At 47.2% G+C, this 143406-nt stretch overlaps 2 long non-coding RNA genes and 1 pseudogene across 3 annotated transcripts; all 3 read left to right on the top strand.

The window, feature by feature from the left end:
- Positions 1 to 36643: 36643 nt before the first annotated feature.
- On the top strand, positions 36644 to 42172 carry LOC144330043 (uncharacterized). Its single transcript, XR_013395879.1, has 2 exons — positions 36644 to 37595; positions 40548 to 42172. It is a non-coding gene; the product is annotated as an uncharacterized LOC144330043 (long non-coding RNA).
- An 8573-nt stretch (positions 42173 to 50745) lies between these two features.
- Positions 50746 to 120259, top strand: UBE2Q2P16 (Putative ubiquitin-conjugating enzyme E2Q2-like protein; annotated as a pseudogene). The gene is made up of 9 exons (XR_003731385.2): positions 50746 to 50885; positions 72287 to 72688; positions 73594 to 73708; positions 99564 to 99665; positions 111121 to 111174; positions 115059 to 115180; positions 117752 to 117993; positions 118768 to 118858; positions 120209 to 120259. The product of XR_003731385.2 is annotated as a Putative ubiquitin-conjugating enzyme E2Q2-like protein (transcript).
- Positions 120260 to 131656: 11397 nt separating this feature from the next.
- Positions 131657 to 138542, top strand: LOC144330042 (uncharacterized). The gene is made up of 2 exons (XR_013395878.1): positions 131657 to 133008; positions 136371 to 138542. It is a non-coding gene; the product is annotated as an uncharacterized LOC144330042 (long non-coding RNA).
- Positions 138543 to 143406: the final 4864 nt, after the last annotated feature.

Below are 143406 nucleotides of genomic sequence, written 5' to 3'. Positions count from 1 at the left end.
GACACTGAAATGACCAGTCCAGGGGGCTTGTGGGCTGGGGTCTCAGCTTCACCATTGTGCTGCTGGGTGACTTCGGGCAAGGCCCATTCCTCTCTGGACCCTGGTTCCTCATCTGTGTACTGTGTGTGTGTGTGCATGCATGCATTTGTGTGTGTGCATTTTGTAAAAATCAGCTTACTTTCAAAATTTAAAATATATCCATGAAAGTAAACACAAAGTTAAAATAGCAAATGCTCAGCTCCATGTACCAGCTAATCCTGTTTTACGTATGTGCATGCGTGTGTGTGTGTGTGTGTGTGTGTGTGTGTGTTCTGGGCTACCTCAGAGATCCATTCTGGCTTTGAGTGTGGTATGTCCCATCGTGGGCAGGTCCAAGGGAGGGCATGAGCTATCTGGCTTTGGGACAGGTATGGGGCTGGCCCTAGAGCCTGCATGTTTCTCCCTCTGCTGCCTGCCACAGAGGGGAGTTTGTCTTGCAGGGAATAGCCTCATCCATTAGCACCAATGGTGGGCTGACAGCGGCCACTCCTTGCCAGCCCCGGCTGGAGGCAGACTCATAAATCCCACACCAGGCCGGGCTGTAAATTTGTGTGATTCACATCTGGCCTCTTGGAGGACAGAGACATTTGGGGCCACCTCTGCCTGGGCCATTCCTGTGCCCTGGCCCATATATCCCTGGAGGTCACCTTTGTGGACACGCTCTGTGACCTCTGAGATCTTGTGGGGCCTGTGGCCCGGAAGGTCGGCTCCACCAACCCCACAGCGAGGTCCCCTGCCAATCCGCATGGCATTCTGTCTTGGGGCTGTGAGGACACAGTGGGAGATCGAGGCCCAGTCTGTGTATCCCTCATTCCAGGGAGGCTGGGGACCCAAATCCACTGTCCCTTAGGCAGGAAGGGGACAGGGACACTCCTCAGGCCAGGGCTGCAGCCATTTGTCGTCTTTCATCAGGACTTTTGCCACAGTCAGATGCCACTGGAACTCTACTTAGCATTTTTAAAAAATCAGCTTACTTTTAAAATTTAAGTGTGCGATTTAGCCTCTTCTTTAGCCATATTTGTGAAATCAGGGTCTGATATACTAGTCAAATACTCACACACGTACACATACACATGTGCACACACACACTCACACAGACCCATACATATACACATATATGTGAAAATATACACATGAAATATATCCATGAAAGTAAACACAAAGTTAAAATAGCAAATGCTCAGCTCCGTGTACCATCTAATCCTGCTTTAGGTTTAGAGTGGCTCTAGTCTCCCCCCATTATGGGTGATTCCTTACTGGTGATACAAAACAGGTTCAGCTGGCTCACAGAGCTGAGCATTTACCAGCCATTCTAGCCTTCCTCCACTTTACAGACAAGAAAACCAAGGTCCAGAGAGGTGCAGGGCCTGCCCAAGGTCACACAGCCCTGGGATTAGTGGCCAGCCCGCCTGACTCCCAGTTGAGTGCTCCTTTTACAGAAGCATACTCCCTGTCTGCAGTGTGCAGGGCCCCTTCCTCCAGAAGCACATGTGGACTTGCAGAGGCCTTTTGGAGACTGTGCCCTAACAGAGAGTTCATTGCAAGGTGGGCTTCCTAATGGCAGGCTGATGGGCAGGCGGACGGTCTCCTGGGTCCTGGTGGGACCATGCACTGGCCCCCAGCTCTGTCTGTGCTTTATCCTGGTGCTCATGGCTCCTGCAGCACCTCAGGATTCGGGGAAGAGGGGAAAGGGGAGTCCCAGGGGAGAGAGAGCAGGGCTCTGGCAGCAGCCCTTCCCCAGGGAGCTGCTTACTGAAGAGATCATTAGTGGCACCAGCTCTCAGGCTGGCAAGGAAGGTGGCCTCATTAGCAAGCACCTTCCCCTGCGCCACCTCCACCTTCCCACCTGCAGGCTTCTGCCACCCACACTGCCACTGCCACCACTGCCATCACTCCAGAGATGCGGCACGATGGGCCTCCTGTTGGGGACAAGGCTGCCAGCTCAAGGGAGCCAGGAAGGAGATGTGTGTGCAGGGTGGCAAGGGTGCATGTACACTGAACACACAGACACACAAACACTGGCACACAGATACGCTCATATGCATGTACACACATACTGCATTAATGGAGGTGCACACATAGGTCTAGCGCACACACAACATAGAGACTTGCACAGTAACACGCGCAACTCCCCAGACACGCTGTGCAAGCACACAGATCCAACAGAGACGTGTATACACAGGGGCGAGTTTCAGTGTGAAGCCCCACAGGGCACACGTATAGAGACCCATGTGGAACATAGGCGCACGTGCACCCCAGGAGATGTATGCATGTATTCACACAAACATACAGTCCTGTCTCCAGACTCCGGAGTGTGCATGGAATTGTACACACATGAGTACGTGTCGACAAACCTGCAGACAAGCCCGGGGCATACCACTGTGTGTGCAGGGATGCCCACATGCACATGTACATGCACACAGAGCACACATCACTTATTCTTTTCTTGGAATCTAACAAGGCCCAAGGAGCAGGGAGTGGCTAATTCCCTGGAGGAAGTGAGGAGACCAGAGCTGAGGACACATTTAATTAATTCTTCTTATTCCCAACAGAGAGAGAAAGGGAGGAAAGGAGAGAGAAAGGAATGAAATGAGAGAGAGAGAGAGGAGAGGAGAGGGGAGAGGGGCAGCAGGCGGGTGAAGGTGAACTGGGGAGGAGCCGGTGTGGGCAGTGAAGAGGCTGAAGGACCCCGGGCCCAGGGGCATTAACCTGCTCAGCTTAGGGCAGGCCCAGGGACCTTATCCCTTAGCCCCAATCTCAGAACCAGACAGGCCGTTCAAGGTCAAGTAGTGGGACTGGTGCAGAAGTCCACCTGCAGTGCCCCCTCCACACAGCTCTGGGGACAGGGTGCGCACGTCTTTCACCTGCTCCCACTGAGTGGAAACCTGCCCCCCAACCCCAAACTTCCCACCCTCAGTCCCACTTCTGCTCTGCGCCTGCATTGGCTTAGGGCCTCGGGGGCTCTCCTATCATAGGTCCGGGGTGGGGGCGACACAGCTGCCCAGGGAGGCCCCTGTTGGGCACCAGGACAGCTCCTCCCACCCCTGCCCTGACCTCAGCCTTCAGACAAAGTCAGGGAGACAGAGATGGATAAGGACAGGGGCTCTAAGCGGGAGGGAGGATGTGAGCCAGGAGAGAGGGGAGGTGGGGCGGGGTGGGAGTGAAATAGGGAGATAGGGGGCAGTGAGAGAGATGGGGAAGCACTAAGCCAGAGATGGAGAAAGATGTGAGAGAGGCTGGGATGGTGAGACTCAGACCCAGAGACACACAGAGAGGATGCTAGAGAGAACCACACAAACAAAAAAAGGTCTGAGGGTCCGGAAAGGCAGCCAGGCTCTGCAACTCTCCCTGGTCAGGAGGGAGTCACTTCGCCTAGGGCATGAGCAAGGAACCCTGGCCTAGAGAGGATGCTGTGTGACCCCACCTCTCCGAGCCTTGGCTGCTGGTCTACTAAGCAGGGGGACCGGCTCTGTCTCTGAGAGGGCCCTGAGGCTCTGCAGAGAGGCTGGTCTGGTCCTTTTCTTCCCTCTACTCCCTGCTGAGTCATGCGGGCCTGCAGATGGGGTGGGGGCTCCCTTCCGGGGCCCTGAGTGGGCAAAGCAGGTGAGAGAGGAAGTCGTTGTGGGGCTGGTGTCGTGTGCTGCAGCCGTGAGCACGGAGTGATGGAGCGTTTGCCCTGAATATTGAAAATGCATAAATATCCATTTTCAGGCACCAAGGCAGATATAAATACAGAGGGGAGGGTGTGCAGCCCTCAGCCATAATTTACCAGCTCTGCTACCCGCGGGGGTGTGGGCACTTGTGCTTGGCTGTCAAGAGGCTTTTCCAGGTGGCTTTATGACCGCCAGTGGCCATCTGGATCCCTTCTCCTGGAGAAGTGGCTCCTTGGGATCCACCGCCTGGGGTGAAGTGGGGCAAGGCAGGGGGTGTCATTCCTAGGCCTGCTCCATCCTAGGCCTTTGGGGCCTCTCCTGCCTTCTCCTCCTCCAGCATCTCCTTGCTTGGGAGGGACGGAACTACATCTGTGTCAGACCTGGTGTGTACCCAGCCCTGGTGCACTTGGATAAAATCAGAGGCATTCCAATCCTGCCCATGGGTGCTTCCAGGCTGCGAAGCATAGATGACACCCTAGGTCCTGCCCTTAGAAACTCAAGGGAAACGGATGGTAGAAGGGTCTGGATAAGCCAGCATAGGGCAAGACCTGGGTCTGCTCTGGAGCAGGCCAGAAGCCAGAGAGGAGAGACACATGGCCAATGGTGGCCTCTAAGAGTCTGGCCGCAGCCCAGCACACCCAAAGCCCTCAGCCTGGAGGGGAAGCAGCAGGACCCGGGGTGGAGGTCATGGCCTGCTGGCAGGCAGCTTTCTGGCACCCTCCAGAGAGGACATGGGTCTTGCCCTATGCTGGCTTTTCCAGACCCTTCCACCATCTAAGGAATGTGCTCATTCTCAAAGGGTAGACAAATGGAGGCCCCAAGGCAACTCCCTGCCTCTCCCCCCAGAGCTGGAGCTCAGACTTGAGCACCCTGATCCCTGCCACCTTCACATGCTGAGGGGCATCTTTCTCTTTGGGTTGGGACCCTGTGTTCAGGGCATCCACCTTCCTACAGCAGAAAGCCACCAGCCTCTATTGGGGGATGTGGAGCATTCTCCCTTCCAGGGTGCCCGAGCCTCCTCTTCCCAGGAAATGGAGGCTGGGCTTCCCTGCCCTGAGCAGGAGCCTGCACTGGGAGGCAGGGGCTGGACAGCCACCTGCTGCCTGGGCTGAGCGGTGGAACCTGTTTGTGTGGGATGTAGGCATTGAATCATGAACACATCAGGCCGAGTGGCCTAGGGCCCTGCACAGAGCAGGGCCTGGGGTCAGGGGGCATTGGTGGGGGGGCGGAGGGGGGCGGAGGGGGGGCTCCGTGGAGAGAGGGCTGAGGCTTAGGTGGGGGTAGCAGAACCGCGCCTCCTATTCCTTGCCTGCCTCTCTCATGTTTCCCTCCCCCACTGTCAACAGGGGCTCTCCGAGGAGGCAGCATCCCCACAGTAAGTGATGCCTGCCCGGGCCCTGCCCTCCAGGCCTGTTCTGCCAGAAACACCCACAGGTCAGGGCATCCAGGTGCCTGGATGGACAGCTGCAGGCCAACCCCTGGCCCACCGCAGCCTTGGCCAGCCACTCTCCTGCGGCTGCAGGAAGTGGGAGGTGCTGCAGCCGCCAGGCCCCGCCGCTCCCCCACCGCCAGGCTCTCCTGTCTGTCCTAGTCCTTGCGTCGGGTGCGAGGGCACAGGCCACAGGCCACAGGGGATTCTCTGGGTCTTCCCCGGGTGACTTTGCTGTTGGCTCTGGGCCCCACACTGGTCCTTCTGTGCCATCTGGGCGGCAGGATAGACGTCTGCGGGGCACATTCTCCACACCCCCTTGTGTGCTGCTCCTGGTTCAGTTCTTCCAAGAGGAGGTGCTGGCAGGCTCCAGTACCTGCATGAGAGGTGCCTCTCGGCGGTTCCAGCATCAGCTCAGTGGCAGTTCCAGGAGCACAGCAGTGAGTGTAGGCTGTGCGCTTCAGCTCAGGGAATCTCTGGATCTGCCTCCTCCTCCCAGTCCTTCCCCCATCACCTCGGCAGCCTGGCCATCTTGGAACTCCTGGGATGCTCCTCATAATGGCTCTAAAGCCCTTGTTCCTCACTTCTTCCTGGAGGGGGCCCCACCTTGGCTCTGGGTGGCAGGAAAAGCTCTTTTCCCCTCTGCGAGAATGATCCCATCTTGCCAGTTAAATGGAATGGTCTTCCCCGAATCTGTTCTCTGGGTCATGTGTGTGCAGCCAGGCTGCAGTGGTAACAGGGGCCTCTCCTCACTGGCTGCTCCCCAGGGTCTCCTCTGCTCTCTCCTCCCTTCTCATAGGCTTCTTCATCTTCCTTGGGGTTCTGCTCCCCCATAACTCGGGGTTCCACCATGTGGCCCTGACCTGCATTCCGGCTGCTCTAGAGGCGTGATCTGGCTTCTGCCTCTGCATGAATGAACTACATCGCTTGGGAGGTCCTGGTTCGGGTTACTAGGGTGACAGTCCGGCCTGAGTCGTTTATGACCAGGCCAGAGGTTCTGTATGTCCCAGGCTTGGCCTCTGGGGTCAGACACTCATTGCCTTCTGCAGGGCAACCAGGAGCCATGGGGACCTGGGGATGAGGCAGTTTTCCTTAAATCAGGGTGGGAAGCAGGCAGGGGCCTCAACCACAGGGCAAATTAGCAACTGAGATGGCATCAGCAGCCTTGCCCAGAGGCGACGCTCGCCCCAGCTCCACCCACCCTGCCCAGGCTGCAGCAATGCCTGCTGTATGCCCAGCACCAGGTTGGACTTCTGGGGGAACTAGATGAACAGGACTCAGACCCTGTTCTCAAGGAGCTGAGGGTCTCATATGGGAGACAGAGAGTCCTCAGATGCCTGAATACCAGGCTCTAAGGAGCACGAGGTGCGCAGGGAAGGGAGAACTCAGCTCTGGCTGAGGAGTTGGGGATGCTTCACAGAGGGGGCGATATTTGACTTGCGCCACAAGGTGGGATTTTAATGCGTGGTTGGTTCCAGGGTTGCTGGAAACATCCCAGAGAGAATAGAACCACAGGAACAAAGGCCCGGCTCAGTAGCAGAGCGGGAGGAGCTGACGACTAACTTGTGTAGTGAGAATGCTCAGAGCAGTGGGGATTAACCAAAAAGTAGACAAGGTGTGGCTGTTGCTTGGCAGGCAGCGGGAGGCCCCAGAGGGGTCCCCATGGGAGGAAGAAGGCCCACAGGGAGGCAGGGTGGCATGGGGTGTCAGGAGGGCCTGTTTGGTTGAGCTGTTTGTCTGGGTAGGGCCACCCATCTGGGTCTCCTCCTGGGTCCCCAGGGCCTGCGTTCAGAACTGGGCAGGCACACAGCCCTCTCCAACCCAGTGCCCCCAGCTGCAGCCTGATGGCAGGGCTAAAATTAGCCTGGTGGCTGTGGGGGCAGTGGGAGAGACAGTCATGGGACTCACCCCCACCTCTCCTCTCAGAGGGAGGGAGAAGGGCGGCTGGAAGTAGAAAGGACCCAGGCCCGGGCCTGGGGTGGCACTGGGGCACTACAGCAGCAGGAACCTGGGACCCCTCTGGCCTGACTTAGGGCACAGGAGCTTGGGGGTAGGAGCAGGAGGGCTCTGCCTCTCTCCTGGCCACCCCCTGGTGCACTGCTGGATCCTGAGGGAGGGGTGGTTGGGTTTTGAGTACCCAGTGCCCTGACCCACTTCTCCTCCTGCTTGCCCAGGTCCTCTGGGGCTCCTCTCCCCTGGTCGCCATGGGAACTCCAGGTGGCTGAAGTTTGCTTGAGCCTAGCTCCCTGAGACGAGCTGTGGGTCAGGGGACGTAGAGGGAACTGGTCCCCAGCCTGGGCTCTGAGCACCCCTCCCCTGGGGCCCAGAGTCTCCATCTGAGCTCTGCCCATCTAACCCTCACCTGGTCTCGTCCTCGCTTCCTCCCTCCCCTACACTCCACACAGCCTTCCAGTCACCAAGTTCTGACTATTCCTTCCACTTGCACAATCTCCCTGGGAGGCATCTGCTCTGCACCAGCTTGGCTGCCTCAGGCCTGCTCCACCCCTTCCCTCTCCCCTGGATGACAGCAGTGGCCTCCTAGGGGGTCTGGCTCCTTCAGTCTGCTCCTCCTGGGTGCTGGTGCTGTCCTCAGGACGAGCCCTGCTTCTGACCAGCGCCTGCCAGTCTGGCAGCTCCTCTGCCCCTCCCTACCCCAGCCTGGGCTCCTACCACCCAGGGATGGCTGCATGTGTGAAATGGGTGGGTGGTGTGTTGACCTTCACTTCTGGAACTGCATTCTATGGGGCAGTAGCGTCTTTCTGGAATTAACAGGTATACCTTGAAAATGGGTTCCCTGTGGAATTGGTTTGGGAAGCAATTACTTTATCAATTCTGGTACATGGCAAATTGGTCTTATTAATTTTATAAAAATTATTGGCAATCATTACCCAAAAACAAAAATCTTTCACTTTTTAAAATTGACTACTTAAATTTTACCTAAAATTACCAAACATAAACCTTTAAAAAATACTATGTGTTTACTAATAGTTCCAACAATAAAAAAATGACTTACACCAGACCAAAAAAAAAAGTCATTAAAATTCAATATAACTCAACTCAAAAAACAAAATTGGTTACTGTCATTACAATATTACAAAATTTTAATCAGCCTATTAAGATTGTATGTAATTCTACATATATAATACAAACTACAAAAAAAGTTAAAACAGCTCTGATCAAATATAAATAATCAGTTAAACCAACTGTTTAATTTGTTACAACAAACTGTAAAAAAAAAAAATTCCCTTTTTATATTACTCATATCCAAACACATACTAATTTACCAAGGCCTTTAACTAAAACAAATGAACAAACTAACTTACTAGTATCATCTACATTCATAAAAACACAAAAACTTCATGCCTTAACTCATATAAATACAGCAAAACTAAAAAATAAATTTAATATCACATAAAAACAAACAAAAAATATTGTACAACATTACACCCAGTGTCAAATTCTACACCTGCCCACTTAAAAAACAAACGTTAATTCCAAAAGTCTATGTCCTAATACGTTATGGCAAATAAATATCACACAGATAAATAAAATAAAAAATTACACATACAACAAAAATCCCTTATAATCCCAAAAACAAACCATAATTAAAAAACTAATAAAGCACTCAAAACTCAATTAATTAAACAAAAAAGTAATAAAAAGTATAACACTCCCCAAATACAACTTAATCTAACACTCTATACTTTAAATTTTTTAAACATTTATAAAAATCAGACCACTACTTCTACAAAACAACATTTTAGTAATTAAAAAACCCACATAAAAAAACTAATTAAAAAAACTTTACTTGTGTTTCACCAAAAAAAATCAACTTCCTATTTAAATACCCGCTAAACATTTAAAATTCTACAATAAACCATTAAAAATACAAAAAAAAAAACTCCACAAAAATAAAAACACCACAATCAAACATCATTAACTCACCAATAAAATAATATAAAAAAAAAAATAAAGTCGCCATCCACCAAAACAACAAAGCCACCAACTTAAACACAATTTAAAAAACTAACACAGTTAACTAAAAAACCCTAAAAAACACAAAAGTGACACAAACTTCAAAAAATATACTAGTAAGTCTCCCCATGTCTACAAAAACAACTACAATTAATTATACTTACTAAGCCTATGTACCTTTCCCACCCTTAATTCAAACAGTCACATAAATAATCCTATTAAAATATATGTTAATACATGGGTACCAGGCCCCACAAATAATCGTTGCCCTGCCCAACCTAAAAATATAATAATACTAATAAGTATTTCCATTAAATATTATCCTCCTATTTGCCTAAAGACACCAAAATATTTAATACCTACAACCCAAAATTAGTTAGTAAAAGTACCTACAATCAATACCACCAACAAATTTACTTATCACATAGTAAGTAAATGTCACTCAAACCACAAATAACTTACAGAACTCTTTTCAAAGATCATTAAAATCTAAACCTAAAAAATACCTTGCCCCCCCAAAATTCCCCAAAAATCAAAAGACCCAAAAGTCTTAGTTTAAGAAACATGTATAACTAATACTACAATACTACAAAACAATAAATTTAAAACTATTATAAACTAGGACCCTCAAAACCAGTTATAATTATACGGGCTAAACTCACTTATGTTCACAGGCCCCATCCATCTGGCCCATTAATCCGGCCTATAATAACAATTTAACTAAAAAACTAAACCAAATTTATAAAAAGTTAAAATCACGCTATTCATAAATATAAAAGTAAAAAAAATTTTTTTTTACTATGCCTAAATGTATACGTAGGCCAGATTTATACTTCTGTCCACCCAAACATCTCAGTGTAGTAAAAAGTAACAGAACAACATTGCTGCCAGTATGTCTCACCTCCAGCCACAGGGCGGTTTTCTCCTATCTCAAAATAAAACAAATGTACAATCAGGTTTTACACCGAGGCATTCGGTTCCCAGGGGCATAGAAGAGATGGAGGCCTTCCTCTTTTACTAATCCTCCTCGACGTAGACCCTTTATGGGTGTCGGACTGGAAGACGGTCAGGTCTTTCCCTCCCCACAAGGCCGTATCTCAGACTGTCTCAGTGGGGAAAAACCTTGGACAATACCCAGAGTTTCTTGGGCAGAGGTCCCTGCGGCTTTCTGCAGTGTATTGTGCCCCTGGTTAATCAAAAATGAAAAATGACAATAACTTTTACCAAACATACTGCCTGTAAACATATTGTTAACAAGACACATTCTACACAGCCCTAGATCCCTTAACACATGTTTCTGTAAACATTTCTGTAGACACATGTTTCTGTAAACACAAGGTTGAAACTAAAGTTACAAATTAACATCTCAAAACAAAATAATTATTCAGGGTATAAATCAAAATGAGGTTTCTTATGTCTTCCTTTTCTACGTAGACACATTAACAGTCTGATCTCTCTTTCTTTTCCCTACAGACACTAGGCTTCCCTTCCCCCTGGTGCAGCCGGACCTTCTGTGGTGTCTTGAGCAAGCCCCTGGTGCTGTCTGGGCCTCTGCGGACTCAAGGTCTGGCACCTGACTTATACCCTGTTGTGATATCCTGCCATCTGGCCCCATATGGAGTCCTACAGGGGACTCTGAGACCCAGGCGTGAGCACTGGCTCAGGTCCCTCTCAGAGGTCTCGTGGTCCAGCATCTGTCCACGGGCCTCCTCTCCTCGTCCTCTTCTCCAGGCTCCTGCCTCTGCCACAGTTCCCCAGAGGTGACCTTCAGCCTGGCCCAGGGGCTCACACACTCCTGAGGGAGGCAGGGCCAGACTCAGGCAAGGCCTTGGGGGACACATCCCAGTGGGCAGGACACTCTTGGGGGTGGAACTACAGGGAGGAGAGGCAGGGCAATTGAGGCTGGAGGTGCCTGGCACCACTCAAGGTGAGCAGCCTGCTCCTTTTCCTCAGTCTCAGATGGAGCGGAGGGCAGAGGTGGGGAAGAGAGGCCACTGAGACAGTAGGGCTTGGTTATGGATGACGGGGGTCCTTGTGTGATATAATTAGGCTTTGTGTCTCCACCCAAATCTCATCTTGAATTATCCCCATTTTCCCCACCTGTCAAGGGAGAGACCAGGTGGAGGTAATTGGTGGATCATGAGAACGGGTCCCCCATGCTGGTCTCGTGATAGTGAGTGAGTTCTCATGAGATCTGATGGTTTTATAGGGGGCTTTTCCCACTTTGTTCAGCGCTTCTCCTTCCTGCTGCCTGGTGAAGAAGTTTCCTTGCTTCCCCTTCACCTTCCGCTATGATTGTAAAGTTTCCTGACACCTCCCCAGCCATGCTGAACTGAGACTAAATTAAACCTCTTTCTTTTACAAACTATCCAGTCTCGTGCAGTTCTTTATAGCAGAATGAAAACAGACGAATACACTGTCCCTGCTGAGGGCTGGCCTGGCTGGGCTCTCCCTGCATTGGCACTTGGGTTGCCAGTAGCAGTGGTAGTGCTGGCGGGTGGGAGCTCTCCTCTGCTCCACGTGTGCTCCTGAGATGTCCCTGGCACCAAACCACCTTCCCAGCTGTGGGCATGGATGAAGGGAGGGACCAAGATTTCCTATTGCTCTTTTTTGTGTGTGTTTTGTTGTGGGTTTTTTGAGATGAACTCTTGCTCTGTTGTCCAGGCTGGAGTGCAGTGGTGAGATCTTGGCTCACTGCAACCTCCGCCTCCCAGGTTCAAGCAATTCTCTTGCCTCAGCCTCCCCAGTAAATGGGATTACAGGCCCCCACCACCATGCCAGGCTAATTTTTGTATTCATAGTAGAGATGGGGTTTCGCCATGTTGGCCAGGCTGGTCTTGAACTCATGACCTTAAGTAATCCACCCACCTCAGCCTCCCAAAGTTCTGGGATTATAGGCATGAGCCACCATGGCTGGCCTTGAGATTTCCTGTAACTCTTGAAGTGAGAGGCCCAAGAAGGGTTGGGAGCATAGATGTTTGTGAGTCCATGGGGGCCAGCACTCTGTCCGTGGAACCCAGGGTGAACCTTTCTGTGCCCCGGGGCCTCATTTGTCTACCTGGCAAGTTTGATATTAGACCAGTCAGGGCCAGGGTTTCAGCTGAAACTCTGGACTCAAATCTCACTAATAAGCTTCAACAAACCGCTGAACCTCCTGGTACCTCAGTCCCTACATCTGTAAAATGGAGATGACAATGCGATGTTCCTCCTAGAACCGTTGAGAGGATTAAATGAGTTGATCTGTATCAGTATCCATGTCTGTCTGTATGTCTATGTCTATATCTATATCATATGGTATATACCATGTTAGTGTATTTCAATGTTAAGTATTATCATTATTACCAGGTCCCAGGCCCTTTTGAGAATTCAATAAAACACACTTTTCAGAAAAAATCTGCATCCACATAACCAACGTGGTGCACAATTTTGAGGGGTCATGAACAGACTGCAACTTGGCTGTGCTGTGTGGATAGTGAACGTCCACACCTATGGCAGTCTGACTCTAATGTGCTTTCTTTAGTTGAAATTTTGGGGTCAAGTTAATATACTCAGATAGCTCTGGGATCAAATTAATATACTCAAATAGCTCTAAAGGTTCAAAGATAGTCACTTATACCCTGCCTCCCTCCTGCCCCCCAACCCCATACTCCTCTCTCTGGCACTGGGCCACCCAATCTGGCCTCAGCCTTAGCTGTGAGCTGTGGTGCCCAGAGTCCAGGGAGCAGGACTGCTTCTGTTTCCTCCCCGTGGCCATGAAGCTGGGCTTGGCCCCTGTGACTCACTGCCAAGCTCCGTGGTCCTGCCTTCTGAGGGGCTCTTGGATGTGCTCCGTGCCTCCGTCCCTCTGTTCCTCCCCAGTCTAGATGTCCTCCCTTTCCTGCCTTGGTGGTCTCCCTGCTTCCACCCTTGTCTCTCCCTGGCAGCCAGAGTGAGCTTCCACCTTGCACATCCCACCATATCCCCTCCTGCCTACAACTCCTGGGTGGCTCCCCATGGACTGCAATGATCATCAGGGCTGAAGGAGAGAAAGTTGTGTAAGATTCATGATTCCCAGCATACAGGAAAAGCAGAATTCTTACCAATAAACTTGATATCATCAAAGGGGGTCTGGGATTGGTCTAGGGGCCTGTAAGGTCACTGTTTGGGAGCCAGGCCTGCAAGGGCCCCTCGGGTGGGGGTGGGGACGAGGCAGCTGGGATAAAATCATTTCATGCAAATGCATTGAAATGAGGCTTTGTGGCAGGTTTAACAAGCTGCCAGGAACAAAGGCTCTGTGATCATCCTGTCTCCCACCTCTAACCAACTGGCTAGAGTGAGGGTTCCTTGGGAGCCTGGAGGAGGGACTGTGGGGGATGGAATCTCAGGCCCTGGACCTTAGGGTATTAGGAGAAAAAACACACCTCTGAGCTCCACCTTTGCCCTCCCTTATACCCTCAGTGGGTGCCCCTTGCCTACAAGATGAAATGCAAACTCCCCTTGGGCACACCCAATACTGAGCTTCCAGCTCATAGTTGAACAATAGTCCCTTCCTTTTAAAATGAACCTCAGGTGCACACCCCTAGTTAGGTGTGATTGTATTAATCACACCCCTAGTTAGGATGCGCTCTTACAGGGCTCATACAGGGCCACCGTAATTAGTGTTTGCAATAACATAGCAAGCACCTTTAAACTCAGCTCAACCCAAGATCTAGAACCTTAACAATGTTTGTACCTACCTTTTTGCCCCTCAGAGGTCAGCACTATGCTAAATTTTGTATGTATCACTCCCTTATCTTTTTTTTTTTTTTTAAGAGATGGAGTCTCTGTTGCCCAGGCTGGAGTGCAGGGGTGTGACCATAGCTCACTGCAGCTTCAAACTCCTGGCCTCAAGTGATCCTCCTGCATTGGCCTCCCAAAGTGCTTGGACTACAGGTGTGAACCACTACATCCAGGCCTCTTGCCCTTTAAAACATAATTCCTTTATTCCTTTTTCCTTTTTTTTTTTATTTTTTTTTGGAGACAGAGTCTTGCTCTGTTGCCCAGGCTGTACTGCAGTGGGAGATCTTGGCTCACTGCAACCTCTGCCTCCCAGGCTCAAGTGATCCTGCCGCCTTAGCCTTCCAAGTAGCTGGGACTACAGGCACTCACCACCTTGCCCAGCTAACTTTTTTTTTTTTTGTAGAGATGGGGATTTACCATGTTGTCCAGGCTGGTTGCAAACTCCTGAGCTCAAGTGATCCACCCGCCTTGGCCCTCCCAAGGTGCTAGGATTATGGGCATGAGCCAACACGCCCAGACTAAATTTGTTTCTGTATCAGCTAGGATAAACTAGGTCACACCACAATAACAACCCCCAGTCTCAGTGGCTTGCCCTGAAAGGCTTCTTTTTCTGCCAGTGCAGTTTGGCAGAGGCTCTGCTCATTGCAGGCACTCAGGGACCCAGGCATGTGGATGGCACAGCCACTATCTAATGATACTGTCATTTCAACTCCAAGTTCTGGGGTTTGCTTTGGTTGGGGGAGGAAGTGAAGAATAAGAAATATGTACCAGTTCTTAGATGTTTCTGCTCAAAAGTGACACTGAGCACTTTTGCTGACATTTCACTGGCCAAAGCTCTTCCCAAGGCTATCTCTAATTTCAAGAGGGCATGAAGGAAAAATGCCGTCCAAAATGAAGGAAGAATCAGAAGACTCATTGAGCATGGGTAATGCCACCATAACCACATATCTGTGGATGCCTGAGCAATATGTTGCCGATTTGAACTGTTTGTGATCTTTATAAAAAGGCATCATGTTATATATGATCTTCTGAGATTTACTTTTTCACTCAATATTATGTTAAGATTCACACAAACTATTGTACATAGTGGTCATTTTTTCCAATTTCATTGCAGTACAGTATTCCATGGACAGATTCTGCCCCATGTATCCATTTTCCTTTCAAAGGGCATTTGAGCTGTTCTAATTCGTTTGCTGTAATGGACACTGCTCCTGTGAATGGTCTCTTGCAACTTCATTTTGATTTCATCATTCCAAGCTGCAGATTTTGAGCTACTGGCAGCTCCTGAGAGTTCTGTGCAGCTCCTGCCTCAGTCTTCAGGCCCCAGGCAGTCTGGCCTCTCAAGATGGAGGCTCCTCAATTCTCTGTGGTCCCTCCCAGCCAGCTGAGCCAGCGCACAAGGCTCCCCTCTGTGCAGCAACTTCTGCTTCCTGCCGCGCTCATCTTAACAATGGGAGGCAGGTCTGGGGTACAGGTGAGGGCAGCATGTCAGATGTGAAGCTTCCTCTGAGAAACACCCATTGTGCTGGATGCTGGAGATGCAAAGAATAACTCATTCATTTACAAAACAGACATTTATTTCCTTCCTTTTATGTGTTGTACTCCGTTAGACTGGGATCACAAAGATAAAGGACCTGCCCTCAAGGAGCTCATGGTCAAGTTGAGGAAACAGAGACACAAGTAAATGACTGTTTTTGCTGACATATATGACGTGCAGGTGTCTAAGTCTCACTGTGATTTTATAAATCTAAGTATGTCTAGTCACATACGTCTCTATGTCTCTATCTGACTATCTAGTAAACATGATTTTATTTATGTAAATTTGACATCATCTATACTGGGACAGAATGAGAAACCAGATCTTGATTGATGGGTATTATTTTTATAGATCATAAAACTCCTGAGCTAATACCTATGTTTTAAATTCTTCTAGTTGGGTCACTTTAAAATTTCCCTAGAGAGATGGGCTGGCTACAGCTTTCAGATGTGCTTTTGATCTTCTCCAGGTCTTTATCTTCTTTTTTTATTCTCAGTTGCTGGTGGACCAAAATATCCCTGCATTCCCTTGGGAAGTTAATCTTCTGCTTGACCCTAGTGTTATAGCAATGCTTCCACTGCTTTTGAGCCATGGCTTACATTCACATCTGAAATGCTGGAGAAAGAACCCATATTCTACCTCTGATCAGTCGTGTGGCTTGTTGCTGCTTTAATTAAGAATACCTACAGGAAGTGATCCTGGAATCTTTTCATTTGTTTGCGACTTATGTTGCTTAGGCTGATCTTGAACGCCTGAGCCCAAGCATCCTCTTACTTCAGCTTTCCAAATAGCTGGGGCTATAGGTGTGTGCCATGGTGCCTGGCATGCTGGAATCTTTATGATGATGTCTTGGGCTGCTTTGTCCAGCCCCCCTTCAAGAGGGTGGCATCGTCATATGTATCCACAAATTAGGGACCTTGATGTGGACAACCCAGGAGATATGGGTCCCCAGATGAGGGTGCCTCTGACTCTGCTTGTGTAGAGAACACGTCGGTCGGGAATTCACTGAGATGGTGGCGCACCAGTGTAGTCTTGAAGAACCAGCTCGTGTTATCCAGGAAGAGGAAAGGAGTTGGAATTCCAGGCCAAGAGAATGGCGTGTGCAAGGGCACAGCACCATGAAAGGACCTGGTGCCAATAAGGAGGCAGTGAGTCATTTGCAGTGGCCAGGACAGAAGCCCACTGCAGGGGATCTTGCCATGTTGCCCAGGCTGGTCTCAAACTCCTGGGCTCATGCAACCCTCCCGCCTCAGCCTCTCAAAATGCTGGGATTATAGGTGTGAGCCAACACTCCAGGCCTTTAACCGTTTTTAAATGTTCAATTCAGTGGCGTTAAGTACATTCATAATGTTGTGTAAACCTCACTACTATCCATTTCAAGAACTTTTTCATCATCTCAAACAGAAACTCTACCCACTAAACAATTACTCCCTGTCCCCCTTCCCCTAGCCGCTGGTGACCTCTATACTACTACATGTCTCTATGAATTGGCCTATTTTAGATACTTCATGTAAGTGGAATCGTACAATATTTGTCCTTGTGTGTTTGTGTGTCTGGCTCATTTCATTTAGTATAATGATTTCAAGTTTCATCCATGTCGTAGCACGTATCAGGATTTCATTTGTGTTTATGGCTGAATATTATTATTATGTGACGGAATTCTAACTTCTTCCTGAAAGCACAGGGTTGCCAGGAGAGTTTTATAGTTGGAGGACACCTGCTGTTTAGGACAGTTTCTGACCCTGGATGTGAGGATGAGGAGGAGGTGGAGGCCTGCAGGAGACTGTGGCCAAGGTTCAGCAACAGAATTCTGACCCTTTGAGCCCTGGTGTGGTCTCACCTCCTCCGGGAAGCTTGTCCTCCACTCTGAAACCTCCAGGGCCCTTTCTGTCTTCTGCATTTCAGCAGCTGAACTGCCCAATCTCTGCTATTCTTTTTAACCTTTTGGCGTGTGAGGACTGTGCCCCAGGCACTCTGGGACTCCCAGGCCAGGCCCCCAGCTTCTCCTCCCTCTGACCTCCACAGCACAGCCCCGTGTGTAGCTGAGGCCTCAGTGGACACTGGAATTGGGGCTCAGGGAGGAGGGTCGCCCCAGATATCTCTGGCAGGCATGCCTCTGGCGGAGCCCACTCACGCTCCTGCCTCTCCTGCTCCCAGCCCTTCCTTTGGGTTTCGGCTGCATCCCACCAGCCAGCACCCCACCCCTAGCGCCCCTGGAAGATTTCATATCTGAGCTGGGTTGAAGGAGACAGAACAAGCCCCTGGGTGTCAATAACAGGGTTATAATTCAGCGGGATGAGACTGAACCCCCCTGGAGTCTCATAGCATTTTTCCAGCCCCAGCCACTTCATTACTCTATTGCTGACTGATGGGGCTCAGGAGAGCTGTGGTTCCAGCAGCTGCCCCACTGCCACACCCTGCTTGTGATTGATCAAACTGCAATTGGGCTGAGCAAATTCATGCCCCTTACTGCCCACTGTGCTCTGTTCTCCCCTCCTTTTCCTTTTCTGCTCCTGAGGCTTCCGCTTTGGGCAGTGGAGATTCAGTCCCAGTTGCCACAGGCCTTGGGCTTGTGAGGTGCTGCTACCACTCTGGAAGCTGCAGACTCAGGTCTGCTTCTGCATTATGTGACCTTGGGCAGGGAGCTCACCCTCTCTGAGCCTCCATCTCCTGCCCAGAGCAATAAGGGGGTTGAGCCAATGTGCTCTGAGGCTTCATTTAGCCATGACTACTCTGTGGCTTATTTTTTGAGTCTTCAATGTGAATTTGTATAATGTTTCCTTCTAAGACTGTGACAGTGTGAAGGAATTGGGTGGGACCCGCTTTCCCTCTACTCCCCAGGAGTTCCAGGCAATAGGGGCATCACTCCTCCTTCCCCTTGGGGAACATGTTACTAGCCCCAGGCAGGTGGGCTGGTGACTCTCTTCAAGGTTGCCTTAGAGTCCAACCTATTAGGTCAGAGATCATGGGGGAATCCGATGCCATCCTGACTCGATCAATGGGAGCCCACAAAGGGAGAGAAGTGGCAGAGCTGGCCTGGCAGAGAGCCCAGAGCTGCCTCCAGTCTCTGCTCTAATTATGCCCACAGATCGCTGGATGCCTGCACACTCTAGCAGCTCTCTGGGGAAGGACATTTCACAGATGAGGGAATTTACCAGTCCGGAGTTTTATAAGCGCAGTGCTGGGCCAAGTCACTCTCCTGAGCAGTTGTCAGTGATTTACCTTTCTTCCCAAGTAGGCGGAGATACTAACTAAAGGATGGCTGGGCCTCACTTTAATCAGCTGTAAAGAAGAATGATGATTTTCTAACAAGAGCTTTCTTTTTCTGTCTACCTTGAACACTCTATTTCTGGTCTTGTGAGACAACCCTCCCTGCTGACTGTGAGTAAAGGTGAGCCTCAGACACCATGTGATGGAGACAGCGCTCTGTCCATCAATGCCACAGCTCTGCCTGGTTCTAAGGTCTGCCAGACTCCCCAAGGGAGAGTGAGAGGAGCCTGGACTGCTAAACAGCATCCCCTGGGGCATTGACATTGCCTGTCTCTGGCCTGGGGAACCAGGTCTCATACACAATATTGGTCTGAATCAGCCCCAGGAAGGAGACTTCACAATCTCCCTGCAGCTTGGGGGTGGTCTGGGGAGAGGGGAAAAGCTGGGGTGGTGAGGGGAGGCAACCTGGGTTCCAGTTCTGGTTGTGCTGTTAATCATCACATGACCACAGACAAGTGCCTGCGCCTCTCTGACCCTCAGCGATGGCCCTGCACTCTCTTCACTGGGTGTTGAGAGAATAAACATGAGGCTAGGGTCCCAAAAGTATCTGGCGAAGATTTCTCTCCCAGCCCCTTGGTCAACACATCCATGCCTCTATCTAAAGTCCATCCTCAAATCTCCAAGAAAATCAAATATACTTGGATTACCCAAACAAATTATAACTTTTCAAAGATAGACACAGAATGAAAAGTTTTTACAGCATGTAAGATGAGATTCAGCAGCGCGGTTGTGATAGATGAAATTGTTTCACCTCTCTACCTCTGTTGTGTTTTGTTTCCTATTTTAAAAAGTTTTGGTTGGGCGCCGTGGCTCACACCTGTAATCCCAGCACTTTGGGAGGCCAAGGCGGCAGATAGTTTGAGCCCAGGAAGTCAAGACCAGCTTGGGCAACATGGTGAAATCCCATCTGTACTAAAAATACAAAAATAATTAGCCGGGCATGGTGGTGTGCACCAGTAGTCCGAGCTACTGAGGGGCTGAGGCGGGAGGATCGCTTAAGCCCGGGAGGTTGAGCCTGCAGTGAGCCAAGATTGGGCTACTGCTCTCCAGCCTGAGTAACAGAGCGAGACCCTGTCTCAATTAAAAACAAAAAAAGTTTGCTCCTTTCTTTTCTGTTTTCATCTTTCTACTTTCTTGGGGCTTATTCTTTAGTTCTTTTTCTTCCTTTTTGAGTTAAATCACTGATATTTGCTTTAAATCTTTTATTTACTTTCATAAATTCATTGAAGGCCTTAGCCTTCCAAATATTGCCTTAGCTGCACCTCACAAGCTATAAATTGTATTTGTAACCTTTTGTGGTTACTTTTTTCCAAATTTTTTCATTGTGGTAAGATATGCCTAACATAAAATGTATCACCTTAACCATTTTAAAGTGCAGGGTTATTGGTATTAAATACATTCATAATGTTGTGCAACCGTCACAATGGTTCAGATCCATAACTCTTTTAATCTTGTAAAACTGAAACTCTGTACAATTAAATAATGATTCCCCATTTCCCCTCCCTCAAGTCCCTGGCAACCACCATTCTAACATCTATCTCTGTGACTTTGACTCTTCTAGGTGCCTCATATAAGTGGAAACATACAGTATCTGTCCTTTTGGCTGGTTTATTTCACTTAGCATAATGTTCTCAAGATTCCTCCAAATTGTAGCATGTGTCATAGTTTCTTTTGTTTTGTTTTGTTTTTTATTTTTGAGACAGAGTTTTGCTCTCATTGCCCAGGCTGGAGTGTAGTGGTGCAGTCTTGGCTCATTACAACCTCCATCTTTCAGTTTCAAGTGATTCAAGTGATTCTCCTGCCTCAGCCTCCCGAGTAGCCAGGATTACAGGTGTCTGCCACCATGCCCGGATAATTTTTGTATTTTTAGTAGAGATGGGGTTTCACCATCATGGCCAGGCTGGTCTCAAACTCCTGACCTTGTGATCCAACTACCTCAGCCTCCCAAAGTGCTGGGATTATAGGCGTGAGCCACCACACCTGGCCTGTTTCCTTCTTTTTTAAGGCTGAACAATATTCTCTTATATGGATAGGCCACATTTTGTTTATCCATTCATTTTTTAATAGGTACTTGGGTCCCCTCCATGTTTTAGCTATTGGAAATAATGCTGCTGTGAATATGGTGTACAAATATCTCTTTGGGACTCTGCTTTCAATTCTTTTTGAATATATACCCAGAAGGAGAATTGCTGGATTATATGGTAATTTTATTTTTAATTGAGTTTTTAATTTATTTAATTTTTATTTTTAATTTAATTTTTAATTGAGAAACTGCTACTTTCTACGTGGCTGTACATTTTACATTCCCATCAACAACACACAAGTTTCCAGTTTCTCCACATCCTAATTAACACTTGTTTGTTTGCTCATGCTGGGAGTAGCTATCCTAATGGGTATGAGGTGGGATCTCACTGTGGTTTTAATTTGCATTTCCCTAATGATTAGTGATGCTGAGCATCTTTTCACGTGATTTTTGTCCATTTGTATATCTTCTTTGGAGAAATGTCTAAGTTCTTTGCCTTTTTTTTTTTTTTTTTTTGGAGACAGGGTCTCACTTTGTCTCCCAGGTTGGAATTCAGTGGCATAAACATGGCAAACTGCATGTTGACCTCCCAGGCTCAAGTGCTCCTCCTGCCTCAGCCTCCTGCGTAGCTAGGACCACAGGCATGCACCATCATTCCTAGCTAAATTTTCTATTTTCTTTTTTTTTTTTAAATTTATTTATTATTATTATACTTTAAGTTGTAGGGTACATGTGCATAACGTGCAGGTTTGTTACATATGTATACTTGTGCCATGTTGGTGTGCTGCACCCATCAACTCATCATTTACATCAGGTATAACTCCCAATGCAATCCCTCCCCCTTCCCCCCTCCCCATGATAGGCCCCGGTGTGTGATGTTCCCCTTCCCGAGTCCAAGTGATCTCATTGTTCAGTTCCCACCTATGAGTGAGAACATGCAGTGTTTGGTTTTCTGTTCTTGTGATAGTTTGCTAAGAATGATGGTTTCCAGCTGCATCCATGTCCCTACAAAGGACACAAACTCATCCTTTTTTTATGGCTGCATAGTATTCCATGGTGCATATGTGCCACATTTTCTTAATCCAGTCTGTCACTGGTGGACATTTGGGTTGATTCCAAGTCTTTGCTATTGTGAATAGTGCTGCAATAAACATACGTGTGCATGTGTCTTTATAGCAGCATAATTTATAATCCTTTGGGTATATACCCAGTAATGGGATGGCTGGGTCATATGGTACATCTAGTTCTAGATCCTTGAGGAATCGCCATACTGTTTTCCATAATGGTTGAACTAGTTTACAATCCCACCAACAGTGTAAGTGTTCCTATTTCTCCACATCCTCTCCAGCACCTGTTGTTTCCTGACTTTTGAATGATTGCCATTCTAACTGGTGTGAGATGGCATCTCATTGTGGTTTTGATTTGCATTTCTCTGATGGCCAGTGATGATGAGCATTTTTTCATGTGTCTATTTTCTTGTAGAGATGGGGTTTCACCATGTTGCCCAGGCTGGTCTCAAACTCCTGAGTTCAAATAAGCCACCCACTCCAGCCTCCAAAACTGCTGGAATTATAGGTGTGAACCAACTCACCCAGCCTATTCTAGCTATATATATATATTTTTTTTTTTTTTTTGAGACGGAGTCTTGCTCTGTCACCCAGACTGGAGAGCAGTGCCACAATGGCTCACTGCAACCTCCACTTCCCGGATTCAAGCAATTCTTGTGCCTCAGCCTCCCAAGTAGCAGGGAATACAGGCGTGCACCACCATGCTATGTTGCCTAGGCTGTCCTTGAACTCCTGAGCTCAGGCAATTTTCCCGCCTCAGCCTCCCAAAGTGCTAGGATTACAGGTGTGAGCCACTGCACCCAGCCCTAGCTGTTAATCTTTTATCAGATTTATGGTTTGTAAATATTTGCTCCCGTTCCATGGGTTGCCTTTTTACTCTGTTGACAATGTTTTCTGATGTATGAAATTTTAAAATTTTGATAAAGTCTAATTTACATATTTTTTTCTTTTGTTACCTGTGCCTTTGGTGTCATAGCGAAGAAGTCATTGCCAAAACCAATGTCATGAAGATTCGCCCTATGGTTTCTTCTGAGTTTTATAGTCTTAGGTCTTATATTTAGGTATTCGGTTGATGTTGAATTAATTTTTGTATGTGATGTTAGGTAACAGTCCAACTTCATTCTTTTGCATGTGGATATCCAGTTTTCCCAGCATCATCTGTTGAAAAGATTGTCCTTTCCCCCATTGAATGGCCCTGGTATCCTTGTCAGAACTTATGTTCCCATTTTTGCAAGGGTTTATTTCTGGGCTATATGTCTGTCTATTTCTATTCCATTGGTCTATATGTCTGTCTTTTTGCCAGTACCACACTGTTTTAATTACTGAAGCTTTGTAGTAAGATTTGAAATCAGGAAGTATGAGTCCTACAGGTTTGTTTCTATTTTTCAAGATTGTTTTGGCTATTTAGGGTTCCTTAGGATTCGATATGGCTGGTCAGATGTGGTGGCTCAGGCCCATATTCCTAGTGCTTTGGGAGACTGAGGTCAGAGGATCACTTGAGGCCAGGAGTTTGAGACCAGCCTGGGCAACATAGGGAGACCCTAGCTCTACAAAAATTTGAAAAATTAGCCAGGCATGTGCTTGTGGTCCCAGCTACTTGGGAGGGTGAGGCTATGGTAACCTGTGGTCATACTACTACACTCCAGCCTAGGTGACAGAGCAAGACCTTTCTCAAAACAAATTTTTTTTTAATTCAAAAAAGGTGTTCCTAGTTTTAAAAATTTTGGAAGGATTTGGTGTTCACTCTTATTTTAATATTTGGTAGAATTTACCAGTAAAGCCTTGAGGTCCAGGGCTTTTCTTTGTTAGGAGATGTTTTATTATAGATTTAATTTCCTCACTAGTTATGAATCTATTCAGATTTTCTCTTTCTTTGTGATTTAATGTTTGCAGGTTTTGTGTTTCTAGGAATTTGTCCATATTCCATCTTGGCTATCCAGTATTGGTGCACAATTGCTCATGATACTCTCTTAAAATCCTTCTTATTTCTGTAGAATTGGTAGTAATGTCCCCACTTTTGTTTCTGATTTTAGTAATTTGAGTCCTCTTTTTGTCTTACTTCATCTAGCTAAAGTTCTGTCAACTTTGTTATCTTTTCTTTTTTTTTTTTTGAGATGGAGTCTTGCTCTGTCGCCCAGGCTGGAGTACAGTGCATAATCTCAGCTCACTGCAACCTCTGCTTCCTGGGTTCAAGCAATTCTCATGCCTCAGCTTCCTCAGTAGCTGGAGTTACAGGCACCTGCCACCACACCCAGGCTCTTTTTTGTATTTTTAGTAGAGATGGGGCACACCCAGGCTCTTTTTTGTATTTTTAGTAGAGATGGGGTTCACCATGTTTCTCAGGCTGGTCTCGAACTCCTGACCTCAGCCTGCCTCGGCCTCCCAAAGTTCTGGGACTGCAGGCATGAGCTGCTGCATCTGGCCCTTATCTTTTCAAAGAACCAACTTTTGATTTCATTGATGTTCTCTGTTTTTTAATTCTCTATTTTGTTTATCTCTGCTCTAATCTTTAGTATTTTTTTCCTTCTGATAGCTTTAGGTTTAGTTGTAAAGTAATTTGAATTTTCTCTCTTTTTTTCTTACTTCATCTCGCTAAAAGTCTGTCAATTTTGTTGTCTTTTTAAAGAACCAACGTTTGATTTCATTAATTTTCAATTCTCTATTTTATCTTATCTCTGCTCTAATCTTTAGTATTTTCTTCTTTCTCATAGCTTTGGGTTTAGTTGTAAAGTTAGGTTGTTGATTTGAGATCTTTCTTATTGTTTACTGTAAATATTGATAGCTGTAAATGCCCCCCTTAGCACTGCCTTTGCTTTATTCTATAAATTTTTGTATGTGACATTTTCATTTTAATTAATCTCTAGGTATTTTCCAATTTCCTGTGTGATTTATTATTTGATCTATTGGTTGCTTAAGAGTATGTTGTTTAATTTTCACAGATTTGTGAATTTTTCAGTTTTACTTCTATTATTGATTTCTAACCTCATTCTGTTGTGGTCAGGGAAGATATTTTTCATGATGTGTATCTTTTAAAATCTATTGAGGGTTTATTTGTAGCCTAGCATATGGTCTATCCCTTAAATTGTCCCCTGTGCATTTGAGAATGTGTATACTGCTGTGGTTGGGTAGAGTGTTCTGTATGTGTCTGTTAGAACTAGTTGGTTTATTGTGGTAAGTCCTCTATTTCCTTACTTACCTTCTCTCTGGTTGTTCCAGTCATTGAGAGTGTGATATTAAAGTCATTTGTATTTCAATATGCATATAGTTATAAGTTCTTCTAATGAAGTCCAAGGATATTCATATCTCTACCATCCTTGTGGACAAGTAAAGAAGGTTTTAAAATGTTTTCTAGAATCTTGGTAGTATCTTTTTTTAAAAAAGACAACTATAGCTATTATTATTATAATCATTGTTATGGTCAGTAGCTCAATTTACATCTATATTTACCAGTTTTGCACTCACTTTTTTTGTCACACCCTAATTTTCCCCTTAGGTTCACTTTTATCTTGCTGAAGTACATCCTTAGGATTTCCTTCAGTGAATTTCTCTTGGGTATAAACATTTCCAGTCTTTATATGTATGAAAATGGTTTTATTTCCTTTTTAATCTTGAGTAATTATTTAGCTGCAAATGAAGTTTTACCCTCCATTTTTTTTTTTTTTTTTTTTTAAACACTCAGTACTTTGAAGTGTTTGCTCCATGGCTTTCTGGCCTCTTTTCTCCTTGGCACGGGGTCTGCATAACTTTTATTAGTAATTTCTCTCATTGCTATAAAGAACTACCAGAGACTGGGTAATTTATAAAGAAAAGAGGTGTAGTTGGCTCACAGTTCTGCATGCTGTACTGGAAGAATGCCTGGGGAGGCTTCAGGAAACTTCCAATCATGGTGGAAGGCAAAGAGGAAGGAGACACACCTTACATGGCTGGAACAGGAGGAAGAGAGAGAAGGAGGAGGTGCTACACACTTTTAAACAACCAGATCTCATGAGAACTCACTATCATGAAAACAGCAGTGGGGAAGTCTGCCCCAGTGATCGAATCACCTCCCACCAGGCCCCTCCTCCAACACTGGGGATTATAATTTGACATGAGATTTGGGTGAGGACACAATTTTAAACCATATTATTCCACCCCGGGCCCTCTCACATCTCATGTCCTTCTCACATTGCAAAATACAATTTTACTTTCTCAATGGTCCCTTATTTCCTCATTAACTCAAAAAGTCCATGGTCCAAAGTCTCATCTGAGACAAGGTAAGTCCTTTCTGCCTATGAGCCTATGAAATAAACAAGTTAGTTACTTCCAAACTACAATAGGGTTATAGGCATTTTGTAAATAGTCCCTTTCCAAAAGGGAGAAATTGTTCAAAACAAAGAGGCTACAGGCCCCATGCAAGTCCAAAACCCAGCAGAGCAGTTATTAAATCTTGAAGTACCAAAAATAATCTCCTTTGACTCAATTTCCAGGCCACACTGACACAAGGAATGGGCTCCCAGGGCCATGGGCAGCTCTGCCCCTATGGCTCTGCTGGGTACGACCCCCTTGGCTGCTTTTATGAGCTAACATCGAGTGCCTGTGGCTTTTCCAGATGCACAGTGCAAGCTGACAGTGGATCTATGATTCTGGGGTCTGGAGGATAGTGGCCCACTTCTCACAGCTCCAGCCCACTTCTCACATGCCCCAGTGGGGACTCTGTGTTGGGGCTCCAACCCCATATTTCCCCTCTGCACTGCCCTGGTAGAGATTCTCCACGTAGGCTCTGCCCTATAGCAGACTTCTGCCTGGACATCCAGTCATGTCCATGCATCCTCTGAAATCTAGGCAGAGGCTCCCAAGCCTCTTTTCTTGCCCTCTGCACACCTGCAGGCTTAGCCACATGGAAGCTGCTGAGGATTACAGCTTGCACCCTCTGGAGCAGCAGCCTGAGATGTATCTGGGGTCCTTTTAGCCACAGCTGGAACTGGAGTGACTAGGATACAGGGAGCAGTGCCCTGAGGTTGTGCAGGCCAGTGGGTTTCTGACTAATATGGTCAGGTGGCCAGCCTGACCAATATGGTGAAACCATTCTTCCCTCCTAGGCCTCCAGGCCTGTGATGGGGAGGCTGCCGCTAAGATCTCTGAAATGCCTTCAAGGCATTTTCCTCATTGTCTTGGCTATTAACATTTGGCTCCTCTTTAGTTATGCAAATTTCTGCAGCTGGCTTGAATTCCCCCCAAGAAAAATGGGTTTTTCTTTTCTATCACATGGTCAGGCTGCAAATTTTCTAAACTTTTATGCTCTGCTTTCCTTTTAAATACAGATTCCAGTTTCAAATCATCTCTTTGCTCATGCATGTGATCATATGCTGTTACAAGCAGCCAGGCTACATCTTGAATGCTTTGCTGCTCAGAAATTTTTTCCGCCAGATACCCTAAATTGTCACTCTCAAGTTCCACAGATCCCTAGAGCAGGGGCACAATGCCACCAGCCTCTTTACTAAAGAATAGCAAGAGTGACCTTTACTCCAGTTCCCAAAAAGTTCCTCGTCTCCATCTGAGACCAACTCAGCCTGGACTTCATTGTCTGTATCACTATTAGTATTTTGGTCACAACAATTTAACAAGTCTCTAGGAAGTCCCAAACTTTCCCTAATCTTCCTGTCTTCTAAGCCCTCCAAACTGTTCCAGCCTCTGCCCATTACCCAGTTTCAAAGTCACTTCCACATTTCATGTATCTTTATAGCAGTGCCACACTTCCCAGTATCAATTTTCTGTATTAGTCATTTCTCATATTGCTATGAAGAACTACCAGAGACTGGGTAATGTATAAAGAAAAGAGGTTTAATTGGCTCATGGTTCTGCAGGCTGTACAGGAAACATGGCCAGCCAGGCCTCAGAAAACTTACAATCATGGTAGAAGGTGAAGAGGAAGGAGGCATGTCTTACATGGCCAGAGCAGGAGGAAGAGAGAGAAGGGGAGCTGTTGCACATTTTTAAACAACCAGATCTCATGATAACTCACTATCACGAGAAGAGCAAGGGGGATGTCCACCCTTAGGATCCACCAGGCCTCTTCTCCAACATTGGGAACTATAATTTGACATGAGGTTGGGTGCAGTGGCTCAATGACTGTAATCCCAGCACTTTGGGAGGCTGAGGCGGGTGGATCACCTGAGGTTGGGAGTTCAAGACCAGCCTGACCAACATGGAGAAACCCCATCTCTACTAAAAATACAAAAATTAGCCAGGCGTAGTGGTGCATGACTGTAATTCCAGCTACTAGGGAGGCTGAGGCAGGAGAATTGCTTGAACCTGGGAGGCAAAGGTTGCGGTGAACTGAGATAGTGCCATTGCACTGCAGCCTGGGCAACAGGAGCAAAACTGCATCTGAAAAAAAAAATAGTAATTTCACATGAGATTTTGGTGGGGACAAAGATCCAAATCATATCACTTGTCATTCTTTGGTAGGTGAAAGGTCTTTTCTCTTTGGTTGCCTTTAAGTTTTTGTCTCTTTTATATTCTGCAGTGTACTACCATGTGCTCAGGTAGTGGCTTGACTGTACTGATGATGCATGGCACTCAGTGTTTCCTTTCCTTTCAATCTGAGAACTTATCTTTCTCTTTAATTCTGGGAAATGATCTGCTTTCATGTTTTTGACTATTGCTTCTTTTCCATCCCTTGGTTCTCTTCTCGATATTTGTTCTTTTTAATGAAGCTTTCATACTTTTCATCACTTTATCTTTTTTATACTATTTTCTATGTAAATTCTTAATGTAAGCTTATAAATCACTATGTTTTTCTTTGGACATGTCTAGTCTAAAATTTGTCCCATTATTGAGTGTTTTCTAAAGAGAACAAGGTTTTACTAAGTTGCCCAGGCTGGACTGAAATTCCTGAGCCCAAGTGATCCTCCTACCTCAGCCTCCTGACTGGCTGGGATTACCAACATGCTCCACAGTGCCTGGCTTCCTTCAGTTTTTTTTTTTTTTTTTTTTTTTTTTTTTGAGACGGAGTTTCACTATTGTTGCCCAGGCTGGGGTGCAATGGCGCGATCTCAGCTCACTGCAACCTCCGCTTCCCAGGTTCAAGCGATTCTCCTGTCTCAGCCTCCCAAGTATCTGGGATTACAGGCATGTGCCACCATGCCTGGCTAATTTTTTGTATTTGGTAGAGATGGTGTTTCACCATGTCAGCCTGGTCTTGAACTCCTGACCTCTGGTGATCCGCCCGCCTTGGCCTCCCAAAATGCTGGAACTATAGACATGAGCCACCACGCCCATCCCTCCTTTAGTGTTTTTTTGTTTTTTTAAAGACGGAGTCTCACTCTGTCACCCAGGCTGGTGTGCAGTGGTATGATCTCAGCTCACTGCAAGCTCCACCTCCCAGGTTTACGCCATTCCCCTGCTTCAGCCTCCCGAGTAGCTGGGACTACAGGTGCCCACCACCATGCCCGGCTAATTTTTTTGTATTTTGTAGTGGGGACGGGGTTTCACCCTGTTAGCCAGGATGGTCTCGATCTCCTTACCTCGTGATCCGCCTGCCTTGGCCTCCCAAAGTGCTGGGATTATAGGTGTGAGCCATCATGCCTGGCTTTCCTTCAGTGTTTTAAGGAGTCCAAATAGGCTTCTATTTAGTCATTTAAATATTTCCCTACTGTTTGTTTTTTCTGCAATAAATAAGCCTCTTAATTGTTGATTTTGCTTTGGCATCAATCTTCTTCATGTGTCTTAAAATTTCACTCTGCACAGTCAGCTTGAAGGGCAGTTTCTCTTTCTCTTGTTGTCCCTGTAACTATTGGTTTTGCAGTTGCTCCCCTTAGTTCTCTGAAGTCTCTAGTACAAAACCAGGCCTTAAATCAGTTTTTGGATTTTTTTTCATTGTTATCTAAAATGTTGGTTTTACCTCTTTTAAAATATGCTACTGTCTGATTGGGCTGTCATAACAGAATTCCAGAGACTGGGTGGCTTAAACAGCAGATAATTATTTCTCACGGTTCTAGAGACTGGAAAGTCCACGATCTAGGTGCTGGCAGATTTAGTGTCTGATGAGGGCTCTCTTCCTGGCTGTAAGCAGCCACCTTCTCACTGCATGCTCACATGGTCATTCCTCGGAGCAACCATGCACAGGAAGAGGGAGCGATCTCTTTGCCTTCGTCTTATAAGGGCACCAATCCCATCATGAGGGTCCCACACTCACGACCTAATCTACACCTAATAATCTCCCAAATGTCCTACCTCTTAATACTATCACATTGAGAATTAGGGCTTCAGCATAAGGATATGTTTGTACATATATTTTTTAACATAGATGAGTGTATAGCAATTCTGTATCCCATATTACATCATAAACATTTTCACTTATCATTACAAAGTCTTTAGTATCATTTGAAAGGTCCTTACTAACAATTACTTAGCCTTGCTCTCAGTGTTATTTCTATTTACTCCCTATTTAAGGTAACCTGATAAATCTTCTTGGTGTGAAACTTATCCATACTGTGGACTGTGTCCTTAGGAAAGACCCCAGAAAGGAATGGCAAGGTAAAACTGGGAGCCTGTGGCTGTTGATACCTGTCTAGAATGGACAGGTCCATCCCCATGACATTGGAGTGTGAGCTCCTGTCACCCACAGAAGCCCTAACCCCACCAGCAGCCCCAGCACGTGGGGAGTAGGGGAGGCACCTGGACAATGGTCAGTGCTTCAGGCAGTGGGTGTCCTCCAGTGAAGATATCCTGCATTGCAAACTCTTTGGTTCCTTCAGGAAACTTCTGACTGGGCCCCAGACACAGGGAGAAAAGTGTTCAAGAGAGCAGAAAAGCTTCTGGCTCATGGGGTCAAGCTCCTGAACCAGATATGAGGTTTGATACAAGGCACTGGAATAGCCCAGGTTAACAACTCGTGAATATTGTTTTGAGGTTCCCGCCTTACAGATTGTTAAACTGTTTTCTCGTACAACTTCATAATTTTCGCAGACTAAGCCATTTTCCAGAGGAGATGGCTGAAGCTTGGATTGACCAGAGCAGTGCTTCTTGAAAGGTTCTGTGGGTTTGAGTCACGGGGAATCCTATTAAAAACACAGATTCTGGTTCAGCTGATCTGGGGTGGGATCCAAATTGCATTTCTAACAGGCCCCCAGGTGATGGCGACGCCGCTGGCCTGAGGACCTCACTTGAGTAGAGAAGTGTGAGGGGACTTAGGCAAGCCACATGCATCCTCAGTGACTGAGCTGGAACCCGTGTCTGCCTGACTCCAAAGCCTGTGTCCTCTGTCTGCGGTTGCCATGTAGAATCCTGCAGTCCTACCACTTACTTTGCAGGTGAGGGAGGCGAGACAAAGAGGTTTCCGCTGGAGGGGAAGGTGGCTTTGTTCAGAGAGGGAGCTGCCTTTCCCAGGCCCACCCCTGACCTTGAGATTTGATGAGTAAGAGAGGGATGGAGGGGATGATCTCCTGAGTGGGGAAGTGCCACAGCTGGGTAGCCGTCAGTGTTGGGAAAATTAATTTTTTAATTAAAAACATGTCTTTTTTCCCCACTCTTCTTTCCCCTTTGCTTTAATGTCTCAGTCTAGAGTAATAATGAGTTGCTCTGGGGAGGCTGAATCTTAGAAAAACTGTTGGTGCGACTGCTGAGGAATTTATCTGATTAACTTGGGCTCAGCCTTTGAAAAGAAGAGAAAGGGAAGTAAAAAGAAAAAGGGAGGAGGGAAAGCTCCAGCTCCCCATCGGTTTTCTGGCACAAAACTTAATCACAGCGTCAGAGAGGCTGCCCCTGAACAAGGTGGCTGGGGACTCAGCATCCCGGCATTCCCCTCCCCAGGCCCCAGTGGCCCTCTGCCCTAGCCCAGGCCCCACCTGTCCTCTGGGTTGCCTCCCAGGGCCTGGAGATGTCACCGTTAAGTGGCCCAATGTCAGAGATGGGGTCTTAGATTGGATTCCCGGAAGGCAGAGCCTGGAAAGGGGTCTGGTGCTTTCAGTGACACGCATGAGGGGTTAGATGAGGATGTGGTTCAGCCAAAGTCTGGTCTGGATCCAGTCCCCTGGGAAGCTCTGGTGCTTGCACTGCACCGCAGAGTTGTCAGGGCACAAGGGGCGGCTTTTGTTCCCAGATCTGCCTGATGACTGTGGGTTGCACATGGAGGAGAGTATAGCCCCCAGGAATTTCCTGGTAAGTTTGGTCTCCACTGGTTGAGGGCACTGCTCCCTAGAAGGGCACAACTGTGAGTTGTTAACAGCCAACACTGCCTGCAGGTGGTAGACAAATGTCCTGGCTGGAAAATGGGGTCTGGGTGAGGTACCAACAGCATCTACTACGGATGGACTGGAGGGGAGGCCTGATGGGGTTGGAGAGAAATGGGTGGATTCAAGAGCGATGCTGGAGGTAGAGTTGATAGCACTTAGGGAGTGGCTGAGTGGGGTGGGTGTAGGGGGTAGGGACAGGGGACTCCCAGTCTACTGGTTTGGGTGACTGAGTGGCTGGGGGTGCCAGGTTGGAGCAGAGATGTAGGGGTCATCTGTGTGAAGATGGGAGAAGGTGGGCGGGCTTGTGTGGGTGGGCAGGAAGGGAGAAGAGGTGGGGCACAGAGTCCTGGACACCCCACAGGACTGGGGCTGGCAGAGGACAGGGAGCCCAAGGGAGTTTGAGAAGGTGCAGCCAGGAGGGCAGGAGGAAAACTAGAGAGGGTGGGGTCCCAACATCATCTCTTCTCTCCTCCATCCTCCCAGATGCGTTGGCCTCAGTCATTGCCTGTCTCCTCCATCAGTGCGTGTTTGTGGATGAAGGCAGGAGACTGCTTTGAGGAGCCTGAAAAGACTGTGATCCCCTTGAGGGTGGGGACTATGCCTGTCTTGATTAGTATTGTGACCCAGCCCCTATCATGCTCCCTGGCACACAGTAGGTGCTCAATAAGCCTTTGCTGAAAAATACAGTGGCTAACACCCATATAGCACTTACCAGGCCCAGGTCTTGAATAGAAATTCATTTAAGTCTGTGAGGAAAGATTCAATGCCTTGTTTACCCACATCCTATGAGTTTCCACAGATACCCATTCAAGAGACCTTTGCAAATTTTCCACTTAGAAGCTATTATTATCCCCAGTGTACAGATGGGAGACTCAGAGGCACAGAGAGATTAAGTAACTTACCTAAGATCACAGATAAGTGGCAGAGTTAGAGCATGAACCTAGGCAATGTGACTCCCAGGGTCCCTGCTCTTAGTGCCTGTGTGAGCGAGTGAAATTGTTGCCGGTGTTTTTCGGACCAGGGCACATAACTGCTTCATGTGGCACATGCACACAGAGCCACATGCACATGCAGCCACATGCACACACAGCTACATGTATGCACAACCACATGTACACACTGCCTCATGTACACGCAACCACATTGACATGCAGTACACAGAAGACAGCTCTTGTCTGCTGCAGGAGAGGGTAGTCCACAGCCTTGAGTAGGGGCCCCTTACTGTACAGTGCTCTGCTCACACTGGACTGGCCAAAGCTACTTCAGACCCAATCCATTGCTGCCTTTACAGCCCCTGAGGCCAGAGGGTGTTTAGGTTGGGGGTAGAAAGGGACAGGTGGAAAGTTCTGGTGTCAGGCAGGACACCTTTCAGTCCCAGCTCTGCCATGACGCAGTGTGGCCCGAGCCTCTTTGAACCTTAGTTGTCTCATATGCAAAATGGGACTAATTACACGTTTTCCTCAGAATTTGTGTGACAGTTAAGAATGATGTATGGTGTCTGGCACACAATGGCTTGGTGGTACCACTATTACATGGAGTAACCATTTTTTGCTACAACAGCCATTTCTTTGCCTGATATTAGAAAATGTAAATATGGCCTTGCAGTAACTGGGCATTTTGCGTGGCTGCCATCCAGAGGCCCATTCAGCCAGAGGGCCACTGGCCACCTCCAGCCCGGCAGGGATGAAGGCTGAGGTGGGAGGCTGAGAGCAAGGGCTGGGAAGAGACGCAGAGCTGGGAGCACCCAGACTGTCCTGGACAGTGGCGTCTGAGCTGGACATCTGTCATCAGCTCTCATCCATGGCTGTACATACAGGGATGCTGCAGAGGTGAGGCTAAAGACTCCTGCTCAGGCCCACCATCAGCTTATGTGCCCTGAGCCCCCAAGGGCCACCACATCACATAGCTCTGCAGGCTGGGGGGTGGGTGGGTAGGTATCATTCATACTGTAGTCTGTGAAGCAGGGTTCCAGGTGTGTGCTTCTCATATAAAAAATGTTCCCTGGAGCTGTGCAATAGGGCCTGAGATCTCTTCAGGGCAGTAGTCTCACAGCTGGGAAAAACCAAGCAAAGCAGACAGCCTCCTCCTAGGATCTGCCTGCTGCATGGGCACCCAGGCCAGGGCAAAACCAGTTTCAGCTGTGTCTAGTGCTCCCACTCCTGGCACCCAGGTCTCTAAGTAATAACCCCGAGTGTGTGACGCCTGAACCCCTAACAGAACACATCTTGCCCTGGTCCGGACTGGGAGCTCTTGAGGATGGGGCTTGGGCCTCCGCTTTTCCCCACCTTTCTCCGACCAAGCACAGGGCTGGGCACACAGAAAACAGGAATCATGTTGGAAGAAAACTGTGAGATTAAAATACCCAAGTCTGTCATTCCTCTACTGAAGAGACATTTACTTACCAGTCTTTAACTGTGCCCTGGACTTGACCGGGCTGGCAAAGACATGAGGATGGACCCCTGTCCTCAAGGGGTCACAGCCTTGTGGGGAGACAGACATGTAAACACACAGTGAGGGTCCAGTGTGACCAGAGCTATGATGGGTGTGCAAGAGGCCTCGGGAGCACAAAGATGAACAGAGGGCACCCGAGACAAGGTGATCCTGGGGTTGAAAATTAAAGAGTGGGTGGGGGCTTACCTGGTGGAGGTGGAGGGAATGCGTCCCAGGCGCATATGCAAAGGCATGGAGGTAAACAAGAGCCGGGCCCAACACGGGATCTGTAGGCTTGAGTGGTGCAGAGGAAAGAGCCCTGGACAGACCAGCTGGGTCCCAGTCCCATCTGCTTGTAAGTACCTGAGTGACCAAGGACAAATTCTCCCCTGCCTCCCTTTCTCTGGGCCACCGTTTCCTGATCTGTGTAGTAGCAACTGGGCTACATCATCCCCAAAGCCCCTCCAGCTTGGAAGCTCTTGGTTTCTTCCAGATGTGGCTGGAACCCTGCCTACCTTCCAGAAACACACCCTTGCCTACAGATGCTGGGGCCCTCTGGGGAACGTGCATAGGTTGGTTCTGGTTAATCTAGGCTTAACCCTCCGAGTGCCAGAACCTTTCACTTCATTGCAAATAGTTCTGCCCCATGAGCAGACTGAGAGTTTGGGCCCACCTTCCTGGGAACACCAAGGTTGAAATCTGCTGGGAGTGTGGCTGACATAGGACTCCTCCACTGGGTAGTTCTCTGCTCTGGCCGACTGGGTGACAGGGGGAGTTCTGAGCTGGGACTGTCCTCTTTGAAGACAGCCAAGCCCAACCATCTCTCTTGGCATGGGTTTGCTTCTTTGTGCCCACTGGCTTCTCCCTTTTATAAGCATCACCAGCCAATCAGCTCATGCCTTCCCTCCCATGAGAGGGAAGTGACCAATCATATTTGGTCTGGTTTCTCCGTTGCTAGGTGCGGGAGGCTACCTCCTCACTGCCAAGGGGCTTGGATTTTATAAGTCCAATCCTGGGTCTGTGCTGATCCCAAAAGTTCAGGGCTCCAGGAAGATGGATTTAAGATTTCCTGAGCACAGTATCCAGTGGGTTCTGCCAATAGTCAGGGCTGAGGAATTCAGGGGAAGGAGAGAGCAGCTGGCTCGTGGCAGTTCTGGAGAGCTTCCAGGAGAGGGCACTGAAGGAGGCATTTTCAGGCCCTTCCTGGCCCGCCTGGGCTGTTCTTTTCTCTTCACGGAGGGGCCTCATCAGACCCCTATCAGCAGGCTGAGGACTCCCATCCTGGTAGCTTCAGGATGCCTCCTTGCCCCGCTGTCGGTCCTGGGACTGTCCTGGGCCCTGGGCTTGAACCTGCTTCAGGACCCTTCCCCCCAGCCCTCACCCCACTGACACCCAGAACTCCTGCAGAGGGTTGGGTGTGGGTATTACTCCAAGTGTGAGCCTGGGTCCAGGCATCCCTCTATGGCTTCAGAGGTTGGGGATGGAGAGGACCCAAGAAGTGACATGGGAAGATTCAGAAAGAAGGGGAGAGCATCCCAGGTGGGGAGCCCTGTGAGAGTGTATGTCTGCCTGTTTACACATGTGTGTGCATGAGCTGGTGTTTCCATACATGCCTTGGGCATGTGTGTGCATATGTGTAAAACACTGAGAAAGGACATTGGTGCTTCCATGTCTTAGGCTTGTGAATTTCCTCACCTCTCCAGTCTCCCATGAGGAGCTGTGTTTTGGGTCCTGAGCCCCAGCTCCCTGTGAGCCCAGGCCCCTGAGCCTAGTTCCCACCCCTGCCTACCCCCCCAATGGAGCAATTTCTTGATTAAAAAAATTAATGAGACTTGCACATAACAGACCCAGCATCACCACCAAATGGAGAAAACTCCAATCAATCCATCATCCATTCCCACTACCAAAGCCACTAGCAGCCCACCTACAGCCTAGTTTGGCCCTTTCTGGGGCCTGGGGCCCTGCTCCACCACAGAATGTCAATCAAAAGGATCCACTTCCAGCCCTGGCAACATAGTGAGACCCTGTCTCTATAAAAAATAAATGAATTAAGGCTGGGTGCAGTGACTCACGCCTATAATTCCAGCACTTTGGGAAGCTGAGGCAGAAGCTCGAGACCAGCCTGGCCAACATGGCAAAACCCCATCTCTACTAAAAATATAAAAGTTAGCTGGGCGTGGTGATGTGCACCTGCAGTCCCAGCTATTTGGGAGGCTGAGGCAGGAGAATTACTTGAACCTGGAGGCAGAGGTTGCAGTGAGCCAAGATTGCGCCACTGCAGTCCAGCCTGGATGACAGAGCGAGATGCTGTCTCAGAAAACAAAAAAGGTAAATGAATTATCTGTGTGTGATGGCACACAAGTGTAGTCCCAGCTACTCAGGAGGCTGAGGTGGGAGGATCGCTTGAGCCTGGGAGGTGGAGGCTGCAGTGATCCATGTTCACACCACTACACTGCAGCCTGGGTGACAGAATGAGACCCTGTTGCAAAAAAATTTTTAAAGGGCCTACTGAGGATGGAGAGTTGAGGAAAATCAGTGCCTCCTCTGCCCCCAGGCTCCTGGCGTCCTGCTCCTCACAACAGCCTGGTGTCCTCATCTGTGCTCAGACCAGTTCAGTGTGGTGGAGCCCAGGAGAAAAGGGCTTGCCTGTGTTCCCTGGGCTGCAGGAAGGATCACCTCACTGACTTGGGGCGGCAGCAGGAGGAGGTCTGGGCTGAAGTCACGGCCCACCCGCTTAAGGCTTTGTCCCTTCTGAGCCTCAGTTTCTACATCTTTAAAAAGGGACCATGATGCCTGAGGCTCAGATGAGTGTATGGAAAGGGTGTCTTATTCCATTTGTGCCACACTAACAAAATACCTGAGACTGGGTGATTTATAAAGAACAGAAACTCATTTCTTACAGCTCTGGAGGCTGGGAAGTCCAAGATCAAGGTGCTGTCAAGGTTTGTTGTCTGGTGAGAGCTGCTCTTTGCTTCCAAGGTGGCGCCTTGAAGTCTGCATCCTTTGATAGGGAGGAATGTGATGTCTTTTCATAGTGGAGTGAAAGAGGGTGACCCCATACCCACAACTCCCACAAGCCCCCCCTTTTTTTGAGACTGAAACTTGCTCTGTTGCCCAGGCTGGAGTGCAGTGGTGCTATGTGGGTTTGCTGCAACCTTTGCCTCCCAGGTTCATGCAATTCTCCTGCCTCAGCCTCCCAAGTAGCTGGAATTACAGGTGTGTGCCACCATGCCCAGCCAATATTTTGTATTTTTAGTAGAGACAGGGTTTCACTATGTTGGCCAGGCTGGTCTCAAACTCCTGACCTCAGGTGATCCACCGCCTCGGCCTCCCAAAGTGCTGGGATTACAGGCGTGAGCCACCATGCCCAGCCAGCCACAAGCCCTTTGAAAAAAGCTCTAAACCATTCATGAGGGCAGAGCACTCATGATTTAACCACTTCCCTAAAGGCCCCACCCTTCAATATTGCAGTACTGGGAATTAAGTCTCAACATAAATTTTGGAGGTGACAGAAATACTCAGACCACAGCAAAGGGGCTCTGGGAACTGGGAAGTACTGGGCCCACACTGCTGATATCCACTGAGCCTTGGTCAATGGGAACATCTAAGGGAACCCAGAAATGGCAAGTGTTTGGCCCACACAGTACTTTAAAAAAAATTGCATTAGTGGCCAACCTTTAACAAATGGGCATTTCCTGAACAAAGTCTGAATTTTGGTTTATCTTAAAAAATCAGGAGGCCTGGCAGCCCTGAGATTGTGTGCCCATGTAGGGTGGCACTTCCCTAACCCCTTCTCGGGGGCCCACTCCCTCTTAACTGCCTAACTCCTGAGGAGTGGGTGACACTTGTGACCCCTGACCCTTTCAGAACATATTAACATTTTTGGATGAGTCTTTAGTGGCCCAGTCAAGTGAGTGGCCCATGGTCAAGTGGGTGGGAAGGAGGGCACAGCTGCCTCCTGGACCCCTCAGTGCACACTCCCTCTCTGTTTCCCACTCTCAGCCCTGGCAGTGTGCACTGCCAGACAGGGAGCAAGGAAGAAGTTGTGCCTTGGGGGCGACTGCTTTTCCTTTCTATGAAAATCTAACACTTTGACCATTACCCACACGACATTTTATTTGAAGGCCCAGGGACCCAGATGGACAGATTCTCCCAGAGTAGGTGTAAGCAGTGCCAGGCCAGGCATTCCTTTTCCCCCTGACCCCTCAATGTGGGTTATTTTCCTCAGGCAGAGGTGCTGTGGCCAGCCTGTGGGGGTCAACCATTTGGGGCAGGGCTGGGACAGCTGCTGTCATCAGGCTACAAAAGGGCAGACTGGAGTTTCCAGATTCACCCCTTCTCAACTGCGTGACCTTGGGAAAATGCCTTGATCTCTCTGAGCCTGTTTCCTCATTTGTAAAATCTCTTCTCCCACATGCTGTCATAAAGATCAAATGGGATCAAAAGTGTGTAAGAGAATGGCCTGGTATAGGTCAGGAACACAGTTGGTGCCCAGTAAGTATTTGCTGAAAGGAGTTGAAGGTCCCCAGATTCAGTGATGGAGCCAACATAGTTACTGTGCAATGGAGACTGATTAATGAGGTCCAGTGTCCCAGTTGGCTGGGGCTAGATATGATGACAAGAGTGAGGGACTTTTGCCCTGGACCTTGCTCCTTCCAAGCTAGGGTAACTGGGAGAATGCGGGAGTGAGGAAGCAAAGAGAAGGGGCATAGTTTCTCCTCGCTCCCTGCCTCCCACCCTTGTTGTGGGTGCATAGCCCTTTCCCCATAAGCTGGGCCTCTTCCTTAAATGGGGAGGGCCCCTGCCTTCTTCAATAACTAGAATGTGGCTGCCTGGTTTCCAATGGGATGGGGAGCCTGGGGGCCCAGAGAAGTGGTGTGTGGAGGAAACAGCTGGCCTCATATTGTTTGTCATGGAGCCACCTCATGGGGCTGCTCCATCAGGACCTCTCAGTGCAGCCTCTCTAGACCTTTACCTAGTTTTAACTTGAAAGCACAAGAGGGACAAGGATATTCCAGGTCCCCCAAATCAGGGGGCTTTAGCACAAAGGGGGCCTCCAAAAGGAGGAGTTGAAGGCCCTTGGATCCAGTGGTGGAGCCATCAGGGTTACTCTGCAATGGAGACTGATTAACGAGGTCCTGTGTCCCAGCTGGCAGCCTCTAAAGTGAAAGCTTCCTCCCCATTTCCCAGAACACTGCCATCTGGCCACCTTTCTAAGATAGCAATGAAGACCACTGCTTTCTTCCTGGGTGTGCTTTCTGGAGCTGCAAGTTGGGGGTGCACAATAGCGTGTGGTTGCTGTCCCAGAAGAGGGGGCTGCCCAGGGCAGATGACAATAATGGTAGTGATAACGACAGCCAATGACATTTACTGAGTCCCAGGCTAAACACCTCCTGATGCACTCACCCCAGTTCTGGGGTTACAGAACAGCCCATCTCATTAAGGCATCTCCATTACATGGAAATTCAGATGGGAATGGAGCCATCCACAGGGAAGAGAGAGGTGCGTTAATTTATGACTTTCGCAAAGGGACTTTTCTTGCTGGGGTTGGGGGATCTAAGAAACAGCTCCTCCTGTGTGTTTAGGGTAACATTCCATGTCCAAAATGTCGATTCTCCTGCCTGGATTTAAAGAACATGTTTAGAGAACCAGGTCAGCTTTACGGTCTCCAGACCACTGGCTTACAGCCAGGAGAGGTATTTCCGAACCCTGGAGAGCGCCTCAGACTCCAGGAGGTGGGTGGAAAGAGGAGGCTGGTTTTTTAGAACTGGCTAGTCCTGCAGGGTAAGGTAGTTTATACCTGTAATCCCAGCACTTTGGGAGACCGAGGCAGGCAGATCACCTGAGGTCAGGCGTTTGAGACTAGTCTGACCGACATGGAGAAACTCTGACTCTACTGAAAATACAAAATTAGCTGGGCATGGTGGTGCATGTCTGTAATCCCAGCTACTCAGGAGGCGGAGGCAGGAGAATCGCTTGAATCTCGGAGGTGGAATTTGCAGTAAGCCGATATCATACCGTTGCACTCCAGCTTGGGCAACAAGAGCAAAACTCTATCTTAAAAAAAAAGAGCAGCCCAGCTTGCTGCTCTATGCTGAGTCTGCAAATACAGATTTCTTATTTTCTGCATCCTAAAAATTGTGAGCAAATAGCAGCTGTAAGTCAAATCTTATCCCCAACACCATTCTGCTTGGCTCTGCGCTTGAGAGCAGCCCTTGGTTGTTTTGATAAGCAGGATGTTGAATGATTATAGTCACAGCCTCTGCAACCTCACTACCTGAAATTAAACCTAGACTCTGCTACTCTCAGGCTGTGAGACTTTGGGTGCATTAAGCACTGTATGCCTCAGTTTCCTCATCTATAAAATGGGGATGATAAAGTACTCACTTCCATATGTTATTGTGAGAAATATATATATAACTTAGAGCAGTGGATGGCATGGACTTATTGCTGTAAAAATGTTGTTGTTTTTAACCCTAAGCATTCTGCCCCAGCTCTGATGCATGGCCAGGTTTTTCCCATGGTACCCCTGGTTTTACCTGCAGGGTCAAAGGCTGGGAATAGGCAGATATTCCTTGGGCTCATAAGCCACTGGAGTGTCTGCAAGGCTGTCTAAGGAAGTATTAGTTTGCTAGGTTGGAGGCCCCACTGCCCTGGGCCAGGGAGTCTGGGACCTGATGAGATGCTGGACTTTGGCACCAACCTCCCCCTTCTTTTTTCTTTTTCATAGTGGTTCCAAGCATGGCCTTTAGAGCCAGAAAGACCCAGGCTTAAATCTTGGCTCTGAGGTTTACAGGCCATGACCTTGGCGAGTCATAATTAGCCTCTTGAAGTCTCATCTGTGTATGGGTCTAACAGTACCCTTGATGTGGTTGTTTAGAGGATTAAAATGAGAAAATGTAGTGCAGGCTGAGCACGTGTGCATGCTGTAAGTGCTTCATAGTGGTGGCTGTCACGTGGTTGTTATCCTGACGTCTCTGTCTCACTTTAGGTCTCTGACACTCCCCTCTCCCTCCCAATGAGTGAGGCTCTCCTTCCTTCTCCTTGATTTCCAGGCTTGGAAGTGCGAGAGGACTTGGAGGCTTTGGATCTGGCCCGCCCAGACTCAACCTCAGGGAGATAGGTTTTTAGAAGACAAGATCCGGGGCTGGTCTCTGGCGGCTCACTTCTTGTGGCCTCACTCCTTCTCTCTGCCTTGTCTTAGTGTCAGTGCTCTGAATTTCTGGACAACTCCTTTGTGCCTTAGCCCTGGCCAGACACCCCTCTTTACCCCCAGCTCTGCCCCATTCCAAGAGCAAGTGGCGAAGCATTTACCTTACTAACAGCTCAGATTTGACAAGCATGAACTGAGCAGGTTGTGGGCCTTACCACGTGAGTTAGTTCATTTATAATCAGCATTTAATTAGCATCTACTTTCTGTCCAGCATTGTAGGAAGCACTTTACACAATTTTTGTTTAATCATCCAGCAGCCTCTAGCAGCAGTTATTATTACTAATTTCATTTTTAAAATTTTCTTAAAAATTTTTTGTGGATACCAGACGAGTCAGATATGATTATACTTTGATCTTACAGGGGAGGCAATGGGATCCAGAAAGGTTGGGTGATGCTTGGGCCTCACGGAGGGGCACCTTGGAGCTACAGGGAGGAGAACTGAGCTAAAGCTTACACAGCACTTGGCAGTGCCCAGCAGACAGAAGGTGCTCAGTAAAGGGGACTAAGCCCTGTCATCCTGGATGCCCCATGGGACTCTCAGCCTGGTTGACTCCTCTTTGTGCCCTCTCCCCCACCCTTGTACCAGCTCTTCCATTGGTCAGAGAATGTATTAATTTGCATTTGGGCCAGATGCAGTGGTGGAATTTCGGGTACTGTGAGAGTTGGGTAGCGGGGACACAGAGAATGGCCACTGGCTCTATGGCTGAGGCCTTTCCTCACTTGCTCCTGCAGCCACATTCAAGCAGGACTCCCAAGGGCCAGGCTGTGGAATCACCCACGATGATGTGGTTCTGGATACTGTGATGTCTGGGTTCATGAACTCTCACTGGTGGATCATTCATTCTGCCCAGGAACTTGAGCACAACCCCACTCCCTCGCTCCTCCCCTGCAAACTCTCTGGGCCTGGGGTGTAGAGGGAAGTGGGCCAGGGCTTCAGGAAATCTGGTCTCTTTCTGCCACTGTCACAGGGCCTGGCCTTGACCAAGATGCCCACCTGGGTTGCACAGGAGACATGGCTTCTCAGTTCAGCTCTGCTATGAACAATTCACCATCAGACCCAGGGCAGGTATTGACCCTCTTTGAGCCTCAGTGTCTTCTTCTATAAAATGGGAGGGGAGAACTGGCTGTTCTCTGAGTGTTCTCCCAGGCCTGCCATGCAAGGCAGTAAAGAGAGAATCCCTGTCCTCCCCTCTGCCTGCCCTATGAGGAGGTAGGTAGCCAAGGACAGGGACAGAATAGGATGCAGGGAATGAGGCAGGGAAGAGGGAGAGTCTCAGATGGCCCCTCTCTGGCTTCAGAAACTGGTAAACTCAGGTGCTGTTTACTGAGATGAGAAAAGGGCAAGGGTAGACTTGGGGAGGGATGATAAGTTCAGTTTTGGATCCGTTGCATTTGAGGTGCTCAAGGGATGGGCCTAGGCAGCCAGCATGGAGCGGAGCTGGGATTTGAACTAGGGATATCTGCTTCAAAGGCCATGCTTTCTCTGGCACACACCCCATGCAGAGGGTGAGGTGCACAAAGTCAAGCTACTAAGGGCCAAGGAAGGGCCACAGAGAGTTCGTGTTCAGAGCTGGGAATAGTAGAAGTGGAGAAAAAAGAAGGCTTCATCATGGAGGGCTTCCTGGAGGAGGTCATCGAACCTCGCATTTTGAAGATACCAAGAGAAGATGAGTCCTGAAGGAGAACAGTTGAAAGGGTCCCTGAAGGCTATGCCCAAGAAGAATATGTGACTCCCCCAAGGTCACACAGCTAATAAGTGGCAAGGCCACGGTTGCAGCCAGGCCTGCCTCATTCCAGGATCTCTGCTGTCAACCTCACAGGACACTGCTCTCAGGGATTGGGCCCTAGCAGGGGGAGAGGAGTCACAGAGTTGAGGGGGGAGACAGTCTCTCCCAGTTCAGGCCATCTTTCCCTAGCCCATGAATGGTCAAGTTCCAAATAAACAAAGAGACAGCAGAGCTTTGACTCTCAAAGTGGCAGTACACAGTCAGGATTATTCTGGTTTTAAAACAGACCTGACTCTAAGTATAGGGCCGTCCATGAATGTAGGTAGGTTGAGCAACTACTCAGTACCTGCGGGAGAAGGTGCGCTTAGAGTCTCCCCTGCCCCTTAAACTGGTCTGCCACCATGTCTGAGAGTCCATTCACACACCCTGACTTTGGAATAGACATTGTCCAATGGGGCTCTTCCCCAGGGGAGCACATTTTTGGCCCTACTCATCTCACACAAAGGGAACTTAGTAGACACTTTTCTCCTAGGCGGAAGGGGTGGAGGACGCTGCAAGGGGACCCTTTCTCCCAGCTTTGCAGAAGGTCAGTCTGCCATGCGGGAGACGGGCTCACCTGACAGAAGGGCAGGGAGCCACTGGGCACACCAGGCTGCAGTGGTAGCAGCAATGGCGAATGCCAGCAGCTTACAGCAAGTGTGCAGTGTCAAATGGGGTGCATTACTCTACCTGCAAATTAAAAATTAAAATTAACCCCTCAGATTGATTTCCTTCCCATCTGTTTGCTCTCCCATGCCAGTCAGATGCCTGCCTGCTCACCCAGCCCAGTACATCCCATCCTAATGCCAGAGCTGGACAGCTCAGGCAGCTGCAGGAGTCTCTGCAAAGGACCTGGGGGACCTGCAGGCACCTCATTTCAGCCTTGGGAAATTGGGTAAGGGTCAATCCAGCCAGACTTGTGACCCTGAGACCCAGTGCAGGCCTTGGAAAGGGGGACAGGCAGGAAGTGAACATCACTCTGGTCCAAAGGTAACACCTATGCTGGGCTGGGAGGCAGAACTCTACAGAATATTCCTGGGGCCATCATTAACTGATGTCACAAGCCTGGGCAAGTCTTGTTTTTTTCTCTGACTTGTTTCTCCATCTGTGGAATGAGGATGGGGGCAGATGGAAGAGGTCCCTGTGGGTTCAGCGCTGGCCTGTGGGCTGGGCCAGCCTTCCCAAGAGACTGACCTCTCCCACCCACCTCCAGCCAGCCTGAGGAGCTCTGGATCAGAGCTGTCTCTGCAGTGGGACAAGAGGGACAGCCTTTATCCCATGCTTGGAGCAGTCATTGCATGCAGCTGTCCCTAGAAGAGCAAGGCCTTGGGCAAGAAAGCTCTCTCTTCAGACTCCTTGCCAGGAGAAGGGTCCTCACCTGAGGCCTATCAGCCCCAACACCCCAGCAGCAGGGGAGGAGGGCACTGCCCAGAAGCCCCTTCAGGCTGCAGGAAGGGACAGCTGCATCCAATGACTGCTCACAGCAGGTGTCCGGATGAGGATTACCTAGAACAAGGTTGTGAAGCCTGGCAGGGGTCAGCTCACAGAAAACAGTTACTCTGCTGAAAAAGCCTGGGGGTCCCCTCTGGCCCCATCCTGCTCACGGTCTTGCTCCTTTTTTTAACAGTGGAGGCACTTTCATAGGTTTCTGTCTGTGCTCATGCTGGTCCCTCCTCCCTCCCTCTCTCCCTCTCCCGTCTTCTTTCTTGCATTCTTGCATTCCAACACATCCATGTGGCCAGCACATACTCCCTGAACCCCTGCAGCTCAGAAGGGACATGGACCTAGTCGTGCTTCCACCCCCAGAGTACTCCCCATGCCCCCAGGCCCTTTTCCCCTGCCCAGTGAACCATCGCCTCTTGGTTCTCTGGGAGAGCCAGATTCTGCTGATTCCTGCATAGATGCGTTGCCAGGCCCTCTCTTCCTTGGTTCCAGGCTCCATGGACTTCTGACTCTCACTTCTGTGATCCTGCTGGCCTCCAGCCCCCACCCCAACACTGTGCCCACTCCAGAACTTGGAACCTTGGCCTTCCTCTGTGCTATCCATGTGCCTGTCTGCCCACAGCCTGTGTGTTCCCTGAGGATAGACCCCGTGGGCCTGCCACAGGGCCCACCATGGTGAGTGGGAACTGCATGGCCAGTCACTTCCCCAAACTGCATATTCCCAGGTCCCCAAATTCCCACGCACCGCCCCGCCTCACTCCTTGGCCTCTGAAAGTGCAAGTCCAGTCCCATTTCTAACAGTCAGGGTCCATTCTCTGCCCAGATTCCCGACACCCACAGCTCCTGCTGCCCTGCTGCCTCCAGCACCACCCTTTCCTGAGGCCCTGTTGTGTGACTGTGCTGGACTGCAGGGATCCAGCGCCTGGATGGCCATAACCCTGCACCTTGGTTTCTTTATCTGTACAATGTGGATAATCCCTGCTCCTGCTTCCCTGGGCTGTAGGGCGCCTTCCCTGAGAACACACATGCAATTAGACTTGTGGACAGCAAAGCACTCCCCACGTTTCAGGTAGGCATGGTTAGTATAGAAAAAGCTGATGTGGCAGACTGTGGATTGACCTGGGCCCTCTCAACAAGCTGGCCTGGACCCTGCTCCATGAGCTCAAGACCCTGTGCTGACCTGGGGACAGCGCCTACAGGGCCATCCCCACCTCTTTAGGCAGGGTCCTTAACAAGGTAAGGCAGCCTCCCAAGCAGAAACTGCAACTCACACAAGAGAGACGGCGGGGTGCAGTGTCTCCTGGGAGGGAGGAGCTGCTTTCTGAACCTGTGAGGGAACACTGGGGGATGGGAAATGGCACCCCACATAGTCCTGCTTCCTTGGACCTGCCCAGGCAGTCTAGGATGGGGTGAGGCAGGAGGGCTTGCTATGGTGGCCTGGGCCAACCCCTTCTGTCTGGAGCCTCAGTTTTCCAGCTGTTAATGGGTTCTATAATCCATGGGCTCACTGGTGCCCATGGCAGCGATACAGTCCTACTCGGGGGATGCAGCTGGCTACAACTTTCCAGGGAAGGTTTTATGAGGTCAGCTGGTGTGTCTATGGCCCACAGTGGTGCTGACTTCAGGGTCTCAGGAGGATGCTTGACAGGAAGGAGCACTCCAGACAGAGTAGCTGATGGTTATGGCAAGAATTCCAGTTCCCACCGTCCTCTCCTGTCCAGGAAGCCAGGAAGAGTAGAGAATGACACCCTTCCACAGCTGGAAAACTAGAGGCCCAATAGTCCAGCTGAGCACTGACAGGCCAACAGGGACTCCCGGGCGTCTGATGCATTTACCAGGTGGAGACATGGGTGAGGGTGCAGGTGAGGCCTGGGGTGGGGACAGGAAGAAAGCTTCCTGGAGTGCCCTCCTTGGGAAGGACCAGGGGCAGGCTCAGGGGCGGAGGAGGGATGGGAAAGCCTAGGTCAGCAGCAGGCCTCAGGTAGCTCCTCTGCCCACTGCAGGGACAAGGCCCTGGAATCTGGCCTGGGTGGAGTCATGCTGTATCTTCTCCATTCCCTTATTACAGGCTATGGTCCAGGATCAACCAGAGATAGCAGAAGATGATCAGTCCATTCTTTACAGTTCTGGGGGAAGAGTGGCAGGTGCTGCCCAGAGACATCCAGTTAGCATCTGATGAGAGGCGGGGCCAAGGCCTCTTGCTTCCTCATGACGCTGCCCACTCAGCTGTGCAGTCTGAGTTTTCAGGATGTCCCGCCTTGTGCCAGGGCCTGGGCATCAGAGAAGAGGGTGGAAGTGGTCCCTGGGTGAAGGGTGGTAGGCTGGGAGATAGCTGGAGGAACAGTGGTGGCACTGTCTTCTGCTTTGAACCTCCAGGGCCAGCCCAGAGCCTCCAGGCTAAAACCCAACTCCTTGCTGGTCCCACTAGAACCTACTGTCCTGACCCATGCCACCTGCACCTCCATCGCAAATCCTCTCCTCATGCTCTGGTCACACAGCCTTTCTCTCTTTCCTCTCACCATGGGGACTTTGCACATGCTATTCCCTCTCTCTGGAGTCCCCACTTCTGTGGGTCATTGTCTACTCAACCTTCTGGTGCTACATCGAGTGTCACTTCCTGAAGGGAGCCTCTCCTGACCCCCTAATCCAGACCAGACCAGGTCCCCAAAGACCTCATCATAGCACTTGTCCCAGTTGTCATTTTACATTTGTGTGCATGGTGGTTTGGTTTCTTCTTGTCTCCTCTAGACTCTAAGGTCTCCACTGTGTATTCCTCATGCCTGGCGCAGTGTGTGGCATGAAGTAGGCCTACAACCCTTGTTCACAGAAAGAATAAAGAATGTTGGCTCTCACCTCCCTGAGCCTTGCTTTTTTCTTATCTGAAATGGGAATGATAACACCAAGATGAGCATGAGGGTAAGCCAATGAACAAAAATCTTCTGGCCACACTCTTGGCAGAGGAGGAGGGAAGAGGAGGGAGATTGGGATAGGGAGGGAGTGGTTGATGCCAGCTGCTTAGGGACGGAAGGACTTGAGAGATGTGTGGAAACCAAAAGGTGGTGGGGACAGGTGGGGAGAGAGGTGGAGGTGGGGAGATTGGATGTGTTTAGAGATTGTAAGGAGACAGCCCAGCTGGGTGGGGCATTTCTCTGAACCCTTGGTGACCTACTTTTCAGCCTGGCTTAGGAAGCCAGGGGTTTCAGAGGAAGTTGGTGGGAAATGCCCACTGCCTCCTCAAATTCCATGTGGGCCACTCTCAGTCCCGGCTGGACCTGGCATAATGATTAAATCTGGGACACTGCCAAAGTTCTCCATGACTGGCCTGTGGAGATGGCTGGAAACAGCAGAGCAGCCCTGGGCAGGCATTTGTGGGGGCACTGACCCAGACTCTGTGGTGGGAAGCAGCTGCCAGCTCCTAGTAGAGGAGCTCCCTCCTGGAGCTGCCCAACTGGTCTGGTTCCTGGTCCCTGCCCCAGGCCCCCAACTACTACTGCTCTGGCCATGGAGTGGGCCTGGTTCATGCCATGCCTCTCTGTAAAGCCTGCTGGAAGGAAGAGGTGGCTGGCCACCAGCACAAGGAGAGGACACAAGGGGATCCCAGAGACGCCTCTGCACCTGACTGCCTTAGTGCAGAACTCCTGGGTAGAGGGCCTAGGCTCGGACTTGCTGGGGACAATAAATGACACAGACTTAGGCTCATCATCCCTGTGGCACATACCAGCTTGCTCCCATACTTAGAGAGGGAGTTAAGGCTCAGAGAAAGTATGCCACCTATTTGAGTTTGCACCACATAGCTGGGCATAAATTCCCAAGCACGGACACAAAGGCTGTGTGCCTCCCAAGACAGCAAAAGTAAGCGGGAGAACTGGATGGGGATGCAGGCTGGGATTGCTGCTCCGTGTGGATGTCAGAGACTCTGGGGAAAGGCTGTTTGTCTCCGTGTGGCTTCCCTAGGGTTCACCTGGAAGCCCTGGGAAGATACATCAGGAAGCGTGCTGAGCCAGAGCAGGCAACACCTGTGAGCTCATCTCGCTTGGTGCCCCCAGGAAATCTGTTACGGAGGCAGAAAGAAAATGGCCAGGGAAGGAGGGAGAAGGGAGACAACAGGGACTTTGGGATGGGCCACAAAGTCAAGCTCAGGCACAGGTAAGAAAAGGCCATTTGCTGCATGCCCGCTGTGTGCTGAGCCATTCCTGAGCATCGTCCCTCGTGGATTCTTCGCCAGTCACCTTACTGGCAATGTATTTTTATTCCCATTGTACTGAGAAGGACACTGAGGCTGGAACTGACACTGGATCTGCCTGATACCAAAGTCTGGAGTCTTTACAGGGCATCTTCATGACGGGTGGGTACAGGAGCCTGGCTCTTCCTGGACTCACATCACAGCCACAGCACAGCCTGGGCTTCTCCTACTTCCAGCTCTGTCAGTAGCGGGAGGCTGTGCTGCCTCTGGCTGTGGATATGGGCACAGAGGTTGGGTCTGGCCTTGGAGAGGAGGAACAGAAGAGGAGGTGGCCCTCTGGCAAAAGCTGCAGAGTTTGGGAAGCCCTTAGCCATACCTCTGTGATGGCTGAAAGGTGGGGGTGGGCGCTGCTGCCTAGATTTGCCAAGCAGCAGCTCTGCTGCTGCCCCAGAACAAAGTTGAAACTCCTCAAATCAAGGATTTATAGCTTCTCTTCCCTCCGAAACACCCATCACTCCGTTTCCCACTTCCAGGTCTTTGCACATGCTCTTCTCTTGGCATGGGATCCCCTTTCTGTTCCTTTCTGCCTGGCCAATTCTTACTCATCCTTCACTACCCGGCTTCAATGTCACCTCCTCCAGGACCTCCTCCACCCCCCATGGCTCTATCACACTTTCCTTATTCTTGTTTTCTGAAGGTAGGAATGTGTCTAAATCATCTGTGTGTCTCCAGGACCTAGCACAGGATGGGGCACATGACAGAAACTTCCTGAACAATGGACAAAATGCATCCCTCTGCAGGGTTGGGGAGCAAGGGACAGTCTGGGGTGGAAGTAAGGGTGGGGAAGGGGCCCTGAAGACGAAAAGCTCATGTGCCAGACTTGTCCAGGATCAGGCTGACCGGGAGCCTAGGGGTGCACTTTACTTCCCAGGGGTGTCATGAGGGCCCAAGGAGATCTTGGATGTGAGGGAGCTCTGCAAAGAGTAGGTCCCTGTACCAACTCAACTTTGCCTCGTTCCCTGGTTCCCCTGATGAGGCAGAAGGAAGGAGGAGGCCGACTCGGCCTGGTGAGTGTCCAGGGTGGCAAGGATTGCAATCTCAGCGGTGGCCTCAGCTCTCACAGGCAAGAAGGAGGTGGGACTCTGGGGATTGAGGGCCTACCTTGCGACTCCCCCTCCTATGGGATCTAATACCGTATCAGAGCTGGGCATGGGCTCAGAGATGATGGAAGCCATGTCCTTACAAAGGGGGTACACTGAGGTGCAGAGAGGGGTAGGTATTTGCCCAACGTCACACAGCAGGAACGGGACGCCACCCCGTGAGCCCTGTTCTCCCAGCATGAGGTGTCTTCCCCTGGAGTTCAGACTCGGAGAGCAGCTTCCCTGATCCCCCTCCCCCGCCCCGCAGTCCAGGGCGCTCAGCCTGCACCGCCGCACACCCACTGCGGGCCCAGAGACTTGGCTGCTGGGCGCCCCCTGGATGGCGTGGTCCGGGCAGCTCCCGACCGTCCTTCTCCTTGACTCACCTCCAGCCTGGAGGGCCGGGCTCCACCGCGGCCTACAGGGCGTCGCCAGCACGGCCGCTGCTGTGCCACCGCCCCAGACTGTTCCCGCGCGGCGAGGTCCCCTCCCCGGCGCCCCCGGGTGGGGCCGGTAGAGCCGGGTGCGCTAGCCCTTTAAGCCCGGGCGAGATGAGAGCTGTCATCGGCAGCCGAGGCTAGCGCGGGACGCTGCCACCCTAGCGCCAGGCTGAACCTAGTAGCCGCGGAGAGCGGACGGGACGGCTGGGCCGGGCGCGGCGCGTCCCCTCGCGGCCCACTGCGCCCTCGAACTCTGGGCCTCGCGAGCGGCGGGCGGCACCCGCTGTAATGCGGAGAATGTGAGAGGTAGCGCAAGGCGGTGGGGAGGAGGGGGCGCGGGAGAAAGCAGCGGCGAGACAGGCGGAGAGCAGCGGGGAGACCGAGGACCGGGCTGGGCAGGTGGGAGAAGGCAGAGAGGCGCCGGAGAGGCCGGGCAGGAAGGGGGAAGAAGGGCGGCGGCGCAGCGGAGGGGGCCGGCGCTTCGGACGGGAGTGCGGGAAACCCGAGTCGGCACCCGGGCCCGGGTTCGGGCTGGGAGCGCGACCGCGGCCCGGCCAGGCAGGGTGCGGGAGCCGGGCCGCCCGCGGGGTCCCCACCGTGAGTAGCGGGGCACCTGAGGCCGGCGGGTACGGGAGGGGCGCAGGGCCGCGCTCCGAGGGCTCGAGCCGGCCCGGCTTGGGGGCCTTTGTGACCGCCCCAGGAGACCGAGTAGGGAGTGTGGAGCCGGGTGTGCGGCGGCATGGGGGTGTGCGTGCCCGGGTGTGCGGCGGCATGGGGGTGTGCGTGCCCGGGTGTGCGAGTGTGAGCGCCGAACGGTGGGGGCGCGCGGTAGGGATTCCGCCGGCATCGCGCCGTGGCGAGCAGGAGGCAGGAGCCGGGCGCTGAGGAGAACCGAGGCCCTCTCGCGCACCACGCCGCGCGCTCTTGTGCACACACACGCCCCCCCTGCCGCGGTCGCCGCCGCGGCCACCATCGTGGATCTGGGCCCTGCGCCGGCCCCCTCCGCTGCGCAGCCGCACTTCTTCCCCCTTCCAGCCCGGCCTCTCCGGCGCCCCTCTGCCTTCTCCCACCTGCCCAGCCCGGTCCTCGATCTCCCCGCTGCTCTCCGTCTGTCTCGCCGCCGCTCCTGAGAAGCGGGAACCGGAGCCGGAGCAGGAACCGGAGGCAGCCGAGCCGGGGAATGCCGGCCCGAGCGCAGCCGCGCGCCGACGGCGCGCCTGGGATGGTGAGCATAGCCGGGCTGGCCCCGCTGCTGCGGGGCCGAGGCTACAGTGGCGCAGGCCCGGGCGCCGGGGTGTCTGCCCGCGGCGGCGCCGCGTACGCGGCCTCTGATTGGGCGGGAGCCTCGAGGGCAGCAGCGGGCTTTAGATGCCTGGTGCGCGTGTGTGGGGGGGCGTGCACGCTCGAGGCTGGGAGGGGACGCGCTCGGCACCCCAGGTCGTGACCGTGCTCCTGCCCGTCGCGCGGCCCCGCCTCACCCTCCCCTGCCGCTGCAGCCTCGGCGACTTGCGGCGACTTGCAGCAACTTTGTGGAGACCCTGGGGCGCGGCGGGCCGGGAGGGGTGGGGACGGAGGCGCTTTCGGGGTGCAACTGCGGCCTTTCTCTCCAGAGAAGAGAACGCGAGGGGAGTGGGGCGGGGCCGCGGGCCGGACCGCCTGGCAGGCTGAGGGGTGCTCCCTCAGTGGCGCAGCCACCCGCAGTCTGGGACACCCACCCAGCCCCGGGGCGCGGCGCTGAACCTGCTCCGGGTGCCGGACTCAGATGACCCCGACAGGGTCAGGCGAGACCGCACGGCGACAGCTCCCAGGCCCAGGGCCCCGCAGGTTGTCTTTGCAGGCAGGCGGAAGACACCGAGGTTGAGTTGGGGGAGTGCAGAGACGTGCCCGGGCATGTATGTGTGTGTCCCCTTGCCTTCTGCTCCTCGGGACGATGGCTGGAAGAAGGGAACTTGCCGCAAGGCGCGCCCCACCAGACCTGGACCCTCAGGAGCTCCCAAGAGGCTGCGGATGGGAGGGGGCGTCTCCAGGTCTGCTGGCCTGGTGCCCCATCCCTGCTTGGAGCCATGTCCCCGCGTGCCTCACTTTGCATTGAGGTTGTGGCTGTGCTTTGTACCCCTCCCCTTTTGAGTCTCCTCCCACACTCTGGACCTGTGCTGGCTGCCTGAGGGAACATCCCAGTGAGGGGAACACCCCTCACTGCCAACCCAGCCAATTCTGTGGAAGACAGGATGGAAAGCTGTGGTCCAAGATGGTGCCTCCGCGAGGGAGAGAACCCCATGTCTCCTGGAGTGAGAGACTCAAGGAAGGGTCATGGGTCAGGACTCCTGCAGGCTCCTCATCCTGCTTGCTTCCAGGGCAGGTTTTTCCTCCTCTAGGAAGCCTTCTCTGGTTGCTACTGAGTCCTTCCAGTTAGAACTTCCCTGGGGTTGTAACTGCCGGGATCCCAAGCAGCCCCCATCCATATGCCTTCTTTCCTGCCACTCGCCGTGTGAACCTATGTAGTTAGAAGTCTTGATCTCAGCCGGATGCTGTGTGGAGGGGTGTGGCGGCTGGAGCAGTCAGTATCTACCTGGGTCTCTGTAGTATGGTAATGTCTATGGTGATATCAGCTTTCAGGCTTAAACCTTACTTCCACCTCCATTAGCCCTTGGAATCCCTTAGCCGCTTTGTGAGAATGCAGGACCCATGGGCAAGGTTCTTATCCATTTCACAGAGGAGGATTTTGTGGCAGAGATGGAGGCAGTCTTCTAAGTCTCTGGACAGCCCTTTTTCACTGCGAGGGTATCCAGTGACCCTCTTCGGTGAGGCATGGAGGGCACCCAGGCCTTCTTTATTGACCTGGCAGGCGGGCTCCTGCTGTGTATGGCACGTTTACCAGGCCGGCGGCTGTTCTCAGCCAGAGGCAGTTGAGCAAAGGCTTCTGGCCTGTGGGACCTTTTAACCCTAGCCTGGTTAAATGTGTGCTTCCTGGATTTGGGGCCAGAGGCTGTCTGAGCTTTGCTTGATGGTTTGGAAGCCCGGCTCCTGTCATCCTCTGCACAGTTCTCGGAGTTCACTACCATCCCAGGGATCCAAATCACTCCCCACCCAGCCTGGCACTCTATGCTGGGTACTGGCATTTTCCTTCGGCCCCAGAAGCCTTCTTATCCTCTCCATCCTAGAGCCCCTTTGTGGGTCAAAAGTTTCCCCATGGAGATCTAAATGTGCACTGAGGGGGACTGGAAGGGACTCCTAAGCTCCAGACTTTTGCCTCCTAGGTGTTGACCAAAGCTCTGTTTGACATCCAGGAGGCTGGAGCATAGCAAGACGCCTAGCTTGGCCCCACCCCTGCCACGGTGCCCCACCCCTGCCCCACCCCCCACCCATCGGTGCCTGCTTGAACCCCTGCCACGGTTCTTCTGATACCTCCATTCCCACCCCAACCAACTCCAGCAAAATGAACCCTTCATTTAGGGTCCTGAGCCATGGTGAGGAGGAGACCAGGGGCACTTCTTTGGCCCCTGGTCTATTCTGCCAGGGGTGAAAATTCCAGCCTGGGGCTTCCAACCCCTACTGACTGCCCCCTTTAGGAAAACAGCCACTTTCCCACCCCAACCTCCTGACTGGGAAGGAGCAGTGCCCAGTGTGACCCCCTTAATTTCCCTCCCCAGGCAAGACCTGACCCTGCCATATTTGGGTTTTAAATTATAGAAGTATTCTAACAAATCCAGTGGTAAGAATTTATTGAGTGGCCTGGGTCTTGGGGTGACTCAAGGGAAAAAGCTGCCCCTGACCACTCAGGCATACCTTTGTGGGGGCTGAGGGCCACCCTGACCAGTCTCAGAGTTTCTTCTGTGGGCTTCTCGGGCCCAGACCCCTGTTCCCAAGAACCACGCCTTGCTTCTTACTCTCCAGGACCTGGAATCCTACCCTTGAGCCTCACTTCACATTTGGAGGCATCTTCTGGCTTGAGACCTGGACTGAGTGCTGGGGATACCAATCATGAGCCTGGGCCCCTCCCTGGATGGTCTCTCAAAGGGGAAACAGATTTGGACCCATACCTCTGGGTATGAGCCGAGCGGGCTGGGTGATCAAGAAGGTCAGTGGGGGAGTGGCAAGGGGCTGTTTCAGAAGGAGGGGGCTGGCAGGGTCTTGACCTGCTGATATTTTCTGGGACTTGGTCGATGCTTAGTAAATAATTGACTAAATGAGTGAATGGCTAATGTGAATGTGAGTGGGGGCTTTCTAGGAAGATGGCATGGCGCTGGCAAAGGCATGGAGGTGGGAAGTGCTGGGCAAGGATAGAACATGTTTGCAGTGGAGTAGTTGACACGGGCATGGAGAAGGTTGGCACCAGACAGAAGAGGATCCTCAGTGCCCATCTGAGGAGTGTGGGCTGATTCTGAATTCAGGGCTTGCAGGGTTGAAGTTCTGGAGAGACACAATTAGATTTGCGACATAAACTGCTCCTCTAGTGGTCGTGGGAGGGGTTGTCCGGGAGCTGGGAAGACCTGGGTGGGGTGATCTAGGTTGTCAGAGTTGGGCGAGGGCTCAGGATTCATAGGCCCCACCACCTGGGCATACAGAGGTGGCAAGTGTCCTGAAGTCATGGATGCAGTCTCCAGTACTGACCCTGCCACTGTGTGCACTTCAGTAAGCCCCTGAGGCCTGTGGGTCTGCCTTAGTTCCTATGTCTGTAAAGTGGATGTGTTTGTTTGTCTCTGTGGATAACTGGAGTGAGTTTGAGTGGGAGTTTGTAACCTCAGAAGAGGGCTATAAATGAAAAGGGGTAGAGGACTACAAAGGAAAAGGGGTAGAGGAGTAGTGAGGTGATACTATTTGATAGAGGAAGAGCTTGAGGCCTAGAGCGGGGCAGTGACCAGCACAAGGTCACTAAGCAAGTTGGGAGCGGGCACTGCAGTCTCAGGTTTTTCTGGCTATGCTTGTGCTTGCTGGGCAGGGGTGGGTGGGGCGACCGAGGCCTCGGGGCCTCTGCAGGGCCTCCGTAGGCAGTTGTTTCAGCACTCCAGCTGTCAGAGAGCATGTGGGGCCATATGGCCACATCAGGGGAGGTGCCAGCCTCCGGAGGAGGGATAGCAGCTGCCACCATGGCCGTCTGGATCTATGTGGGAACTGCCAGCCATCAGGGTCAGGGTGAGAGGGGCCAAAATGGAACTTCGGTGTCCAGGTTGGTTTGGACATGGAGGCTGGACCTTGGCAGGTGGCCCAGTTCCAGCACCCGCCCGCCTGGACAGCCGGATAGACAGCTCCATGCCCAGGACTGATACAATTAGCTCAAGGCCAGCCGTGCCAGCCACCCTCCTCACGTGCCCCTCCCAGCTCTGATGGCCTTACCATGGGGTGGCACCGTGCCTCTGATGTCAGGGTCACTGGCCTCAGTGGAGTGTGTGTGTATGTGACATGTCCCCACACCCTGAGCGCTGATTCTGAAGCTCTGAGACTTTGGGGTGTGGAGTGGCTCCTCAAATCAGCCTGGTGGATCCAGAGGGCCTGGGCTTGGATGCCAGATGGAAGTGGGTTTGAATCTTGGCTCAGCTGCTTCAAGCTGGGTGAGCTTGGACAAGTCACTTTACTTTACTGAGCCTCACTTTCCTCATGCGTGTCATGGGGGGATGATATCTACCGTAGCCCACTTGGAAATAATGCATGTAAAGCAGCCACTGCCGACGGCATTGTAGGATCTGAGTAAATGTTAGTTGATGTTTTTGCCCTCTGCAGGAAGGGGAAGTGAGTCAGGTTGGAGTTTCAATGTAAAGAGGAGCCCTATTATTATTATTTTCCAAGGCAAAATCTGCTTTATAATTTTGTGTTTTTATACTCCTTCTTTTGTTTAGTCCTCATGGTAGTTCTAATAAAGTAGGCAGACAGCATTGTTCCATTTCACAGATGAGAAAACTGAGGCCACGGTGAGAAGTGATTCTCCAGAAGCCACACAGTGAGTTAGGCTTAACACTGTCTCTGGATTCCTGGTCCATTGTTCTTGCTTCACAGTGAGGCTTCCCAAACTTCTAAGGTGGAGACTGGGGGAGGAGTGGCTTTGTCTTCTGTCTATACCAGTTTGGAGGTTCTAGAGACTCCCTTCTTGGCTCTGTTTCCATTATAGGTACAAGGACAGGCTGTCATGGTGGCTGGCAGCCAGTCTCAGCTGGGAATGGAATGAGGGATGCTCAATAGGGCAGCATCTGCTGTATTTCTCCGACTGCCCCAGTACAGAGTGGGGCTGAGATTGGGGGGCTTCCTGGGGAGGAGGAGAACCCAGTGATAAGTGAGGGGTAGCCCTTCACCTCCCAGGCAACCCTGGCCATACCAAGGCAAGCAGTCCTGAGCCTTCTGGGTCAGGGTGGGGAGGGCACTAGGCCCTAGCCCTTTCTGGTATGTAACCTTGGGCAGATTACTGTCCCTCTTTGAGCCTCGGCTTTCCCCTTTGGACACTGGACAGAATGATCTCCCTGCCTGCCTTACAAGGCTGTTTTTGAGGCTCTAATATGTATTTTTCTACTTGGCAGGGCATTATAGAAACATGCTATTTCACGGCTGTAATTCCAGGACTCCCCTGTCCTACAATTTGATGATCTATGATCATTCAATGAATCACTGTTTGGGTGCCTCCTCCAGGCCTGGCTGTGCCGGGTGCTATGGGGACAGAGATGAGTAAGACCAGCCTCTGCCCTCTTTGGGCATGCAGTCTGGTGGAAACCATAGACAGACCTTCCCAAGCCCAGGCTGGCTGTCGCACTCTCACCCAGCACCCTTCCAGCACTCCCTGTTACCTCCAGGCTGGCGTCCCGACCCCTTGACACCTTGCACAATCCTATGTCCCACCCCAGCCCTCTCTCCCAAGCACCTCTCTGTGTGCCCAGGCTCCAGCCAATCAGGTGTGCTGTCGCTTTCCTCCTCCATGGTCCTTCCATCTGAGAGTTCTCCCCCATCTCTGATTCCACCCTCTTTTTAAGGATCAGCCCAAATGCCACATTAAAAAAAAAAAAAAAAAAAAGAAAAACTTTCTCCTGGTCACCCCTCCTGGAAGCAGCCCATCCTTCCTCAGAACTCTGAGAGCAGTGTATCAGCTTTACATTTAGGAAACATTTATGATTTGCTGTGTACCCACTGTGTGCAAGGCCTGGGGGGCAGTTTGTCTTTCTTTTGACTTGGGATCACCTTGGTGGCAGGGACTGGGCTTATCCATCTTGGGTTCCTAGTTGGGGGCCAACTAGGCTGATCGGGGGCATGCAGTGCCTCCCTTGGGGCCTCTGTGGCCACTGCCACTTCCTCCCTGGGTGGTTCCTTGGGCCTGGGGATGTGGGCTGGGCCCAAAACATCTGTTTGAGAAGCTCCTGAGTTATGGGCTGCTTTGCTGCTGAGACGCTCACTGTAGATACAGCCCTCCCTGTCCCTGATGGCTGTGCCAGGCTGGGGCGGGGCCACCCAGTCACTGGCCATACATAATTCTCCCGGATGAATTGCACGGCACTCAGCAATTAGCTATTGATCATTTGGGGTACTGATAACTCTCCATTATCGATCCGTGGAGGCAAGCCTGGCCAGTGTTGGTGAGGGTCAGCTGGGCCTGGCTGGGAGACTGCAATCATGGCCATTTATTTCTGACCAGGAAGCTTGATAAACAGGAGCCAGAGAAAGAGATGCAAGTCCCCATGTCTCCGACCCACACCGCCAGGGTGGGGATAGAGGGCTGGGGAGGAGGGGGAGTTGGAACAGCTGGGGAACTTTGCCCACCTCCTCCACCCTCTGTTCTCCACCTTTCTTATTTTGCTTCCAGTCTCTTCTGGGCCTGGGCCTCAGCTTTCCCATCTGTTAACTGCGGATTTCAGTCTCTTTGTCAGGTGACACGTTGCCTATGAATGAGATGCCCGGGCAGTTACTGACTTGTCATCATTTCTGCTCCACAGATAGGGACATTCTGAGGCTCCGAGAGGGTGGTGGCGTCATGAAGATGGAATCAGTATCAGTACCCCCAGACACGGGCTGCTCTGCAGAGGGCATGGGGAGCCTGGTGGGTGGGAGAGGTGTGGTCACAAGACGGCAGTCATCTCAATAAAGGGCAGTGTCTGGCTTCTGAATGTGTTAAGGCTTTTAAATGTGCAGCTAGGGCTCAGTGGAATTTGTGAAAAGCAATTTCTAGGGAAACAACATAAAGGAGATGGGGGTGGGATGTTTAACCTACTTTAGAGACCCAGTTGCCTTTCAGGCATGCCAGGAGCTCTGGGCATTGTGTGGGGGGCTCCTGCCTGGCTCACATGACTGTGCTATTTTTTTTTAAATTTTCTTGGGAACATTTTCAGACAAGTAGAGAGAATAGTATGGGGAACTCCCACATACCCCTCATCTAGATTTAACAATTGCTGATATTTTGACACATTTTGCTTTATTTTTTTTTTAGAGTATTTTAAATTATAGACATCAAGCCCTTTCACTTCTGAGCTTCTGGGGTATGTGTGGACATCGAGCAGGGCCTCGGGCTGCCTGAGGCCATACTGAGGAGCTCTCCTCTGTCCTCCGGCCTCCTGCCAGAGCCTGGACTCCTCCCTGGGAGGCTGTGGCAGGATGAGTGCCCTCTGCCAGCCCAGGGTAGCTACAGGTCTCCCTGGGCTTCCCGCCTCCTTGGAGTTAGGGTGATCCCTCCCCCAGCACTCTCCGATGCTTGGGACTCCCTGAGGGGTCCCAGAGGTCACAGGTATGGAGTCACAGAATGCTGGAACTGGAAGGCGTACTTAGAGATGATCTCATTCCTCCTCTAAGTTCCAGATAGGAAACTGAGGCACAGGGAGTGGCCAGTTCTGTTTCGGGTCTCACGGTGAAGCACTGCAGAGCCTTGGCAATAAGTCAGGCATCTGGCTTCCCAGTCCCAGGATCCTCTGCTTCCAGGCCACATGGGCTTGTCAATTCAGGACCCACTAGTGCTCCCCTGGGTACAGAGCCAGGAGGCTGGATCAGCTGTGGAAGGGCTGTCAGTCATCCCGGGGGATGGATCTAGGATTCCCCTATTAGAGTCTCCCCACTCTCTTTCCCTCTCCCTCTCCTCTCTGGATTCCTGTGTGTGTGTGAGTGTGTGCATGTGTATGCATGTGTGTGTGTGTTTGTGTGTGTGCCTAGTTACTTACCTGAGAGGAGAAGAGCTGTGCAGGTTGGGGAGGAGGCCTCAGTGGAGTGTCCTGAGGCTCAGCCATCTGGGACTGAGACTGGTCTCCTGTCCCCTTCCCTGCCCCCACAGCAAGGAGGAGCGCCCAGATTAGTGCCAGGATTACTGTTGGGCTTATTCTTGAGGTCAGTGGGGGAGGAGGGTGGGAGAGGCCCCTGGGAGAAAGGCAGCCAGAGCAGGAGTGAAAGGCAGAGACATCAGAATATCTCCTGATCCTGGCTCTCCAGCCCTGCAGCGCCACCGGACCCACAGCAAGCCTGTGTGTTCTCTGAGGTTGGGGAAGGAGAGGAAACCTCCTCACGTCGGAAGAGTGGCTCAATGGGAGCTGTGAGACAGAGGCGCGCCGCCTCCTCTCCTGGGCAACCGTTTCTTTCCTGGCAAAACGAGGCAGGGGCTGGGCCTCTTTTACTCTGAGAGCGAAGTGGGGAGGACGGGTCATGGCTGGCTGTAGGTTGGTCCTTCACCCCCCTGCTGGGCAGGAAGTAGACTGGAAGGGTCACAGGAGACAGCACAGGTTCTCGGTGTCCCCTCAGCCTGCCAGGCCTTCCCTCTGCTCTCCCAGTGCTGTGAGGGTCGGGGGAGGGCACCATGCTTACAGTCCAGGAATCAGGGGTCGGGGTGGGGCATAGTCTCTGTGTATTCCCACAGTGACTATATGCTAGATCCCGGAGGGACCTGGAAGAACATTACCCTCATTCGTGTACACAGCTGTTCTGCAAGGTGGGCATTATCAACTCCATTTTATGAATGAGGAACTGAGGCTCAGGGTGGTCACCCGCCTGGTTAGGGGTTGGGGTGAGATTTGAGCTCAGGACTGCCTGGCTTCCCCGGATCCTGCTGCCTTTGAGACCTGATTTCTGCCCTCATTCTCATCACTGCCTGCTGGGTCTTTGTGCTTGCCTTTGTCCAGTGGGGCTGGGAGGATGGCTGAGGGCTGACCTGCAGGCCTCAGGCTGGAGGGGAGGTGTGCTCTTCATCCCTCTGGGAGGCTGAACCTCCATTCACCTACTCCACGTGGCCTGGCAGATTCTGAGGGCTCTGGCTGAGGTTTACCAGCATTCTTGGAGGAATCCTTCCTAAGCCAAGCAAAATGGGAGGATCCTGGCCCTGTGCTCAGGGATTGGTCCTCTTTGCATGTGCCAAACTCGTTAGAGCCTCCAGTGCCCTTTGCTCCCAGCCGGCACATGTCTTCTAAGTGAGCATTTGTTAGGTGACTGCATGTGGAGTGGGAGCCTGAGTGCGCATGTATGGGCCATCCAAGGCCTGGGGAGTCACACCTGAGGATTGAGCGTGAAATAGGGCAGGGGAGAATTCACTGAACACCTGTTAAGTGTTGGGCACAGTGCTAAATGCTTTACTTATATTACCTCATTTAATCCTAACAATAACAGTGCCATGAGATGTGCACTGTTACTATCCACGTTTAACAGATGAGGAAACTGAGGCTCAGAGAGATTGAGGGACTTGGTGGAGATCACGCAGCTAATGAATGGAGGACCTGGCATTTGAACATAGGAGCATTGCTTCTACACGAGGCTGTGTCTGTGTGCCAGACAGAGGGGAGTCTGCTGCAGCTGGGACGAAGGTGGTGCGGTTTCAGGAAGAGGTGTGTGCTCTGTATTTGGAGGGAGAAGGTCAAGGGTCCAGCAAAAGTCCAGGTGAAGGAGGGGTTCAGCGGCAGAGGCCTGGGTGGCAGGCCAGCATTCGGGTCTAGGGCTGTGTGATCCTGGCTCAGTTTCCCTGCTCTGGGTCCAGATTCTCAAACCTGCCTCACCTCCCTCTCAAGGCCTTTGCCCCGATACAGCAATGCATCCTTATGCTCCTGTATCTGGGCAAAGGCCTTGCCACAAGACTGAGTGTGGCTGCTCAGAAGACAGTCGGGGCAGTGTGCCACATTGGGGAGCATCTGCGGATGAGGCTGGAGAGGGGCCCAGGCTGTGCATGTCTCCAGTGCCAGCCTGCAGTGCTGGATGTTCTCTGGATTTTGAGCAGGGGAGAATTGGGTCCAGGTCTGAGGTTTACAGGGATGGATCTCTGGTGCCTGGGGGATATGGGTGGTGGGGAAAGGGTGAGTGAGCAGGGGGCAACTGGGGGCTTCTCTACCCCTTGCCCCAAGCCTGCATGGGTAAGGCTCATCTCCTCATCTTCTATTCTTCCCCTCCCATTCCCTGCCTTCTAGAATGTGGAGCTTGGTGGGGAGCAGGGGAGGCCCCTGGCCGCTTCCAGGCCCCTCCCTCAGAGACTGTAAATATTTTGTCTCCACCGTCTCTGCTGCTGGAAATTGCTGCTTTTAATGCCCTTTTTTTTTGAGACGGAGTATTGCTCTGTCTCCCAGGCTAGAGTGCAGCAGCGCAATCTTGGCTCACTGCAACCTCCGCCTCCTGGGTTCAAGCAATTCTCCTGCCTCAGCCTCCTGAGTAGCTGAGATTACAGGCATGTGCCACCACGCCCAGCGCCCAGCTAATTTTTATATTTTTAGTAGAGACAGGGTTTCACCATGTTGGCCGGGCTGGTCTCAAACTCCTGACCTCAAGTGAGTTTGCCCGCCTCAGCCTCCCAAAGTGCTAGGATTACAGGTGTGAGCCACCACACCCAGCTTAACGCCTTTTTTCTTTTGCTTGATACGAACGAACGCTGGAAAAATTCCATGCCGGGCACTTTCTCTGTTGCTTCTGCTCGTGCCCAGAGTACCCTCCAAAAACTCTAATTGCTTTTAAGCTGTGATAGTTGGCAAAAGTAATTTTCTTTACATTATGGAGGAAAGGGGAAAATTCACCAGATTTTCTTCTTCCTTTTCTTCCCCCTGTTTTGGCTGTAACCTTTCGTTTTGAATTCTCTGCACTGCTGCTGTGGTCCTGGGAGAGAAATGGAGTAGAAGAGACATGGGAGGGGAGGCAGGAACACCCATGGACAGGGCATTTTGCCTCTTTGGACATCAGTTTCCCCATTTGCAAAGTGATTAAATGTTGATTCATTCACTAGAGGTTCCCTGAGCACATCCTTTTGAAGCAATTTGAGGGCCAGGACTGACTGCTGTACCCGGGACAGAGCCTGACACATAGTGGGTGCTCCGTTAAGGTTGGCCAGTTGGATAAACAGCTCCACTGGCAGCAAGGCACTTTGCCAAGCACCAGGAATGCACAGGATGAATCCGAAGCAGGCCCTGCCCAGGAGAGCTCACTGATTAGAGTGAGCACCACCATACAAACATAATCACTACATTACTGAGTTGCACTACAGGTGGGTCCTGGGTATGAGGAGCATGGAGCAGGGCATGCCGGGGGACTCGGGGAAAGCTGCAGGAAAGAGAAGAGTTTGGACTGCGCCTTGAAGAAGGGGTAGGAGATGGGGTGAACTGGGCCAAGGAGGAGGGAATTCCAGACAGGAAACAGCATGCGAAGGCAGGGAAGAGTGACCTCTGAGAAGCTGGATGTGGCTGGAGCCGAGACTGCCCAGATGGGCCCGAGCTGCTAGGGAGAGCTTTGCATGGCAGGTGGGGAGTTTGGACTTGATCTCAAGGTAATGGGGAGCCCTGGAAGGGTTCCAAGCAGGAGACTCAGGCAGGGAAGATCCCTCTGGCTCCACAGTGTGGATAATGGGGGAGGAGAGATGCTGGCTGGGAGGCTGGTCACCACGAGCCTGGGGGGAGATGGGAGGATGGTGGTGTAAGTTTGAGACAAGCCTGGAGACCCAGATTCTGGCGCTCACCTCCTCTGCCTGTGCTGTGGGGAGAGGCACTCCAGGTCTTCCCTGGACTGGGGGGTTGGGGTCCCCTAGGGTATCTGGGGAAGCAGGCGTCCAGTTCATAGGCCTCTGCCACTGTGGTCGGGTTTGCTTCATTCTCTGTTCCTCGAGCGTACAGCCCTTTACGGTTTGTAAAGCCCGCTCACCTCTGACTCCTAAGTAGATCTGAAAACGATCTCCTGGGGTGGGCAGAGCAGGATGCCTATCCCCTGTAGACGGATGTAGGTCAGGCTCGCCCCAGGGCCCTGAAGGCAGGTGGAGCTGGGGTGGGGTTTTGAACCCGGGCTGCTGCCTACCCCACTTCTGCCGAGTACCCCTTCGCCCCCGACCCTCTCCTCGCCTCTCCTCCTCAGCCCTGTGCTTCTTCCCTGTTTGCAGAGCGTGTGGGGCTTTTCAAAATCATTAATGATAGAAAATAAATTGGAATCGGAGAGGAATCATCGCTGGGCATTCTGGAGGGCCACCTCTGCCATCTGTCAGTCATATTGAAGCCAGAAGGCAGACCAGAATATGAATGAGTCTGGGGCCAGCACTGCTCTTAATCTGCCGAGAAGCCTTCCCTGGTCAGGTGCACTCACCAGCAGCAACGCTGTTTGCAATGAGGCCTTGGTGGCCGCTGGGCATCACCAACCAGGACTGATTTCTCCAGGATGGACTCACAGTCCATGGCTGCCGAGGAGAGGTGGAGGGAACCTTGAGCTTAGGTCCCCACTCCCGCCAAAGCCCTCTGCTGGGATCACAGCTCTGAGGTCAGCCCTGGGTGGGATCAGGCATCCCTGCCTGAGGAGAGGGGGTACATGGAAGACCATCAGTGGTTCTGGGTGTCTGTGTGATCCTCGTCTGGGTATTCAAGGCCTCCTGTGTGCCCTTGACCCTCGTCCTGTCTCCTTCAACAAACCTTCATTGATCACTGCCCAGCTCACACTTTTTTTTTTTTTTTTTCCCCCATTTTTAAGCTTCCTGTGGCCCTTGGGGCCTACAGGGGCCTGGCAGGAAATGCATGGAGCTCACTGGGTGTGATGCAATACGGGGTGGTAGAGACTGTGGCAACATGGAGGCACTGGGACCACTGGTTTGGAAGCCCTGCCATTGGGCACTTCCACACGGTTTTGCTAAGTAGACAGTGCCCTTGCTCCCCAGCCACGGCTCTCATCTGCCAACTAGCAGAGAGCCCCCTGAGGGCAGGCCCCAGTCTCTGCCTTGCAGCTTGTCCTTCCACGGCAGGCCCAGCTAGGTGTGGGCTGGGCACCTGGACAGGCCTCCCACAAAGCATCAGAGACTCTGAGGACTTGGGGAATCACTCAGAGTAACCCTGTTGCTTAGAGATGGGGAAACTGAGGCCCAGAGATGGAGGGTGGTGGAAGGTCTCTGTTCTGCTCTTGTCAGATGGTGCACCCCTGCCCTTATTAATTTTCCCAACAGGAGTAGGAGGGCAGTTTTTGTACCTCTGTTTAGAGAGGAGGAAACTGAGGCTCAGGTGGCTGGATCCAGGGAACACTGCAGGCCTGTATTTGAATTAGTCTGTTGGAACTCCAGTGCTGGCCATCTCTTCCTGGCAGGATTAGGGGGTGCTGAGGCATGCACAGAGTTGCCCAAGGGGGACAAGGTGCATTTGTGCCCAGAGTAAGCCCAGCCAAGGGTGGGAGGCCTGGGATCCTGGATCACATCTACCACCAACTCCCTGTGTGACCCAGGCCAGGCTGAGGGAGGCCCCTTGAGGGGTCAGGGGCAGTTGGGGGGCCCACTGAGGCCATGTGACCTGGACTTGGCTGCCAGCCCTGCTCAGCACTCCCATCCAGCCCCTAGCCTCCCTTGACCCCAGGCTCATAAGGAATCCTCTTATTCTGCTCGTCTCTATGGTCACTGTAACGTGGTGGTAACCGCAGTACCCAGGAGGGGCCCGGGGCTCTGCAGGTTCATTTAGCAGTGTGGGACAGCCCAGGCAGCCGGTACCCTGCTGCAGCTGGGAAGCAGGAGGTTGAGAGAAGGGGGCGTCAGGCCACTGCCAGGTGAACGGACTGCACAGACCCAGGACTGCACCCTCAGCCCTCCAACCTGGAGCTGGGGCCAGGTCAGCCACACCCCTGCACATCCTTGTACACACTCAGATGGATTCACACGAACCACCTTGTCTAGCCCCAGGTGTAAGATGGAGAAACTGAGGCTGAGAGTCTGCAAATGAGACTCAGGGTTGTCGCTCACTCACTCTGACCTCTGCCCATCCAGCCTGTGCTCTCGCCCTCCCCAATGGGGAGCTTACCCCTTACCCAGACAACTTGCTTGCCTTGGACAGCTCCCTTCCCTCTCCCACCATCTATTGCTAGTGACTCACACAGGGATCCTGGCTTGGGACCTGGGGCCACAGGACTTGCCCTGGTCCCTGCCCCCAGCACCCCCTCCTGATGTGCGGCACATATCGTGCCCTGAGTCTGCTTTCTTGGGGGTGAGCCTTGCCCTGTTCCTGCCTGGTGCTTCTGGATCTTTGGGCTGGGGGCCCCTGGAGGAATCTGATGAAAGCCATGGCACTGTGTTAGAGACAGGGGCCCAGCCCCTCCTGCATGCATATTGTCATAGCCAGTTTTGTGCAGTTTTGTACAGACCTCTGTAGTCCTCCCTCACCTGGGAACCCTGGTTGGGAACTCCTGCTTTACTCATTCCCCAGGTGACATGATTAATATCACCTATTGTGCTACCTAGGATGAGATGCTAGGTGTCCCAGCACCCAGGCCACACCCTTTCTGCTCTACCCTGGTGCCTTAAGAAGGTGCCACTGTGTGTGGCTTAGGGGCTGAGAGCTGTGTGTATTAGGCTGTTCTTGTGTTGCTATAAAGAAATTCCTGAGACTGGGTAATTTATAAAGAAAAGAGGTTTAATTGGCTCATGGATCTGCAGACTGTACTGGAAGCATGGTGGCAACATCTGCTCAGCTTCTGGGGAGGCCTCGGAAGCTTTTACTCATGGCAGAAGGTGAAGCGGGAACAGGCACTTCACAGGGTGAAAGTAGGAGTGAGAGAGATGGGGAGTGCCACACATTCTCAAACGGCCACATCTCAGATCTACTGAGAACTCACTATCAGGAGGACAGCACCAAGTCGTGAGGGATCCACCCCTATGACCCAGCCACCTCCTTCTAGGCCCTATCTCCAACACTGGGGGTTACCTTTCACTATGAGATTTGGAGGGGCCATCCAAACTATATCACTATGAGAACCCATTCATTCATTCTATAAACGTGTTTTTTTTTTTTTTTTTCCAGATTTTTTGTTTGTTTTGTTTGGAGATGGGGTCTTGCTCTGGCCCAGGCTGGAGTGCAGCAGTGTGGTCTTAGCTCACTGCAGCTTCAAACTCCTGGGCTCAAGCGATCCTGCCAACTCAGCCTCCTGAGTAGCTGGGACTAGAAGTGTGTGCCACCACTCCTGGCTCAGTCTATAACATTTGTGCCTAATACCTCCTCTGTGCTAGACCTAGGCTGGATTCTAGGGTACAGAGAAGAACAAGACCCAGCCCCTACCTCTGGGGAAGCCAGACCTGTCAGCAGTCACAGCTTAGGGGATGAGAGTGGGACAGAGGTGAGCGCAGAGTGGGTGTACCAGAGGGGCTTCACCCCAGCCCTGTAGGGAGAAGCTTGTTAGAGGACAGTGGGAACTGGTCAGGGAGGGCAGGCATCCCCCAGGGGGAACAGCAGGTGCAAAGGTTTGCAGGCTCAGTTCTGTTGAGGAAGACAGGAGGCCCAATCTGATTGGAGGATAGTATTGGGAGGCACCGGGGTCAGGCATGAAGCTGAAGGCCACTTGGGGATGGGTCCCAGGGGGCCTGATGGGCCCAGTAAGGAGTGTGGGCAAGGAGCAGTAGGGAGCCATAGAAGGGTGTGGAGCAGGCAGCCATGTGGTTGGATCTGCATTTTGGAGTGCTCCCCTGGCACCTGCAGATGGAACATGGGTGAGTGTGGAGGTGAGAACAGGAGACCACCAGGAAGCTGTGTTATTTGCAGCTCGGACCCAGGTAGAGAGTGTCATTCACCACTCATCAGGAGAAGTTTGCTGGTCCCCGCAGTCCCTGTCTCCTGGAGGCAGGTGGAACACGAGCTGTACATGCCCCAGTCACCTCCACGTGCCCCATGGGCTCATCCCCCTACTCTCTGTACATATAGGGAGAAACACACCCCAGCTTCTCCCTCTTTCCCTCCCTCTCTCTCTCCCTCCCTGCAGCACTGGAGCCTTGAACCCCTCCTTTCCTGGAGTTTTCTGCAAAGGCCCTTTCTATGTTCCCTTTACCCCAAGGGCTCTCCTCAGCCCCAGTTCTGCGTTCCCCAGGGGTGTGACCATCTCAGGGTTTTCTGGACACCTAGAGAAACCAGAGAAACCCCTGACCCTCGCCTGGGAGGGCCGGAGCCGTGCTGAGGAGCCACAGGCCCTGGCTGCCAGTGTACCTTGAGCAACCTTCTGCCCCTGTGGACCTTGGCCTGGGGGAGCATAGGTATGGGTTCCACAGTCTCCAGCTGAGGTTCTCAAACTGGTCCTAGAGCCCTAGCATTTCCAGAAGGGGCCTCAGGGATGCGAGGGTGGGGCTGGGGCTGGGGCTGGATAGGGCTGAGTGGATGGGTGTTGGTCCCCTCCCACTTCAACCAGGCCTGCTTAGATCTGCAGTTCCTATTGGGGTCTGAGAAGGATTAAAAAAACCCATTAACTCTTTATTGATTTTGTTTTTCTGATTACAGTAGAAGACCCAACCATACATTTGTGGAAAACAGAGACCATGAAAGCCCCCTTGTCCCACTGCTCAGAGGTGATTGCTGTAAAGCCTGGCATATTGTCCTCCAGTCTTTTGGGGAATATAGCAACAAGTCATTAATTAGAAATGGGCTTATGCTGAAATAGCATTTTATAGCTTGATTTTTTCTCTATTGTTATACGTAGACATACCTCATTCTGTCAGATGGCTGCAGAGTGTTCCATAGTGTGGACATGCTATATTTTATTCGAACTTTCCCTTATTGATAAATGTTTAGGGTGTTTAGAATTTCTTTTTTCAGTCTTACCAGCAGTGTTTCCAGGAGCATCCTTGAGCATGTATATGTGAGTGCTTGTGCTATCATATCATGGGAGAGGCTCCTAGAAGTGGAATTACTAGGTTGTGGAGTGTGTGGTTAAAATGTTAATCAATATTGCCAAATTACCCTTTCAAAGGTTGAGCCAATTCCCCCTCCCTCCAATGGTCTGTGAGTACTCATTTTCCCACATTCTTGCCAGCACTGCTTGTTATCAATCATTTAAATTTTTCCCAATCTAATAGGCAAAAAATGGTAGCATGTCACTTTCATTTGCATTTCCCTGGTTGCTAGTGAGATAGGACATCTTTTCGTGCATTTATTGGTCAATTTAGTTCCTCCTCTGCAGATTTCTAATTCACTGCCAATTTCTCTCTTCTTTTGTCTTTTTTCTTATTGATTTGTAGGGGCTCTTTGCATATTAGTGATATTTTCTTCCAGTGTCTCATTTGCCTTTTAACTTTGTTTATGTGTCTTTTGCCGTACAGATGTTTTACACGTTTATGTACAGTAGTTGGATTTGTTGAATTTTCACTTTATGGCTTCAGGATGTAATGTCTGGCATAGAAACGCTTCCCACTGCATCAGATTTCATTTCAAATAAGAACTTTGTTGCTGAAAAAACTTTGCAAAGCTCTGGTTTGTAGGCTCCTTCCCAGCTGTGTGTCTGTTCCTCTTGGCAGCTGCAGGCCTGCCTCTGAGGGAGGGGAGGGGTCCTCCATCCATCTTCAGCTCTCAGCTCTCCCTCTTTCTGGCTGGCTTTGGGGTCGCTGCCACTCTCTTTCAGAGCCTCTGTCTCTCATATGATTTGCCCCCATTCCTCTGTCTCTGCTGTTTTCCCGTCCCCAGCTGGTTTCCTATCAGGCAGCAGTAACTAGGGGTGTGAGGTGGCTGTGGCGGCAGCCCTTAGTGGGTTGGGGATGGGATGGCTGTCACAGAATGTGCCCTTCGCCCAAGTCATGTGGGCTGGCAGGGGAGGCCCTGGCCTGGTTTCTTCTCTAGAAGAGACTCTTCCTGTCAGAGCCTGAGGGCGGGCTCTGAGCCAATCCTAGTCCCTCTTCCATCAGGAAGCCTCCAAGACAGCTTCTTCCTCCCTTCCCACAGTCCTGGACCTGGCCCTCCTTTCTGTCCTTGCTGGTCTTTCCCCATCCTGCCTTCACAGGGCTGAGCTTCCCAGAGTCCAGCTGGCCACCTCTCAGGGCCTTGGTTTCCACCTGTGTAACATAGGTCCTGGGCGGCTGTCATAGCTGCTGGAAAGCATGGAACCTACAGCACTGGCGGGTCTTCCCAGCCAAACTCTGAAAGGTGTTACCTCTTGTTCTCTTAGTACAGCCCCATCCCAAAAAACAACAACACAAAACAAAACAAAACACCAAAAATCACAGGAGAGAGCTTGCATGTTGCTGACAAAGAGATAGGGACTTGTGTTCCGTCAGGATGGTGGCCAGTGGGGCTCACTGGTTCTCTGCTCACCTCAGGCCCAGTGTCATGCCTGGCTCATGGGAGGTGCCCAGGAAAGAAAGAGAGAAAGGGCAAAGGCTTAATGAACAATGTGGGAGCTGCTGAGGCTGGGGAGGAGGAGGGAAGTCTGGGGCCCACATTCTTTGAGTTACTTCTGGGTAGCAAGGCACTTTCCTCATAGTTCCTCATTCCTGGGGCCTGAGGTGCTAATGAGAAATATCCCCCTTTACATCCTGGAGATGTGGGCCCCAAGTGGACTATAGTGGGACCTTGGGCTGGGGGAGCAGCTGGGAGAAAACTTGAGGAAACTCAGAGGTCTCTTAGAAGCATGGCTCAGAAGTGCATAACCTAAAACTCTGAGGGACCCTTCCCTGGGCTCCTGCAGTCCCTGGCCTTCTGGCCTGGCACCCACCCTCTGATCATGATGGTCTGTCTCCTCTGAGCAGGAGCAGTGTCCTTTATATTTCCCTGTTCCACTGACCAAGCGCATGGTACATACTTAACAGAAGTAGAATGAATTAATGAGGGAATAGCTAGGGGTATTGATCAGAGGGCTTAGGTCTGGGGAAGAGGAGACCTGGGCTCTGGACTTGACTTTTGGTTGATTTTCTGTGTGACCTTGACCCTGGTTGGACCTCAGTCTCCCCATCTGTACAGTGGGCGTGGGCCTCTCAAGCTCTGTGATTTTGCTCCATGTTGCCAGAGCAGGCACAGGCCTACATGACATACACACGCAGCACACATGCCAGGGCCCTGTGTGATCAGTGTTTGCTGAATGTGTACTGCGTGCCAGCCCCACTCAGTGCTGAACCCACTTTGTCAGAGTCCTTGGATAGCTGTTTCTGTGGAGGTCTCACATTTTCTGGGGCATTTGTTCATTCTTCTAAACACACAGGCTACACAGGCTGAGAGCTCCCTGGGCTCCACTGAGGTGGCAAGGAGCCAAAAGAGCAGGTAGGAGGCCCCCAACCTTGGCTGCAGCCCCTTGCACTCTCCTTGGCTGTGAGGCCTGCAGCTGGGGTTTCATGTTTTTGGGGACCTGGCACACCAGCAGACCTTGTGTCCAGGCGAGTGCCCGGCTCCCACTGCATCTCCTCCCCTGCCCCCAAATCATTGTCATGCTCTGCCTGTGGTCCCATTTCCATAGCAACTCCTTGTGATGCCACAGAGGAGAGTGGGAGCTTTAGGAAGATTTTGGGGGAAGGGAGTGGGAGGCCCATTCATTGTCTTGGAGTATAGCAGGTGGGGGCCCGGAATGGCACTGTGGGGATGGCTTACCCTGCCAGCTCAGGTGGAACTGGGTTCAGGGTCGCCAGCCAGGTGGTCTAGAGGCCTTCCAGGGACAGGGCTGCCCAGGTTGGCCTGGGCCTGGCTGGCTCATGCCAGTCTATCAGGATCCAGCTTGGGAGGCCACTGACAGCGCCTCTGTCTGGCTAGACCTGGCTTAGGGTACCCGGGCCTGAGGAGCTGCCCAGTCTCTGCTACCCCTCTGTCCCAGGCTGGCACCGCTATGTTCTCTCCTGTCCTCCAGGATCAGCAACTAGTGGGAGGTGCACCCAGGGCCGGCTGGCAGCAGGGCCATAATTTGGGACACCATGGTGAACTGTGGGGCTGGGCAGGCCTCTCTTCACTGGTCCGGACTGCTTCGTGGCTCTGTTGTCAGGATGGGAAAGCCAAAGTGGGCCCTGGAGCCTGCTCAGCACCCATTTCTCTGCATCCTTGGAGAAGTCTGCAGCCCATAATATAGGAAGACCCCGGCCTCAAAGCATCTCGTACATCTTCACCTACCACGTGGCTAAAAATTCCAGCATTCACTGGATTTGATAGAATGTTGATAGATTTGATAGAATGTTGATTGTGGGAGGGACCCTAAGGGCTTTTCCATCTTCTGCCCACATTATAGCAGTCACCTTGGAGCCCCATCCACCCATCCTTCCATCTCTCCCTTCCGGAAGGCCTTGTGAATGCCCCTGGGGTCCTAGGCCTGTGCTGGACAGCACCCAATGGGAAATCGAGCAGAAAGGAGGGGCTGGCCTGGCCCTCCAGGGAAGGTGGAAGCTGCTTGCCCTCTCAAGGGCTGCCGGGAGCCAGGTGCTGGGTTCGATGTCAGCTTCTTGAGCTTCCCTTTCACCATCACGGTTGAAACCACCCCTGGGTAACCCCTGCACTTATGTTTTCTTAATCCTTGTCTTCATGTTGACTTATGTTTGAAGGTGGATTACCATGATGCTGCCCAAGCACACATCCAGGAAATCACACCTGTGATGTGCCTGTCATTTTTTTTTTCCCAATACACAGATAGAGAAACACATAACTGAAAATGAAAACGTTTGTCTGCATACCACGAAACCCCCTTGTGCACTCCCAGAAGCATGTGTCTCCTACTTTGGGAAACACAGATCTGACTGAAACCTCTCTGCAGCAGCTCAGAAAGAGATTTGGGACTTGGTCTGAGAGGTTGAGGAAACTGAGGTACAGAGGAAGAAGCTTTGCCCAGGGCCACGTGGAGGAGGGAGAGCTGGGAGTTAACTCGCCTCCTTGGACTTTGAGCTGAGCTTATATCCTGCACCATGGAGGCCTCAGAGCCTTTCCAAGGAGCCAGAACTTCCTAGCACCCTCCCCTACTCACAGAGGACAGAGCGTCTGGTCTAGAGGAACCCTTGGAGAATATATAATGAAGGAATAAAACAGGATGCCTGGGTATGATGACTCCGTGGATAATCCCAGCACTTTGGGAGGCTGAGGTGGGAGGACTGCTTGAGGCGAGGAGTTTGAGACCAACCTGGGCAACATAGTTTACAAAAAAATTAAAAAGTTAGCTGGCCGTGGTGATACACACACCTGTAGTCCCAGCTCCTTGGGAGGCTGAGGTGGGAGGATCACTTGAGCCCAGGAGTTTGGGCTGCAGTGAACTATGATGGCACCACTACACTCCAGCCTGAGTGCAGAGCAAGACTCTGTCTCTGTACCTTAAAAAAGAAAGGCAGGAGAGGTTGGGGGATGGGAGGGTGAGTAGGTGGGGGGTTGTAGGGATCTTGGGGCCTCGGAAGTTGAGGCTCAGGCCCAGGGAGAGGCACTCTGGTGCTGCCCATCGTCCCCTCTCAGGGATTAGCCTGGGGCCTGCCTCCTGGGTCCTGGCTGGGGAGGAAGGCAGGCAGTGGCATTGGCTGGACACCTACTGTGCACCAGGCCATGTGTCCCTTCTCTCTATATATCCTCCCAGCAGTCCTGGCAGGAGAGATGATATCTCCCTTTTATGGATGAGGGAAGTAGCTTTCCCAGGGCCACAGAGCCAGTTGGTGGGAGAGGCATAGTCAGACTCCAGCCTGCTGGGGCCACAAACCCTGCCCTTCCCAGAGGCCTGCCTACCCCAGCTAGTGCTCTGTGTGTGTGTGTATGTGTGTAAGCATAAGTTTGCCAGTGAACGAGAGAACATGTGTGAGTGTGTGCAAGTGTGTGTGTGTCAGAGTGTGTGTGTGGGATGTTTGAGTTTTTAATGGCTCAACCAGGCAGGATCAGACCCATTTGCAGGTGTGGCCCCCACTGCATCCCGACCACCTGCTTCCCTGCTCTAGCTGACAGCCATCTCCTCTTTCTCCCTACAGCCTCCTGCGCCCACAGGTCCTGAAGCTCCAGTGCCCACAGGTGGAGAGGGCAACTGAATCCAGCTCAGGCTAAGCCCCACCCAGCTGTACTTCCCAGACACCCACCCAACCCTAGGTAAGATGCCACTCTGGGCAGCAGGGCAGGGTGGGGGTGGTGTGAGCCGTGGAAGGTGTGGGGTCTGTAGGGGAGGCTGTCGTGGGGCCCTCTTTCTGGGGGTTTCCCCATCTCTCCCTCCCCACATGCAGCCATGCTCAGGAGGTTTCTGTGGCGGTGCCACTTGCCGCCAGCCCTTGCTGTAGCAGGGCTCTCCAGCAGGCAGCTTGGAAGCCTGGAGTGTTCTTCCCAGCAACTGGGTTTCATGGACAGTTCCGGCTAATGGGTTTCCGTGTGGCATGGGAGGTCTCTAAGGGCAGGCTGCAGGGCTCTGTCTTTGGTCCTGTCACATTGTTGACCAAATGTGTGCCTGATTTCAGGTCGGGAGGGAGCCAGAACATGTGGACTGAGACAATCAGGGTCCAAGAAACTGTCAAGAGGCTGGCATTAGCTCTAATGTGTGGAGTTTAACAGGGTTCCACACCAGAGACAGCATGTGGGTCCAGACACCTTGAGGGAGAGATGAGGCTCAGACCCCAGGTGTGTTTGTGCAACAAGCACTGGCAGCCAGGTGACCTTGGCTCTCTGTGAACAGCAGATAGGTTCTTAGACTGTATCATGAGGAGCAGGATCCCCAGAATGTGGGAGGTGACAAGTCCTCTCACTTTGTGGTTCATGTGAAGGAATGTGGAGAAACAACAGCATGTCCCAGAGAAGTGGGAGATGGGGAAGGAGGGGGACCTGGCTTGCTGCCTGGTTTGACCTCTGGCTTGCTTGTGACCTTGGACAAGTCACCTCTACCCCATATCTTGGCCAATCCCCTGTTCTTGACAGGCCTCTGTCACCCATGAGAGAGCTGCAGAAAGACTTTGCTAAACAGAGGGAATGGTGGGTGGGCTATGGGCAGCAGGCTGGCCTGGCGGATTGTCCTCATTTTTCAGAGGAAGAAGCCTGGCGGCTCTTCAGGCAGCAGGCCTGGACTCCCTTCTCCTGAGGGATCGGGTGACAGCTGTGTTTGGCTGAGGCTCAGCCAGCCCTGTCCTCACACTGAAGCTGGCGGAAGCAGAGGCCTGGATTTCCTTCCCAGACACGAGGCCTTGCTCCGAAGCCCAGTTAGCACCATCAACATATTTCTGGTAATTAGTTGGCTCTGGGTAGAATGAGCAGCTGATTAGCCCCTCCAGTTTAACCTGTAATTGCTGCTGGAAGATGGGTGAGAGGATGGGGTCAGGGTTGTCTGTGCAGCAACCGGGGTGATGGGGGCAGGGGGCAGGGGGCAGGGGCGTGAGCAGCCTCCCCACTGCCCAGGCAGACAGCAGCACCCACAGGCACCACAGCCCAGGGGCATGGGGAGCTCAGGAGGCAGGGAGATGCAGGCGGGAGCTGACACAGGGCAGGAGGGCCACAGTCAGCTGGGATCTGGCAGGGCTTGGAACAAGTCACACCTGGGCTAAGCCTTGAAATCTGTAAGGTGCTTTTCAAACATTTTATTTTTCTGGTTATAAAAAAAGTAATGTGTGTTCTTTATAGAAAAGTGTGAGCTCTTGGGTGTTTAGCCCATCAGTCTTCTACAAAACATGTATTTATGACATAATTGGGATCAAGCTGTACTTACTGTTTTCTAACTTGCCTTTTGTTCTTAATCCCATACCAAGATCATTTTCCTATCATTCAATACTCTTCGATAATGTGATTTTTAATGGGTCCTGCAGACTCTAGGAGTGGTGGGCAGGATGAGGTGAGGTGTCCTGATCGGTTGCCTTGACCAAGTGGGAGATGAAAGAATTTGGATTCAAGTCCCAGCCCTGCCACTTACTGGTGTCCTCGAGCAAGTGACTCAGCCTCTCTGGACCTTTTTTTCCTCCCGAGTGGCACAGTAACCTCCCTGAAGGGTGGTGAGGATCAGATGGGATTGCACAGGTGAACCTGCTGGGCCCAGGCCTGGTGGGTCTTGCCTGTGGAACCTGAATTTGTGGGCTGTGTCTTAACGGCACTGTTAGGTGGTGCTAGTTCCTGTCCCAGCCCTGCTTGCTTCTTGCAAGTGATTCATTTCTCCAGTCTCAGTTTCCCATATGCACAATGGACATAATGATACCTACCTCACGGAGGTGTTGTACTGTCTCAGCGAGAGTCCTCTGTGACCTTCCCCCGCATCATTGAATGAGTCTGTTCTCCCTAAGTACACAGTGGAATTTGCCTGGGGTTGGCCACCACATCATGAGTAGGTGACGTGGTCCTTGCCTCTGGGTAGCAATGTGAAGTTAGAGGGATCAAGGAGAAATGCTGTGAGCCTCAGGAAAGGGAAGGAGATAAAAGCTGGGGAAGTCAGGGAGGGCTTCCTGCAGGTGTCTGGTCCTTAGAGCTCGTGAGGATTTGGGGAAGGTGGGGGTGGGAGAGAGTGACAGAGAGCACGTGTGTTTGGGAATAGTGTGAACAAAGAACAGGCAGGAGGAGTAAGCCTGGAACAGGGTATGAGCTGTCCGAGAGCTGCTGCTGACTGGGGGTCAGAGCTCTGAGAGGTCCCAGCCCTGGAGCCCTGGTGGGGGTGGAGGACCAGTAGTTGGGGGTGGGACCACTGTCTGCTGACTAAGGGCAGGGAGACGTCAAACAGCCGGGATCCTGGCACACAGCCCTACCTGGGGGCTGCAGGGAGGGGCGGGATTTAGCATAGGATCTATGGACAGGCCTCCCCACACACCAGGGCCTCAGTTGGGAAGTGCAAGGGACTGTGTAAGGCCTGGGAAGAGGCTGGTGGCTGCTGCCCAAACTGGCAGGACCCCACCTGTGGAGATCAGCCTGTGGGCCACCTTTAGCCAAAATGTGTGAGCCAGGGGCTCTGGCTGCTTGAAGTCCAAGAGAAGGAGATGTGGGAGGGGTCCGCATTGGGCTGAGAGGGCCGGGGAGGCTCACCCTTGTGGAGCACCCACTTTGTGCCAGGCCCTAAGTCAGACTCACTCCTAGCTTGGGTTTGTGTAATTTGCACGACAGCCTGGAGAGGGCGCCAGCTCTTAGACTCATTTTAAGGAGCTGGAAACTGGGAGAGGCGAATGACTGGCCTGCCCTGGCCCTGTTTCAAATCGGAACTCCACACATCATGATTTTTCAGTGGCCCCGTGCTACTCCCCAGGGCTGTGGTTTTTACAGGTGATGACCCCAGACTTCCCTGGGCAGGCTTGAAAGAACTATATCGCAGTACGAAGTCTTCCTTGGCTTTGCCTTTCTTAGGGAGGCTCAGAGAGGTCGAGGGTATGACCCAATGCCACACAGCCCTGGGGTCTGCAGTCCCTGGCTCCCTGGGGGGCATGCACCATGATCCCTTCTCTCTGGGGTCTGGTGGCCCCAGCCAAGCCCTACGAGGTCTGGGAACCTAGGGGGTCTTCCCAGATGTAAGACTACTCATGCCTCGGAGCCACTGAGAGAGGCTTTAAAAATTTTGGCCTCAAATTAAAACCTATGAGCTCCTCAAAACAATGAAAAATTTCCCTAATAAAAGGAGAGGCACACTCAGGCATGTCCTAAATGAATTGAGTGACTTCAGGGATTAATTCGGGATGTATGGGAGGGCGCCCAGCCGGGAAAAATGCACAGTAGATATTGTAACAAATTGTTTGCTCACAAGAGGAATAATTCTTTTTTCTTTATTATACTTTAAGTTCTAGGGTACATGTGCACAACCTGCAGGTTTGTTACATATGTATACATGTGCCATGTTGGTGTGCTGCACCCATTAACTCGTCATTTACATTAGGTATATCTCCTAATGCTATCCCTCCCCCCTTCCCCCACCGAATGACAGGCCCCGTGTGTGATGTTCCCCATCCTGTGTCCAAGTGTTCTCATTGTTCATGTTCTCACTCACAGGTGGGAAGAGGAATAATTCTTAATGTGCACTGGCTGCAAGGGGAAGCTACCTTGGCTGCCTGCAGCACGATCCCTCATCAGCCAGGCGCTGGGCAGGGTCTCTGCTAGGGCAGCCTTACCTGTAAGCCTCCAGGCCTTCCAACCACACAAGCTGGCCTGAGTGGGACTAAGTGGGCCCTCCATGTGTCCTTAGAGCCCCACGGCCTTCTGCGTTCTGCTCTCTTCTGCTGGCTCTGTGCTTTTGGCTAGGGCGGGGAAGGTGCTGGCTGGAGGGCAATTCTTCCTCCTCTGCTATGCAAACCAAACTCTTCCTGTTAAGACCTCCCGGAGACCCCAGCCTGCCAGTCCCCCCATCTCAGACGACCCAAAGGAGGCTCCTCACAGACTGGCTCTCAGCATGCCCCAGTTTACCTGTCCCAGGCTTGGGCAGCTGCTTCCTTCCCAGGTCCCTTGCCTCGGGGATGAGTGGGGTGGGGGCAGCACCGTCCTCCCTGGCCAGCCCTCCCAGGTTCCTAGTGTCTCTGTACCAAACCTGGGGGAAAGGTGAGGCAAAGTCAGTCTGTGCTCAGGAACATAAATGAACACCACTGAGGTGCAAACGGAGAAAGGCTTCCTGTATCCCACCTCCCACTCCCGGCTGGAGTGGGTCCAGCACAGAGGAAAAAAAAGCACTGGCTCCTGAGTCAGGCGAGCCTGGATTTGGGTCTAGCTTCCCTGCTTTCTGACTCTGGGACTCCAGGCAACTCCCACAATCTCTCCAGCTTCTTCCTCTGTAAGAGATGAGATTTGTTTTAGCAGCAGCAGCAGCTGCTCACAGTTTTGAGATACAGTCTTATCCATCCACACAGCAGTCCTAGAAGTTGGGACCTAGGATTATCCCCATTAAATGGACAAAGAGACTGGGCTCAGAGAGGTGAAGCTCTCTGCTTCCTTGTAGCTGCTTCATGAAGTTGTTTAGAGAAAAGGGCCCTGATTATAGATGCTCCTCCATGAACACTGGCCCCACGTGCTCCCTTTCCTGAGCAAAAGAGGTGCTGAGGCCCTACCAAGGTACGGGCAGGAGACTTTGGGCACGGGGACCCTGATCCTTCTCACCTCTCCCGTCTGGCTTGGAGCCAGCCTGCCCTTTCATTCACTCCTTCATTCACCCGCTCATCAAGTGCTGATGAAACACCTATGAAGCGCGGTATCCCCAGCAGCTAGAACGTTATGCACTGTTCCTCCCCCCAGGTAGCTTCCCGTCTTGAGGGAGCAACAGCACGGCAAACAAGTAATTTGGGTAATCGCAGACTGTGCTGAGTCCAGGAGGGAAACAACAGGGCTGTGGAATTGGGAGTGGCTGGGGTGGGGTGAGCTGCTCCAATGGGCATCCAGGCAGGCCTCTCTGAAGAGGTGACTTTGAGGGGCTGAATGTCAAGGCAGAGGCTGGGAGGTGGGAAGTAGCTGGTTATCTCTGGAGATCAGGAGGAAGACAGTGTGGCTGGTGTGTGGGGAGTGAGGGAGAGAGCAGGGACAGGGGTGGGAAACAGAGCCTTAGCCACCCTGCTGAGGAGCAGGGGTGTGCTTTGGAGGGGGTTAAGCCGATCAGTGACAGGGCCTGATATGTGCTTTCCAAATTCTGTTCTGGCCTCTGGGTGGAGAGAATGGATTAGAGGCCGTGGCAGGAAGAGCAGGGAGCCTCGAGGGGAGGTGGGTGCAGGGACCCAGGAGAGAGGTGGGGTCATGGCTGCAGGGTGGTGGTGCAGATGGCGAGGAGTGGGTGGCTGGGAGAAGGGTTGGAGAGTGGTCATGGGATGGGAAGTCCGAGAGTCCTGGTCGGGGCTGGGTCAGTTTGGCTCGAGTGGCACCATTTTTTGAGATGGGCAATCTGGCGCAGGTGGAGGTGCAGGCATTCTGGTTTGAACTTGCCGGGTTTGAGGAGCCAGTGAGCCATGCAAGTGGAGCATCAGGCCTTCAGTCAGCACTGGGGACCTTCTCACTTCTGGTCCAAGGTCAAAGGCTTTGCCCTAATATGCGGCTCATCTCATTGCCAGCCCATTTTTCAGATGAGGATACTGAGGGGCTCACCTCAGTCCTTAGACTGCATGTGGCCTTCTTTCAGACCCCTGGCTGCAGCAGAGAAAGCACCACTTGAGTGGTGCCTGATAGGAAGGTAGCAGGAAAACTTGGGGCCACCTCCTGCTGACGCACATGTGTATGCAGGCGTGTGTGTGTGTGTGTGTGTGTGTGTGTGTGTACACGTGCGCACATTTGAGCATCGTGTGGAGCCCGTTAACAAACAGAGAAATAAATTAACAAGTCTTCAACCTGCCTAATGTTCCTTCTGTTCTGTATAATAGAGCACGGGAACATAATTTTCCCCTGGAGCAAATTGCTACAGCTGAATCTGCTCCTTGTTTTCCTCCAAAAACTGCTTAAAATTCTGGAACGCTTGTTGATTTCGGGTCATTTCCCTTTCTGGCTCCTGTCCCCAACCCCCAGGCTGCTTCCCTCCGCCTTCCCATGTGTGCTGATTGCCACAGCTCCAGGGCTACCATTTTGCAGATGAGAGGAACCTGGGAGGTGGCAGCTCCGGCCAGGGGCCCTGAGGGTGAGAGGCTTTCGCTGTGTGGAGCATGAATGAAATGTCCAGCACTGACAGAAAACACTGGCAGCTCCCCACTGGGCCTGCCACAGACCACTGTGTGACCTTGGGCAAGTCACAACCCCCTCTGAGCTTCAGTTTCCGCCTGGCAAACACAGGGCTGATCACGCCTGCCATCTCCATGTGAACACGCCTGGTGGTGTACGGAGTGCGGAGTGTGATGTAGATGTGAGCTGTCTATTTCTGAGGCACCACGTGCAGCGACTGGGGAGCCTCCCACCCCCAAGCCTCCTAAGGAGCCTTTAGATTCAGGGACTCTTGGCCTCCTTCTGAAATCCTCTAGGGCACTTCTAATTTTCTTAAAGCAAATGAATTTTCATCCACTTTAATTAAACATGTCTTATGAAAATGTATATTTATTTATAGAGCTTCTCACTGCATTCCTGATCACTGCTGCCATTCAGAGCCCAGCTCAGATCCCCGCTTCCAAGCAGCCTCCTTAGGCGTGGGAGCTGGGTGAGAGGGAGGCTTTTGCACATTGATTCCTGGCTGGCTCCAGCCTGGCTGAGTTACCTTTGCTGGAGGCAGAAGGGGAAAACTGGAATCCAGTGCTCAGGAGCCAGAAATTCCAGCCCCCTACCCATGCCTTCAGGGAACCGCCTGGACTTTATGCAACATGCAAAGTTCCATCAATCTGGGGACTGCCCCTGTGCTCTTCAGCAGAGAAATTAAATCCCAAAGAAATCACTGAGGGTTTGTGGGCTGGTTGAAGGATGGGCCTTGGCCTCAGGTCTGCGGTGTCCAAGATACAGTCAGCCCAGGCTTGTCTTCTCTGCTATGACAGCCAAAACCTCATCTCCTCCAGAAAGCTCTCCTTGACTTCTTCATCTATCTTAGTCCACTTGGGCTACAACAACAGCATACCATAGACTTGGGGGCTTGAACCAGAAAGCATGTTTTCCCACAGTTCTGGAGGCTGGGAGTCTGAGGTCAGGTCAGAGGGAGAGCTGTCTTCCTGGCTTGCCTATGGCCACCTTCTTGCTGTGTCCTCACATGGTGGGGGTCGGGGGAAGTTGGTTTAATACTCCCCAAGGTCTCCTCCCAGCACAGGCCTGGGCATACAAGACGCTCCATAATGACACTATAGCTTGAGCTGCTTCCCAGATGAGGACACAATTTGGGGGCATTTCCAACCCCTTACCTTGGTGCGTGATAGGTGGGCCCCATACCCCACCTCTCCCCATGCCTAGGCTGCTGCGTGTTGGCCATCTGAGTGGGGAGCCTCCAGACCCACACGCCTGCCATGTTCTCCCTTTCACTGGCCCACCATTGCCCACGGGGAGAAGCTCAACCCCCCGACCTGCTCTCCAAGGCCCTCAAATACTTCCTGCCCAGCCCACTGGCCTCATTTCTTGTACCCTCCCCTGTGTCAAGAACACATCCTACTCTTTTGTTCCTGGTGTTCATACCAGCCGTTCCACCTGCCAGCTGCGAAGCTGTCTCTTCCTGCCAGTGAACTCCTACTTATCCTGTAAAGCCCTCCTCAGCATGGCTGTCCCCAGCCCCCTGGGCTGAGTTGATCTCTCCCACCTCTGAGCTCCTGTGGCACTCTGGGCTTCCCCGTCACTGTGTGTAATACCCTGGATGGTCCTTGTCAGGGGCAGTGTCTGGCTCACCACTGGGTTCCAGTATCCCCCGGTGCTGGCTCCATGCTAGCCTACAGGGTGAATGAATGTGTGAATAGTTATTGAACACCTACTAGTCCAGGCACTGTTTTAGGATCTGGGAGTCTGTCCTCATGGAGCTTGCTTTCCAGTAGGGCGGGGTCCACAACCCCTGGGGACCAGCCCTTTTAGGAACTGGGCCACACAGCAGGAGATGAGCAGTAGTGAGCGAATGAAGCTTCATGTGTCCTTACAGCCACTCCACATCACTTGCATTATGGCCTGAGCCCTGCCCCCATTAGATCAGTGGAGGCTTTAGATTTTCATAGGAGCAAGAACCCTATTGTGAACTGCGCATGCGAGGGATCTAGGTTGCACTCTTCTTATGAGAATCTAATGCCTGATGATCTGTGACTGTCTCCCATCACCCCCAGATGGGACCATCTAGTTGCAGGAAAACAAGCTCAGGACTCTCGCTGAGTCTACATTATGGTGAGTTGCATAATTATTTCATTATATATGACAATGTAATAATAATAGAAATCAAGTGCACAGTAAATGTAATGCACTTGAAATCATCCCAAAATCATCTCCCCAACCCTGGGCTGTGGAAAAATTGTCTTCCACGAAACTGGTCCCTGGTGCCAAAAAGGTTGGGGACTGCTGTAGTAGGGGAGACAGATATTAAACAAGATAAATAAGGAAAATATGTACTGTGTTAGATAGTGATCATGTCAAGGAGAAACACAGGAGAAGTGGGGAAAGGAAATGTCAGGAGTGGGGGTGCCTCCCTGAGAAGGAGGCTTTTAGGTCAAGTGGGGTGTTGAGGTCAGGGAGCCACATGGAAGCCTAAGGAGAGCATTCCAATCAGAGGAAACAGGGGCATCCAGGTGGGCGTGTGCCTGACCTGTGTGAGGAGCAGTCAGGGGAGAAGGAGGAGGCCAGAATGGGTGGAGAAGGTGGTGGGGGTGAGTGGTAAGAGAGGGGAGGAATTGTTGTCAAGGAGCAGATGGGTCCAGAACTTGGAGATCGCTCTCAGGGCTTTGGCTTTTGCTCTAAGTGAGACTGGAGTCACCGCGGGGTTTTAGCAGAGGAGTGATGTGCCGTGACTTGGGTTTTAAGGGTCCATCTGGCTGCTATGTGGAGGACACTGTAGGAGGCAGGCCAGAAGTAGGAAGCCCTGGGGGGAGGCTGTTGCAATAATCCTGGAGGGAGATGGTGGCTTGGTCTGTGGTGGTGGCCGTGGAGTGGTGAGAAGTGGTTGATTTTGGATAGATTTTGAAAGTTCAACAAACAGGCTTTGCTGATGGTGGATCTGCTGTGGGATAAGAGAAAGAATTGGCCCCACGGTTTGGGCAGCTTGGGCAGCTGGAAAGATGGGGGTAACTCATCTGATCTGAGAGGGGAAGTCAGCAAACTCAGCTGGGGTGAAATGAGGCACTCAGCTGTGGTCATGTGAAGTTTGATGTGCCTGTTAGTTGTCTGGGATGCAGTGTTGAGGCAGTTAACTGTGGCAGGCAAAATGGTGGCTTTCAGTGATATCCAGGCCTGCATCCCTGAAACCTGTGAATGTTACCTTACATGGAAAATGTCTTTGCAGATGTGATAGTCAAGTATCTTGAGCTGCGGAGATGATTCTGGATCATCTGGGTGGGCCCTGAATGCAATCACTAGTGTCCATATAAGAGGGAGGCAGAGGGAGATTTGACTGCAGGGGAGGAGAAGGCCATGTGACCACAGAGGCAGTTTGGAGTGATGCGGCCACAAGCCAAGGGATGCCCGTGGTCACTCTCAGGGCTGGAAGCTGGAAGAGGCCAGGAACAGATATGCCCCTGGAAATGGCAGGAGCCAGTCCCCTCAACACTTTCACCAGAACCTGGAAGAGTCCAGGAACAGATATGCCCCTGGAGTCTGTGGCAGGAGCCAGTCCCCCCAACACTTTCACCAGAAGCTGGAAGAAGCTGGGAACAGATGCGCCCCTGGAGTCTGTGGCAGGAGCCAGTCCCCTCAACACTTTCACTAGAAGCTGGAAGAGGCCAGGAACAGATACGCCCCTGGAGTGTATGGCAGGAGACAGTCCCCCCAACACTTTCACCAGAAGCTGGAAGAGGTCAGGAATGGATATGCCCCTGGAGTCTATGGCAGGAGCCAGTCCCCCCAACACTTTGGTTTTGACCCAGTGAAACAGATTTTGGACTTCTAGCCTCTGGAACTGTGAAAGAATACATTTATTTCCTTTTTTCCTCTCCTCCCTCAAACCCTCCCTTCCTTCCTCCCTCCCTCCCTTCATTCCTTCCTTCCTTCCTCTTTTCTTTTGAGACAAGGTCTTGCTCTGCTGCCCAGGCAGGTGGTGCAGTGGCACAATCATGGCTCATGTCAACCTCAACCTCCCTGGCTCAAGTGATCCTTTCACCTCAGCCCCCTGAGTAGCTGGGACCAGAGGTGTGTGCCACCATACCTAGCTAATTTGTTTTATTTTTTTGGAGAGATGGGGTCTAAGTTTCCCAGGCTGGCCTCAAACTACTGACCTTGAGAATCCTCCTGCCTTGGGCTCCCAAAGTGCTAGGATTACAGGCATGAGCCACTGAGCCTGGCTGAGAATAAATTTCTGTTTATAAAATTTTTTGTTTTTAAGCCACCAAGTGTGTAGTGATTTATTATATCAACACTAGGACACTAATACAGTGACAGGCCTGGAGGGAGAGTGAATGGCGTGCACTCGCTCTGTGTTCTGAGGCTGTGTGTGTGTGTATGTGTGTGTATATATGTATGTGGTATACTTGTGTGTATATATGTGTGTGTGTGTGTATGGGAGAGGCAAGTGTGTGCACTTGTGCTGTGGCCTGTGAAGTCAGAAGGCCTACAATGATGGGGTCAGACCCCCACCGAGATAACAACAACAGTAATCAATAATACCACCACATACCACTGACTGGGTGACCACACTGTAAATATTTGATCCTCACTATCCCCTGTAATTGAGGCTGGGGCTGGGGAAAGGCTGGGGTGAGCACCTTCGATGTGGCAGGCCGAGCTCCTGGGCTTCCTCCCGAAGTGCTATCTCAGCAATGAGGGTTGTCTCTGCAGGGTGGAAGGCCCCTGGGAAGGGACTGAGATTTGCCTAGATGGTGGGAATGCCCCAGCTGGCCAGGTTGGTAGTGGCTCTAAGCAGAGTATTTAGAACCAGCCTCTGGGGCCAGCCTGCCTGGCTTTGAATCCTGCTTCTCCACCTAGAAGTTGGGTGGCCCTGGCTATGCCTCAGTGTCGTGTCTGTAAAATGAGTGTATTAGCAGTGCTGACCTCATGGGGTCTAGTGAGGCTTACATTAGTGAAAATAGGTACAATGCTTAGAATGTGTCAGCTCTTAACTCTCTGGCCTTGAGGGCCGAGGCTGTGGTAGAAGAAGCTTTGCAGTCCAAGGATCTAGGTTCAAATCCTAGATCACCTCAAACCAGGTATGGGACCTTGGACAGAGGCTTGTTTTCTTCTGCATAACACCAACCCCTGCACAGCTATGGAGGACACGGTGGCTGATATACAAAGGGTCATATTGGGGCCCCAAAGTTGAGGGCTCAGTCAGAGTCACCCACCCACCCACCCTCCCTCCGTCCCTCCCTCCCCCCTCCCTCCTCCCTCCCTGCCTGCCTGCCTGCTAAAGCCTCAGGACAGGTGACCTGCCCCCCAGACCACCTCCACCGTGAGCAGATTCTGTCTTAAGGCTTGCAGGGCAGGAGGGAATCCATGGTGGAGGGGGTGCTGGGAGGGCCCTGGACATGGCAGGGAGGGTGGCCAGCGCAGTCAGAGTGATGCCTTAATGCGCCCAAACAGCTATGACTGGGCATTTGTGGTCACGGTGACCTCGGGAATAGCAATGTATTCAGGCCCCATTCAGCCCCTTCTGCAGGGAAGACATGGTAATATTTACAGCCCAAATCTCCATCCCCATAAAGGGTAGTGGGTGGAGGAACTGGGACGGGGAGGGAGGTGCTGGGCTTTTGGATGTCTCCCTGGAAATGGAGACTGTCTCCCTGGAAACACCTGTGGTGGTGGTGGCCACAGGCTGACAGATGTGCACGCCGTAATATGGGCCCATGGAGGCGGCAACGAGGACATTGGGAGGGATGGACGGGCTGTAACTCACCAGGCCTAGGGCTCAGAGACATCAGGTTGTGCTAGTGAAGGCGTGAGGGGGATGCTGACGGAGGGTCGAAGGCCTGGAACTGGGAGTGTGGGGAGCAGTGGGGTATCCGCTGCTGTGTGGAGTTTGGGGAGACCCTCCAGCCTCTGCCTTATGGCCCAGGGTCAACCGCAGGCACAGGCCAAGCTGGCTGGGAGATATTTTCAGAGTTAGGAAATTAACTCTTCAGCCATGTTAGGCTGGGTCTAGAGAGGCACAGACAGAGGAGGGCTGAAGAGCCTTGGCTCAGGCATGGGAGGCTGTATGACAAGGAGCAATGAGTGTGATATGAAGCAGGGGATGGCCCAGTCACGCCTGCTGTGCACAACTCTGTCAAGAGCTGGGTGTGGTGGGCCCACACTACCAGAGCTGCTGGAGCCAAGGCTTTCCCTAAGTTGTCTCATTTCAGAGAGAGGGAGGAGCTGGCTGGCCTTCAGCCACCCAGCCAGTTGATGCTCCACTCTGGGTCCCACGTAGGCCCACAGGGACACTAACAGGAGGTAGCAGGCAGGAGGGACTGGGACCTGCAAACTGGGTAATGGTAGACTCAGGGGCTGCACTTGCTGTCTAGGAATGTCTAAGGGCCTGGAACCCTTGCCCCAAACTTGGGTCTGCAGTGGGCACCCAGTGCTGCAGAGCAGAGCCAGGTCCAGGGTGGAACTCAGTCAGAGCTGCAGATGGATGGGCTGCCTTGGGTGGAGGTGAGCTTGCTGTCATCAAGTGGGGACTTGAAGGCCATGGCCAAGGAGACTGGAGAGGGAGTTCTTGGTGGAGAAAGGGGCGGGTTGGAGGCCTGTCCCTCTGCCCCAAGGTGCTGCCATCCCCAGTTCCCTGCAACAGGATGTGTCATGTCTGAGCATCAGGCCTGTGGCTCTGCCGCCCTCACAACATGCATCGCATCTGAGCCCCAGCTCCAGGCGACGGGAGGCGTGGGTTCCAATCCCAGCCAGGTTCTGACTTGCTGTGTGACTTTAGCTGGAGCTCTTGGCCTCTCCGGGGCAGGATGCAGGAGCGCTGAGGCTGTGAAGGTGCGGGGCTGTGGAGGGGGAACACTGGGCACTGAGGCGGGGTGCCAAGTCCAGCTCCTTTTGGACATTCTTCTCTGTAGGTGGATAGAAATCCAGGAGTATCCACTAATGATCTCGTGACCAGGGTGGGGACCCGGTATGGGGTCAGGAGTCTTCTTTTCATCTCCTTCTGCTGCATGGCCATCAACCCTGTCAGCCTGCCACTCTCATTACTGACATCACCACCCTGGGCCCCAAACTGGGTGGGCTGATGGGCTCTGTATGGTGGGTGGGCTATGCTTCTGGGCTCATGCCCTACTGGGGATCAGGTCCCCACGATTGTGTATGTGTGTGTGCACTGAGTGTGGGCAGCCTTACTTGATCCCACAGGGCAGCCTGTGGAGTTCCCGTGGGGTTCCCGGCGGGGTTGGAGAGGGCTCCTGTAGGATGCCCCACTGCCTGTGGTGTCTGGGGCTGGGAGTGGAATTGGTGGGGGCTGCTCCTCGATTCTGAGGTGGAATCTGATCGAAGGTGTTTGAGGGGAGGTGGGCCCTGGGAGAGGTGGGCGGAGGGCTGAGGGCTGTTAACAGAGTCTGGCCAGGGACCAAGTGGGCATCTGGCAGTCAGGTGAGGCCAGTGCCAGCTGTTTCATGCCAATGAAGACCCCCATTCCCCTGCTCACCTGTGGATCTGAGTTAGCCCCCCCCCTGCACACTCACCACCCTCTAGGCTGTGCCCCCGCACCTGGGAGAGGCTCACCCATTCTCCCTGGGAGGGCATCCACAGGCCCATGGCATCCCCAGAGCTACTCTGTCCTCAGGGGCTGTGCAGCCAAGGTAGGGGCTCCCCATGTGGGGTCTTGCAACTGCTGCTCCCCTCTAGGAACTCCTGACCCAGTGTCCCCTTTGGAGCCATGGAGGTGTGGGACTGAGGAGGGATGTTGTTTGTGAGGACCAGCAGGAGCCTGAGGGGGTGTTCTCAGGACTTAAGGGAGAGAGTGGGGGGCCAGAGACCCCTGAGTAGGACAGACAGAGAAGGCTGCTGTTCCTTGGGAAGGTCCCCAGGCTGAGGGCTTTGGAGGAGAAGCTTTGCCCTAGGCAGGGCCTCCGGGGGCTGGCTGGCCCCAGAGTGAGTTTCCGGGGCTATGAAGTCAGAGAGAGGTCACATGCTTAAAATTTTCACTGCCCAGGCCATGTGACCCCAGGCAAGTGCCTTCGAGCCTGTGTATCAGTGCCGGGCAACCTTGGTCAGCTTCTGTCTCCAGGGTTGCTTGTGCTGAGAGGTGCCTGGGCTGGAGTCATGCCTGCCTTCCTGTGTGGAGAGGGAGCTGGGGCTGGACTCCCGGGCTGGGAGGGATGGGATTCCAGGGTGGTAGAGGGGCACAGGAGGCCAGGCATGGTTTGGCCTGCATTGGTTCCAATCTCACCTACTAGCTGTCACCTAACTTCATTGCGACCAGCCCCGTCATCTGTAAAGTCGGGATTCTGCCAACATCAGGGGCTGCTGTGTCAAGGTCAAGTGAGTCATTTCACTCAAGCCTGGCACACAGTGGGTGTTCATTCATGCTGGCCACATTGTTATAACGCTGGAATTGAAATTGCTCAGAGCTCCTGGCAACTCCTTTCCCCCACAGCCTGCTGCAACATGCCAAAGCTTCCCAGGAGTCCCATGGATCTTCAGCAGTCACATGGTCCAGACTCCCATTGCTCAGATGTGGAGACTGAGGCCTTATAGGATAGGGCTATGGCAGGGACCTGGGCTCTGGGGCCTCCACTTTGGCAGCCTCTTCTCTGGCCTTTCTACAGCCACCTTCTCCTCCCTTCATCAGCCTATTCTCTGTTGCCATGGGGGACACCCGCCTTGGCTGTTGACCATGTGTCACCCAAGAGCAGATGCCCATAGACCAGGTGAGGCTGAGTGGGTAGTAGGCTGAGGGATGGTAGGAGGGGAGGGAGAGACTGAAGCCCACTCCCCTGCCCCCTAGTCCCCAGAGCTGAAGCTGGTTCTTGCTAATTAGCACCTTAACGAACCATGCTAAGGCGCTCCCCCTGAGCTGCCTCCCAGACAGATAATGATGATGATGTTTTTGGCTGCTGGGGGCAGGCAGCTGGAGGTTGGGGGGAAAGAGGGCTTTTCTGGCTTTATTACTGTCCACAGGCATTTCAAACTTACCCACTCTCGCCTCATTTGGAGAAGGAAAAAAATGTGTTAATGGACCTTTTCCTACAGCTGAGGACAATTTATGATAGAGGTGACAAATGTCATTTTAATGAGAGGTAGATTCTACTTTATTTTAAACCATAGACCCCCACCCCAGCCCCCAGCTGAGTCTGTGGATTTGGGGCATTGACAGCGGAAGCCAAGGTGTCAGATTGGCAGGGCCTGGCCGACTGCTCAGGGAGCAGTCAGAATTCCCACCCTCAAGCCGCAGCGTCTGCCTTCTCACACGCTGCACTCCTGCACACTCGGGATGCCAGTGCTTGTGCCCTCCACCTACGGATGAGGAAACCGAGGTTATGGGAAGTTAAAAGGCTTGCCCCAAATTGCCCTGGAATTTTAAGGGTTGGTGGGTGAGGCTAGAACCCAGGCTGCCTGACACCAAACTCCATACTCTTAGCACTTCATCTCACTGCCTGACCCTCCTGGGGGAGAGGGAGCTCAGGGAGAGGGAGCTCAGGTTAGATAAGCCAGGTAGAGTCTATCAGCCCTGGCCAGCCCTGGCTCTGGAGCACCTGTGGCCACACTGGCCCGGGAGGAGGCCCAAGGTTCCTCTTTCTCTATGGACGGTGCTGCTTGAATGGCGTTTGCTGCGGGCCTGGAGGTGGGGTGCACAGTGGAGGTGGGTGTCCCGTCTTCCCTGCAGCCTCTAAATCAGAGGTGGTCCCTCCAATGAGTCTACCAGACCTGGGAGCTGGGCTGGAGGGCGATGGTCCAACCTCTGAACGAGGAGAAACTCAGGGCCATTGAGGGCAGGCGACCTCTTAATGTGTAGGCCATTGAGAGTCAGGACAGGGAACAGGTACTCTGTACACAGGCATATAGAGGGGGCAGCCGGGAGCGCGTGCACGCTCTGAACTCGTGCACCCCCCCACCAAACGGGTGCGCCCGCGGCGCCTCGGGGTCAGGGGTCAGTGGTGAGGGGTGAGGGTTCAGGGGCGGGGTGGGGGCCGCCCTTTCCCAGACGGTAGAGAGGGCGGTGGTGCTGTTGCCCTTTTAAGCTGCAGTTTGACACCGGTCGGTGGAGTCAGTTACAAGGGGAGCAGCCACGCAGGCCGCTACACAGCTCTCCGCCAAGGCCTCGATGTCCCCTTGGCATTTTCCAGTCGCGCTCCGACGAGTGGGGAGGCGGCGGGGAGAGGCGGAGCCGCGAGAGCGCGGCCAGGCGGTCCCGCGGGGTGGTAGCGGCCACGACAGCGGCTCCGGACAGGCTTCCCTTCCGCGCCCCTCACGCTGGAGATAAGGGGAAGATGTCCGTGTCAGGGTTCAAGGCCAAGCTGAAGTTACTGGCCTCTGTCTTCCACAAGAACCAGAAGCCGCCGCAGCTCACGCTCCGCTCACGCACCACTGCAATATCACGGTGGGGCGCCCAGCGACGGAATCGCGGGGCAGGGCGCGGGGGGGAGAGGGGGCGCGGAGTCCCGAGACAAAGGGAGCCTGCCTCGGAGAGGCCCCGGTTCCCCAGGTGGGGCTGGCCTCCTGCGACTGGCTGGGTCCCGGCCCCGGGACTACGTGAGGCTTGGGTGGGAGGAGGCAGAGGGCGCATCTTTTAGACTCCTAGCGCTGGGCTAGCTTGGGGACTGCTGGCCCTTCTCGGGCCCCCGCGCCACGCCCCGACGTGGGAGCCCGCGGTGGCCGGATCCCTCTCAGGGCCCATGGGCGCCCTCAGTCAGCGGCCTGCTCCCTGGACCGTGACTATGGGCATGGCAGGGCGGCTATGGCTGTTGTTTGAGCCCAGGCGGGGAACGGGAAAGACCTTTAAGATTTATGGTTTTTTGACCGGGCGCGGTGGCTCACACCTGTAATCCCAGCACTTTGGGAGGCCGAGGCAGGCGGATCACCTGAGGTCAGGAGTTGGAGACCAGCCTGGCCAACATGGTGACACCCCTCTCTACTAAAAACGCAAAAGTTAGCCGGATCTGGTGGCGGGAGCCTGTAATCCCAGCTATTCAGGAGGCTGAGGCAAGACAATCGCTTGAACCCGTGGTCTGTCAAGAGATGGAGGCTGCAGTGAGCCGAGATCGCGCCACTGCGCTCCAGTCTGGGAACTGAACTCGCTCTTGTCTCCCAGACTGGAGCGCAGTGGCGCGATCTCGGCTCACTGCAGCCTCCATCTCTTGACAGACCACGGGTTCAAGCGATTCTCCTACTTCAGCCTCCCGAGTAGCTGGGATTACAGGCTCCTGCCACCACGCCTGGCTAACTTTTGTGTTTTTAATAGAGACGGGGTTTCACCATGTTGGCCAGGCTGGTCTCGAACTCCTGACCTCAAATGACCCACCTCTGCCTCCCAAAGTGCTGGGATTACAGGTGTGAGCCACGGCGCCTGGACCCAAGGCCCTTAAGTTTAAAGACCTCATTCTTCAGTCAGGTTTTCCTTGTTCCCGCGTGTTCAGCCCATTGTCTTTATGTTTAAAGAGAAACTAACAATGAAAAGGGACTCATTGACAAAGGAAAAGTTGGAATGCAGCCTCTGGTGCTGTTTGAGCGATCCTTCTCCCCCTGGCCTGGCTGCCTGCTGCTGTGTTCTGGAAAGGCGCATTGTACGGTGGATGCGGCAGGTTAACAGTCCTGTACAGGTGCTCTGCCCACTTTTCCTTTCAGGCTTCTGTATCAGCCGTTTTTCCCCTGTAGAATGTGCTCCTGACAGCCACGCCCTAACCCTACCCAATTTGTCTTTACGTGTCTGACCATCAAGGCTCTTCTGGGTCATATTTAGTTCATGCTGATATATCCCCTTCCTCCACTCTTTAGTCCTTACTAGTTTTGCTTTGTTCATGTTATGCTGTATTCTGTAAGCCTTTTAAAATTTTTTTTATGGCGGCAGTGGAGAATATTTTGTAATTATGCTTTGTGCTTTTTATCTTCCACTCAGTAAATGCTTGGTAAATATTTGTTTTATTGAGTATATGACCCTATTCTAGCTATATTGTGCTTGAACAAAAAATCTTAACTGCCTTGTAAATTAACTGCATTTGTAAAAAATGCAGAGATAACATCAAGAACTTGTCATGGATAGTACAAAAAGGTCTCTAAGGGCTTGATGGAAGTCTGTAAATTAACTTCATATGAAAGAGAGTGTAAGAAGTGAAAAATGTAAAGCATGCCTGGAGAGCCAGAGTGGTAAAGCCAGGGTCCCTTTCTCCAGATCCTTTGTAACAGTGTTATGTGATCTCTTCTAGAAGATCGTTCTGAAAGATAATGCCAACTTGAAACCTAGGAAACCATCTAGTGGGTTTCTGCAGCTTAGGTGGTTCAAATCCTCATCAGCACCTTTGTTTTCTCTGCCTCAGTTTGCTTACAATGATGTTCTCAGTAGCTGTAATTGCTGTCTATCTTTGAATACTTAAGCATTTTTTTTAGATCACAGAGATATTGAAGGGGTGGCCTGCCCCTCCACACCTGTGGGCGTTTCTCGTTAGGTGGAACGAGAGACTTGAGAAAAGAAATGAGACACAGAGACAAAGTACAGAGAAAGAAAAAGTGGGCCCAGGGGACCAGCGCTCAGCTTACGGAGGACCCACGCCAGCACCGGTCTCTGAGTTCCCTTAGTATTTATTGATAATTATCTTTACCATCTTAAAGATAAGGGAGTGGCAGGACAATAGGATCATTTTAGGGAGAAAATTAGCAGTAAGACTTATGGATAAAGATCTCTGTGATGTGAATAAATTCAAAGGAAAATGCTGTGCCTTGATACCCATATGCAAACATCTCTATAAACCTCTTAGCAGCATTGAGCCAACAAGTCCCGCCAGCAAGTCCCACCTTGTGCTGTAAGGTGGTTTTCTCCTATCTCAGTAAACAGAGCATACAATCGGGTTTTACACCGAGATGTTCCATTGCCCAGGATTTTTAACCAGCAAGCTGCCTTCAGGCACTTGTTTAACAAAGACACATCCTGCACTGCCCAAAACCCATTAAACCTTGAGTCACCACAGCTCATGTCTCTTGCAAGGACAAGGTTGGGGGTAGGGTCACAGATTAACAGCATCTCAAATACAGAACCAAATGGAGTCACTTATGTCTACTTCTTTCTATATAGACACAGTAACAGGCTGATCTCTCTTTGTTTTCCCCACAGATACATGTGCATTTTTATTTGACTGAGTGTTAGAATTTTTACTCTGCTTTTGTGGGCTCTGGGTTTACTACTTGGTTGTTTAGTTGTAAAATGATTAGCTAGGAAAACCGTGTGTGTGTGTGTGTGTGTGTGTGTGTGTGTGTGTGTGTGTGTGTGTGTATTTTAAGTTTCTTTTGTCAGAGCAGTTAGAATTTTGTTTTATATGGTAATTTTGTCAGTTTACTTTATTCATCACTCCACGTTTATTGAACAGCAAAGTACGAAAGTAATGAGCCCCATAACCAGCCTTCAGAAGAATTACAACTGCTGTATATCCAAACTGTCTTTTCTTTTCTTTTTTTCTTTTTATTTTGAGACGGAGTCCCACTCTGTCACCCAAGCTGGAGTGCAGTGTCGCGATCTCGGTTCACTGCAACCTCCGCCACAGGTTCAAGTGATTCTCTTGCCTCAGCCTCCCAAGTAGCTGGGATTACAGGCAACTGCCACTGCACCTGGCTAATTTTTGTAGTTTTAGTAGAGGCAGGTTTCACCATCTTGGCCAGGCTGGTTTTGATCTCCTGACCTCGTGATCCACCTGCCTCAGCCTCCCAAAGTGCTGGGATTACAAGTGTGAGCCACCGTGCCCGGCTGAACTTTCAAGAAGAAGTTTGTGCATCAATTTTCAAAAAATTATGATATCAAAAGATAGCTGTGTCTTACATTTGGAAAGATACAAAAACTGAACATACTGGCAGGCAGTATTGCTTGGTCTCAGTGGATTTATGGAGATAAATAGATACAGAAAGTTATTTCTAAATAAGACCAAAATATCCTTTTCTTAAGCAGTGGCAGGTAAAGAGATTCTCTTAGTTAACCTTGAATTGTGTTGCCCTTGACGGAGAGTTTTATGGTGGGGATGGTAGTGGTGATAAACTTGTTTGAAATTTGTCCACTTATAGTAACCTTTGTGGTAGCTGTCACAGACAACTTCATCCTCACAGACCTTGAAATTACTATAAAACTAACAGAACAGAGGAGAAACAAAGGACCTGAATAATTGGATGCTTAGAAAATTGTTCTGTGTTTTCATAACAGGTGAAAAAGAACAGTGTTAGAAGCACTTAAATATTCTATGTAAGGAACACTGCCTGAGTTTATATTGCAATTTTTAAGTATCATTCACTGTTTAAAAACTGGCATATTGTAAGTCATATTTTAAAGACAAATAGAAAACTTATATTTTCAAGATGGATATAAAGCTTAACCTTATCAAAATTACAAAATTTAAAGCCTATGATTGAAAAATGTTAATGCATAGATTTAAATATTGGTCATCACTTTAGATGTCTTTCAAAGTAGATTGTCTCTTAAATATTTAGCTGAACAAACTTTGAACATGTTGTAGAGTTTGTGCTCAAGGTGAAGTTTCCTGGGGTGATGGATAGTTTATAATATGGATAACAAAAACTTCTTATTTTAAGAAATTTGGAAAATTTTTAGGCAAAACTAGAAAATATTACTGATAATTCTACCACTCAGAATGTACCACTATCAGAATTTTGTATCTTTCCAGTCCTCTGCTCATCTCTTTTCGCCTACGTTTGTATGTGTTTCCTCTCCCTTACAAAATCAGATTTGTTTTTGTAATCTGCTTTCTCACTCAACAATATTGTAGATCCGTGTCAGAAGTTACTGCTCTACAGTGCCTTCAGTTACTGTGTGCTTTGTGTTGGATGACTTGTACCATCAAGTCAGTCATGTTTCTTGGTACTGAATATATAGTGGTGTGTGTGTGTGTGTGTGTGTGTGTGTGTGTGTGTTTGTGTGTATATGTGTGTTTTTCTGTCTTAACTAATGTTTTAGACATCAATAGGTAGAGCTAAATCCTTAAAACCTTCCAAGTGGTGGCTTTCAGTTCTCATTACTGAATTGCTTTCTAGAGATGGAACAAATTATATTGTATGGAAACTCTTTTTCTGAGATGAAGCCTTGCTCTTGTCATCTAGGCTGGAGTGCAATGGCGTGAACTTGGCTCACTGCAACCTCCATCTCCCAGGCTCAAGCAATTCTCCTGCCTCAGCCTCTCAAGTAGCTGGGATTACAGGCACCTGCCACCATTCCTGGCTAATTTTTGTATTTTTAGTAGAGACCGGATTTCACCATGTTGTCCAGGCAGGTCTCGAACTCCTGACCTCAGGTGATCTGCCCGCCTCGGCCTCCCGAAGTGCTGGGATTACAGGCATGAGCCACCATACCTGGACTTTTTTTCTTCTTGGTACCAGCTTTTATTTATCAGATTGGTAAAAATGTTAGAAAGTGTGCAATGAAATGGGCATTCTCACAGTCATGGCAGAAAGTATAATTATCTTTGACTTTCTAGAAAGTAGTTTGGCTTTCTAGAAACTTGCCTGAACTCCCCCTGTTTAGGCAGGATGAATTCTGACTACCCCAAGGTGGCCAGCCTTGTCCCTGTGATTCCAGATCTCCCAGAAAGAGAGGTCTAGTCTCAGGGAAAACCCAGATTTTCTTGGCTTAGCTCACCTGACAGCTCATCACTGGAAATGGGGTGGGCTGATAGAGTCCTTTGGTCAGGTTTTGTGTTGAGACAGAGGTGGGAAGATGGGATGGAGGTAGCAAAACTGGCCTCAATGGAACTATGTAAGTTAATATAGAATGGCAAAGGGATGTTTCTTCCAAGAAAGAAATTCTAGGGAAGCAAGGAAAGTGGAAGGGAAGGCAGCAGTTCTCAAAGTTTTGGGGTCAGGATTCCTTTATACTCTTAAAAATATATTGAGGGCCCAAGGAGCTTTGGTGTATGTAGGGTATATCAATTGGTATTTATCACTAGAAATTAAATCAGGAATATTTATTCTTTAAAAGCTCACCATATATTAAAAATGCTTTTATGAAAAAAATTTCTAAGCCCACAGCAGTATATTTTTTGAAAATTTCTTTGATGTTTGGTATGTCATTTGTGTCTGCTTCAATTTGTTGTGTGATATTTGCTTGAAAAAATGTGAACAAAGGCCAATCTCATACAGCTAGCCATTTTAGATCATTGTGGATATTTCTTTTTTTTTCGAGATGGGGTCTTGCCCTGTCACCCAGCCTGGAATGCAGTGGTGTGATCATGGCTCACTGCAGCCTCAGTCTCCGGGGACTCAGGTGATCCTCCCACCTCAGCCTCCAGAGTAGTTGGGACTACAGGTGTGTACCACTACACCTGGCTAATTTTTTGTAGAGACAGGGTTTTGCCATGTTGTCTTGGCTTCTTTTTTGATACTCTATCAAAACCTGTTTTTTCTTGAACTTTGGATCTTTTTTTACCCTGGCGTGATATTATAACATCATGCACTGGTCATTTTGAAAATAATGGTTCACTGAGATCTTCTATATGTTGATACATTTGATTATACAGTATCAAAATACATTCATCAATATCACCATCAACCTCAGAATACTTTTGGAAAGCGATGGTGGATATAAGTTTTCTAAAATTCTAATTTTTTGGTCAAAACCTTGAATTTTATTATTACCAGTTTTATTTTTGAATTTTATTATGGCCTGTCTGTTGTTTTTCTTGAAATGACAGAATCTCATTTTTTGAGAAAATGTCTCCCAAAACCCAAGTTGAAATAACATTTTTTGTCAGTCATCCTTTGAAGTAAAAATGATATTCCATTAAAGTGGTTAATTCACTTCATGACTTAGTCACATGAGGGTTTTTTCTCAGGCAGTCTGTAGGAATGCTCATGTATACTTCCCATTTCCTCACTTGAAATATTAAAAAGATATATTCAAGGATTAAGATGTAAAATTTTCACTGCTTCATCATAGACATTCTTTTTATTTTTGAGATAGGGCCTTGTTCTGTCACCCAGGCTGAAGTACAGTAGCATGATCACAGCTCACTATAGCCTCAACCTTCTAGGCTCAATCAATCCTCCTGCCTCAGCTTTCCAATTAGCTTGGACTACAGGCATACAACCACCATGTCCAGCTAATTTTTGTATTTTTTGTAGAGAAGGGGTTTCGCCATGTTGGCCAGGCTGGTCTCAAACTCTTGACCTCAGGTGATATGACCGCCTTGGCCTTCCAAACTGCTGGAATTATAGGTGTGAGCCACCATGCCCAGCCCACCCTTCCTTTTTAAACCTTTCCCGTGCATAGGGAAGAATACCATGTCTACTAGTAGTTTGGTGTTACTGCCTTTGTTTGTGCTAAAGTACCAGCATTTTTACCCACCATTGTATTTACACACTTACAGCAAATTTCACCATGTTAGTATTCCTGTCAAAATAGTTTGGACCTGAGGGTTTGAGGGCCGCACTTTGGGAACCATTGAAATAGGTACTTAAATGTACTATGTATCATATCTTTTCATCTACAAGGTTTTTAAAAACTTGATTTCAGTTAATTTTTTTTTGTAATTTTAAAAATACGGTTTTGAGAGGTTTCAGTCCAGAGCAACAACACATATTTTATTTTGCTTATGTTGAAGTTTTCTAGACAAATACTAACCTAATAGAAGCAGGTCCTAAATCTAGTTGCAGTTTCTTTAGCCAAAAAAAAAAAAAAAAAAAAAAACAAACTGAAAACGTAAAAATGGTCCATATGGTGTATTCTCAATGTATGCTGAAGAATTTGAAGAAGAAAATGCAATACTCAGTAACTGGTGTTCTTTAAGAATAGGATTAATTCTGAAGAGTTTCTTTTAGCCTGTAAAGAGATTTGGGACACTGTAAGAGAGGAATGAAAAGAATGAGAATAGTATAATAAACCATTATTGAAGAGATACACTGTTAATGATGTCCTCCTTCAATACAACTTGTTTTTCTTTTTCTTTTTCTTTTTCTTTTTTTTTCTTTCTTTCTTTTTTTTTTTTTTTAGACAGAGCCTTGCTCTGTCACCAGGCTGGAGTACAGTGGCATGATCTTAGCTAACTGCAACCTCCGCCTCCCAGGTTCAGATGATACCCCTATCTCAGCCTCCTAAGTAGATGGGACTACAAGCACCCTCCACCATGCCTGGCTAACTGTTTTTATTTTATTAGAGACAGGGTTTCATCATGTTGGCCAGGATGGTCTCAATTTCCTGACCCCATGATCCACCCACCTCGGCCTCCCAAAGAGCCAGCATTACAGGCATGAGCCACCATGCCCAGCCAGCTTTAAAAAAATTTAAAAGAACCTTTGGTAAATATTTGGTTTCTGTGGCTTCAGCTGTATTTCAGATTACAGTTTTCAAAGCAGTGTTTCCTAAAGTTGTTTGTGTGAAATTGTTTTCCATGACTTGATCCTGGTTCTTCTGAAGCTAATATATAATAATGGATCCTCCTCAATTTGTAATAGAAAACAGTACAAAGTAACAGAGTAAATGTTAGTGGGTGAAAGCACATAATGCTTAGTCCATTCACTTTTTTAAAAATCACATGTAAATGTGTTCTGAAAATATATGTATAGTAATGGCTTTTCTTGGTATTACTTGGTTTGTGTGATAGAATAAAATGTTAGAATTTTATGGTGTTTGAATTAGTTGTCTATTGCTCTGTAACAAATTTAGCAGCTTAAAACAACAAACATTATCTCACAGTTTCTGTGGGTCAGGATTCTGTGCAGTTTACCTTGGGTTCACTGGCTTGGCCTCTTACTAGGCAGTGAAGGTGTTGGTGGCGGCAGTGATCATCATGAGGCAGGATAGGGAGAGAATCCGTCTCCAAGCTCACTCGTGTAGATGTTGGCAGGATTCATCTCAGGCTGTTGGACTGGGCCTCCGTTTCTAGATGGCCATTGGTCGGAGGCCTTTTACAATACCTTGCCATGTGGGCCTCTCCATAGGGCACCTCATCACATGGCAACTGGCTTCCATCAGAGGGAGCAATGGAGAGAGCAGGAGAAGGGTGACCAAAGCAGGCATCGTAGTCTCCTTGTAGCCTCACCTCAGAAGTGATGTTATTACTTTTGATGTATTCTCTTTGTTAGAAGTGAGTCACTAGGTCCAGGAGTGGGAATTTTACAAGGGTGTGAATGGCAGGAGGTGAGGGTGATCAGGGCCATTTAGAGGCTGCCTGCCAGTGTTGAAGAAAATTGTTGACGTCTATGAGCTGTAGCAGCAGACAGTGCTATGTAAAGAATGGCTGTCTCAGAAGTCCAGCTCCTCACGTGGGTTTACGTGTGTTGCCTTTTTCCCACATACGTTTTGTTTACATCCACGGTCATCTTGCCATTTAATGGTGTGGTTTAATTGCATATTTGGGTTAGTCTGTATGTAAATGTTTAACATAGGTGTCTCTGTGTTAAACAGGAATCCTGTTCATCTTCTTCACCGATATGGTTTGTGGACTCTGATGAGCCAAATCTGATGTCAGTTCTGGAACGTCTAGAAGATACTAAGAACAACAATTTGGTGAGGAAAGAAGCCAAGCTATTTTCTCTTTTCCTCATGAACATGATATTTAGAAATTAAATGTTAAGTGATAATATTATATAAAAGCATGATTAGTAACTATAATCTTAGAGGAATTAAAGTCTGGGTATTTTAAGTCCTCCAAATCTTATGTGCTACCTGGTAAATAAGGTAGTATTTATTATTTCCCACATGTATAACCTTAGTTTAGATTAGGAATTTGGGAATTCTTTTTCCCTGAATTCTAACCATTAAGCCAAGCAAGCATTTTGAGTAGAGACCACTAGCCAAGGTGGGAAGTAGAAAAAAGACCAAGGTAGAAGTGAAGGAAGAGATGGGGAAAATGACACCAGAGCTAGTGGGAAGGAATTGTCTTTTCTTTCACAGGTCTGTAAGTCTGCAGTAAAAGTCAAAGGTATCCAAATAGAAAGTTTTATTTTTGTTTTTAGTATATAAAGAAGTATAACTTTCTATGTTGCAAAAATTTTACAAACTTTTTTATTATAAAACTCGTAAGTAACCATTGTTGAGAAAATTAGTAAAATACAGAAAAGAAAAAAGAAAACAAATTAAAGTATCCCATAATTTCTCTACCTAATATAGCCACTGTTGACATGATGGCTATTTTCCACCAATATATATATATTTTTTTGCTAGTAAAATACATAACCCTTATACATATGTTTAAATAGTTGAGATCATAATCTCTATAGTTTTATATTCTTTTAAAAAGCATTTATTGTATTTTCCCATGATGTCATAGTCTTTATAGAAAAATAACAATCATTGTTTTCAGTTGACATGATTGTTTACCTAAAAATATCCAAAGGAACCAACTGAGAAAAACAATTTTTAAGATTACTGGTTAAAAGCTCTGTTATAGAAATATCAATAGCCTTCCCCAATATTAACCATAATCACATAGAATATATAGTGGTAGGCCGGGCACGGTGGCTCATGCCTGTAATCCCAGCACTTTGGGAGGCTGAGGTGGGCAGATCACGAGGTCAGGAGATTGAGACCATCCTGGCTAACATGGTGAAACCCCGTCTCTACAAAAAAAAAAAAAAGAATACAAAAAATTAGCTGTGCATGCTGGCGGGTGCCTGTAGTGCCAGCTACTTGGGAGGCTGAGGCAGGAGAATGGCATGAACCTGGGAGGTGGAACTTACAGTGAACTGATATCGTGCCACTGCACTCTAGCCTGGGCAACAGAGTGAGACTCCGTCTCAAAAAAAAAAAAAATATATATATATATAGTGATAAAGTATTTTTTCAAGTATTGTAAGCAAAAATTAAATACCTAGGAATAAACTTAGATGTGCAGGACTTTTATAAAGGACATGACAAAATTTTGCTGAGTTGAATGAAAGATTTGCATTCTATGTTCCTGGATGAGCAGATTTCATATTATAATTATCACCATGTCTTCATAGTAATTTATAAATATAATTTCTGCTGGGCACAGTAAAGCTGAGGTGGGTAGACAACAATTAGCTGGGCGTCCATGGCACACACTTACAGTTCCAACTGCTCAGGAGGCTGAGGTGGGAGGATCACTTGAACCTGGGAGGCAGAGGTTGCAGTGAGCTGAGATCATGCCTCGGAACTCCAGCCTAGGTGACAGAGTGAGACCCTGTCTCAAAAAAAAAAAAAAAAATATATATATATATATATATGTATATATACATTTTATATTTTATATATATTTATATATATAAATTTTGTGTGTGTGTGTGTGTGTGTATATATATATACACACATGCAAATTTCAGTACAAGTCCCAGCAGATTTATTTTTGGAACTTGACAAAATGACTCTAAAGTTTGTTTAGAAGAGTAAATAATTAAAAATAATAAAGAGTAGACTTGTTCAACCAGCTATTAAATAAAATATTGTGGACTAGCCCAGGGCCAGACAGATAAAGGCAATGAAAGTTTAGAATCAGAGTCATGCAAATGAGAATTTAGTATAAGGAAAAGGTGATATTTTAACTAAATAGGGAAAAAATAGATTATTCTGGCCTGGCACTGTGGCTCACGCCTGTAATGCCAGCACTTAGGGAGGCCGAGGCGGGCGGATCACCTGAGGTCAGGAGTTCGAGACCAGCCTGGCCAACATGGTGAAACCTCGTCTCTACTAAAAATACAAAAATTATCTGGGTGTGGTGGGGGGTGCCTGTAATCCCAGCTACTTGGGAAGCTGAGACAGGAGAATTGCTTGAACCCAGGAGGCGGAGGTTGCAGTGAGCCGAGATCATGCCATTGCACTCCAGCTTGGGCAACAAAGAGTGAAACTGCGTCTCAAAAAAAAAAAAAAAAAAAAAAAGTAGATTTAGGAGAACTGACCCTTTGAGGAATTTTGAGTCTTAACTCTAATTTTTGTCAAAATAAGTTATAGTTGGTTTAAACGCATCTATTCTTAAAAATAAGAACAGAAGAACATCAGTTTTAAGATATTTTAAGAGTTAAGGCTGAGGCTGGGCAAAGTGGTTCACACCTGTAATCCCAGCACTTTGCGAGGCCGAGGTGGGAGGATTGCTTGAGCCCAGGCGTTTGAGATCAGCCTGGGCAACATAGTAAGTCTCTCTGTCTCTCTCTGTCTCTCTCTCTCTCTCTCTGGATATACATATACAAATACAAGAAAAAAAAAAAAAAAAAAGAGTTAAGGTTTGTGTGGAGAGCCATGAAGATAAGAGGTAAAAATTAAAGACTTGATGGACACATGTTTACATCTCCAGCAAGGGGGTTGATGGGAAAGAATGATAGACATAGCTCCATTACTGCTACCTCCTTTTAGGAAGTTGCTTCTGAACATCTAAAGATAACAGTTTTATAATAGCAGAAATGAGTTATTTTTCAGTGTCTAAAACATAACATAACATACATACATAGATACATACATAAACATGTTCATAAAGTTAAATGAAGTAGGATATACAATTGGGCCTAGTGTTTAAAAAAGTAAATATATTTACGTGAAGGAGAAAACAACTCACCTCCTACTCTTACAGCCTCTGCCAGTTTATCATAGCCTAGTTTCTTGAGAGAATAAGCTACATGTCTTCACCATTTTTTCACTGAGCTTATTATAATCTGGATTCTGCCTTCATCGTTGCGCTAAAATTTATCTCCTAGTTGCCAAATCCAGTGGCTCCCCTCTTAGTCCCCAAATTGACCCCTCTGTAGTATTTTGATACTGTTGATTGTTCCCTTGTTGAAACATTCCTCCATTCTTGATGTCCACCAATAAAGAGTTGGTTAAATAAAAATTATAGTGTAGTTTTATAATAGAATATTCTGTTGTAGACCAAAAAAACGCAGGCAGTCTTTCCATAAGAGCATGTGCAAACTTCTAAGATATATTAAATTAAAAAGTAAGGCATAAAATATTGTGTAATCTGACCCCGTTAGTATACAGTTTAAAAAAATCTATGTCTGTGCTTGGTTAGGCTCTTTCAAAGTTGGAATCTTGAATCTTTTCATCTTTTTGTTAACTTTCTCCTTTCCATTTTATTTGTTCATTTTGAAGTGTCCATTAATTGGATTTTAGTCCTCTTGAGTCTTGTATCTCACGTTATTTCTAATTTTTTTTTTACATTTTAAGTTCTGGAATATTTTTCTTATCTTTGAACTTTCAGGAAATTTTCTTTGCACAACCATAACTTTAAGTTTTGTTTTGGTTATTAATCGTTGCTTAACCAATTTTCCCAACACTTAGTGGCATAAAACTGCACATTTGTCTATCTGTCACTACCGTATGGGTTAACTGGGGCTAACTGGACAGTTTTTCTGCTGGTCTCATTTGGCATCTCTCACTGTGCAGTTAGATGGTGTCAGGGACTGGTCATCTGGATGCTCAGCTGCAGTGGAGTGTCTGAGATGGCTTCTTCACCCACAGGTCTGCTGTCTTGGTGTTTCTTCATGTGGCCTTCCTCTCTGCATAGCGTCTCATCCTCTCGGGCCTCTTCATGTGGCTTGTCTTTCTCCAAGAGGATAGCCAATTGTTATTTTTGGCTTCCAGAAGCACAGAAGCGGAGCTGCCAGGTGTTCTGAAGGCTTAGACATGGAGCAGGTCCAGTGTCATTTCTACCAAATTCTCTAGGTTAAAGTGAGTCTTGGGGCCAACCCAGATTCACTGTGGGATGGGCCTGTTCAAGGACATGACGACAGGAGGTGTGGCTCATTGGGGACCAACTCCCAAGATGAACCCTGAGTTCTAAGAACTTTTTCTTCTCTGATTATTCCTTATTCATATTCTATTTTGTTTTATTCATCTAATACATTCACAAGTGTCTTTATGAAGTGATTTTGATACTCTTTTGTCTTCTCCCTTGCATCTCTTTGTTCTTTAATAAATTTTTTTCTTAGTTTATTTTGGTCTTATTTTTCTTTTTAAAGCCTTTCTTTAAATATGTATTCTGTGTTGCTTATCATTTGCAGTCTTTTTTTTGAGACGGAGTTTCATTCTTGTTGCCCAGGATGGAGTGCAATGGCGTGATCTTGGCTCACCACAACTTTTGCCTCCTGGGTTCAAGCAATTCTCCTGCCTTAGCCTCCCAAGTAGCTGGGATTACAGGCATGTGCCACTATGCCTGGCTAATTTTTGTATTTTTAGTAGAGAAGGGGTTTCTCCATGTTGGTTAGGCTCGTCTCAAACTCCCAACCTCAAGTGATCCATCCACCTTGGCCTCCCAAAGTGTTGGGATTATAGGTGTGAGCTACCGCGCCCGGCCTGTGTTCTTTTTTGAGATTCATTTTTTTGTTCATTCATATTTGGGAGAGGTACTAAAAGACTGGGAGGCTGGGTGTGGTGGCTCACACCTACAATCTCAGTGCTTTGGGAGACTGAGGTGGGAGGATCACTTGAGCCCAGGAGCTCACGACCAGTTTGGGCAACATAGTGAGACCCCATATTAAAAAAAAAAAAAAAAAAAAAGCCAGGTGTGGTGACACCCACCTGTAGTCCCAGCTACTTGGGAGGCTGCGCCAGGAGGATTGCTTGAGCCTGGGAGGTTGAGGCTGCAGTGAGCTGTGATCATCCCACTGCATTCCTGCATTCCAGTGTGGGTGAAAGAACAAGACCCTGTCTCTAAAATAAAATAAAATAAAATAAAATAGATAAAAATAAAAAATAAATTAATAATTGATTGGGAGTTCTTCATGGCCAATACTTGGCAACTGATAGCTTTTAGGGGGAATGTATTCTGATTCCTAATTGCTGTCCGCTACCTGTCTATCTTATCTCCCGGTGCAGTCATAAATGATGGCTGGAACTACTCCATTCCTCTGGAGGTGAAATCTACATTCTCTTATCTGAGGTAGATAAGTTTGCTTGGGTTCTGCTTAAGGAGATGGGGGAGAGCATGTGTTTCAGGGCCTGGAAAATGTGTTCTCTATATAGACTTCTGGTTAATGTTTGTTTTCAGTCTTGCCTATCAGTCCCACTCTCAGGGGTACCTGGTGTCTGAGTCTAGAATCTTTCCAGGTTGCTGTGGGACAAATTAGCCTCCTTGTAATTGGTATCCCCCGACCTCCACCTTTGTTTGCTTTGCTTCATTAATTAACCATTTTCCATTTACTGTCATTGTCTAATGTAGGTGAATTCTCTTCTGCTGGTAACCCCATTCCTTTTTTTTTGTAATTGTGTGTTTATATAATGTGAAGACACTGTATTTCTAGTGGAGACTCGGGACAAAGAGTAGATGGTGGAAATATGTGTTCAGTGTTCAGTTTTTTTCTGTATGACATCTGCAACTTGTGTTTGTCATTGAATATCACTTGGACTTAATGCTTATAGAGCTACCTTGTTTTTCATGATTGTGCCTACAGTTCTATGGAGAAATATAATTTGTGAATTACCTGATGAAATTTTCCTAATTTTGAATCATCCTTGCATTCCTGTAATAAACACTGTTAGAACGGCTGTGGTAATATTCTATTTTTTGCATTTTTACTTCTGTATTAAATAAGATTAAAGTTTTGTTTGTTTCCTTTAAGGCTCTTATTTCATTTCAGTATCAAGGATATGCAGGGCTATCTTGGGAAGATTTACATCTTTCTTCTAAGACCAAGGATGTAGATCTAGTTTATACATTAATTTTCAACTGCAGGAATATTTTGCCCTCCCATGGGACGTCTGGAAATATCTGGAGACATTTTTGTGGTCACAGCTGGTCATGGTCGGGAGGTCTTATTGGCATTCCGTGGGTAGAGAGGATGTTACTAAATGTCCCACAACATGCCGGGGAACCCTCCACAAAGAATTGTCTGGCCCAAGATATCAATATTGCTGAGGCTGACAATCCCTGGTTTAAATAAACATCCAGTTTGGAGGCCAAGTCTTTGTCTTTTTCCTTCTTCTGTGTATTAGTCTCCAGATTTTCCACTTCTTCAGTTAGTTTTCGTAACTGTAGATTCTTAAAAGAAATGAACACTTCATCCATACTTATAAGGTATTGTAAAGATGTGTAAAGTTTTCACTTTTTGCATCATATTCACATGTGGCTATATGCCATTTTCTCTTCAAAGTTTTATCTTGATTACTTATCAGAAGCTTGACTGTTTTATTTTCTTAGTCTTTTGAAAGAATCCTCCTGTAGTTTTATTTTTTAAATCTAGTGGGTTTTTTTTTTCACGTTTTCCTTATGTCTTAATTAATTCCCCTTTTTATTTAGTTTGCTTTTTCTAATTTAGTGGATCAATGTAATTTAAATTGCTTTTTAAACAAACACGTAAGGGTATATATTTTCTTTGGGTGCTGTTTGACTTTATTGCACAAGTTTTAAAATCTGTTTTCTAAATACTTTGTATTTTCTAAGTCATTTTATTGCATCCTGTGTTCACATTGCTCTTACTATTAAAATTTTTATTGTGAGGTATGACATGTATTGAAATTATGTGAAACGTAAGCTTAGTGTAACATATAGTTAGAGTGAGTATTTGGGAACTAACACCTAGCCAGCACCAAGGTGAAGAGAAGGCACATTGCTTGCACTACAGAAACCTTCTGCAGGCTGCTTCCTGATCGCCGTGCCTCTGTACGGTCATCTTGCCTTATGTTTCTCTAGTGTTATCACTCACGTATGCATCCTTGAACAATACAGTGTAGTGTTGCCTTTTGTTTGATTCGAAAATCATACTATATATTTTTTCAGATCTTTGTTGTACTCAATATTGTATGTGAAATTTGTTCCTATTGTGCGTAGCTATATTCTTTTGCTTTGCTGTATTTACTCCATTGTTTGAATACACCATACCATTTATCCCCTTGACTAGATACAGACATGTGGGTTGTTTCCAGTGTTATTAGGAACAGTGAATGCTGCTATGATCATTCTTGTCTGTATTTCATGGTACCCCTGTGCCAGCATTTCTCTGGGGCACATACTTAGGGGTTGGATGACTGACACATGAGGATCAATTTCTTCTCTTACCCAAGAGTTATCTAAGAAAAAAAAACTTTTTAAAAAGTATTTTCGCCGGGCATGGTGACTCACACCTGTAATCCCAACACTTCGGGAGGCCGAGGCGGGTGGATCTTGAGGTCAGGAGATCGAGACTGTCCTGGCTAATATGGTGAAACCCCGTCTCTACTAACAATACAAAAAAAATTAGCCGGGCATGATGGTGGGCGCCTGTAGTCCCAGCTACTTGGGAGGCTGAAGAATGGCATGAGCCTGGGAGGCGGAGGTTGCAGTGAGCGAGATTGCGCCATTGCACTCCAGCCTGGGCGACAGAGTGAGACTCTGTATCAAAAAAAAAAAAGGGTATTTTCAGGTGGCTTTTAAATTATTTTTAGTGCATCAGTATGGTCAGAGAGTATGGCCTGTGACCTTTCAGCTAGATTATCAGCAATAATTTACACTTCACTATTGGTGTTACTGTTGTCTTTGCTTATTGCTACTTCTTGTATTATGTCTCCTGCTCTCTGCCCCTCAGGTATATCCCTGAATAATATCCTGGCCTTTTTTTTTTTTTCCTAGAAAGTGTTTGTGTGGGTGTGTATGGAGAGTGTTCCATGAACTTGCTGTCTGTTATCATTTGTTCAACAAATATCTGACTCTGTTTAAAGTACTCCATCCATATCAGTGTGGAGAATCCGGAGGCAAACATACACAGATAGGCTTCCTGTATGAATGGAGCTAGATATAGAATTCTGAGGTCATAATTGAGTTTATTTCCAGGTCTTTACCCTTTTATGTTCTGCTGTTTATTATTACAGATGAAAAATCTGATATCTGTCTGATTCTTAGTTCTTTCTGGTAGTTAGGATAATTTTCTCTGTAACTGTAAAGTGTGGAAGTTTCACTTTTTAGTATTCCTTTTTTGTTGTTTTTGTTTTGTTTTGTTTTGTTTTGTTGAGACAGAGTCTTGCTCTGTTGCCCAGGCTGGAGTGTGGAGTGCAGTGGTGTGATCATGGCTTGCTGCATCCTCTCCCTCCTGGGCACAAGCAGTCCTCCCACCTCAGCCTCCTGAGTAGCTGGGACTACAGGTGTGCATCACCATGTACAGCTAATTTTAAAATTTTTTCCGTGGAGATGAGTTTTTACCATGTTGCCCAGTCTGGTCTTGAACTCCTGGGCTCAAGTGATCCTCCTGTGGCCTCCCAAAGTGTTGGTATTACAGGCATGAGCCACTGTGTCCAGCCTTCAGTATTCCTTTGGGCATTCAGAGCCACTTAATATTCTAATGTCTTTCTTTAGCTCAGCAGTATCTGTCTTCTTTCTTTCTTTTTATTCTCTTCCATTCTCTGGATGAATGTTAGATTTCTATATCTTCCATGTCCCTTAACTATTCTTTTACTTATATCTCTGCTGTTTTTTCCTTCAATCTGCTTTTTTTCTCTGTTCTAAGGGAACATCACAATTTGGTGGTTTTTGTTTTTGTTTTTGTTTTTGAGACAGTCTCGCTCTGTCACCCAGGCTGGGGAGTAGTGGCACGATCTCGAGTCACTGTAACCTCCGCCTCCGGGGTTCAAGTGATTCTCCTGCCTCAGCCTCCTGAGTAGGTGGGACTACAGGCGTGTGCCATCATGCCTGGCTAATTTTTTTTGTATTTTTAGTAGAGACAGGGTTTCACCATGTTTTAGCCAGGATGGTCTCTGTCTCCTGACCTCGTGATCTGCTTGCCTCAGCCTCTCAAAGTACCGAGATTACAGACATAAGCCACTGTAAATGCTTTGCTGAGTCAAGTCCATTGTGCTCTGGCCCTTCTACAATTTTTATTTTCTTTTTTTTGGGGGGGGGGAGTCTTATTTTTTACCTCCTAGAATTGTCTTTTGCATGGTAATCTGTTTTGTATTTTGTGGATACAGTATCTTTTCAATTACTGCTAAGGATTCCAATTAGGTTTTAAAATTCTGTTTATTTCCTTCATTAGCAGTGCTTCAGGTCATTTGTGCTTCTTTGACTTGGCACCTTCCTTTCAGGTTGCTAATTTTCTTCAACTCTCTGATGATACATGGTTATCTGTTCATTTATAGATGAGGTATACCTTTGATCAGTATCAGTTATTATGAGTGTCTTCAGAATTGTCACTCTTTTCTGCTGTGGCCTCCCCCTCCTGGTTTGCAGACCTGTGCTCTTCCTGTGGCATGAGGATGGGGAGGTGCTGGCCGGTGAGCTTTCTAGCTCCTGAGCTAGCAGGAAGAGGCAGAGTCTGTTATAAGATTTTGCTACTGCATTGAGTTATATTGAAAACATTCTGTCTTTTCTCTCTGGTTTTGACAGTCGTAGTAAGAGACCTTCAAGATAGGCTTCCTATTAGCTGAGTGATCCTTACCAACTATAGTTGGGACAAGTGTTGTGAAGAATGGTTCTTCAAACAAAAGTGGTCCCTCCATTATTTGGATTGGGTTTGTGGCTTTCTCGAGCCCAGCAGTCTGATTCCATCTGCTTTGTATCTTCCAGTATGTCCTTATAGTTTTGGTTCACTAAGGGTATTCTTTTTATATTTGTTATTTTTCTGCTGCTGCAGCAGACTTAGTGTCTTTTATAAAATTATGTCATTTCAGTGGGGTTTTGGAAAGAGGACCAGACCATATCTTGAAATGAAATTAATCTTAAGATTTCACAGCCCTAAATCACTTTTTGTTTTGATTAAATTACTTCCCGTTTTTGAGGGGGTAGGGGCTCAGCTTTCTCATGTGTAAAATGAAGGATAGTAACTGGGCTAGTGGTGACAGAACCAGATGTATTTGAGAATCACCTCAGAGAACATTTGCAAAACAGATTCTTTGGGTAGGCTTTAAAATTAGCATTTCAAAAATGTTCTTTCGACCACTGATGTAACCAAACTCTTTGTGACTTTGAGGCTGGGTATATATTCTTTAGATACCCAGAATAATTAGATTTGGAATATAACAATGTAGGGAAATGAAGAAGGGGCGAATTACATTTTGGAAGCTGCTGCCTGCTTCTTTTTTCCATTTAGTTTTTAGAAAACAAAGAATGTCTAAAGAGATGCAGATTTAAAGGAAATATAAGTTAATTCTGCATGGAAATGTTTGTCTACATTCTCCAGCTGGCTCATCCAGAGGAGTTCTCATGCCCTCTGCGATCATGGGTTTGTTTTTCTTGAGAATTATTCCAGCAGAGTATCTAATAACAGATGCTTGGATACTCCTGAGACCTTTGTTGGTCTTGATTTCTGGATCCTAGTTTCTTGATCTTTTACATATTCTGGGTTCTAACCTGAACTGGCATGGTTAAAGATGCATTTATATGCTGTGTCCTGGCCAGGAAGCTTGTCTTTTGAACTTTGACCAAACTGGGTATGAAGGCACTTCCTAAAAATTCATTAGGTTCATTTCTGAACTTGATAATTGTAATTTGTGTTAATTGGTAAATTGTGTCTTTTAGAGAGATATTTGATAGTAAATTACAAGTTTCTTGAAAGAAAATTTGCCTTATAGTGAGGTGGTAATCATGTCATAATTCTTAGTTTTGGAAAGTGTCTATTATAAGTAACACATCTGACCTATTAAAATGTAAGGCAATTGAATTTATGTGGTGATTCAGGCTTTTCAAAGTTAAAAAAGTAGCTATTTTAAGGAATTGATAGTTTGGGAGATTTATTTTAAACAAAATAAGCCTTTGATTTTATGCACATAGCCATATAAGTAAAATGTTTCCTTATTTTAAATTAGATTATGTTTTAATTTTTTTTTTCAGTTTTGCTTTGTATTTGACTGATTGCTTTTCTTTATTCCTAAGGCACCCATTAAGTTGAATTGTTCAAAATTGTTTCATTTTTAAAAGCTGAGAACTGTTCTTTGTCAAATCAATGTTGGATTTCAAAATTAACATTTTAATTTTAATAAGCTCTCTGGCAGTGGGACTGCAGTGACAGATGGTTGAGAGTTTGTCCCTAAAGCTATGACACCAGTCTTCTAATGTACTCAGCCTGTGCATACTTGTTCTGTGTAGCCCTGGCAGATTCTTTCTCTATTTCAGAATAGGACAACAGAAGAAGTGACTTCAAAAGAAAAGGAAGAAGAGATGGCTGAAGTAGGTATTTTATATAAGAATGACATTTCGGCTGGGCGAGGTGGCTCACGCCTGTAATCCCAGCACTTTGGGAGGCCAAGGCGGATGGCTCACCTGAAATCAGGAGTTCGAGACCAGCCTGGCCAACGTGGTGAAACTCTGTCTCTACCAAAAGCACAAAAATGAGCCAGGCATGGTAGTGGGCACCTGTAATCCCAGCTACTCGGGAGACTGAGGCAGGAGAATCGCTTGAACTTGGGAGGCGGAGGTTGCAGTGAGCAAAGATCGTGCCACTGCACTCCAGTCTGGGTGACAAGAGAGAGACTCTGTCTTAAAATAAAATAAATTATAAATATCTTCATTTTTGAACATTTGAGTAATTCTCTTATCTCCTTTATAAACTACTACTAAAGTGCAATAATTGAAAGCACATTGTATTTGGAATGGAATGTAATTTATAAATTATGTCTTTACCTCTAACTCATGATATGCCTTTGAGCAAACTGTTTTATCTGAATTCTTGTATTTGATTTTCTGGAAAACAAAAGCTCTTAACTTTTAGCAATACAAATTATATTTAATACTAATCAGTACTTAACCTGTATTTGGTTAGTTTTTGGAAGAGGAACTACTGAGTTTAAAAAATTTTATGTTTCCACAGAAGGAGAGTTTGAGAATATTTTAGGTACTACTCACCAGAAGTAGTGAAACTGTCTCTTGTTGAAAAATCATCAAAGAAATTTGTCTTAGTCTGTTTTATAGTGTTGTAACAGAATAGCAGAGAGTGAGTAATTTATAAAGAACAGTCATTTATTTTCTGACAGTTCTGGAGTCTGGGAAATCCAAGATGAAAATATCAACATTTGGTGTCTCAGGGTCTTCTTGTTGCATCCTCATGTGGTAGCAGGCAGAAGGGCAGGAGAGCAAGCTAGTCCAATGTGTGAAGCCTTATTTGTAAGGGACTTAATCCCATTAAGGAGGCAGGAGCCCTCTTGGCCTAATCACCTCTTCAAAGTCCTACCTATTAATATCATCACATTGGCAACACTTGAATTTTGGAGGGAATACATTCCAACAGTAGCAAATTTAGTAGAGCAAATTCCAAAGACATTGAGCCTAGGCCAGTTGTCAGTCATGGGTATAATTTTAGAGGTTTTCAGGCTCTGAAGCTTTGCATTTAAATTCAAACCTCACAACAAAGATCTGTGTCTCTTCTTTGACCAAATAGAAGGTATGTGAATTCCATGGTATTGATTGTTTTAAAAGACTTTTTCTGTTTGGGGTCTTATAATTTAGACTTTCATTTTCTTGGTTTGGAAATTATTAATCTAAAATATACTTTAGAGTGCTTCTGAACTAAAGAAGTAGTGTTGTAGGATTGTTTTTGCTTGTTTGTTTTTTGAGACAGGGTTTCACTGTCACCCAGGCTGGAGTGCAGTAGCGCAGGCACAGCTCACTGTAACCTTGAACTCAAGTGATCCTTCCGAGTATCTGGGACTACAGGTGGGTGCCCCACATCCAGCTAATTTATTTTTTATTTTTTAATTTTTGTGGAGTTTGAGTCTCGCTCTGTTGCCCAGGCTGGTCTTGAAGTCCTGGCCTCAGGTGATCCACCACCTCGGCCTCCCAAAGTGCTGGGATTACAAGCATGTGCCACTGTGCCTGGCTGTAGGCTTGTTTTATGATTCTGGGAGTAAAATACTTCTTAAAATTGTCCAAGTAGAATGAGAGTTTGTTTTAATGTTTTTATGCAGTTTATTTTAGGTGGAATAAACTGCATGAAAACATCAAACCTTTTCCGTGTGTCAGGCGGCCATTGTACTAAGGTTCACGAACCCTTTCATTTTCCCTTCACAAGATAATAAACACGTGACTGCAACTTTGAGAGAAATCTAGAAAGGCAGGAGACTGGACTTTGGAGATGTCAGATTAGGACAGGTGAAAAGCAGATATTCTAGGCTCCTAAAATAACGTGGAAACAGGCCCAGAACAACCTTGGACCTGGTGTGTTTGGGTTCATTGGATATGTTTCTTTTGAGAAGGAAGGTTGATGTGTTAAGTCATGGAAAGTAAGATTGGCCAGAAAAGGCAGATGGTTAAAAGTCTTGAATTCAAGACAGGCATGTTTCTATTTGGTGTGATTGTTGATAGGAAGGTCTTTATCAGGGAATCGTGTGCTGAAAATATTGTTTTAGAAAGATATGTTGAATTCTGTTTGGGATGTGCTGATTAATATTTAGGTGGAGAAATTTTGTGGATGGGAACATGAATGAGGTTGAAGGTACAGGTGGAAATACAGGCCAAAGGCATTTGTAAGCATTGTGAGGAAAACAAGCGTAGGATGGAAGATCAGGGCTGAAAGGTGCACACAGGAAGAAGGGAGCTCCATGAAGTACAGAGTCATGGGCAGAATTTGAGGGGTGGTAGACAGTAATCTGATCTAGAAATCAGTGAATTAGCCAGCTTGGGAAAAAAAATCGAGATAAATATAAATACTCCTTTAGAGATTTTGGCAATTGAAGTAGAAAAATAAGGTAATTGAACAAAGTTAGGATTTAAACAATTCTGCATGTATTTGTATATGTGTAAGAACATAGTATGGGAATGGAGGCAGCAGAGTCATGTGAATAAAGATGTTGTTCTGGGGGGTATTATTCAAATTATCTTTAAATTATTATTATTTTTTGAGATAGGGTCTCTGTGACCCAGGCTGGAGTGCAGTGGCATGATCATAACTTACTGCAGCCTCAAACTCCTCGGCCCAAACGATTCTTCTATTTCAGCCTTCTGAGCACCTGAGATAAAATTCTTTCTCTAACTTATATTTTAGTTATTAATGTCAATAGATGCTTACTACATAAAATCATAAACTTGGAAATTAGGGGAAAGCACCAAATGTCTCCAGAGATAACAACTAAAATTAATTGAAATTAACCTTTCAATATAAGTTCTTCTGGTCTTTTTCTGTGCTTATTTCAGCATAATTGAAATTCTTTCTATTCCTTTGTGTATTCCATTTTTCATTTCAAAGTTTTTTGATACAGGAGAAATTATGCTGTGTTGGTATTTTGGTGGCCTCTTAATAGTTAATGGAGTTAACTGTTTTGCTATTTTTGCACATGCAGATTTTGTGTTTTTGTGGTTGCAAGGTTGAAACAGGTATCCTTATGCCTAAATTTGTGTTTACATCTTAGACTGGTTTCTTGGAATATAATTCTAGAATTTGAGTTTCTGGAACAAACTATGGACAGTTAAGGTTCTTGACACCTGCTGCTACACTGTTTCAAAGGTGCCTCCTAAGAGGAGATTTAAAAGATGGCTTGGCCGGGTGTGGTGTCTCGCGCTGGTAATCCCAGCACTTTGGGAGGCTGAGGTGGGCGGATCACCTGAGGTCAGAAGTTTGAGACTAGACTGGCCAACATGGTGAAACCCTGTCTCTACTAAAAGTACAAAGAAATTACCTGGGCTTGGTGGTGTACATCTGTAATCCCAGCTACTCAGGAGACTGGGGCATGAGAATCACTTGAACCTGGGAGGCAGAGGTTGCAGTGAGCAGAGATTGCCCAACTATACTCCCGCCTGGGTGACAGAGTGAGACTCTATCTTAAAAAAATAAAATAAATTGAATAAAGAAGTAAATAAAAAAATGATGGTTTATTTTGTTATAGTTGTGACTTTGTAAAGCTTTTAAATCTGCTTTACCCAGAGTCTAACTTTTAAATAATATATAGGGTATAAAAGGTGAGAGCCTCTTGAATGGAATGTGGGGCTTTTTCTCTCTCCCCATAGGATAGATATATTCTGTTTATTGTCCCCCATTGAGTCAAGAATAATTTAACTTTTGGCATGAGAAACTGCTGAAGAAAAATAGGTTCAATAAGCTAACATTTTTCTTCTTTTTGCAGGATATAGAAGACTTAGATCATTATGAGATGAAAGAAGAGGCTATTAATGGGAAAAAGTTGAAGGATGAAGGAATTGAAAAAGAAAATTGGGCAATATTAGAGAAAATTAGGAAGACTGAAAGGCAAGACCGTTTAAATGTGTAATTGTGTATCAATATCTGGAGCCTGGACTTTTTGGTCAAGTAATTATAGTTAACACAAGGCAATTCATGAACATGCTGATCTCAGCTGCTGTCCTCCTCCATTCCTGCTTTAGTGGTGGATTCAGTCATTTGTTTATTGATTTTGAGACAGGGTCTTGCTCTGTCGCCTGGGCTAGAGTGCGGTGGCACAATCATAGTTCACTGTAGCCTTTATCTCCCAGGCTCCAGTGGTCCTCCTGCTTCCAGTGGTCCTCCTGCCTCCAGTGGTCCTCCTGCCTCAGCCTCCCAAGTGTCTCAGACTATAGGCTTGTGGCACCGCACCAGGCTAATTTTTTTGATTTTTAGTAGAAATGAGGTCTCACTCTGTTGACCATGCTGGTCTTAAACACCTGAGTTCAGTCCTCTTACCTCGGCCTGCCCAAGTGCTGGGATTACAGACATGAGCCACCATGCCCAGCCACAGTCATATGTTTTGCTGCCCAAGGTTATCTTTCTCGTCTACGAATAGCCACTTTTTATCCTGTTCATCTGCTCTTCACATCCTGAACCACCTGCTGATCCCTGTATATGCCCCTTTCCAGCTGTCTATGTTGTTTTCTCTGCTGACCTTCCTTCTGTGGCATCTGTATATTCAAATTCATTCTCTCCTACAAAACACAACTCAAATTATTTCTCCTTCATGAAGCTGACTTCGATCCATCCTGCTCTGACCAAACCAAAAGTAATGTTTCTCTTTTGACTTAACATCTCTTTTATTTAAAGTGGCAGGATGGGAAAGGAACACTGAGTTTGGTGACAGACACACCTTGTATGGTTTCACTTTGCTCAACTCTAAAATATGGTTAGACAGTACATACCTTTTGGGTGATTGCTATGAAAAATAAATGAGAATTAACTGTGTGTATACATAAAATACTTAGAGTAGGGAAACATCAAATGATTGTCTGAACACTTACTGCTTCCTGCCTTGTATTAGAGCTATTTACTAACTCCATGAAAGCTGAGGACCAGTTACTTTGTATTGGGCACAGGTTCTCCAAAACAGGGAATGAATTGCTAGGCAAGTAGATGCCAAATGTTGAAATCAGATAGATAACTCTCCCTCCTTCAATCTTGTTTATATATTAATTTAATTGGTAATTTTTCATAGAGCAAAGAAATTTAGTCAATCCCCCTATATCTTGATTATTTAAAAAACTAAAACTGTAGCATTTGAATTAATGTTACTGTACTTTCTGTGTTTTGTGATCGATTCCAGTTTGAGTTATCTTCAAAACAAGTATAAATTATTGAACACTTTTGCATGGCCAATACTATGCTAAGTACTTTATAGATCTTTTCATTTAGTCTTCATAGCCACTGTGTGAAATAGGTGCTCTTTATATTTTAGAGATAGGAAAAACTTCTCATATTTTATAGATATGAAATGAGTTCATGATTACATAGCTAAGAAGTAATATCTTCATAAACTAGATTTTTTTCTCCTTCAAAGTATAGTATAGTGCAATCATTAAAATCTTTAGTTTCACATGACCAAAAAGTAGTTCCATTTCTATTTAGTGCTAGGATAAGATATCAGCGTGTTTTCATCCTTATAGAAGTCCCTGCACGAAAAACTGAAATGAGTTGCATGTAGGCACACATGGTTCTCAGTGTCTTAATGGGTGAACTAGACCATCTGTGCAATATTCTTGCTTGTAGTCTTATGAATGGAAGTCTATTCTAGTTAATAATTTGTTACCTTGAGTGCCTTCTAGTATTTTCAAAAATCGCTGGGGTTTGGAATAGACTCATACTGAATTCTATGCTATCGTGGAGTCCATGGTGGTCTGAACATGTTGGCTAGAGTTTTTCAGATGACAAAAAATAGGAAATGAACCAGACTTTTGTCTAGTTTTATATTCTCTTGAGACTTCATAATGCTTCATTTAATTGGACTTTTTTTTAGTTCTTAAAATGTTGAGTGGTAATCCATTTTTATTGTAATTTCTCTCTCTCTCTCTCTTTTTTTTTTTCTTTTGAGATGGAGTCTTGCTCTGTGGCCCAGGCCAGAGTGCTGTGGTGCCATCTCAGCTCACTACTACCTCCACCTTCCGGGTTCCAGTGATTCTCTTGCCTCAGCTTCCTGAGTAGCTGAAATGAGTTGCATATAGGCACACAGGCGCATGCAACCAGGCCCAGCCAACTTTTGTATTTTTGTAGTGGAGATGGGGTGTCATCCTGATGGCCAGGGTGGTTTCAAACTCCCGGCCTCAGGTGATCCACCCTCCTCAGCCTCCCAAAGTGCTGGGATTACAGGTGTGAGCCCCCTGCCTGGCTACTGTAATCTTTTAGAGCAGGTTGAAATACCTTAAATCTTTAAATTAGTTGGCTCAGTAGACCCTGGTAAACAGTGGCTTTTGTGTTTCAGGCTGCAGTGTCTGGGTCAGTGCAAGCTTCAGATAGATTTATGAAAGAACTCGGGAACATATATAGATCACAGAGTTATAAGACAGGTAAGGATCTCTAAATCCCTGCTCTTATTGTTCTTTTGTTCTTTTCTGTTGTCAGATTATAAATATCATTTCTTAAAACTGGACAGAAATGGAATGTTTACTAGCCTTAATTTGTGAAACTCAAATGCAATCAAGTTCCAAAAGATGTAGGACGCAAGATAGGATGAGTTTGCTTGTTTTTTGGATTTGAAGAAATTGTTTTTGTAGGTCCGTCGGAATTTTTTTGTCATCTTCCTGATAGAGTGAACATTTACATGATTTTTATCTTCTGGCAAAAAGCTTGAACAATATTGCCTGGTAAGTAAATAAGAGTAATACATTTCATTATACAGAGAATGATTGCCAAGTTGATTTTTGTGATTTTTCCCCCCAGTTTTGAAAGCAACATAATCAACTCTTATTGTGGAGGTAGTTATGTTATTACTTTAAAAATATATAGGTGGAGTACACCTGTAGTCCCAGCTACCAGGGGTGGTGGGAGGCTGAGGCAGGAAGATCTTTTGAGCTTGGAGAAGTCAAGGCTACAAAGAGCTGTGATTGCACCATTATATTCCAGCCTGGGTGACAGAGTGAGACAGCCTGTCTCTTAAAAAAAAAGGGGGTATTTGGGGTAGGATTCATATTGGACATGTATATATAGGACAGTTGTAGAAAAATATCAATTTTTTAGTGATTTAGCTTTTGATAGTTCCGTCCATGGCAAATGTTTACTTTTTCTCCTTGAACATCTTGGCTTATAATACAAGTTTAGGAAAGCATAGTAAACTTTTTTTGAATTCTTGAGAACATTATATACATGTGACTATTTTCCTTTAGAATGACTGCAAACTCTGAACCCCCTTATTAGATTAGATTTAGGCTATTATGATCTCTTTGGGACATTTATTCTAAAGGAGCTCGAAGCTATAATGGCCTCTATTTTTCCTGGGGATATACAGCAGCTTAAGATCTTCTCTTTCTGGAACTTACCCTAGGTGCTCTATTTTAACTTTCAGATTGGTTCATTTTTGAGTTAGTAAAAATAAAAAATCTCTTTGTATTTGAATTATATTTTTGTTTTGTAATTCTTAGGGTTGACCCTGACAGTGCTTTGCACAGTGATCTTCAGATTGTAAAAGAAAAAGAAGGGATAGGAGACATTTTGCTCAACTTATCTTTTAAGGTAAGAAATTGTTATGGGACTCTATATCCTCCTAATGGAGGTGTATATTTGTACAAGTGTTTGGAAAACAACTTGGTAAAGGGAAGATACTCATACCCTATGGTTCAGGAATCTCGTGGATATATACTCCACAAGAAATAAGTACGTAAGCATTAGGAGACACAGGAATCTTCAGACAGTATCATTTATAATAGCCCCAAACAGAAAATAACCCAAATGTTCATTCCAATAAAATGGAGAATTATGGTATTCATAGAATGGCTTACAGCTATGTGGGATAAGATGGGCGAATCTTGAACACTACGTTAAACAAAAGAGACCAGACCCCCAAAACCTAATTTGTACAATTTCCTCTATATAGAGTTCAAAAATAGGCAAAATGTTGGTTAGGGCATACATTCTTAGTAGAGGAAATATTGCCTGCAGTGGAGTGAAAACTGGCCCTTAGAGTGAAAGAAAATCTTACCTATTATAATGGTCTGCTGCCCTCCAAAGGGACGTAAACATAAATAGATATACAATATATCTGTGGTGTTAAAATTCCATGGGGCATGGGGGTAGAATTAGGAAGAAAACTTCTAAAAAGGCTTCTTAGGGGGACAAAAATGAAAAGAAAACTGAGAAACACTCTTATGGATTCATACTTGGGCAGTAAAACTATCAAGAACAAAGAGGTGGTTACACACAGGGTAAGTAAAGAAACTGTTTTAGAATAAATCTGGTGACAGCAGAAGAGAATATGAGACACACTGTGCTCACAGAGCCATCGAGGTGGGAGGTAGGGAGGTGTGAACTGAAAGGTACAACTGTGGGCTTCTTGGATACCGGCTGTAATATATTTCGGGACCAGGTTGGTGGGTATTTGGGCTAATAATTTACAATAACTTAAGCTATACCTTAAGGTATATTTTATGTACTTTTCTGAATGTATGTGTTATATTTAATAAAGTATTTTTAAGATACTAAAAATAAAGGTTACCAAAGAATAACAATGGAATCTAGAAAAAATGTTAATGATCTAATATGAAATCTAGATAAGATATAATGGTTTAAAATCTATGGCTATAGGAAGCATTTTCATGAAAAAAACAAAGACATAAAAGAATACTTTGTTGTACTTACTCCAAGGATGATAGTAGTTTTCTAAAAGCTTCTTACTTAGCTTTTTTGTGTGTGTATTTTTGCTTGGGGATATATCTTATGATTGAACTTTCTTGAAATGACCCTAATGTAGTATTTTCTATCACTTCTGTTATCATAGAAACTGTTGTGGTTGTCAACTGGATTGTCTTCCTAAAGTATGAATCCGGTATATATTGATTGAAGTTGTTAATGGCTACTTCTTTACAGATTCATATGGGGGAATGAATGAAGCACACAGGCCTACAACAAAAAACAAAACACGAAAAAAACAGGAAGGTATCTTTTTTTTTCTTAATCGTTAAATTATATGTCCATATACCCAACTTAAGAAATAGAAACTTTGGCTGGGTGTTGTGGCTCACACCTGTAATCCTAACACTTTGGGAGGCCGAGGCGGGCAGATCACTTGAGGTCAGGAATTTGAGATCAACCTGGCCAAGATGGCAAAACCCCATCTCTACCAAAATACAAAAACTTAGGCAGATGTAGTGGCATGTACCAGTAATCCCAGCTTCTTGGGAGGCTGAGGCAGGAGAATCTCTTGAACTCAGGAGGTAGAGGTTGCAGTGAGCCGAGATCACGCCACTGTGCTCCAGCCTGGGTGACAAAGATAAACTCCATCTAAAAAAAAAAAGAAAAAGAAAAGCTAAGTATGGACTTAATTTCTCTGAGGTTTAAAGCTGCAAAGGTTGCTCTTCATGAAGTAGGTGGGATCTCAGGTGGGCAGTGAAATGTGAGTGGGGTTTGGTCAGCTGGTGGAGGTTGAAGGAAAATTATTTACGTAGGTGAAAAGGAAACACAATCAGGTATCTAGGAAAGAGAATGAGAGATTCAGAGTATACGAGACCAGTTTGAGCTATAACACAAGGAGGGTAGGATTCATGTAGAAGAGTTGTAGGAAATAGTGCTGATGTAATAATCTTGTACTCAAACAGTTCTGTGAATTGGTGACAGATTTTATTTCTAGTAAGTAAACTATTACCCCAGATATTCATCTTTCTATGTAAGTGGTTGAGAAACAGGGGAGTAACAGTAAAGAAACTGTTTTAGAATAAATCTGGTGACAGCGGAAAAGAATATGAGACACACTGTGCTCACAGAGCCTAGAAGAGTGTGACAGTAGTTGAGGGCCACGCCGTCATCTTAGAGTGAAGTGAGGAGAACCTACGTTGGTTTGGTAGTCCTGGGAGTGGAAGGAGGAATGAAATGTGAAAGCTCATTGGAGGCAGAATCAAAATGGCTTGGTCTTCATAGTCAACTATTAAGTGAGGAGGAGGAATTATTGGCTGACTTAGGAAGAAGTAAATAATGTGAAATGCCAATAAAACACAAAACTTGCCATTTTAGTCAGGGTAAAACTTAAGCATTGTGTGATTCTAGATAGACTATTGAGCAGTTTTCTTCCATTTATTTTATATCCCATATCTTTGAGCTATAATCCTATGTCTTTTTTTTTTTTTTTTTTTTTTTTCTTAGATGGAGTCTCGCTCTGTCGCCCAGGCTGGAGTGCAGTGGCCAGATCTCAGCTCACTGCAAGCTCACCTCCCGGGTTTACACCATCCTCCTGCCTCAGCCTCCCGAGTAGCTGGGACTACAGGCGCCCGCCACCTCGCCTGGCTAGGTTTTTTTTTTTGTATTTTTTAGTAGAGACAGGGTTTCACCGTGTTAGCCAGGATGGTCTCGATCTCCTGACCTCATGATCCGCCCGTCTCAGCCTCCCAAAGTGCTGGGGTTACAGGCTTGAGCCACCGCGCCTGGCCTAATCCTATTTCTTTATTTCATAGCCAAACATTTTCTAAATGAACAGCTCTATTGTGATACAGTTTTCATATGATAAGCCTCACCCTTCAAAGTGTACAGTTCAGTAGTTTTTAGTATATTCAGAGTTATGCAGCCATTAGCACTACCTAATTTCAGAAACTTTTCATCTCCCCAAAAAGAAACCCTGTACCCATTAGCAGTCACTCCCTATACCCATATCCCCCACCATGGATCCTGGCAACCTGTGATCTAATTCCTATCTCTGTAGATTTGCCTATCCTGGACATTTCATACAAATAGAATCATACAAAATGTGGCATTTTGTGACTGACTTTTCTTTACAGTGATTAAAAATCAAATGCCTGAAGAGGCTAACCTTACCATAGTGTTTGCTGTACAACTTTGACAACTGAGCTTTTTTAAACTTGAAAATATTACTGTGTCTGTATATGTGGCATATTATACTTAGATGACCCTTACTTTGATTATTAAAATTTTTTTCCCTAGTATTCTTGAACTGTCTCAATATTTAGCAGGAACCCTTTGGAGACAAAGAGCAGTAAGAATTTGGAACACATATTGACAAAATGAACGTAATTTAATACAGTAGTAGAGTCAACCACTTTTAGGTGTTGATGCTGCTGATAGTGTATATTAAGGAAAAGTTTACTTATCTTAGTTTTTGTGGAAGTACTAGAACTACTTCTGTCTTGTGTTTAGATTTCAACAAACATTTGCATAGGTATTATGTGGTTGTACAAATGTACTTTCTTTTGACCTGAAAATGCAAAAACTTCCTTTCTTCCCACTTTCTGAGACTCTGCAACTTTAAAGGAAGAGTGGGGTTCTTTAAAGGAAAGGTGGTGATGGTTGGATAATGGGTAACAATGTCTACCGTATGCTTTCTTTTCTCAAAACAAGTTCCCGTCTACCATCAGCATTTCCAAAATTTGAAGATCAAGTGTGGTATTAACTCATTAACTAATGACTAGACTTTGAGCAGTTGTGGAACCAGAATCTCAGTGAGTGCCTGGATGTTCCAATTCTGTTAAATCAATGAGCGCACATTATATACAATACTCTCTTAGCCCAGTGGCAGATTTAAGGAGTGAGAGATAGATTTCTATGTTTCAGAAATCAAATATACAAAGAATAAACATTTTTAATCCCGTGATTCTTTGCTCGAGTTTAATTTTTTGGAGTGTTTTTCTTTCAGATTTTCTTTCCTTTCCATTAAACTTTCACTTTGAAAGCTCCCAGGGTTTGGGCAAAGCAAATAGGAAAGACACTTGCTTGGATTCTCCAGGGTAATGGAGTTAAAGAGGACTTCTTTCCCTCATTTTGTTATTGAATAATGTCATGATAACAATTATTAAGGTGAATGGTCTACAGTAGAAGTTTTTAGATGCCTTTTCTGCAAAATAATTTGGGTTTGTGAATGCAAGGATGCCTTTGGTTATCTGGAATGGAAGATGTGCAGGCTACAGGGTCTTGGCAAGTCTTCTGGGGGGAAATAACAGTATTTGGAAGGGTAGGAAGCAGAAGGAATCTCAGGCAAGGGAAAGGTGTGGGAAGAGACCTGGAGGATAGAACAGTTCGTGGTGGACTTAGTGTCCACATAGACCTAATCAGTGGTCTTAGCTTTCGTGTTTTCAAAATTACCACAGTTTTTGTTCTAAAACTATCATTCCCTTGATTTTATCTTAGGCATGCTATTTGTGTATTTTGAAATTTAAAATAACATTAAAGGAGAATTGAAATTGTTTTGTTTGAGAAAGAGTTAAAAGGTTAAAACATATTGATCTAAATAATTTTTTAAAAATTTATTTATTATTATTATACTTTAAGTTATAGGGTACATGTGCATAACGTGCAGGTTTGTTACATATGTATACTTGTGCCTTGTTGGTGTGCTGCACCCATCAACTCGTCATTTACATCAGGTATAACTCCCAATGCAATCCCTCCCCCCTCCCCCCTCCCCATGATAGGCCCCGGTGTGTGATGTTCCCATTCCTGAGTCCAAGTGATCTCATTGTTCAGTTCCCACCTATGAGTGAGAACATGCGGTGTTTGGTTTTCTGTTCTTGTGATACTTTGCTAAGAATGATGGTTTCCAGCTGCATCCATGTCCCTACAAAGGACACAAACTCATCCTTTTTTATGGCTGCATAGTATTCCATGGTGTATATGTGCCACATTTTCTTAATCCAATCTGTCACTGATGGACATTTGGGTTGATTCCAAGTCTTTGCTATTGTGAATAGTGCCGCAATAAACATACGTGTGCATGTGTCTTTATAGCAGCATAATTTATAATCCTTTGGGTATATACCCAGTAATGGGATGGCTGGGTCATATGGTACATCTAGTTCTAGATCCTTGAGGAATCGCCATACTGTTTTCCATAATGGTTGAACTAGTTTACAATCCCACCAACAGTGTAAAAGCGTTCCTATTTCTCCACATCCTCTCCAGCACCTGTTGTTTCCTGACTTTTTAATGATCGCCATTCTAACTGGTGTGAGATGGTATCTCATTGTGGTTTTGATTTGCATTTCTCTGATGGCCAGTGATGATGAGCATTTTTTCATGTGTCTGTTGGCTGTATGAATGTCTTCTTTTGAGAAATGTCTGTTCATATCCTTTGCCCACTTTTTGATGGGGTTGTTTGTTTTTTTCTTGTAAATTTGTTTGAGTTCTTTGTAGGTTCTGGATATTAGCCCTTTGTCAGATGAGTAGATTGCAAAAATTTTCTCCCATTCTGTAGATTGCCTGTTCACTCTGATGGTAGTTTCTTTTGCTGTGCAGAAGCTCTTTAGTTTAATTAGATCCCATTTGTCAATTTTGGCTTTTGCTGCTGTTGCTTTTGGTGTTTTAGACATGAAGTCTTTGCCCATGCCTATGTCCTGAATGGTACTACCTAGGTTTTCCTCTAGGATTTTTATGGTATTAGGTCTAACATTTAAGTCTCTAATCCATCTTGAATTAATTTTCGTATAAGGAGTAAGGAAAGGATCCAGTTTCAGCTTTCTACTTTTGGCTAGCCAATTTTCCCAGCACCATTTATTAAATAGGGAATCCTTTCCCCATTTCTTGTTTCTCTCAGGTTTGTCAAAGATCAGATGGCTGTAGATGAGTGGTATTATTTCTGAGGACTCTGTTCTGTTCCATTGGTCTATATCTCTGTTTTGGTACCAGTACCATGCTGTTTTGGTTACTGTAGCCTTGTAGTATAGTTTGAAGTCAGGTAGCGTGATGCCTCCAGCTTTGTTCTTTTGACTTAGGATTGTCTTGGAGATGCGGGCTCTTTTTTGGTTCCATATGAACTTTAAAGCAGTTTTTTCCAATTCTGTGAAGAAAGTCATTGGTAGCTTGATGGGGATGGCATTGAATCTATAAATTACCTTGGGCAGTATGGCCATTTTCACGATATTGATTCTTCCTATCCATGAGCATGGTATGTTCTTCCATTTGTTTGTGTCCTCTTTTATTTCACTGAGCAGTGGTTTGTAGTTCTCCTTGAAGAGGTCCTTTACATCCCTTGTAAGTTGGATTCCTAGGTATTTTATTCTCTTTGAAGCAATTGTGAATGGAAGTTCATTCCTGATTTGGCTCTCTGTTTGTCTGTTACTGGTGTATAAGAATGCTTGTGATTTTTGCACATTAATTTTGTATCCTGAGACTTTGCTGAAGTTGCTTATCAGCTGAAGGAGATTTTGGGCTGAGACAATGGGGTTTTCTAAATATACAATCATGTCATCTGCAAACAGGGACAATTTGACTTCTTCTTTTCCTAACTGAATACCCTTGATTTCTTTCTCTTGCCTAATTGCCCTAGCCAGAACTTCCAACACTATGTTGAATAGGAGTGGTGAGAGAGGGCATCCCTGTCTTGTGCCAGTTTTCAAAGGGAATTTTTCCAGTTTTTGCCCATTCAGTATGATATTGGCTGTGGGTTTGTCATAGATAGCTCTTATTATTTTGAGGTACATTCCATCAATACCGAATTTATTGAGCGTTTTTAGCATGAGGGCTGTTGAATTTTGTCAAAAGCCTTTTCTGCATCTATTGAGATAATCATGTGGTTCTTGTCTTTGGTTCTGTTTATATGCTGGATTATGTTTATTGATTTGCGAATGTTGAACCAGCCTTGCATCCCAGGGATGAAGCCCACTTGATCATGGTGGATAAGCTTTTTGATGTGTTGCTGAATCCGGTTTGCCAGTACTTTATTGAGGATTTTTGCATCGATGTTCATCAGGGATATTGGTCTAAAATTCTCTTTTTTTGTTGTGTCTCTGCCAGGCTTTGGTATCAGGATGATGTTGGCCTCATAAAATGAGTTAGGGAGGATTCCCTCTTTTTCTATTGATCGGAATAGTTTCAGAAGGAATGGTACCAACTCCTCCTTGTACCTCTGGTAGAATTCAGCTGTGAATCCATCTGGTCCTGGACTTTTTTTGGTTGGTAGGCTATTAATTATTGCCTCAATTTCAGAGTCTGCTATTGGTCTATTCAGGGATTCAACTTCTTCCTGGTTTAGTCTTGGAAGAGTGTAAGTGTCCAGGAAATTATCCATTTCTTCTAGATTTTCCAGTTTATTTGCGTAGAGGTGTTTATAGTATTCTCTGATGGTAGTTTGTATTTCTGTGGGGTCGGTGGTGATATCCCCTTTATCATTTTTAATTGCGTCTATTTGATTCTTCTCTCTTTTCTTCTTTATTAGTCTTGCTAGTGGTCTGTCAATTTTGTTGATCTTTTCAAAAAACCAACTCCTGGATTCATTGATTTTTTGGAGGGTTTTTTGTGTTTCTATCTCCTTCAGTTCTGCTCTGATCTTAGTTATTTCTTGCCTTCTGCTAGCTTTCGAATGTGTTTGCTCTTGCTTCTCTAGTTCTTTTAATTGCGATGTTAGAGTGTCAATTTTAGATCTTTCCTGCTTTCTCTTGTGGGCATTTAGTGCTATAAATTTCCCTCTACACACTGCTTTAAATGTGTCCCAGAGATTCTGGTATGTTGTATCTTTGTTCTCATTGGTTTCAAAGAACATCTTTATTTCTGCCTTCATTTCGTTATGTACCCAGTAGTCATTCAGGAGCAGGTTGTTCAGTTTCCATGTAGTTGAGCGGTTTTGATTGAGTTTCTTAGTCCTGAGTTCTAGTTTGATTGCACTGTGGTCTGAGAGACAGTTTGTTATAATTTCTGTTCTTGTACATTTGCTGAGGAGTGCTTTACTTCCAATTACGTGGTCAATTTTGGAGTAAGTACGATGTGGTGCTGAGAAGAATGTATATTCTGTTGATTTGGGGTGGAGAGTTCTATAGATGTCTATTAGGTCTGCTTGCTGCAGAGATGAGTTCAATTCCTGGATATCCTTGTTAACTTTCTGTCTCGTTGATCCGTCTAATGTTGACAGTGGAGTGTTGAAGTCTCCCATTATTATTGTATGGGAGTCTAAGTCTCTTTGTAAGTCTCTAAGGACTTTCTTTATGAATCTGGGTGCTCCTGTATTGGGTGCATATATATTTAGGATAGTTAGCTCTTCCTGTTGAATTGATCCCTTTACCATTATGTAATGGCCTTCTTTGTCTCTTTTGATCTTTGATGGTTTAAAGTCTGTTTTATCAGAGACTAGTATTGCAACCCCCACTTTTTTTTGTTCTCCATTTGCTTGGTAAATCTTCCTCCATCCCTTTATTTTGAGCCTATGTATGTCTCTGCGTGTGAGATGGGTCTCCTGAATACAGCAGACTGATGGGTCTTGACTCTTTATCCAGTTTGCCAGTCTGTGTCTTTTAATTGGAGCATTGAGTCCATTTACATTTAAGGTTAAGATTGTTATGTGTGAACTTGATCCTGCCATTATGATATTAACTGGTTATTTTGCTCGTTAGTTGATGCAGTTTCTTCCTTGCCTCGATGGTCTTTACATTTTGGCATGTTTTTGCAATGGCTGGTACCGGTTGTTCCTTTCCATGTTTAGTGCTTCCTTCAGGGTCTCTTGTAAGGCAGGCCTAGTGGTGACAAAATCTCTAAGCATTTGCTTATCTGTAAAGGATTTTATTTCTCCTTCACTTATGAAACTTAGTTTGGCTGGATATGAAATTCTGGTTTGAAAATTCTTTTCTTTAAGAATGTTGAATATTGGCCCCCACTCTCTTCTGGCTTGTAGAGTTTCTGCCGAGAGATCTGCTGTTAGTCTGATGGGCTTCCCTTTGTGGGTAACCCGACCTTTCTCTCTGGCTGCCCTTAAGATTTTTTCCTTCATTTCAACTTTGGTGAATCTGGCAATTATGTGTCTTGGGGTTGCTCTTCTCGAGGAGTATCTTTGTGGCGTTCTCTGTATTTCCTGAATTTGAATGTTGGCCTGCCCTACTAGGTTGGGGAAGTTCTCCTGGATGATATCCTGAAGAGTGTTTTCCAACTGGGTTCCATTTTCCCCCTCACTTTCAGGCACCCCAATCAGACGTAGATTTGGTCTTTTTACATAATCCCATACTTCTTGCAGGCTTTGTTCATTTCTTTTTCTTCTTTTTTCTTTTGGTTTCTCTTCTCGCTTCATTTCATTCATTTGATCCTCAATCGCTGATACTCTTTCTTCCAGTTGATCGAGTCGGTTACTGAAGCTTGTGCATTTGTCACGTATTTCTCGTGTCATGGTTTTCATCTCTTTCATTTCGTTTATGACCTTCTCTGCATTAATTACTCTAGCCATCAATTCTTCCACTTTTTTTTCAAGATTTTTAGTTTCTTTGCGCTGGGTACGTAATTCCTCCTTTAGCTCTGAGAAATTTGATGGACTGAAGCCTTCTTCTCTCATCTCGTCAAAGTCATTCTCCGTCCAGCTTTGATCCGTTGCTGGCGATGAGCTGCGCTCCTTTGCCGGGGGAGATGCGCTCTTATTTTTTGAATTTCCAGCTTTTCTGCCCTGCTTTTTCCCCATCTTTGTGGTTTTATCTGCCTCTGGTCTTTGATGATGATGGTGATGTACTGATGGGGTTTTGGTGTAGGTGTCCTTCCTGTTTGATAGTTTTCCTTCTAACAGTCAGGACCCTCAGCTGTAGGTCTGTTGGAGATTGCTTGAGGTCCACTCAGGACCCTGTTTGCCTGGGTATCAGCAGCAGAGGCTGCAGAAGACAGAATATTTCTGAACAGCGAGTGTACCTGTCTGATTCTTGCTTTGGAAGCTTCCTCTCAGGGGTGTACTCCACCCTGTGAGGTGTGGGGTGTCAGACTGCCCCTAGTGGGGGGATGTCTCCCAGTTAGGCTGCTCAGGGGTCAGGGACCCACTTGAGCAGGGAGTCTGTCCCTTCTCAGATCTCAGCCTCCGTGTTGGGAGATCCACTGCTCTCTTCAAAGCTGTCAGACAGAGTCGTTTGCATCTGCAGAGTTTTCTGCTGCGTTTGTTATTGTTTACTGTGCCCTGTCCCCAGAGGTGGAGTCTACAGAGACAGGCAGGTTTCCTTGAGCTGCTGTGAGCTCCACCCAGTTCGAGCTTCCCAGCGGCTTTGTTTACCTACTTAAGCCTCAGCAATGGCGGGCGCCCCTCCCCCAGCCTCGCTGCTGCCTTGCCGGTAGATCACAGACTGCTGAGCTAGCAATGAGGGAGGCTCCGTGGGTGTGGGACCCTCCCGACCAGGTGTGGGATATGATCTCCTGGTGTGCCTGTTTGCTTAAAGCGCAGTATTGGGGTGGGAGTTACCCGATTTTCCAGGTGTTGTGTGTCTCAGTTCCCCTGGCTAGGAAAAGGGATTCCCTTCCCCCTTGCGCTTCCCAGGTGAGGCAATGCCTCCCCCTGCTTCAGCTCTCGCTGGTCGGGCTGCAGCAGCTGACCAGCACTGATCGTCCGGCACTCCCCAGTGAGATGAACCCAGTACCTCAGTTGAAAATGCAGAAATCACCGGTCTTCTGTGTCTCTCGCGCTGGGAGTTGGAGACTGGAGCTGTTACTATTCCGCCATCTTGCTCCGCGCCCCTGATCTAAATAATTTTCTAATGGGAGATTTGGTACATCCCTAGAAGTTGTCTTTGGTTCAGAGAACAGTCTTCAGACTTAGAAAGGACTTGAGGAGTCCCAGAGAGGAACTGCATGGTCTGAACCGTTTGATTCTCACAACAGAATGCATAAAAACAATTTGAACCATGAAACCATGCAGATGTTCATATTTTGGATAGGGTAAGGTCAGTGCCATTGTCAGAGGAAAAACTCTTGGCCATCACAGGATGGGAGAGAAAGTTTCCGTTGTAAAGAATACTCAAATGCCATTTAAGGAAATGGGTTCTTCTGCCCCTATTCTTTGGAATATTTAGGGCCAAGTTCTTAGTTTTTGACATCATCAAAATTTCAAAGTATTCTGTTCTAAGGCATTTCAAACAATTGACTAGAATTTCAGAGCAATTACATGAGAGTGATAACATGAGAATTTTTAAATTACCCATAGTCCTATATCCCTAACAAGTATGTTCATGCTTGCATGTTCTCTTCTGATCTTTACTGTGTGCATACTTTCTTAGTAATGGCAGTAGAACTTGTTTAAGCAGGAATAATTCTCGAGATAATTTTTTGTTTCCTTTTTTCTTTTTAAGGTATGTATTGGGTGGAGGAGCATTATATATGGAACTTCTCACAAAACAGGTGATTATTTTCTTATAATACTCAATTTTCACCCTCAATAGAGTGTTTTGATTATGTAAGTTAGATAATAAGTAGAAGGTTCTCTTAAAGACATTTTAGTGTTTTTGTTTGTTTGTTTTGTAGCTCCTACTTTCAAGAATGAAAAAGGTAAACCAGTAAAATGACATCGTACTTGGTGCTGAATCTATGCTTGGATAGGCATTAAGAGTGACCTTTATTTAAGGTTCTAACTTGTTCATGTTGAGCACTTAGAACATTGGTTTATTGTTTTTTGTGAGATTCTGGAAATGTTCCAATTTTACTTTTTCCCCTTGACTCCAGACTTTTTAACACTGATCTGCTGCTGTTAAGTTATATGCCATTTTATTAGGGCTTCTGAAGTGGGAATCAGGAATGCTGCTGTGTTCTAGAGATGTTTTGTTCTTCCTGTAGGGCTGAAGCAGTGCCTACTCCATAGAATCAGTCATCATGCAAATAAATGCCACCTGAGTCAAAGGCAAAGCCAACGTGCAGCTTGGAGCAAAGAAGGTACTTCTATTAAGAATTTTATATAAATAAATTATAAGATATATTTTATATTACTTTGTGAACCTTCTTCCTGCCTTAATTCTTTTTGAGGTAATTCACTTCATTTTCATTTGGCTTGTTTTCTTTTTGTTACAAAGATGATCTATAGAAAATATAGAAGTATAAGAAAATTAAAGATACTAACTGATAATTGCTTAATGATATAGTATCTGATTGTTTCGTCTTTATTATATTTACTGCAGACAAACATGTCTACAGTAGTTAATTTATTATTGGTATGTATATTCTAGTAAAAGTTATATGTACTTTGAAGTTTTACAAAATTGAGTTCATGTTATAGAATTAATTCATGATGAACTTTTATGTGCTAGGCACTAGTCTTTTTATTTATTTATTTTTACTTCTTTTCCCCCTCTGTGCCAAGTCTTTTTATTTTTTACTTTTTATTAACTATTTCAATCCTCTTAATAACTTAAAAATAGGGTATTATTAGTATCAGCATTTTGTGGATGAGGCAACTGAAGGTAGGTAACTTGTCCAAGGTCACAGGTGGCAGATCAAGGATTGGAGCCAGACAGCCTGACTGCCCTAGGCCCAACCAAGAGGAGCTGAGAGCAAGCCATGGGGCAGAAGGATGTTGGTCAGGCTGGTTTTCTGTTCAGTTAACATGAAACGCAGGCTGTAATGTTAATTCTAGGACATTACTGAGAAAGCTTTCCAAAGCCAGAGGTGTTTTTTTTGTTGTTTTTTTTTTTTTCACCATGACCAAGACTTTTTAGCAAAAGTTTGATTTTGTTTAAAGGCAACATGGTGTTCTAAGAAGCTTCCACTCACACTCTTGTGGAGGGAATGGTAGTTGAACTAAATAGTGAAATGCTGTAGCACACAGCCTTTAGGGCAGCTTCTGACCTATTTCTATGGTCAGGAGAGACACCTATCTTTCCCTGCTGCCCACAGCCTCCAGCTATTCACCTTCAGAATTTCCCAGTCTGTGATCACATTCCGATGAGAGATCTGCTTCGTTTTTTCCAGGGTAGCAGGAAGTGAGTCACCACCTGTACTAAACAGTCTAGTCTTCTGTGTATAAATGAGTAAGGTTGGGGAGCCAAATTTGAGAACCTTGTGTAATCCTGAGATTCTCCAGGAGAATCCAAGAGCATGTCAGGATTATGCATGGTGGTAAAGTGGTCTCATGTTAGTTGTATCCACAGCTCTCGTCAGAAGCAGACACAGATACTTTTTGCAAGAAGGCATCTCTAACTTAAGCCTGTAGGATTCCCAAAGATTAAAAGCAGGCAATTATGAATTCAGTCAAATCATAGCATTCAAATAGTCAACCCAATGTATTTGAGAATTGTCAGAAACAATGAATAATATGTTTCCCAAAGACTGTAGGTTTGGAATTATCAGATACAGAACACAGACTTCAAATATTAGAATTGTGAGAAAATAGTTACATGTGAAATCTAATACAAAAAAAAGATGAAGTCATAAAATTGAGCAAGCAGTAAGACCACCAAAAACGATGAGGGGTACCTGAAAAGAAAATGGATGAAATAGAACTTACAGAAATAAAATATATAGCTGGATATGGTGACTCATACCTGTAATCCCAGCACTCTTTGTGAGGCTGAGGTGGGAGGACGGTATTAGCCCAGGAGTTGGAGATGAGCCTGGGAAACATGGTGAGAACCCATTTCTACAAAAAAATACCCCACCACCACCAAAAAAAAAAAAAAAAAATAGCTGGGTATGGGGCACATGCCTATAGTCCCAGCTAGCCAGGAGGCTGAGGTGGGAGGATAGACCAAGCCCAGAAAGCCAAGGCTGCAAGTTTGTGCCACTGCAGTCCAGCCTGGGTGACAGAGTGAGACTCTGTTTCAGAATACAATGAAATGAAGAAATAAAAAATGTGATTGTTGAAATAAGACACTCAGTGGATGGATTAGACATCAGAAGAAAGAATTAATTGGTTAGACAATTATCTCCCAAAAGTAAGTCAGTATGTTACACAGAGAGGCATGAGGATAGATGATAGGGCAGAAGTTGGTGGGTTGAGAGGGGAGGGAAATCAGAATGAGGTCTAGAATATGTCTTAGTGGAATCTCAGGAGGAGATACTAAAATTATATTGGAAAGTGAGAGAAATGGAAGTTCTAAAGGTGATAGAAGGAAGTCCACATCAATCAGTCACAACAAATGTAAATGGACTAAAGTTACCAGTTAGAGAGATGGAACTAATAAAACAATATCCAACCGTTTTAATCGGTCATATTTAAAAATATGAGGATATGAGAAGATTGAAAGTTTTTATAAAGGAGAGAGAGTGATAAAGATATGCCAGTATACATTAACCAAAAACAAGTGATGGAGCCTTGGTATCAAACAAAATAGGATTTTGGAACAGAAAGCATTAGTAAGAACTTGATGCTAAATGACTGTTAATTAGGAGGACGTGGCAAGTTTCATATTTTATGTACCTGTCAAAGTAGCCTCAAAATACAGAGGAAAAACTGATAAAACCAGAGGGAGAAATTGACAAGTCTGCCATCGTATTTGGAGATTTCAGCATACCCTGCTTACCATAAGTAAGTTACACAGAATGCCTATATGTAGATTTGAATAACCAGTGAAAGGATGTGGTATAATGGACAAATACTGACCTCTGTACACAATAATTAGATTTTTCTATATTCTTCTCAAGCACATGTGGACTATGGGAGAAAGATTAATTATATATTAATCCATAAAGCAAGTCAGAAGATTTAAAAACAATTGGTACGATTCACGCCATGCAATTTATAATTTAAATATAAAGCAATTAAGATTAGAAGGCAATAATGAAGAGATTAACAACAAGCTCCATTAATTTGGAAAGTAACCACCCTCGTAATGCATGGTTTTAAAAAAGCCAATGAAATTTTAGAATGCTTAGAATTGAACCATAGTTAAAATACAAAACATCTGTCTATTCCTGTCTCTCGCCCTCTCCCTCCCTCTTCCTCTCTGGAGCATTCAAGAAGCTAATCTTTTTCAGTGAAGGACACCCCAAATACTGAAAAATAGAAAAAGAACAGATGTCATTCTCTGATCTTAGTGAAATCTATAAGTTAGTAACAAAACCAGAAAACACATGTTGACTTGTGGAATTTTAAAATTTATGCAAACAGCCCTTAGGTCAAACAGGGATATGAAATTAAAACTGCAGAATATCTAGGGAATAGCAATAATGCAATCATTACTGATTAGAGACTGGAGGAGAACTCAGAAGAATGTTCATTGCCTTAAAATCCTTATGTCATGAAGAAAAGAATGAAAATGAATTAAGCCTCTAACTCATTCTTAGAAAGGACAGTCAACCTGAAGGAAAGCAGAATGGGGAAATTATTAAAGATATACAAGTAGAAAGCAGTGAGTTCAAAGAATAGAAAGGGCTAAATCCCCAGTACAGTAAATCCTCTGCAGAAACATTTCTTTAAACTGGGCTTTGAGTACCTTGCTACTGATAATTGAGAAGGGGAAAGGCCAACATTCTTATTTTCTCCTCGTGTTTTGGGTGGTGAGCAGTATGGTTTGGAAGTGACTGCTTTACAGTCATTTGGGAGCTTCCGGGTATATGTACTTTCCATGTACAGTTTGTTTCTGAATCTTTTATTTTTGTCCTTTTTGTGAAAATATGGACTGATTAAAGAACACTTTTTCATTAATGTTAAGAAAAGCATGTTACTACACGTTTTATATCTTAGGTTTTTAACAACATTATGGCAGGGCTTTACTATTTTAAAGAGCTCTTAGAAGTTGAAAAAGACTACCCTGTAAAAAATGACAGAAGTGGCCAGGCATGGTGGCTCACGCCTATAATCCCAGCACTTTGGGAGGCCGAGTTGGGTGGATCACCTGAGGTCAGGAGTTTGAGATCAGCCTAGGCAACATGGTGAAACTCCATCTCTACTAAAAATATAAAAAATTAGCTGGGTGTGGTGGCAGACGCCTGTAATCCCAGCTGCTGGGGAGACTGAGGCATGAGAATTGCTTGAACCTGGGAGGCAGAGGTCGCAGTGAGCCAAGATCATGCCATCCCACTCCAGCCTGGGCGACAGAGTGAGGCTCTGTCTCAAAATAAATAAATAAATAAATAAACAAACAAACAAAACCCTCAATGAGCTTGATAAACGGAAAATGAAACTTACTTGTAATTAGAAGTTAACCAGGAGCTTTCAAAAACTTATTAGTTGACAACGAAGTCAAGAAAAAGGGAAAATCATGCACGTGATCCGTAATAGTAAAATATATCAAAACCAAGATAAAATTAGAAATAGAGGCATTTTCTAAATTAAATTCAAGGCTGCCAGATTAGAAGGACAATATCAATATAATACAACCTCTTTTCCATTAATGTTTAAAACTTGTCCTCTATTGACCTATAAATTTGCCCCACTGATGAAATGGAATCTGAAAGTCAGGATACAGATACTGTGGGAAGAAAGATAAAATTGAACTTAATTATGGTAACAGTGTAGTCCCTGGACCAGGCCCAAGGAAACAAAACAGAAGCATACTCAACTAGGATTAACAATTCATTTAGCAAGGGGTGGAAGGCCTATTGTAATCAAGTGGTTTTCAGTCACTGGAGTACATGGAATCACCTAAAAGCTTTTCCACACCCATACTTTTCAGGTATTCTGATTTGTTAGGCCTGATCCAAGGCCCAATTCTTATATTTCTACTTGTTAATTTGCTATAGGTAATTCTGATATATGCAAAGACTAAATACTAAGAACAATTCTTTGAACATGGTGACAACCTCTACCTGGAATAGTCCAAATCCTAATAACCCTGATTCCTACACCAACAATTCCCAGACTGGTGTACTACAAAGTCTTGTGAGTGCTCTTTGAAAAAAAAATAAAATCATGGCCATATAAATTCATTGTTCTGAGAAGTCTTATTGAATTTACCAAGCATTTCCCAAATGTATTAATTTGTTACCTCTATTACGTGTATTTATGACATTTTTAACCTAGTAACTATTAACAACCCCAAACTTATAGAAACAATGCCCCAAGGATGTTTTGTGATGTTGCTATTATTCTAGTGGAAATGTACAGAACAGTCATAACATGTACTCCATTTATTTATTTATTTATTTATTTGAGACAGAGTCTTGTTCTACCACCCAGGCTGGAGTGCGGTGGCACAATCTCAGCTCACTGCAACCTCCAACTTCCAGGTTCAGGAAATTCTCCTGCCTCAGCCTCCTGAGTAGCTGGGACTACAGGTATATGCCACCATGCCTGGCTAATTTTTTGTGTTTTTACTGGAAACAAAGTTTTACCATGTTGGCCAGGCTGGTCTCAAACTCTTGACCTCGAATGATCCAGCCACCTCGGTTCCCAAAGTGCTGGGATTACAGGCATGAGCCATCATGCCCGGCCTTCCATAAGGCACTTAAAGGCACTTCCAAAGGCACGATCAACAGATTTGCCAAAGGTCAGTGGGAGGATCTCTAGACTCAGACCCGCCTTCAAATTCCAACTCCCCACAACCCAAAGCCAATCAATTGTCCTACCAGAATAACATCAAATAGCAATTAGCACGTGGTCCTCAACTTCTCCAGATCAGCTCCTAAAAGATATCTACTGTTAACAGGGGAAATATTGCGAACCGAAGTCTTTAACAGATAACATTAATCAAAAACATTCTCATGGGTAAATGATTATATATAAAATATGTTTCTCACCAACAAAAGCCTCTATAAATTTCAGACTGATCTGATGACAATTTAACTTATTTTTTAAATGCATAATTATGTCAAATAAATGCCATTAGAAAGGCCTGAATACAATCTCTGAGTCTGAGGTCCTCCCCGCTTTCTCCTCCATTTCACATTTGATTATACATATATTTGAGAGAACGTCACTCATTATTTGTTTTAGGAGTATTACTGGATATCTTATATTTTGGATATTATTGAAAGTAATTGATTAGAAGTCAATGGTACTGTTTATACTAAAAGAGTAGGATCCTCATCAGTAGATAGAGGCATATAAGTATAGTCCATACTACATCTACGAAGTGTCAATATCAGGCAGCGGCTTTAAAGCCAAAGTGGTGGTTGGATGTAAAGTGGAATTTTAATTGGCGAAGGAGGCAGATAGAAGATATTGGTTCAATAATAACATGAAGTCCATGAAAGCCTGTGGCCATAAAGAATGTTGAGCCATAGAGTCCATCAGAGATAGTAAAGGGGGTCTGGAAATATTCAGAGACTTGTAGAAGAGTAAAATAAATACTTAAGGTAGTTGTGATGGATAGTGCTTGAAGTATTTGCTTTTGACTACCTTCTGTCAGGCTGTCTACAACCTTGAAAGTTTCTTGAGGACGAGAATCAAGTCTACAGCTTGATTTTACAGCTTCTAGCATGCCTCTATGTACCCAACAGGTCCTCAATAAATAATTTGTTACCCTACTTCGTCATAAACTATAGGACATACTTAGCTGTACAGGACGATGTGATTTTATCACACCCAACCTATGAGTGGAGAATAACAGCACTGAATCTGTTTAAAAACAACACTCCCTATTCCCTTTTCACGTTCATAGTATATTTGTTTGGTTTCTAGTAATGTTGGTTCTATCCATATGTTTTTAGATAATAGTACAAACTGTGTTGTGCCTAAGTAAAATTATACCAAGAATTTTATAGGGGAAAAGCTAATGCACTGTTCTTAGTTTTGATTAAGATTTTAGATGTTTGAAAATATAAACTCAGATATTGGACAGTGAAGGGTTTTATTTTGGAGGCTGGAGGAGATTGAAGTGTTGGGGTAAGACTGATAGGCTCCTTTGGCTACTTGTGCATGGGGGTGGGGAGAATATGCAAGTTTACCAAATCTTGTAAATTTTCACAGAGTTTAGTTTTGTGACTGTACAATAACTGGAATTGTTTTTCTTAGGTCTCAGTGGAGAAATGTAAGCTTTGAGTTTAGCATCCTGTTTACTGTGTTTTGGCCAGGGTTTTGCAAGATTTTGTGGAGAAAATTATATTGCTTTCCTTATCCTGTTTGTAACATATATGTATATCAATATGCTTCCTTGTGTTTTACTATGGTAAAATTGCATCTTACATATACAGAAATAAGTCTTTTAGAGTGAATTTAAAGAAATCTTTACTCTGAGGTGGCAGCCTTTTCTAATGGACTGTATGTTTAAGCCTTGTTAATACATCACACTAGAGCCCAGCATGGTGGCATGTGCCTGTAATCCCAACCACTTAGAAGGCTGAGGCCGGAGGATTTCATGAACCTAGGAGTTTCAGACCAGCCTGAGCTATGTAATGAGACCCCATCTCAGTCAATCAACCAATCATTTACACTAAAAAGATCAAGATGTTTCTTGCTCTTTTAGAATGTCTTTCCCAGACATTTGTTAGAATGTCTGGGTATCTAAAACATTGAAAAGGGTTTATGACAGAGTTACAACAGTTCAAGGTGCTGAAATCAGACTCTTCTCAAGAAGCTCATGAGCAGTCAAGGGAGATGGATGGGTGAGCAATGTGACATGTGACAAGTGAGGTAATAGAGATATGACTAAGATGCTATCTAAACAAGAAGAAAGGAATTATTCGTAATATGTGGAGGGAGTGCTAGGGAAAGATTTCTCAAATGAAGCTGGCCGGGCCTGATGGCTCACTCTTGTAATACTGGCACTTTGGGAGGTGGAAGTGGGAGGACCCAGGAGGATCTAGAATCTGTCGACCTGCCTGTCTCTATATTTGAAAAGAATCAATAAATAAAATGCCTAAATGAAGTGATATTTGAGCACTCTAGAGCACCATATAAATATAGGACAGACGAAAAGAATGTATCCTGCTCGATTTGAATTAACATTTTTTGAAATTTTATACTTCAAAAATAGTACATATTCACTGTTGTGAAATTAGAAAGAATTGATACACAAGGAGGGCGGTCTACAAAACACTCCATAGATCCACCATACTGAGACAATGCTTAATGCTTTGATGGATCTATTATATACTTTCTATGCATACACATGTATTATATACATACATGTACGTGGTTAAATAGAAATGTTTCTCCTTGGTGTTCTGTTTATCCATTTATTGTTATGAAGTAAATCCCCAAAGAGTACATTTGCTTTGCCCAAGGGAGTCTTTTGCTACATACTGCTGTATATAGTGAAAACTAAAACAGGGGCTAACTTTTCAGCCTTGTGACCTTGCGGTGATTCAAACAGAGGCTTCATCAAAGGCAGATTCAGAAATGAACTTGGTGTGTGTGGGTGGTTATGCTTGGCATTGTTGTTTGTAATAGTATGATAGGGATGACTTCAGTGTCCACCAACAGGGAACTGGTTAAGTAAACTGTGGTATATCCAAACGATGAATACTGTGCAGTTGTAAAGAAGAATGAGAAAGACCTATGTACTCATGTGGAAGAACTCGGATATATTGTGTGTGTGTTTTTTTTAAAGGAACAAGGAATGGTATAGTATGTATTGTACGCCACTTTTTATGTTGAGGGAGAAGAGTAGAATAAAGACATGTATGTATTTGCAAAGATAAATTCTGAAATGATATATAAGAAACCAATGAAAAGTTTTTGGCTATGGAAGGAGAGTAAGACTGTGAATGGGATTTTGCCACATACTTTTATAAATAGCTGTATTTAAAAATTTTCTGAACTATGTATTTGTACATATGACCTTTTTTAAAAAAACGAATGAAAGAATGAAGTAGGATTATGAGAAAGAGATAAGAAAAAAGGATCTAAGGGGCTGCCCATATTTTTAGTACCCAGTGAATATTAATACATAACAATAGCAGCAAAATTGGAAGAGTAGCCCCAGGAGGGTAGGGAGTCAGCCTTTCCTTTGTCTTTTCCTCAATTTCATATATTTAAAAAAGTACTCTGAGAACAATAAAACAATTTGAAACAAAAATGTCTCCAGATCTCTTAAAGTAAAGGAGGATGGGGCAGCTTTATGTAGTGCACTTCCCAACAACGGGCTGATTTACCTCAAGAGGCAGGGATTCCAGCCTACATGGGATACAAACAGGAAAAAAAATAAGAAAAAGAAAAGAGATTTAAATATAAATAAATGAAAATAACACTTCTCCCTGATTATAAAGGAAATCATATTCTTTTCATGATAATTTGGATGACAAATATTAAGAAAAATCTTTAATTTGCCACTGAAAGCATTCTGGTTTGTTGCTTTACATACTTTTTTATGCATATAAACCTTTTAAAAAGCAGAATCGTAATATATAGTCTTTTGTCACTTACTATATTTTGGGCATATTTCTGTGGCAGTAAATATATCCTGGCATCATCATTTTTAATAGCTGGATGTATATTGTTAATCATTGTGACGCCAGAGGTGAATTTTCTTCTATACACGTTTTAATGGACTCAAGCAAGCATTTTTGGACTAAATTCATAGAAGTAGAATTTCTGGAGGAAAATAATTTTTAGGGTTTTTAATAGAAATTTTCCAATTATCCTCCAGGAAAAGTGACTCAGGTTATACTCCCACCAACAAGGACAAAGCTCCAGGTTCCCCCTTCCATTTGTCATCTTTGTTGCCTTTATACAGAAAATCTCATTGTTTTCATCACATTTCTTTGATTTCTAGTGCTTTTGAATCTTTTCTATATGCCTATTGGCCATTTTTATTCTTGAGAGAAGTGCCTGTTTCTCCCTTGCCAATTGTCTGTTGAAAATCACTTGTTTTTTTTTTCTGAGTAATTTTAAAAATTTCTTTACAGACTGAGGATACAAACCTTTTATCTGTCATTGAGGTTACAAAAACTTTCTCCCAGTAAGTGGGTTTGTCATTTCACTTTTTTCTTCTTCCTTGCCTTGCCTTGCCTTTCCCTCCCTCCCTTCCTTCCTTCCATCTTTCTTTCTCTCTCTCTCTTTCTTTCGTTCTTTAGTTTTTTCTTTCTTTTGTTCATTCTTTCATTCTTTATTTTGTTTCTCTTTTCTTTCTCTCTTTTCTTTCTTTTCCTTCTTTTCTTCCCTCCCTCCCTCCCTCCCTCCCTCCCTCCCTCCCTTCCTTCCTTCCTTCCTTCCTTCCTTCCTTCCTTCCTTCCTTCCTTCCTTCCTTCTTTCCTTCCTTCCTTCTTCCTTTCCTTTCTTTTCCTTTCCTTTCCTTTCACTAGCCAAGCTCCAGAGTCACATTTCACTTAATTTTTATCTGCCAAATTTGAAAACATTTTAACTTAGTGATTTTAGTGTAAACAGGAGCAGGAGAGAATGTATTTAAGTCTCTCTCTGCCACTCAGGCTGGAGTGTGGTGCCATAATCATAGCTACTGCAGCCTTGAACTCCTGGGATCAAGCAATTTTCCCACCTCAGCCTCCAAGTAGCTAGGACTACAGGTGTGTGCCACCATGCCCAGCTAATTTTTAAAATTTTTTGTGGAGATGTGAATTCGCTATGCTGCCCAGGCTAGTCTTGAACTCCTGACTTCAAGTAATTCTCCTACCTTGGCTTGCCAAAGTGCTGGCATTACAGCTATGAACTACTGCTCCTGGCTGAGGGTTTAGTTTTGTTTGCTAGTGGTGTTCTTGGTATCTTTTCATATTTGAGGCTTTGGTGCTAGTGTTGAAGTATTTCACTCACCATCTGAGGTTTACAGGACTTTTGTTTTAAAATTGAACAGATGGAACTGTTTAGTTCTGCATCTTCGCAGGTACACAAAATGTGCCTACTGGGAATCTGCTTCATATCCAAATAAATAATACAGAAATAATACACCAAAACTTTGCCTGGCTTTGAAAGAATGGTGTATTCTGGTTTAATTCTATGAACTTGGTGAAAAAAATGAAGGTGAAAAAAATTTCAAAACTTAAACTTCCTGTTGAATGCAATTTGAAAATATTGCCAGTGATTCCACTTTTCTTCTCTAGTAAGTTTGGACATTCTGATCTACTTGGTGTTTTATTATAGAACTGCTAGTGTGCCTGAGACTTACATTGTGAAGACACTTTTTAAAAACTTGAGATGTAAGAGGCTGTAAATGGTTTTGTATGAGATCAGGTTGGATGAGAACTGATAATTGTAAATATACATTTTAGACTTAATCTCTGCTTGTCACTTGTTTTCTTACTGAACTCATAAAAATAAAACACACTGGATGGAGGGTGAGTAGGAAGGAGATTTATGGGTTTTAATTGCATGTCATTGTTTCATATCAAGACAGAACATATGGTATCCCTGGCTTTGGATCTACAGAAGGAAACACATTTTTCTACCTGCTGTATGCCAGAGGTTCTTGAACACCTGGAGGGATTACTGCAGACAGATTGCTGAGCCCTACGCCAGAGTTTCTGATTCACCAGGTCCAGGGTGGGACCTGAGAATTTGTACTTTTAAGGTCTCAGGTGCTACTAGTGCTGCTAGTCCAGAGACTACATTACTGAGAACCACTCTTGTCTATTAACTGTAAATCATAGAACTCTAGAAAAAAGCTTAGTTTGGTGTGGGATGAGAAGCACACGGGTTATGGAGAAAATCATGAAAGATTCAACCCTTGATCCCAGCCTATTATGGAATTCAGGTAACAAGCAATACACAGTGACATAACACAGTTCTTAGTTTTCATGGTTGCAAGTCACAGCCAAGTATCAAGTGAGAAATTCAGTTTCATTTGCAAGGCTTAGAGAGGCCAGGTGAGTCTAGAAAAATGGGCCTTGTGTTCATTTTAAATTGGTAAAGAGCATTAAGTGCTCATTAAGTTGAAAGCTTTCTGTTCTTACTTATTTTGTATTTTATTTTATTTTATTTTATTTTATTTTATTTTATTTTATTTCTTTTGAGATGGAGTCTTGCTCTGTCGCCCAGGCTGGAGTGCAGTGGCGTGAGCTTGGCTCACTGCAAACTCCATCTTCTGGGTTCAAGTGATTCTCCTGCCTCAGCCTCCCAAAAAGCTGGAATTATAGGCACCCACTACCACACCTGGCTAATTTTTGTATTTTTAGTAGAAGTGGGGTTTCTTCATGTTGGCTAGGCTGGTCTTGAACTCCTGACCTGAGACAATCCACCCACCTCGGCCTCCCAAAGTGATGGGATTACAGGTGTGAGCCACTGCACTGGGCCCAAAAGCTTTGTGTTTTTAAAGATATTAGACATGTTTCTTATTTTTTAAAAAATCTTAATAATGTAGGAGAATAAGAGAAACGTTTTTCCAAAAAAGAGAAATCATTGTGATTATTTTATCTTATTGGAATGTTGGATATTATAGTCTGCTTCATTAATCATCAAGCATGCTATGGATTTTCCATTTTTATAGGGTCGGTATCTCAGTTAAGGTAATACTGGTAATTGTTGTATTCCATTTGAAGATGAAAAATATAGGCCAAAATCATAGACCTTGCATAGAAGCTGGATAATGAAGACAGCTCTGGAAGAACACATAGATACACACACACAGACACACATATGTATAAAGTGT

This window comes from Macaca mulatta, chromosome 7, assembly GCF_049350105.2.
Source record: "Macaca mulatta isolate MMU2019108-1 chromosome 7, T2T-MMU8v2.0, whole genome shotgun sequence".
Lineage (NCBI taxonomy): Eukaryota > Metazoa > Chordata > Mammalia > Primates > Cercopithecidae > Macaca > Macaca mulatta.
This window is presented reverse-complemented; position numbering and strand designations above follow the sequence as displayed.